A 144,179-nucleotide genomic window follows, 5' to 3' on the forward strand; every position below is an offset into this window, starting at 1 on the left:
TATGCGGCCTGCACGGCCAAATACACACATGGCCTCTGGGAACTTTTGGAAAAAGACCTGGAATCTTTACCTATACATGAGTTTAGGGCTAAGTTCCGCCAGACCTTGGAAAACACTGGGGATTTGACTCGTCGCCAGCTAAGCATCTCTAAACACCTAGCGGAAAGTGAGTCCAGGGCCATGACAGCAGCTATCACTCTACGCAGGCATGCTTGGTTGCGGTCCACTAATCTCCAGATGGACATGAAAGAAAAGATCGAAGGCCTCCCTTTCGATGGCTCCGGTCTTTTCAGCACCACCACAGACGCCACAATGGAACAGTTAAAAAAATCCAAGTTCACGGCAAAAACCTTCACTGCTGCCCAATCATCCTCCGGGCAGTCATCAAGATACCGACCCAATTATGGAAAATACAGGCCCAACTATCGAACCCAAGATCGCCGGGATTTCAGAAAGCCATATACCCCATATCAAAAGCGAGCCTACCAGCAGAGGCATAAAGCTTCTCAACCCCAGCGTTCCAAGACGCAGGACAACCAAAAGCGCCTTTGAAAATTGCAATTGCCCATTGACACCTCCTCCTCTCTCCCTTTCCCAGCCAGCGCGGGTACCGTCCTCACCACCGATTATTCTGTCCCAGCCAACCATCAGGCTGGCCAGCCATGTCCCCGCATGGCACCACATAACATCAGACAAATGGGTCCTGAAGATTGTGAGCTCAGGCTATGCACTCGAATTCAAGACCATTCCTCGTTTTATGGGGATGAAGCTCACTCCTGCATCGGATCTCCTGAGGGAAGAGGTGAAGGATCTTCTTTGCAAAGGGGCAATATCCCCGGTGTCATGGGCAGACAGGCTAGACGGGTTCTACTCCCGTTACTTCCAAATTCCCAAACGGGATGGGGGTATACGACCCATTATGGATCTCCGTCGCCTGAACAAATTCATTCACGTCCGAAAATTCCGCATGATGGCGTTACAGCACATCCTACCTCTCCTTCAGGGAGAAGAGTGGCTTGCAACGCTGGACCTCAAGGACGCCTATTTTCATATAAGTATTCGACCTTGCCACCGAAAGTACTTACGTTTCACCGTCGGACGGGAAGTGTACCAATACAATGTATTGCCCTTCGGACTGTCTACCGCACCGAGGGTCTTTACAAAATGCATGGCTGTGGTGATTGCACACCTACATACCAGAGGGATTGCTATCTATCCATACCTAGACGACTGGCTTCTGGCAGCAAAGACCAGTTACTTTCGCATATCCGTTATGTGATAGATCTTCTCCACGACCTAGGTGTTCAAATCAATTGGAAAAAGTCACATCTACAACCGGTTCCGGTTATCTCCTACATAGGAGCAGTTTTGGACACCAGAGTGCAGAAAGCGTTCTTACCAGAGGACAGGTTCAACTGTATTGGAGACCTGATTCGTCTCTTCCAGCAACAACCAACCCAACCAGCCCTTGCCGTCCAACGCCTCTTAGGGCTGATGGCTTCGTGCAATGCGATTATACACTTCGCTCGCCTAAAAATGCGCAAGCTTCAACTATGGTTTCTTTCTGTCTTTCACCCATGCAGGGACAATCAAGACAAACGCTTACTAATGCCTCCTCAAGTCCTTCGTTCTCTAACGTGGTGGACGCGCCGAAACAATCTGCTCAGTGGGGTCCCCTTTCAAAATCCCTCCCCTACTGTCTGGCTGACCACAGATGCATCTCTACAGGGTTGGGGTGCACATTGCAACGGGCACAAGATCCAAGGCAGGTGGTCTCCTCAACAAGCCCTACTAAACATAAATTTCCTAGAGCTACTAGCAGTTTTTCTGGCTCTGCGAGCTTTTCTTCCAATCATACAAGGCCAGATTGTTCAAGTCCAGCTCGACAACACAACTGCACAAGCATACATCAACCGTCAGGGCGGAACGGTGTCCCGGAGCCTGTGTGCCCTCAGCGTCCAGCTGTGGCACTGGTGCATCCAACACCAGATTGCCCCTGCAGCAGTACACATCAAAGGCCTGGAGAATGTATTAGCCGACGACCTCAGTCGGGTCTTTTTGAAAGATCACCAACACGAATGGGAACTACATTCAGAAGTCTTGACCCCGCTCTTCGACCAATGGATGTTTCCCTCCATAGATCTCTTTGCTTGCTCCACGAATACAAAATGTTCCCGTTACTGCTCGAGAGCGGGCCACGATGCTCGTTCTCTAGGGGATGCTTTTCAGCTGAACTGGTCCGAAGAGACTCCGTACATGTTTCCCCCACTCCCACTGATACCCAGGGTAGTGGCACGTCTGCTGTCTCAACCGACCGACGGGATCTTGATTACCCCTTGGTGGCCAAGACAACCTTGGTTTCCGCGGCTACGCAGACTGTCCAAGAACTGTTACCACCACTTACCTCCGCGCCTAGATCTGCTGACACAAGACGACGGCCAGATCTTGCACCCAGACGTTCTCACCCTTCATCTGACCGCCTGGCGGATACTCTCCTAAGACGAATTTTGCTCAACCAACGGAAGGCATCCACTCGTAAGAATTATCAGAGCAAATGGCACCGTTTTAAAATATATGCAAGGTCTAGAGGGTTTTTACCCAAGCAGGCTTCGATCAAGGAAGTCTTACGTTACCTAACGATACTAAAAACTCAAGGTCTTGCAAATGTCTCCCTTAAGGTCCATCTGGCTGCCCTCTCCGCACAACACCCGGGCAGTGATGGAAAGACTTTGTGTTCCCATCCGTTGAGTAAGGCCTTTCTAAAAGGTCTCTCGAATGTGTACCCGCCAGTTAAGCCTCCTGTAGAACCATGGAGCCTATCTCTGGTTCTTTCATCCCTCACTCAGCCTCCTTTCGAGCCCATGGCCACATGTTCATTGAAACTGGTCTCCTGGAAGACTGCCTTTTTGATAGCAATTACTACTGCTAGACGAGTCAGTGAACTCACAGCACTCAGAGTAGACTCCCCTTATACTATCTTTTATCCAGACAAAGTCCGAATGCGTCTGGATCCTTCTTTTTTACCTAAAGTAGTGTCTTCCTTCCACCTCAATCAGGATATCATCCTGCCTACGTTTTTCAGACTTCCTTCCACTTCCTTGGAGAGATCCTTGCACACTATGGATGTACGCCGTGCTCTGCTGTTCTATATGTCCAGAACACAAGACTTTAGAGCCTCCAAACGTCTCTTCATGTCTTACCAGGGCTCTTCCAAAGGTTCCCCAGTCTCCAGACAACGACTGTCGAGATGGTTGGTGCAGGTGATATTGTTCACATACAAACTACAAAACAAAGCACCTCCAGAAGCTATACGGGCCCACTCCATTAGAGCCCACGCTTCCTCGGCTGCACACCTAGCAGGGGTTTCTTTCACGGACATCTGCAAAGCAGCTACATGGTCCTCTGAGTCCCCATTTATCAAACACTATGCCATAGATGTACGTTCTGCTGCAGAGGCTTCATTCGGGAGAAGCATCTTGAAAAGGGTGCTGCCTTAATTCCTACTGCTCCCCTCCTCCTTTTTTGGAGCTCGCTAGACACCCATTCTTATGGGTATCGACGGATCTCGATCCAGATAAACAGGTTGCTTACCTGTAACTGATGATCTGGTAGAGATCCGTCGATATCCATAAGACCCTCCCGACCTCCCCTCTGCAGTAGGACTACCTTTATGTGCATTGCGGTGTGCAGCCCTTTGCAACGTCCTTTATTGAGCACTTACCTTGGATGAACTCACCTTCGTCTTCTGGATGGTCGTCCTCCACGGCGGTCGTCCAAGAACTGAGGGACTTCGCGCCAAAGACACGCCTTATATAGAACGCTCAGCGTGGGGGCGTGGCTTCGGCGCTTCGACAAGCTCAGGCATGGCTACCGCGTGACTCCTGCGCAGGCACAGAACCCATTCTTATGGATATCGACGGATCTCTACCAGATCATCAGTTACAGGTAAGCAACCTGTTTTTCTCTTACTTCCCTTTTGCAAGCACATTAATTAAAAAATTCTATTACATATATTTAATTTCTTGAACTTTCCTAGAAGTTTAATCTATGCAAAATGACTTTGCCTAGTCAACAACAGACCCCACCTACTAGTATTACCTAAAGCAAAAGGCCTGCATGAATGCTTACTAACACCACATGTTATCATGCATATATTGCTAATGAATATGCTTTTTAGGACACAGATGTTCTACTGTCATCTGTCATAGAATGATCTTAAAAAGACTTAATTTAGAACTTACAACTCAGACTCAATGTGATTGCAATATTTTGAAATAGAGGCAAGTGCACCTCTTTTGTTGTGTGCTGCATTTTTAAAAATCTTAAGACCAACTGCGTATGTAGAAAAGCCAAGCGAGTACTGTGGTTTCCTGTATGCATACATTTCCTCTCAGACATGTGAAAAAGAAAGTATGAAAAATGTAACCCACCAAGGACAGAGAAGAAAAATCATTCTGCTGAATAGCCAGCTTCCGAGGACATAACATTTTAACTTCGTTTGGAAATAAATCTGCATGTCTCATTATGATCATTTTTTAAAAAACCTTAGCAGCACATGGTAAAGATGGAGATAAGATGGCTATTTCAGGCACATAATTTGTTCATCCTAACATGTCTTATGAGCGGTAAGTTCCTCTTTCCGACAAATATATTTATGTTTTACTGTTGAATGTCAGAACTAAGATTTAGAATCCGAATCCGTGTGATGATGTCTTTCCTATCCTTTAAATACAAGGATATATTTAGTGGCGGGGCTGATGAGCTAATGAGTTAGAGATGGCGTGGAGGTCTCGATTGGCCCATTGTAGCCGGCAACTCTTACAGCTTTTATAGTGAAATGGCTAGCAAGTTTATTTCCATTACTGAAATTTCCAGTAATTATGAAAGTAAAGGTATTTAAAGCTTAAGAAGAAGAAAATTTCATTTTAAATGAAATTACAGATGGCAGTGGGGAGTAGCATCTGCATGATTGTTGACCAGCTCTGGTAGCTAGTTCTTTGCCCTGAAGGGCAGAAAAGGTAGACTCACACAAATATGAGTACTAATCATCAAGCCACAGTACCAAATTTTAATTCTTTTGTGCAGCCCCCCTCTGCCCCCCCCCAAGAAAACATACTGTCATTGGTAAAATATGCATGATCACATTTAAATGTTGTTTTTTAACTTTTGTAAACCGTCTTGGGGTTGTTTTTAATGAAAGGCGGCGGTATATAAATTCAACAATAAAAAATAAATGAAGCTTGAGAAGCAGAACATCCTGGTGGAATGTGCCCAACCAAAATGCTTTTGTTTATAAAAATGGTAGATAGATCCTTTCGGGGGCAGCCTTGATCCTATGAGATAATGTAAGCAGTTGAGTCTCTGTACAAGATTATAAGCCTAAATACAGAGTAAGTAGCCAAATTAGACAGGCAAGCTTTAAAGCTCTGCCCTGTTAATTGACCTCTCAGACAACTAGAAAGATACAGACATTCTGAGTCGCAACACGTATTAAGATAAAAGAGCTATTAATAAAAGTTAAGTATTAAAATATTTATTCTTAATTTTCTGTGGATGTTGCCCTTTGATCTTCATACATGTTCTTAAGAATAATTCTCAGGAAGAAATGTCTTAGGTAGAATTTTGTCAGAAGGGAAGCAGCTTCCTGAATGTAAGAATGTAAACTAAGGAAATCTTTCCTTTTGAGATCCTTAGAGCAGGGATTCCCAAATGTTGTTGTATTATGCAATGGCCCTTGGCCATTGTGGCTAGAGATGCTGGGAGCTGTAGTCCAAGGACATCTGGGGACTCAAGTTTAAGAACCTCTGCCTTAGGCTACTTATACCAGGGTGGCCAGCCCGAGGTTCTCCCATTGTTGTTGGACTACAATTCCCATCACCCCCAGCTGCAGTGGTGTAGTCCAACAACAGCTGGGGATCCTCAGATTGCCACCTGTGGTATATGCTGTTTTTTAAAAGAAGGATATGTACTCCTGCTCCTCACTTGAAATCTTTTCTCAAAGCTTTTTCATGCACAAATTTAAATCCAAATTAGTGACTGTTTTTGGTGCACCTAAGCAGTCCACATGCTACCACAAGTCCAAAGATCCATGTAAAATGTGGCCCTTCCAGACAGGGATGAGTTCAGCCCTGACCAAATATTTGCACTCAGCAGTAAATACTCAGAGCTGCAACTGAGATTGAGGGTAAACAGTTGATCCACGTTGAACTCACGAGAACCTGGCAATAGTTTTGGGGCTTTACTGACTTCTTGACCCCCTGGTACTTCAGAAAAAGGCCTGGGCTGGTTTTAAAACCGTGAGAACAGAAGAAAAAAATGTGTTAATAGAGTATTATGTTGAATTAACTATTTATGCAAATACTGCCTTTTTTTCTTTTCTACTGCATTATTCTACAATTCATTGCATTGTGTTTTGGAATGAGGACTGGGAGCCTGTCTAGGGAGGGATGCATTGCATTGCTGTAGTAGAGGACCATTGCTGGTATGCATTTAGTAAACTGTAGACTAAGGAAATCATTCCAAATTTACATCACAAGAAATGGAGCTTTAGTTTTGACCTTACACAGGGAAGGTTAAACCCTTCTTCTGGGTTGAGATCATATTTTCTAGACTGACCTCAGATAATTTGGACTATGATGGCATGTGTCTGTCTGTGGGTAGGGCTGGCTCATCCACTAGCCAAACTTAGGTGGTCGCCTCGGGCACCAATTTGTGTGTGTGGAGGAGGGGTTACCGCAGCTCCCTTGGCAGAAGTCAAGTGGGCAAGGCCCTCCTCCTAGCTGGTCTCTGGCTTGATTACCTCCCTCCCCCCCGTGTGCTTTGTCTCTCTCCCCTTCTCTGCCTTGCTTTGCTCTGTTATTGCTACGAATGCTCAGGGAGGGAGCCTCCATCCTGGTTTCTTAAGTGCCCAGACCCAAAACAGGAAGTATGTGGTGCTCATGATGACTGACATGGCTGCAATTGGGCCTGGTTGGTTGTGAAGGGAAGCTCCTGGCATCACCATTAAAAGCTGCCTCTCAGAGAAACAGATAGTTGTTTTGGTTGGCCCTGAGGATCACAGCCACTACACTGTTAAGGGTGGAGGGAGGTTGTTGTGGCAATAAGGAAAGATCAAGAGTCAAGTGGGCTCCAAGTTCCTCGACTCTTTTTCCTCTCCCACTGTATCCCCAAACCAGTGCAGGCTAATCATTCAGTGGTCATCTGCACAGACTGGTCATTTGGCCCAACCAATGAACAGCCTGCGTGGCTCAAGTTAAAGCCAAGGCTCCACAGTTCCCAGCTGGAGGGGCACTAAAGTAAAACTTTGCCAAGGGCACCAAAAGCCTTTCCGTGTGTGTATTCACACATTCAGCTATACAAGGTTATACAAGGTTTGTTGAAACTTGGTAAACCCTAGAACACTACTTATAACTAAGGGCCCAATCCAAAGAAAATTAGTTACCATTAATTCTCATTGAAATCAAGAGGATAAGTTAGTTTTAGCTAACTTTGTTTCAAATGGGTTCAGTCACAGCAACTGGCTTCCTCTAGACTGGAGCCAAAATATTTAATATATTTTCAATTTCTATATCCTTTAATCTGTTTTTAGTCTGTATATATTTTCATCTGTTTTAAATTAAAAATAAGAAATAAGAGGGGATAGAGCAAAATAAATAAATAAATAGCCATGATATGGGGAAATGAAAATATGTGAATATTTATTGGTTTTTAGTTGAATCTAAAATCATCATTCAGAATGAAAAAACAGTCTATGCCTTTACTGGAAGTGATGTGACTCTTACATGTAGCATCCTGAAAGAAGAAAGAGTCTTTCTAACACAAACTCAGTGGTCTAAGATTGTTGATGACATCCCAAAAAGAATAGTGATCTATCATCCTAAGTATGGTATCGAGTACGCTCCCAGGACATCCAGCCACAGTAATTTGACAGCAAAGTATACAGTGGATACTTACAGTGGATACAACCAGTGGATACTACATCTGACAAATGTTAGTCTGGAACAGACTGGTTTCTATGAGTGCAGCTTTGCTGCATTTCCAACTGGAATAAGCAGCTCAGAAATCCATCTTGTTATTGAGAAACCCGGTAAGTAATAGTGCATTATTATTATTATTTTAAATGAGGGGGTTATGCACAGGAAATGTGACCTCATTCACTATGCTTCGAGGTATACACTTACCTTGTCCTCATTTATCTGTCCTTAATTATCTGCACAATTATTACTACATTAGTAATATGTACTGGTGCTTTTTAATTTATTTATAAATGATCTAGACATAGGGGTAAGCAGCGAGGTGGCCAAATTTGAGATGATACCAAACTCTTTCAGGTGGTGAAATCCAAAATGGATTGTGAGGAGCTCCAAAAGGATCTCTCCAAACTGGGTGAATGGGTGACAAAGTGGCAAATGCGGTACAATGTTGGCAAGTGTAAGGTGATGCACACTGGGAAGAAAACCCCCAACTTCAAGTATACTCTGATGGGATCTGAGCTTTCGGTGACTGACCAGGACAGTGATCTTGGGATCATGGTGGACAGCTCATTGAAAGTGTCAACTCAATGTGCGGCAGCTGTTAAAAAGGCTAATTGCATGCTAGGGATCATTAGGAAGGGGATTGAAAATAAAACGGCTAATATTATAATGCCCTTATAGAAAATGATGGTGCAACCACACTTGGAGTACTGCATACAATTCTGGTCACCACATCTTAAAAATTACATTGTAGAACTGGAAAAGGTACAGAAGAGGGCAACCAAGATGATCAGGGGCCTAGAGCACCTTTCTTATGAGGCAAGGCTACAACACCTGGGGCTTTTTAGTTTAGAAAAAAGACGATTGCAGGAAGACATGATAGAGGTCTATAAAATCATGCATGGTATGGGGAAAGTAGATAGAGAGAAATTCTTCTCCCTCTCCCATAACACTAGAACCAGGGGTCATCTCATGAAATTGATTGCCAAAAAATCTAGGACCAACAGATGGAGGTACTTTTCACACAACATGTAATCAACTTGTGAAATTCTCTGCCATGAGATGTGGTGACAGCCAACAATCTGGATGGCTTTAAGAGGGGTTTGGATAACTTCATGGAGGAGAGGTCTATCATCTGCTACTAGTCGGAGGGCTACGGGCCACCTCCAGCCTCAAAGACAGGATTCCTCTGAGTACCAGTTGCGGGGGAGTAACAGCAGGAGAGAGGGCATGCCCTCAACTCCTGCCTGTGGCTTCCAGTGGCATCTGGTGGGCCACTGTGCGAAACAGGATGCTGTACTAGATAGGCCTTGGGCCTGATCCAGCAGGGCTGTTCTTATATACATTGCTGGCTGTGTTCCTATTGCAACAGGGGTTTTTTGGTTGCAAGGACTGTGCTTCCATTTACAATGCTAATGTTTCCAATTTTGGAGCAGGAATAACAGAGATAGTGATTACAAACAAGATCAAGCACTGTTTAGGAAGGGAATTATACCATGTAAAGATGAGAATAATTGTGAGAGGATTGTCCATAATTTATCTGGAGAGCAGATTGTAAGTGAATTTTTTTTTTAGATCAGCCCAGATAAATTCATCATTCTCCAGCTTCATCAGTAAGTCTTAGACCTTGCAAAAACTGAGCTCTGGTTCTCACTAAAGTAGTAAAATCTATAGCTAGATTCAGACATTATGCTGCATGAGCATACATTTTAGAAGTGAACCTGGATACAGGCCCCTGGAATGCATGGTAAAAATAGGAAGGCCGCATTCGCAGAAAAGGTGAAACCACAGTTGAATGGAACAGAGGTTTAAAATCATGAATGTTTAAATGCGCGCAACCATGGGTTCACAGCAAAAGCAACCTGAAGTTTGCCTCACCAAACTCCAGTTTGAACCTTTGGTTTGTAGTGAGTTTTGTCACCATAACCTGAGGTTTTTTGCAGCAGCTATGTCCAATCGTGGATGCTGCCATAACCATGATTTCATACATTTTCTGGAACTGTGGCACATACCTGCCTAGGATTGCATCCGCTCCATGCCTGCAGTGTTTGCCTCACCCACCACCCACCCTCGTTCCTAATACAACGAAGCAGTTGCCAAGCAACCACTTCCCATTCCAAGCTTGTCAGCCTGTCAATTAGCAAAGTCGCACAGGGGCATGTCCTCTTCCCACTCTGTTCCTGCCTCCTAGCAATCAGGAGAGAAAGGGGATGGGATGGCAAGATGGGCACTATCTGCTTTGCTCTTTAAAAATGAAGTTACAAAGATGTATGTTCACAAGCGCATGCACTCAAGGTGGCAACATAATCAAGGCAACCCCATCAGAGCACTGGGAGGGCAGCATATGGCAGGACAGTGATACACGGAGTCAGGTTAAAGGGGCAGCTGCAACCAGGAATTCTTGAATGGCTCAGGTCTATTTTTTGCATAATGATGGGGTGGAACAGGGGATGTCCCTAGGCTTACTCATGAGAAGGGCCAAGCAGCAGAATCAGCATTGCCTCCAGTGAAAGGAGTGATTCCTCATTTGTGATGATGATGAGGGATGTTCCTGAGCGAACTGCTCGCTCATGAGAGAGTAAGGCCATGGGGATACCCCTTCACAATTCATGAGAAGAACTATCTGTGGGGACAGGGGTGTCAAGCTGAATCGATAATAATATGTGGCGACATCCCTTCTACCACAGCTCTCTCTCGAGAGAGAGCATCAAACCATTGAAACATTCATGAGGGCCGGATGGCAGATGCCACCCTTGCAGTTGGTGAGGGATGACTGTACATTATTTTATAATGATCATTCTGGTAATTATTAGGTCAGGTCTTCCTTACATTGGGTCAGCCAGTAAAAGTACAGTAAGAACATAAGAACAGCCCTGCTGGATCAGGCCCAAGGGCCATCTAGTCCAGCATCCTGTTTCACACAGTGGCTCACCAGATGCTGCTGGAAGCCACAGGCAGGAGTTGAGGGCATGCCCTCTCTCCTGCCGTTACTCCCCTGCAACTGGTATTCAGAGGCATCCTGCCTCTGAGGCTTAGAACAAATTCAGGAAAATAACAATGGCTCTGGTAAAACTCTAGTTCCACTAGAGCTTCTAGTGGAACTTGTATGAGAGAGATTTTTCAAGCATCGCTTTTAACTTCATGCTGAAGTATGTATGTATGTATGTATGTATTTATTTATTTATTTAAAATGTTTCTATACCATCTAAAACCTGCGTCTCTGGGCAGTTTACAATTAAAATCATTGAAAACATCAAATCAATTATCAATTGAAATCATTTAAAGCATTAAAAACATTTAAAACCCAGAATTAATTTTTTAAAAACCCATGATTGTCATAGTTTGACTATGGATGTAGAAGTATGTAGAAGTATGACTGTCAGGGACAATAACCTATCCAAGGTGTTGTTGTTGTTGTTTTTTGTTAGTTATAAGTTTATTCAATCATTGACCAGCAAAACCAAGGTTATCACCCTATTGAACTAGGACAACAGTCAGACAAATATTGTTCACAGTCCATTTAATTTTATTCTTCCTCTCTGCCATTGCAGCACTAATTCTTGATCTCTGTGGCACTGCCTGCTAGAAAGTACCAAAATAGCAAACGTACACATTGCAGACTTTTTTTTTTTGCTCAGAAACTGTGAGCTGGATGATGAGGTATATTAGTCATTAAGAAAGCATGACTCCAAATCAAAATAAAAACCGTTTTGCAGGGAAGAAATTCACCCCAAAATCTTTGAAGAGCAATAGTTAACAACCTCAAAGGACCAAAGCAGAGAGAATGAAAATCACGTCTGCATAACTGGATCAAAGGAAAGATGACAAAATAAAGTTGTTGATTCAGCATTATGAGTATACAGAGAGCTGCAAGGTCTTCAGCTGCTTATCAACCTCTTCCTAACCTTAATTTAAACCACCTGGTCTGCATTCTTCTGCTTAGTATTTTATGTGTTTACTAAATAATTGGCCTGCTTTTTCTTTAGCAAACGTGGTGTAATGCTGCACCAGTATGCAGAGGCAGGACCTCTCTGATCCTTTGAATATACAAAACAAGGGCTTCTTCTGGCTCCTCATGTAGAATACAGGTGCACTGCCCATAAACCTGCATAGATCACTGTGCAGTTGTGGTGCCTGCTGCTAACCAAAGAATTGAATCAAGTCCTGGTGGAGTCAAGTCCTGGTACCAGCTACATGGACAACTCCTGGAACCCTTATGCTGTTCACTGCTGCCTGTCCTGTCAAACAAAGGACTGGGCCATCTGATCACATGTTAACAATCCAGTCTTTTGTTTGGCAGTGCTGAGGCAGTAGTGTACAAGACTTATAAACAGCTTTAATATGTGCAGATAATATGTTCATCATGTGAGTGGTCTACTTTATGTGCAGATAATATGTTCATCATGTGAGTGGTCTTCTTTAATAAGAAGTGTAATATCAGAGAAACAAAAAACTCTAAAAGGACCTTAGATGGGTTGCCAGTTTGACTTTTTAAAAGCCAAGTTCTGAGTTACGGCCCATTTGACCCATGAGTAGGTACTATGAAAGAAACTGTGGATAATCTTCCTCCATATAATACATAAAATAATAAAACCAATAATTATATATTGAGAACATTTGATGCAAAAATATAAATGGCTAAAAATGACAATAAAATACAATGTTCATACAACTAAATCCAAAAACCTTAATCAATGTGTATATGTAATGAGATGAATCAAATCATGTTACAACCAGTCCCAACTAATTGTATCAATCTGGCATTCCAAAAATAATCCTAATATGCTTAAAACCATATGCATTAAGACTATTGTTCCAAGGGCTCCGGGCTTTAAGCATATTAGGATTATTTTTGGATTTAGTTTTATTAAAATTGTCTTTTATTGTCATTTTTAGCCATTTATATTATTGTATTAAATTTAGTCCCTGTCTATCTATCTACCTACCTACTTAGCTAGGTTTTCTTATTTTGATAAGAACATACAAACAGCCCTGCTGGATCAGGCCCAAGACCTACTAGTCCTGCAGCATCCTGTTTCACACAGGGGCCCACCAGATGCCTCTGAGAAGCCCTTAGGCAAGAGGTGAAGGCATGCCCTCTCTCTTGCTGTTCCTCCCCTGCAACTGGTATTTAGAGGCATCATGTCTCTGAGGTGGAGGTGGCCTATAGCCATCAGACTAGTAGCCATTGATAGACCTGTCCTACATGAATTTGTCTAAGCCCCTTTTAAAGCCATCCTAGCTTGTGGCCATCACCACATCCCGTGGCAGAGAATTCCTTAGATTAATTATGCACTGTGTGGGAAAGCACTTCCTTTTATTGATCCTAAATTTACTGACCTTCAGTTTCATGGGATGACTCTTGGTTCTAGCATTGTGAGAGAGGGAGAAAATTTTTTTGCACTCCGTTCTCTCTACTCCATGCAAAATTTAATACACCTCTATCATGTCTCCCCATAGTTGCCTCTTTTTCAAACTAAACCCCCACCCCCCAGATGCTGTAGCCTTACCTCATAACATCTATATACTGAGTCAGACCATTGGTCTTTCTATCTCAGTATTGTCTAGACAGACAGGCAATGGCTTCTCCAAGGTTGCAGGCAGGAATCTCTCTCAGCCTTATCTTGGAGAAGCCAGGGAGGGAACTTGAAACCTTCTGATGCTCTTCCCAGAGTGGCTCCATCCCCTGAGGGGAAGATCTTACAATGCTCACACTTCTAGTCTCCCTTTCATATGCAACCAGAGTGGACCCTGCGTCCCTGCCTAGCTAAGGGGCAAGTCATGCTTGCTACCACAAGACCAGCTCTCCTCCCATAAGGAAGGTGCTCCAGGCCCCTGATCATCTTGGTCGCCTCTTCTGAGCCTTGATGAATTATATGGGGAAAGATTATCTACAGTTTCTTCCTTAGTACCTAAATAGACATTGGCATTTTCTAGTTGGATGGTATTTTATGTAGGTTCTTTTGGAGTTGTTTGTTAACTAGGCTGGAGAACCCCATTAGATCTTTTGCGTGATTAACATCAGAGAAACATTCAGAACACACCTCTGCAGCTACCATGAGCAAAAGATACCACATCCTCAGTAGGCCCTCTCATGTAACCGCTGCATCTTCCATAAGTGTGCTTCTCTGAAGTTATACTGCTCATTTAACCCACCAGCTGTGTAAGTAATAAGAGATCATGGACTGGTACACATATCAGAACCAATCTGTAACATCAGAACTGGCTCTGAGACTATGACAAAACTGAGGGGCTATAATGTCAGTTAATAACCTTCTTATAATTGGCTTAACCTAGAACAATTGTACTCATTTATAGAGAAACTCAAAATATTTGTTGTTGTTTTTTAAACCTGCTAAATATTGTTTTATTTGTTGGTGGGGGGGATCTTTCAAAATGAAATAATGTAACTATTCACTGTGACCACAATAAGAACAGGGAGGAAAAGTGTTTCCCCTCCTACTTAAAGTGCCCCCCCCCGCTCTTTATGGCATAATGGACTTGTAGAATCTTAGTAAGCACTTTTTTTGATGTTGTTGTTGTTGTTGTTGTTGCATTATACAAGCTGAGGAAACTTCTGTGGTAGAAACATTATTAAACCAGACCCTGGAAATTCCATGCTTAAAAGACGTGCCTTCGGTAAACCTGACAGATGCTCCTTTGAAATGGTTAATGGTAAGTAATATTTTCTCAGACACTGATAAGACAAGTGCTATATACACTGACACAAATACAAATATTTCATTTGGACTGTGTGGCTGAAGATCCAAAATATAACTTAATGAAAGGGGGTGGATCTATTTTCAGTGCCAGGATGCTGACAAAAAGTAGAGTAGAAACACTGCAATCACAATGTTCTGCTGTTGCACACACTGGCCATTTGGAGGGGACTACTGACAATCTCACAATCAAGAAGAGCAGGAGTACTTTGGTGTATAAAATGCTTATATGAATCTCAGAAAACTGGGTCCTTATCCCAGCCTGAACAATGAGTGTGTCAAGGCCAAACAGTGTAGTACATAAAGAGGTCTGGGCAGGCAGGCAGGGGGGCAAGCGGGTGGGCAGGGGGAAGGAAGGCTTTGCTTCACTCACCTTCCCCCCAGATGATTAACAGAATGTTGCTGCAAGCACCATCTGTGCTCCCACACGGTCCATCTCTGAAGAGCCGGGACAATGCATCTTGGCCTCTGGTTATCCCACAATGCACCATGAACCGAGCACGGTGCATTGGGGCATTCCCTCAAGGATGGGCACTCTAGGCCCCTGTCTCTGTGTCAGCGCAAGCTGCAAGCATGTGATACCAGCAGCCAGGTTATAGACACCCTTAACCTTGGCTAATAGCCAGGCTTCGCACCACGGTACCGCCAGGATCCATGTGAATCCCGGAAGTTAGGAACATAGGAAGCTGCCCTATACTGAATCAGACCATTGGTCTATCTAGCTCAGTATTGTCTTCACAGACTGGCAGTGGCTTCTCCAAGTTTGCAGGCAGGAATCTCTCTCAGCCCTATCTTGGAGAAGCCAGGGAAGAACTTGGAACCTAGATGCTCTTCCTAGAGCGGCTCCATCCCCTGAGGGGAATGTCTTACAGTGCTCACACTTCTAGTCTCCCATTCACATGCAACCAGGGCAGACCCTGATTAACTAAAGGGACAAGTCATGCTTGCAACCACAAGACCACTTCTCCTTGGCTGCTCATAAGTTTCTTCTGTGCCATATTATTCACTTACCCCAGGTTCATATGCTTTTCCTCCTGGGATAAATGAGGGAAATGGATTGTTTCTATTCATAAACTGACTTTGAAAAGGCAGCACAGATTAAAATTTCTCCAAAGGTTCCATCTGTTGAATACTGCCTTTTTACAAGGCCAGTCCAGAAGGCCTCAGGATGAAAAGACCATGTGAGTAAACTAGAGGATGCAGTTTCAAGGGTGGTTGTTTTTTTGTTTTTGTTTTAGCAGACACCACTGTGAGTACACAAGGCTGTCCAATGATCACTGATATTACTTCTGTTTTAAGCAGAAAGAAAATGGAAATGAAGAGATCCTTATAACGAAGCAGTCCTATTACCAGCATGCCTATATAACCAGTTCTACAGTATATAAAGAAAGAATCCAGATGGATCCAGATAATACATTAAAGATTTCACCTGTATCAGCTCTTGATGATGGCAAGAAGTTTGTCTGCTCTGTTGCCTATCACCCTGGAAGATTCATGAAGAGCACTACTGAAGTAAAAGTATTTGGTGAGGAGGGGCAAATGAGTTGTTGTGAGAGGAAGCTTTTTAGTTATATATTTATTTCATCATCATCAATTTTATTACAGCCTTAAGCCAACCAGAAAAACGAAAAACAAAAGAAAGAACATACAGAAGTGCAATCAATATCATAAAGAGCATCGAAAAAGTACAAAACAGGATTGCTAATAAAACTAAAAATACATTATAAAAAACCATGACAGGATGTCTGCCTCATAGCCCCATAAATGAATTTAGCTACAACTTTAGTAACTTCATCATTGGTGTCAGCCAGGCAATAGTTAAGATAGAAAGAGTCAGGCCTACCAGGGAACTGCTCAAAAATTGGAGACAATAATTCTCTCCTTGAATCACGGTATAGGGGATAATATAGCAAAATATGCATGACAGTTTCAAGGCTACCCTCTCCACACGGACACAGCCCCGAAGCAGAAGGATCTTTAGAAAACCTGCTAAAGAGTATAGCAGAAGGTAATACATTTAACCTGGCCCTAGCAAAGGCCGACCTGAATTTAACAAAGTGAAGGGAAGATAGATATCTGGCAGACTGGTTTCTAACTGGGAGGGAGATGCCGAGATGTAAGGGGGAACAGCGACTATTCCCAAGAGTAACCAGACGTTGATGCTCAATATCCTTTAGGCACTGAATGACAGTAGCCTTCCCCTTTGCATAGCCCAAGGAGAGAATGTGAGAAGGATAGAGCCCCATACCCAACATTTTGGTGGTAACTACAGACAGTCATGGGTTAGGAAAAGAATCCCTCCACATATGTTGAACATAAAGAGATCCCTGGGGCTTCAAACAGAGTTTGAGCCAACATATGAGTGAAGCCACCCAAGCTAGACAGGAGATCGAACAAGAACCAGTCTCGAGGCAAAGAGTAGCATAAGATACGCATTTAGGGACTCGGAAAATAGCTCTAAGGAATCTAGACTGGATTGATTCAATATCCGAACAGACCCCCTGAGTCCATATAGAGACACCAAAGAGCAACTGAGCCCCAATTTTAGCACAGAAAACTCGCAAGGCCATAGGTATAAATTGGGCGCCTTTTCTAAAGAAGAAACGCAAGAAGACAAATAATGTATTGCGTGCCTGAGAAATAGCATAAAGGCGCTGAGATTTCCAATTTAGATTGGCTTGAAAGTAAATCTCAAGATATTTAAACTTGGTAACCTGTTCTATACAGTATATATTTATTTTTATTTAAAATGTTTTAAATGTTTATGTTTAAAATAAAATGTTTTTATTTAAAATGTTTAAATTTCTATTTTAAAATGTCCCAAGGAACTTACAAAAACAAACTGTCCAATTATAACAATACATGGATAAAAACTACAATGGCAGTAGGGACAGTAAAAACAATTCCAATTAAATAGATCAAATGAAACCATATAATAGCAACAGATGTGCAAAAAGGACTCAGATCATTCAGTTAAAAGATTAGGAGAATAAACAGAATTTGACATGATACCCCAAGAACATGCTGTTGGTGTCTCAATCTGTCTGGGAAGGACTACATACTTTTTCCCAGACAGATGCCACCACTGAAAAGACCCTTTCCCTAGTCACCTAGCTCACCATACTTGTGAAAATATTCACCACATTTTGTTCTGTTTTAAGCCCTGTTAAGACATTACATTGTACATTCGTACAGAAGTTGGTACACATGCACTTGTTTTTGTGAATGACTGTACATGTGTTTCATTTTAAAAACAAACCTGCATCCTGATGCCCTCAAATGCAGAATACAGACAGGTAGTGTATACTGTATGGGTGTTGAACATAATGTGTGAATAACTCTATATGCATAAAATGTGCATACAGCCCTGTTCACACATTATGTTCAACACACATACAATGTGCAGATCTAAGAAGGTTCTCTACAGCATGGGCCCATCTTCTCAACACACTGGCATTGGCTTAGTCAGGAAGTTAGCCACTGTATGCAAAATGTATGTGTGTTGAGCATAATGTGTGGATAGGGCTTTCAGGCATTGTGAAAAAGTGATTAGGCTTGTTACTCAGTTACCTTGTGCTGTTTGAGACCTAGCTGCATGAGTTGCTGCTATTGCCTTGTCTCCTTCCTATAAGGAGACACATTCAGAACAGTGACTCATGCAAATACACAGCAACTGAGCTGCTATGAAGCCAGGTAATATTTACACCTACAAGCTTGAAGTAAACCTTTTTGAGCGTAATTGGGCGGGGGGAGAGAATATAGCTCAGCTGTCAGAAGTCTAAGAATAATATATTGGAGAGAGAGAGAGAGAGAGAGAGAGAGAGATAGATAGATAGATAGATATAAACTTGTTTTATGCTATTGTTAACCACCCAGAGATGAAAGTTTGGGGAGGTGTACAGATTTGATAAATAAATAGATCAGATTCATTTATTTATGGTCAACGACCAAATAAGCACTACAGTGATAGATAGATAGATAGATAGATAGATAGATAGATAGATAGATAGATAGATAGGATCTTTAAAGGTGCAATTTTAATGCTCTTAAAATGAATAAATATCAAGCAGTGAATCTCTGTTACACAACTTCCGACTTTCCGGAGCCAATGACTTATTTGTTACCCAGTCTGCATAACTCAGCATGTAGCAGAGGTTTTCACAGAACAAATGTGAGGGATCTGGTGTGTGTGGGGGCGGGGGGATGATGCTTGTCATTCACTGTCAGAAATAAAATAAAAATAGAAGTTGACGGGCAGAGAATAGTTCCATCTTGGTTTCTCTAACACAGAAATGGCTTTTGAGCGTATATACTGACCAAACCGCTCTGTTACCTTTGCTCTTGGTAGATTAAAACAGAGTGTATACACTGGGATCTGTTTTGTGCTTATTGTATAAATATATTTTCTCTGGTGGGGGGTGTGAAGGTTAGTGATCAAAATCAGGCTGGCAATATGAGTGACAGCATTCCCAGCCTTAAAAAGCCTCTGAAATACAGTACTCTCCCTTTGCTCAACAGTACAGAACTGGAATCCTAAACATAGCTGGTGTGATCCAAAGTCTGGCAGAGCATCTGATAAGTCCACACATATTAAGGCTTCTTCTCATTCTCCTCTGTAGCAGGAGCAGTGCTTTATGATACATGGATTATTTTAGTAGTCTTGGTATCCTCCATTGGCATCTATGTCTGAATGGGTGCCAGAAAATTGCTTCATCACTTCCACATCTGATCTGGGTTGACAGAAAAAGTCATAAAAGACAAAAATTGAGATTCCCCAACCCCACGCCATGGTCTTCACCTCTGTGAATTGGCCTATTCTGACAAATTAAGGAAAAGGCTCCCCCAACAGTATCCAGTTTTAGAGGAAGAAGAACCACAGGCATGACAGAACACTGCAGAGTATGTTTGGCATTTGCCAGTAGAGAAGTTAATAAGCAGAGAATAGTGGGCTATTAAAAGCATTTTGATATTATGAAGTACTGCTCTTACTTCATCTGTGTGCAGTCATTATAATCACAGGATTAGCTTTGAATCTGTTCTATAAAAGAGGCTACTGAGCCATATGCAAGAACTTGTAACCCTGGAGTAATTAATTAAAAATCTCTGTTTTGTTTCTGTGCTCAAGTCAAACCAGAAATCAGTTTGGCGCTCTACCCAAGTTTCACAGGAAAGGTGAGTGAGTTTACCCGTATAGAGACATGTGAACGCATGGGTTTGTGAACACTAATAACTTGCCAATCATCCAGTCAGAATGGGGGAGAGGGGAATGTTTGGTGTGTGGGAGACACCTGCAAGCGCATTTTTTTTAAAGCTAGGAATTACCCAAGCAAAAATAACTTCTCATAATCATGAGACCTTCCACTGTTAACCTGATCATTCTGGAGAGGGGATCCAGAAAATATATGATCGTATATTCATGATCAGAACATTCATGACCTTTTAAGGACTAAGAACGGAACAACCCTGCTAGATCATGTCAAGGCCTTTCGCGTCCAGCATCCTGTTTCCCATAGTGGCCCACCAGATGCCTCTGGGAAGCCCACAAGCAGGAGATAAAGGCATGCCCACCCCCAGCTGTTATTGCTGAAACTGGTGTTTAGAGGCATCTTGACTCTGAAGCTGAAGGTAGGCTATACACGTCAAGACTAGTAGCTATTGATATACCTGTCTTCCATGAATTTGTCTACACCCCTTTTAAAGCCATCCAAACTGGTGGCCGTTACCACATCCTGTGGCAGAAAATTCCATGTTAATTATGCACTGTGTGAAAATGTACTTCCTTTTGTGGGTCCTAAATGTCCTGGCAATCAGTTACATGCAATAATCTCTGGTTCTAGTGTTGTGGGAGAAGGAGAAAATTCTCTTTCCATCCATTCTCGCCACACGGCATGCATAATTTTATAAACCTCTACCATGTCTCCTCTTACTGATTTCTTGTAATGATAACCCCTTGATATCTTCAGGGGGTAGAAAAGAACAACACAGCATAATGGTGATCTTGCCATACCTGTATATCAGCTTTACATCATCCTTGTCCTTTATTCATAGGTAAACCTTTTCAGGGTTTACTTTCAAACTTCTCTGGCTACAGCTGTTTTTTTCCTCTAGGCCAGGGGTTCCCAAACTGTGGTACTCCAGATGTTGCTGAACTACAACTCCCATTATCCTCAGCCACAATTTATTATGGCTCAGGATTATGGAAGTTGTAGTTTAGCATCATCTGGAGTACCACAGGTTGAGAAGCCCTGCCCTAGGCTCACATGTTGTTTGCTGTTAAACAGAGATTTTAAAGACAGACACCAGCAATAGTCACTAAAGGTACTGTGCTGGGGGTGGATAGGGCCAGTTACTCTCCCCCTGCTAAATAAAAGAGAATCACCACGTTAAAGGTGCCTCTTTGCCAAGTTAACCATATGTTTCTCTTCCTCCCCCCACACTCCTTTCCTCCCTTTCTCTCTCTCTTTCTGTTTTCTGTCCCCTGTGAAAAGTGAGATAAATTATTTATTATATTGTTCTGAGCTGTACAAGATGATTTGAAATTATGTCCATTTCTATATTTTGTAGTCAAACCACATTGAATCTGGGTCCTCAGTGTAACAAAACAGTCTACCAGTATAAACATGTCTATTAAGCTGACAACTTCCTTAATAGCTCATCTTTGTCTAGGCAGCTTAGCATTTTGCTGCACCAAAAGTAAGGCTGTTCTGACTGTGCTTTCATATTAAGGTCTGTCAACAGGGGACCAAACCACATCCTCCCTGCTTTCAGACAAATTGCATGTCAGACAGAGCCACAGCTATGATAATAATTTCCTTTATCTTGTGAACTATTTTAGTGCTAATATTGTGCTGCCTTCATTACACATGTGATTGGGTAGAAAATGTACAGAGTGATAATGGACAGGAATGATTTGAAATATACCTCATCTAGAACTATTCCGGTATTCTTCTTTTATGTCACAGTATCACGCAAATGTATTGTTCAGTCTGGGTTTACTTTTGAATAGTATAAACCATGTGAGATTTGGGATACAAAGGCCTGAAGATATTGACAAGATGAATTCAAGTGTTGTTAGACTGCAGTTCACAAACCCACAAAACTCCACAGTCATCTTTCCCCATCAAAATCCATGGGCTATAGGAAACAGGCTATATCTCAGTGGTACAATGTGTGCTTTGTATGCAAAGGGCCCCAAGTTCCATCTCTGGCAGCTCCAGGAAGGGCTGGAAAAGAACCCTTTCTGAAACCATGGAGAGCTTCTTCCAATCAGTGTAACTAATCCTGAGCTATATGAACCAATGGTCTGACCCTGTATAACAGCCTCATATTTTTCCTCCATCTGTTTGTTGACCAGCAAAACTAGAGCAATTGTTATCTATCATTATCCATCTTTAAATTTTTATACCGCCTTTTATTAAAACAATCCCAAGGTGGTTTAAAAACATTTAATACAATATAAGACTATAAAAGTTACACAATAAAAATATTAAATTGGAATACAAAAATACCAATCTAATTAAATGTTTAAAAAACACACACAATATGACCATAAAATACAGAGCAGTAGCAACAAAAACAGCATTCATATACAATCCTGGATAAAAAGCCAAGATTTCACTTGCTTTCTAAAAACTGTGATGGAGACTGAGGAATGGATGCCCATTAGGGGAGAGCATTCCAACGTCTGGGGGCAATAACTGAGAAGGCCCCATTCCACATGCATGGCAGCCAAGCCTCCCTCATTGTCAGCACACAGATATAATCTTCATTATATGCAACAAAATGATCATTTTTGCCCATTGATTTCTATTTGTTCTCAATTGGTCACTGTCCTCGCACATTAAAGTCTATTACTGCATTGTTTATTTCCAGAATGATGAAAGTCAGCTTCAATTTCACATGTGAGATTGACCACCTGCTGTCTTGCACATTGACCAGAACATTGTCTAAACTCTGACTCCAAGGTAGTTTCTTGGTTGAAGGGCAGGGAGTGGATAGACTTCTCTGCCCACCTCCCCTCCATTTCATTTCCTCAGCCAACAAGCCATTGTTACTACTTGGTTGAAGAAATGATGAGTGAAGAGCAAAGATATTTATCTCCCTGTGCCTTGGTTCTTCAAGCTTTCATTCAAAATCTTTCATCACTGCACTCAGTGATCTATGTTTTAAAATGTTTCTCTACTCCACATGATAAACTCTAAAATGGAATGATTCAGACATGAAACCTGATATGGCATGGATGATACAACAATTATTATTGTTGTTGTTGTTCATAACAATTAATACAAGGCATACGGGGTCTTTTGGGGGTGGGCGGAATGGTTAGCACTATCAGGTTTTCTTCTAGACATATCAGGTTTTCTTCCATCTATTTTAGAACCTCTTATGCAGTGGGTGGCTGCTCTGGCTTTGTGCCTTTCTGCTCCGCAGTGGGGGTGGTGGGCAAGAACTCTTCCTTGGGCTCCACAATGCTGATGTGATCTGCATTGTTAGTTCTATAGATAACTAACCATCTCACTCCTAAACATTTTTATCTGGACGTACGTCCTACTGATCTAAATGTCAAAATGTTTAGTATGGCAGCCTTAAAGACAAATTAACAGACTTAAAAGCAAGTGACTTGATTTTCTTTTCTTGTCTAACAGGACAATCTTATCTGCATGGTAAGGAAGGCATTTCCCAAGCCAAACCTCCTGTGGTATTTGAATGGAAGGATTATGAAGGACATATCTGAAGGTAGTGCAAACATGGCCTAAAATGGCATCTTCAAAGGACACCTTCAAAATGTCTACTGTGAGGAGGCACTATAGCTACAATGAATTGAGAATTTAGGACTCCCTCATGTATATCAATGCATAAGCAATTTTTCTAATCCTGAAGAAGTCGGGGGTGGGGGCAGTTATGGCAGTTATAGCAGTAAGATTCCCTGTTCTGGTGTACAGCCACATTTCATCAAGACAAATCTAAACTTCCTCCTGTGTCATGTCATCCACCCTTTCCTTATTTGTCTTCTCTTTTAGATGATGAGCCTGATGACAGCATTGTGTCATTTTAATGCAATTACTGTACAGAGGCAGCCCGTCCAGGTAGGGCACAGGAAGTGGAAAATGAGTAGCAGGTACAGCTCATTCCCACTCTTTGTGTGCTGCCCCTGCCTCACCCCACTGCAGTGCTAACCCCAGGTGTGCAGGCTGGACATTCACTGGGTTGGGAAACCAGGCAAATGACCAGCCTGCATGCCTGGGGTTAATGACATGCTGGAACAGGGCAAAATTGAGTGAGGCAGCTAGGGCAGGGCACAAAGAATGGGAACGAGCCACACCTGTCACTCATTTCCCACCCCACACGAACAGGCCACAATGAGCCACAACTCTTACAGTATAGTGCCAGACTGTTAAAGCATTGTATACATTATAAATATTATTGGCTGACATATAGGGCACCCAACTAACTTCACTGCTGCATCTGGGAAGCTGCAATTTCTGATGCCTCCCCCTTCCCCGGGATGCTCTCTGAGCCACCTGAAAATATGTCCCTGGGGGTTGCACAGCCTTCTGGGATATATTTTTGAATGACACAGAGAGCTTCCTGGGGAAGGGAAAGACATCAAAAATTGTCACTTCCCCACTGCACTGGTGCAATTAGTTGGAAAGTTCTGTTAGGCTTGCTACAGCAGTGGATTCTTGCTCTGCATGTCAACCATAATTATTAAACTAAGGTGATAAAAAGTATTATGTAGCTGTTGTCAGACTGATCTCCTTTCTACACCTTTTCAAAGGCATCATTGTTGAAAGTGATACAAATGATCGAGATGGTTTTTATGAGATGAGATCACGATTAACAATAAAGAGAACAACTCAGCCACCCATTCATCGGACTTTCAAATGTATGTGTCTGTACCCATTGCCTGGAAATGAAACACGTAATATTTCATCTGAAGAAATAGCTCTTCCTTTTGGTAAGTCCATGTCAAGTTGTGAGCTATCAAAAATCCAAAGAGAGCATCATCTACACATGATATATCTAAGTGAATACACTTTGATAATCATCAGAAACAAGGGAAAAACACTTTGAGTGTTATATGAACCATTACACATGTTTTTTGAGGCATGAGGTCATTTGTGCTAAGGAAATAGTTAAATTTATTGTGATATATTCAATATTATTGCATATGCAGAAGGTTTCTCAACTATATATTGGCATCTGCTCGAAATCTATACATTTCAAATACCTTGTCTCTACCTGTTTTTTTGTTTTTTTTGTATGAAGCAACGTTAATGTGCATCTGATCTATTGTGCCTTAAAAACTACATAGCTTCATATAGGACTTGAATGGGTCTTGATAGGCTAAATTTGGGACTCTAGTTTTAAGTTAATCTCCTTAAAAGGAGACACAGATATTTTGATTCTTTCTAACCACTTGCATCCACTGCGTTTGTTTTCTCACTGATGCCCCTTAGCCTTGAAGGTGGTGCTGGCAAATACCATTCTAGTGCACAGTTTGCGGTAGTCATTGCAATGACTACCATCTCTGGCTGGAGAGCCTGTGACAGCTTTGACTTAGTGCCTGGAGGTGATAATGGGCTGGATAAGAGTTAACAAGCTGAAATAAAATTCAGAGATGGCAGAGGTTCTCCTGGTTAGGAGATTTGTTGATCTCAATGGCATTGCACTCCTCTGTAAAGAACAAGTTTGCTGCTTAGGTCTGCTTCTGGACTCAGGTCTGCTCCTTGCAGCTGTGGCCAGGAGTGAATTTTGACAGTCTGAAATGCCAGTGGTGCCCACACCTGGATCGTGCAGATCTAGCCATGGTGACCCATGGCCTTGCACATCTCATTTAGACTACTGTCACACACTCTACATGGGGTAGCCCTTGAAGACAGGAACTTCAGCTGGTATAGAATTCAGAAGCAAGGGTGCTGATGGCTGGCAGGTGTTCAGATCATATCACCCTGCTGTTATATCGGCTGCACTGGTTACCACTGTGTATTTCCAGGTGCAATTGAGAATGCTGGTTGTTACCTTTAAAGGCCTAAACAGCATAGGGCAGATGCCTGAAGATCAGCCTACGCCCAATCTGCCCAACCCATAAGATCTTTTGGAGAGGCCCTCTGTATACCCTGCTGCCATTGGAGGTTTGGCTGGTGGTGGCATGGGGGTGAGTCCTCTCTGTGGTGGTCCCTGCCTCAGATGCTCTCTCCTTTGGCTGTCTTCAGGTGTTGGTTAAACACACATTCCCCCCACCAGGGCTTTTTGGAGTGTTTAATTATTGTGGGTCTTGCTGGTGTTGGACCCTGGCAGCATCAGCTCTCAGCTGCAATGTTTCATAGTGACCCCGGGGCGGGGGGGATGATTAGGGTCATGGATAAAAATGCTGGACTCCTCTCCTCTTTGTTCTTCCAGGGTTAGTCTCCATTTTGTCTCTCCAGAGATGGCTGTTTGTTTTGGTCTCTCTCTTCAGCCATGAGCTACAGCTGTAATTAAGCTGCAGGCTTATTCACATTTGTTTGTAACTTTTTATTTAAATAAATCCTTGTAGTTCTTCAATCCTACACTGTCTCAAGACCTCTTGCTTTGCTGCTTTCTCACCAAACTGGTTTTGCTCTGCTATTTGGGGACTGAACTGCCATTCTTCCCCTACAGCTGTCTATCTGATTTGTTATATTTCTGCTGTTTTTAGAGAGAATGTTATGTGTTATTGTCTATTATTTTGTTTTTGTAAGTAACCTCAAAATCTTTTAAAGAGCAGGAGGGGTTATAAATTCATCAATCAATCAATCATTCTTCCCAATAGGCTCTTGCCAGGGTGAATATCTTCATCTGATCCATAAAGCAACTATTCACCACAGGATTTTTCCATTATATTAATTTTCCATGCCCTACCAGAATATTCCAGAGGAGGTAGGGAAAACTGTCATAAGAACATACGAACAGCCCTGCTGGATCAGGCCTAAGGCCCATCTAGTCCAGCATCCTGTTTCACACTGGAAGCCTATAGGCAAGAGTTGAGGGCATGCCCTTTCTCCTGCTGTTACTCCCCTGCAACTGGTACTCAGAGGCTTTCTGCCTTTAAGGCTGGAGGTGGCCCACAGCCCTCCAACTAGTAACTGTCAATTGGACAATATGCAATTAAGAGGTTTCCACAACCAGGATGGATTAACCAGGTTTCCAACAGTAGTTTAGGCTGATTTGTAAGAAATCTTAGTTACAGCTATTTATTACGGCATTTTCTAATACACCTCACTGGCTAGAGTCCAAGAAAATACATCTTTAGTCCCGGGAAGGTCATGCCATGTATTCATCCTGGAATCTGGGCACCCTTTAAATGATGCATGTTACAATAATATTATCTCAGTCACTGTGTCCATTTGGTCCATGTGAATCATTCCACTCTTCAAGTGTTGCACAAGTACAAGAAAAGGCTAGGATTCACTTTTTCCTGAGGAGGTAATGTTCTCTTTAAAGAGTTGGGTCATCTAATGAAATACTGGTAGAATAGCCATCCTAACTATATTTTTATTTCAGTTTGATTGATTTTGTCTTAATACAGGAATTCCATAGAGCAGGGTTTTCCAACCTGTGGTAGTCCAGATGTCGCTGAACTACAACTCCCATCATTCCCAGCTACAATTTACAGCAGCTGGGGAATATGGGAGTTGTAATTCTGCAATATCTGGACTATCACAGATTAGGAACCCCTGCTTTAGAGCATGATAAAGGTAAAGTATGCCATCGAGTCAGTGTCGACTCCTGGTGACCACAGAGCCCTGTGGTTGTCTTTGGTAGAATACAGGAGGGGTTTACCATGGCCATCTCCCACACATTAAGAGATGATGGGGCTATTCTTACGATGACAAAAATTGGGCTAGGAAAGAAGCTGCGCCGTGGCTCCGCGCCATAGTTATTCGTGAGTAGACCCCCGGCCAGAAGGCTTAAAAGCAGCCTCCTGGCTCGGGGGTCTCCCCAGTATGCCCTGCGTGCTCGCATAGGGCATACTGGGGCTTCCGGGGGCCGCACAGCCCCCGAGCTCCCCAGCCCCCACTGGCTCTGTCTCTGAGCCGGCCATTGTGTGGGCGGCCGATCTGGCCACCTAGGGCTCCCTCCCCTCTCGTGGAACTCTCTGCCACAGGATGTGGTGACAGCCAACAACCTGGATGGCTTTAAGAGGGGTTTGGATGACTTCATGGAGGAGAGGTCTATCAATGGCTACTAGTCAGAGGGCTGTGGGCCACCTCCAGCCTCAAAGGCAGGATGCCTCTGAGTACCAGTTGCAGGGGAGAAATGGCAGGTGAGAGGGCACACCCTCAACTCCTGTCTGTGGCTTCCAGTGGCATCTGGTGGGCCACTGTGCGAAACAGGATGCTGGACTAGATGGGCCTTGGGCCTGATCCAGCAGGGCTGTTCTTATGTTCCCTCTCACTTCCCAAAACCAGGTCTCACGGATCGTGAGACCCGGTCCGATGCCTTTCAGCATCTTCCTATATTGCTGCTGCCTGATATAGGTGTTTCCCATAGTTGGAAAACATACCAGCGGGGATTTGAACCAGCAACCTCTGGTTTGCTAGTCAAGTCATTTCCCTGCTGCATCCTGGCTGCCAACGCAATTGTGGCACAGCAATGGAAACTACTAGACAACCTAAATGTGGAGAGATGGTACAATAAAGTATGGTCGTGGGCAATTTTAGAAAAAATTTCAGATAAGTGAAAGATAATGAAAAACTGGAGAAAAGAATCACAGGTTTATCACATCTGGAAAAAATATATTGTTTATTTAGAGTGTAACCAAGGCAACTCTGACTTTATTCATGAAACATGGAAGCTATGCGCATTTTGATATGTTTAAAAAAGTGGTTTAACTTCTAGTAGTGGTCTTCTAATATCTGTATAGTTTTGTTGGCTCATATTATAAGTTTGTTATATTGATTTGTATTGAACTGTTTATTTGAATGAATGAATTGAAATGAATATAGGTTGAAGTGTTTCAATAAAATTTTTTTTTTAAATTTCCTCACTGCAGAGCATGATTCTGACTAAGTGTCATCAAGTCAGTGTTGACTCTCTATATTGTAATACCACAGAGTATTCGATTTCTATTGTATTTGCTTCATCATATCAGCTTGTAATTCCACCATAATTCACTGATATAAAGTAATGTTTTATGGCATGATTCTTGGCACACTGAGAATCAGATCAACTGTCAGTTACTCTGCTGTTTTGAAGCCATTAATGGATAGTATATCCATGATACCATTTCATATGTTTACTTTCAACAGATATTCAGACTACAGCTTCAACACCTTTAACATTTATTAGTCAAGTTACTCCAGTTTCAAATTATCGTACTGAAAGTAAGTTAAGTTTGCTTATTTATCAATATGAAATACTTTATGTGCTTTTCTTGAAAACTAGAATTAAACTAAAGTAAAATTGTGTTGTCGAGTCGGTGTCAACTCCTGGCGCCCACAGAGCCCTTGTGGTTGTCTTTGGTAGAATACAGGATGGGTTTACCATTGCCATCTCCCATGCAGTATGAGATGATGCCTTTCAACATCTTCTTATATCGCTGCTGCCCAATATAGGTGTTTCCCATAGTCTGGGACACATACCAGTGGGTATTCGAACCAGCAACCTCTTGCTCCCTAGGCAAATTACTTCCCTGCTGCGCCATTAGGTGGCTAGAATTAAACTAACAAAGATGAAATAATGAGAAAGAATTTGATGGAGGTAGATCATGCTGTCCATTCTCTGAGCCATATGTTGTTTTCTTCCCTGACTAAAGAAGCAGAATGTTGCTGGGAGCTTACTACATGCTGTAGTTACTATATTCCAAGCAAGAAAAAATGTGCCAGGCAAAGCCAATTCTATGTAATAATAATTTACTAAATTACTTCCAGTATGTTTCAGGTATTACTATTATGTTATTCTTAAGCTGTTACTACCAACTACATTTCATGCAATGGTTATTTTCCACAGGATTTCAGACTACATCTCCAGCAACCACAGAAGTCATTAGTCAAGCTCTTCCTATTTCAAATTCTCCCACAGAAAGTAAGTTAAGTTTCTGTTTATTTACTTTAATGAAATATTTTCTGTTCTTTTCTTAAAAACTAGAATGAATCTAACTGATCCAGCAAAAAGTTGCTGGAAGGTTACTAAAACTCCGTGCTATTGCGATTGCATCTTCAGCAAGAAAAAGATTGTCAGACAAAGCTAATTACATGTAATAATAATTTACTAAATTACTTCCAGTATGTTTCAGATATTACTATTATGTTGTTTTTAAGCAGTTATCACAAGCTACATTTCAGGCAATGGTTATTTCCCACAGGATTTCAGACTACATTTCCAGCATCTACAGAATTCATTCATTCAGTTATTCCGGTTTCAGATTCTTCTACAGAAAGTAAGTTAAGTTTCTGCTTATTTATTCATATGGAATATTTTATGTGGTTTTCTTTAAAAATGAAAAAAAAAATCCACCCATAAAACTTAAAAATATGAACATAGTCCATCCAATATTGCTATTACTTTTACCCCATCCCAAGCACCAGTATTAATGGAATGATGCAAAATGGAAAGGATTGAACTGCATATGTTATTTATGGGAAACATATCCCCAAGTGTGTGTGGAAAATAGGATTTGATCTTCCCTCCTGGCTCCAGCACTTATTCCAAATCCATTCACACTCTCTAGTCAGATCATAGACCAGTGGTATTCAGGGGATTTATGGAATATCCAGTCCTTGGCTTCAGAGACTGAGAAAGCAAAACATGATATTATGTTCCTGGAGACCCTATGCAGAGGATCTCTCACACACAGCATCTGTCCCCCAGGAGGGATAGTCATCTGAGAAAGGAATACTGTTCTATTCTGCTGTCACCACCACCACCACATCTTCTCTTTGCATCTCCTGTTGCCTTGTGTTTCTCTTACACAGACACTCCCCTCCATCTGGCTAGCATAAAATCATTTTCAAGAAGGGGAGCATGGAAAGCACCAATTAAACTGCCCAGAGATGCAGGTTTGGGGCGATAGAGAAATATGTTCAATACAAATAATAATAAATTATAATAATTATGCTCTTTCCAAGCCCTCCACCCCACAGACACACACATACTTCCTGGAGTCATTTAGTGTCCTGTTGCTTGTCCAAGCTAACAAGAAAGAATATCTAGTGGTGATAGCTGCAGCAGGTCCTATTGCATTTTTAAGGCTTATTGTATCCAAAATGAAGCTTAATGTGTTTTCCCTCCCTCCATCCTGATAGTTCACAGATTCAGGAAAAAGCTAGCCCTCTCCTGTTTGCAGCAAACACTGCCAGATCTTTAATATACATAAGAACAGCCCTGCTGGATCAGGCCCAGGGTGTATCTGGTCCAGCATCCTGTTTCCCACAGTTGCCCACCAGCTGCCTCTGAGAAGCCCACAGGTATGAGGTGAGGGCATGCCCTCTCTCCTGCTATTGCCCCCCTGCAACTGGTATTTAGAGGCATCTTATCTCTGAGGCTGGAGGTGGCCTATAGCCACCAAACTAGTAGCCATTGATATACCTGTCCTCCATGAATTTGCCCAAGCCCCTTTTAAAGGGGCTTGGCCAAGCTAGTGGCCATCCAAGCTAGTGGCCATCAGCACAATCTGTGGCAGAGAATTCCATAAATTAATTATGTGCTGTGTGAAAAAGTACTTCCTTTTGTCAGTCCTAAATTTCCCAGCCATCAGTTTCATGGGATGACCCCTGGTTCTATTGTTATGAGAGAGGGGGAAAATTTTTTCTCTGCCCATGCATAATTTTATAACCTCTATCATGTCTCCTTGTAGTCGCCTCTTTTCCAAACTAAAAAGCCCCAGATGCTGTAGCCTTGCTTCATGAGGAAGTTGTTCCAGACACCTAATCATCTTGGTTGCCCTCTTCTTCACTTTTTCCAGTTCTACAATATCCTTCTTGAGATATGGTGACCAGAACTGTACACAGTATGTACTGTACACACCAAAGATTTGTATAAGGGCACCATAGATTTTTATATTAGCATTTTTATTTCCAATTTCCTTCCTAACGATCCCTAGCATGGAAGTTCTCTTTTTCGCAGCTTCCGCATACTTAGTTGACACTGTCAATGAGCTGTCCACCATGACCCCAAGATCTCTCTTCTGGTCAGTCCCCAACACCTCCTATCCCATCAGTGTATATGTTAAGTTGGGTTTTTTTGCCCCAATATGCATCACTTTACACTTATTTACACTGAACCACATTTGCCATTTTGTCACCCACTCACCCAGTTTGGAGAGATCCTTTTGGAGCTCCTCACAATATGTTTTGGATTTCACTACCCTAAATCGTTTAGTGTTATCTGCAAATTTGGCCACTTCACTATTTACTCTAACTTCTAGATCATTTATGAATACATCAAAGAGCACTAGTCCCAATACAGATCCTTGGGGGACCTTTCTTCTTCCCTCCATTGTGAAAACTGTCCATTTATTTCTATCCTCTGTTTCCTGTCCTTCAATTAATTACCAATCCACAATTGAACCTGTCCTTTTATCCCATGACTGCTAAGTTCACTCAAGAGCCTTTGATGAAGAACCTCATCAAAAGCTTTTTGGAAGTCCAAGTATACTATGTCAAGAGATTGCTTTTCTGCAATCTCCTTATCCTCCTTAATAATCCCTTTCACACCCTCATCATCTAAGGGTCTAACCATCTCCTTGGCAGGTTTTCTTTTTCCAATATATTTAAAGAAGTTTTTGTTATTCCCCTTGATTCTTTTAGCTATATACTTCTCAAACTCTCTTTCTAGATCCCTTATTATCTCCTTGCCTTTATTTTGCCAGAGTTTGTGTTCTTTTCTGTTCTCTTCATTTGGCAGGACTTCCATTTTCTGAAGGAAGTCTTCTTCCCTTTTATAGTTTCCCAGGTTCTACTTGTTAGCCATGCTGGTGTCCGCCTGAACTTGGTGATACCTTTCCTCCTTCTTCATATACATTCCAACTAGGAATATGGATATGTGCCCCAAACAAATCATCCCTGATTTGTTTTGTGTCCAAATCTACTCCCCGCAAATCACTCCAGATTCAATTTGTATTTGCTTCCATTTGATTTGGATTCAGACTGATTTGGACCACTTAACAAGGTCCTAGGGGCACCAAATTTGGGTGGTGGGTAGGTCCCCATGGGTACCACATGCAACCCAAGTTTCAAGGCAGTGGGATACTTAGTTGATTTTTAATGAATTTATTTTTTTTACTGATTTTGAACATTTGTGCCATAGGAAACAATGGGTATTCAAAATTGCCATATCCTAACCCTAACAGGGATCCCCAGCTTTCATTTTTTAAAAAGCTAAGTTCTAGCCCTTGTAGAAGTAGAGTTATGGAGCCAAATGTGCAGTCATTATTTTCCAAGTGTTTGGATTCTTTGGTGTATAATAACCTTTCCTCATAATAAATTCCTGTGAGGATTCATTGTACACCTTCATTTCTTCTGTTCATATTGGCTGTCACTGGACAGTGCCAACTGTCAACTGCCATGTGCCAACTATACCCAACCCCAGGACCACCACCTGCAAGGCAGTGCAGTACTCATTTTAATTTTTAGGAATATTGAAATGTTTAGATTCTTTGGTGTCTAATAACTTTTCCTCATAATGAATCCCTATGAGAACTGCAATGTGTCAACTACACCACCACCCCCCACACACTGGGGTACTCACTTTATTTTTTAGGTATTTTTGAAGTGTTTAGATTCTTTGGTGTCTTCATTACACACCTTCATTTCTTCTGTTCATTTTAACCCCACTGCTTTGCAAGTAGGGGTGGGGAATTAGTGGCATCCCATGTTCCAACTAGCCCCCAACCCACAAGCCACTGAGTATTCAGTTTTTATTTTAGGAATTTTTGAGGTGTTTAGACTCTTTGGTGTGTAATGAATCCTCATAGGGATTCATTATGAGGAAAAGTTATTAGACACCAAGAGCCTAAATACTTGGTGGGGGGAATCCTATAACATAAACTGAGTAATACCCCACTGCTTTGCTGGTGGGAGGGGGGTGTCGTTAGCACATGGCAGTTGACAGTTGGCACTGTCAAAAAGACAGTCAAAATGAACAGAGGAAATGAAGCTGTGTAATAAATCCTCATAGGGATTCATTGAGGGAAAGTTATTATACACCAAAGAATCCAAACACTTGAAAAATAGTGACCATTTGCTCCATAGCTCCACTTCTACAAGGGCTAGACATTAGCTTTTTTTTTTTTTTTAATGAAAGCTGGCAATCTGGGGGAATTAATAGGAGGGATCTGAATCTCGAATCGATTTGAATCGAATCAGGCATGATTTGATTTGTACCTGAATCTAGCCAATGGATTTGATTTGTACCCGAATCAATATGAACATCCCTAATTCCAACTGAGCTTCTATTATTAAATAAGTTCCATGCTTTCTGGAGTGATTTGACTCTCCTGACTTACCCTTTCTGTTTCCATTTTGAGGAAATTTCCTTTTCTGATGTCCACTGAATCTGTGTTGGACTTCCTTGGAATGCTCCACTTGCATATACGATGAATTGGATCACACTGTGGTCACTGTTCCCCAATAGTTGTGCAACTCTGACATCTTGCACCAGGTCCTGGGCACCACTCAGGATTAAGTCCAAGGTCACCTTCTCTCTGGTTGATTCTAAAAACATCTGTTCTAAAGCACAGTCATTTAGCATGTCTAGAAATTTGGCCTCTGTTTCAATGCCCACATATGAATTTGCCCAGGCTATGTAAGGGTAACTGAAGTCACCCATTATTACAGCTCAGTCTCTCTTTGATGCCTCTCTGATTTGCTTCTAAAATTCCAGGTCACTCTCAGCATTTTGATCTGGAGGGCAATAGCATGTCCCTAGTAACACCTTTTAGTTCTCCTATTGTCACCCATAATGTTTCAGTGGAGGACTCCGGTCCTCCTAGGTTTTCTAGCTTGTTGGATCCTATTCCTTCTTTAACACACAGTGCTCTGCCCCCAATCTGCCCCCCCCCCAGCCTTTCTGTAGAGTTTGTATCAAGGAATAACAGTGTCTCACTGCTTCTCACCATCCCACCAGATTTCCAATATGCCCGCTATATCTGTTTTCATTAGCAACCAAGCACTTCAGTTCACCCATCTTGGCTCAGAGGCTTCTGGCATTGGTATATATTTGATTTAGATATGAATATTTATTTTCAAAATGTACCCACCTATCTCATAAATGGACCCAAGGTGGCTTACAACAATCAGTTAAAAACAATAATAAAAACCATAAAATCAAAACAGCAGTAGGAAAACAGGAAAAGAGAGCACTAAAAATAACATTCATAGAGGATCATAATCAGCTGAGATCAGAGAAGTCCTGCTGAAATAGGCAGGTATTCAGTATATGCTGCAATAGTGGCAGGAAGGTAGCCAACAGCCCCTCACATGGTGGGAAGTTCCACATAGTGGAAACCACCACAGAGAAGCCCCCTCACATATCGCTGCCAGCTAAACCTCAGAAGGCTCCCTACAAAATCTTAAGGGATTGGAAGAACCATGTGAAGGGTGGTGGTCCTTAAGGTATCTTAAGAGCATTGGTATATAAACACCTAGACACCGAATCTCTTACGTGGCATTGGTGTGTGCTGTTTCCCTTACCATCATGTGACCTTTCCGACCATCTGTCATGTGCTTCCACCTGCTCTACTCCTGATTCTACTCCGTGCCCTTCATGTTTATCTGAAATATTTGCACCCTTGCAACTTAGGGGATTTTGCTTGCCAAATAAGATACCACCTAATTCCTTTTGGCAATCCCCCAGGTGTCATTTTAAAAGCTGCTCTACTTTTCTTTTTTTTAAGCACCGGCAGTCTGGTTCCATTTTTGTTCAAGTGCAGCCCATCCCTTTTGTGCAGGCTTTGTTTGTCCCAAAATGTATCCCAGTGCCTAATATTAAGACCACAAAGGCCTTAAAGGCCAGATCTGTCTGTCTGTCTGTCTAGTTATCTATCTAACATATTTATATACCGCCTGATTTATAGATATAGAAATTTAAACCCACAAAAGAAAATGACCAGCAAGACACAGGCAGACGTTGGCAATGATGTGAGTCTGTCCTAGCAAAAAGCTACAGCCAAAAGGGAATGCAATTTGAGATGATACTTAAAATATTCCCCAAATCCATCTCTCCTGGGAGTCATTGCACACATGTGAAATTACATTAGGAGCTGCAGTGCTCCAGATGGAGTACAGAGTCAGCTGTTTGCTGAACATTTGTCTTGAGCTGGCTCGGATTTCCTTGTAGGACAGACACAGCATATCATAATGATGGGATTTAATACATCTGACAAAGCAGACCAGTCTGCTCTTTCTTTTTCTTCTCTCCCTGCTCCTCTTCTACTTCTTCTTTAAATTTAGCTTCAGCTAGTCCTGGCATTTTTCTTTGTGCAGTATCTAGCTGTATGTGTTGTTTCCAAGCTAACTTTTTGTTATCATTTTAAAACACCCTTCAGTGTTTATCAGAAAGTGATCATTGGAACCAGAAATATTCCAAAATGCTCTGTGTGTGTGTGTGTGTGTGTGTGTGTGTGTGATTTTTAAAAGATGAACATGAAAATAAACCAAACGTATTTCAAGCAAGATCGCTTAATCAGTTGATGTATAGTGCCCTAATCCCACCTCTTCATCCAAGCTTTTTCAGATTTTTAAAATTTTAGGTTTAAAATCTGTTTTTGATTTTAAATTGTCTAAATTGTGTTAAGTTTTTTAAAATGTTTTTAACTTGTTCTTATATAACTGTTAATCACCCCGAGATGAAAGTTTGGGGTGGTGTACAAATTTGATATAAATAAATAAATAAATAGTCCAATCTTTGGATTTGATGAGCACAAAGAGAAAACACTTGTGCAAGACCTTCTTTATTCACTTCAGTGATTGCTGCAGTTCAACATGGATATCCTCATCATGCTTCCCATATTGAATTGAATGCACCAGTCTACTTGCCTGGGTGTGCTCTGAGCACCCATACATCTCTGGATCATAGCCTTAGTTCATAAAGGTCATGCCGGCCACCCAGTGGTACTCTTCCAAATCTCCTGCCTGAATTAATGAAACAGAAAACTCCACTTGCCTTTTTCTTTTTACAGTAAAAGTTTCCCATTTAACTTTACTCAGTGATAATTCAGAAGACAGCTGCTCAGCACTTAGGTTTCATAGGAGCATCCTTTGTGTGCAGCACAAAGAGACACTTTGATGCTTGCTGAGTGTTAGTTGCTGTATGTCTCTTCTTCTCAAGCCCAGAGACGTCAGATGGCTGAGTTCTGATCTTCCAAAATCCAGATAGATGTCAAGAACGATTGACTTGTTCCCATAGAATGTCTGAAATAAGGCTTTTGAATCAATAAAGAAACTGAGAAGGGTATTTTTTAAATTTAATTTGCAAGATCTTGAACATCTGACAAAGAGCTTGCTGTAGTTTTGATATCTTTGACATTTTACCTCCATTCATTTTAAACAGTTAAGTAAGTGAAGAAGAATCTGAAGCAGATTTCATAAGGGAAACATGTCATCTCGCTTCTTCAAAACATCAGCATAATGGACTTGAGTTAGGAGCTAGAAAGCTCAGGCCAAAGGAAGACAAGCTGTTGAGGGGCCTAGAAAAGCAAGAGGAGGGAGCGGGTGTGTGCCAGAGGTCCTGCTGCTTCAGATGTCACTGCCTTCAGAAGAGAGTGGGTGGTCAAGAGGCATTTTCAACAGCAGTGACCCAGTTGTAGAATGCTTTCTCTGACACTCACTTGGCATTGAACTTGATGCCTTTTCAGAGCCAGGTGAAGACCAGGACTTCTCCTAGACCTGGGCATTTAATGGACAGTTTTATTTCTGTTCTTCCTTGTTTTATTTCTGCTTTTCCTTGTTTTGAGCTGTCCTTGAGATTTTTTAAAAAGTTACTTTCATCTTCAATTGTTGATTTTAAAATTGTTTTCTTTTATTACTTTGTTAGTCCCTTGGAAGCTTTGGCTGAAAGGTAGCCTAGACATATTTTCACTAAATAAATGGAGGCCAAAGGAAGACTCAAGAAAGCAAAGGGAGAGTCTGGTGAAAGTAGGTGGGTGAGGTGGAACAAAACCTAGGTGGAAACAACCACAAAATATTTTTTTACAAAATTAAAATAAAATAAAAGGATTTTAACCAGGCTGGCAGAGTGGCTCAAAGAGCTACCAATCAAAAGAAGAGTTCCCTCCTAGAAACAGAACCCTGAGGCAGGGGGTGTCCTTATCTTGAAGCAGGAAAAGCCTTCAGAGAAGTATCAGCCATGTCTGAGAGGAGCCCTGGGGTTTGTTACAATATCATTAGTCCTTAGATGTAACCCCTACTGAGCCAGTATGGACAATACATTTTTATTTTATTTTATTTCTTATTTATTTATTTAACACATTTGTATACCACCCAAAACTCAAGTCTTGGGTGGTATTTTATTTAGTGTAATTCTATACTGCCCCAAATTTGCATCTCTGGGAGGTTTACAATAAGTACAACATATATATATATATATCTCCCAACAGACATGATGAGGAAGGAGTTGTACCTTTATGACATCAGCAGAGAATGTCCTGATCCACTTCCAGCACATCCCTTTATTGCAGACCTGTCCAACTTAGGCCCCCCAGCTGTTTTTGTACTATAACTTCCATAATCCCCAGCCACAATGGCCAGTAGACAGGGATTATGGGAGTTGTAGGCCAACATCTGCAGGAGGGCTGAAGTTGAGCAGCCCTGCTTTATTGCATGGTGGGAGTGGGGACTGTTAATCTTAATTGCCCCTCTACACATTCTCCAAATTCCTATTTAAACATCAGATTAACAAGTCCACCCCCACCCCGGCAATAAAGGGAGTCTAGGAGCATGTCAGAATGCTCCTAGATGCTCCAGCAGACTTTCAGCATGACCCCTTCTGTATCACACGTGTCAGGCTCTTTATCATCCATATCAGCGCACAGAAAGACAGGGAAGTGGAGATACATCATCATCATCATCATCATCATCATTATTATTATTTTATTTTACATTTATATCCCGCTCTTCCTCCAAAGAGCCCAGAGCAGTGTACTACATACTTGAGTTTCTCTTATGAAGTAGGTTAGGCTGTGAGAGAAGTGACTGGCCCAGAGTCACTCAGCTAGTTTCATGGCTGAATGGGGATTTGAACTCGGGTCTCCCTAGTCCTAGACCAGCACTCTAACCACTACACCACGCTGGTGTTAGTAAGATTGTAGTATTTGGGTTTAGCCAGTTCTATATATGTATGTTTTCCTTCAGTTTCTGTATAACCCTTTAGTAAAAAAAAAAAAAATCACATCTTGTATTACATAATCACTATAAATAATATTAATTCAGAACCCGTGCTTTGTTGATTTGTTGAGAATTCTCCTCCAAGTAACTCTCCCACGGTGCCTTCCACCTGATCATGTCCTAATATTCACTTAACTGTGTGCTTCCTACCAAACTGAATGGGTTCTGTGGAAGCCTTCTTCCTTGAATGAAAGAAGGAGTGGTGGCTGCAAATCAGAACGGTGGCCACAAATCAGAACTGATCTCATGTATATTTCACAGAAGATGGGCCACTTCACAGTCTTATCCAACTGGATACTGTGCTTTGAGTGAAATGGCAGCCGGCCATTCTTGAATCTTTCTATTCTTAGTATTACAGTATTATGCACGCTAACCTGAGAATGAGTCCCATTGAACTTCCGAGCCGGCATGCATAGGATTGCAATTTACATTGTTAATTCATCCAGATGCTCTTCCTTGTTTGCATTACAAAGTTCCAGCATGGTAAACCCCAAAATGAAATCTATCCATTAGTTTTGTGTCTTCTGCTGGCAGTCCCTCACAATGCATTGTTGTAACACTTTTAACAATGAGAAATGGTCTGTCTTCCACAGCACCCTTGCACTCAACTAAATATCTGCAAGATAACACCAGTGCAATACTTCCCAGATCTTCCACAGTAACACAAAGTAAGTAGGTGATAAATGCTTTTAAAATGTGTATGATTTTTGTAATATCTTGAAATTCTCAAAGCTAATGAAAGATGATGGCTTAGAATGGCTTTTGTACTAAGTGCAAAAAATGATTTTTAAAAATAAAATTGCTCTGCTTGTGCTCTCAAAGGAGGAAATCAGAGAGCTTTTGCTGATCCTCTGACCTTCCATGAAATGGATTGTCCTCATCCCAACAGGGCTTTTCTGAATAACGTTTATGTGTTTCATTCAGGGAACATAAATGGTTTCAAAGTTGTTGAAAGCACTTCCATTGTGAGGGAATATTTTTCGATATTATTCAGAAATTGCTTAATCTAGCTGCTGGGGGAATGCAAGTGAATCTATTGCCATTATTGTTGTTTTTTCGATGTTGATTGCACAAGTGTCACATAAGTGGTGCCCATGATGCCACTGGAAATGGGCAACACACATACACACCCCTCGCTCTTGTCGCTCTTGTCTTGTCTTGCTTGCTCTTGTCAGTTTGACAATTTTCTAAAAGTTACTATTAATTTCTACATTAGAGACTAAGAGCTCCCTGATGTACCACCGTAATAAGAGAATATGTCTACTCTTTATTAAATGTACAGGAAAAATGGAGAAACATACTACTACTACTACTACTACTACTTCTAATCAAGCCTACCTCTCCTACCGTAACTGTCTACAATATCTTTATCCCTTGTTCCTTTAATTCTAAGCTATATACTCCACCACTCCAGCACTGAAACCCACAATTACCTTCTTTGTTTTGTTTTATTTATTTTTATGTTTACATTGATATCCCATTCTTCCTCTAAGGGACCCAGGGCAGTGTACATGGTTATTAATCCTCACAACAACCCTGTGAGGTAGGTTAAACTGAGAAAGAAGTGACTGACCCAGATTCACCCAGTGAGTTTCATAGCTGAATGGGGATTTGACCTTGGTTCTCCTTGGTCCTAATCTAGCACTCTAACCACTTGGTCCTAATCTAGCACTCTAACCACTACATCATACTGGCTCTCATATTTTTTATGTGGCAGTGGGTAATTTCCTGGCAGTGTATTCCTTCCTCTTCAACTTTTATACACACACACACCATAGCTAGATACCCCACCATTGCATACGCCCATTCCACTATCCATCCAAAGGAGATTGACTATAGGGCTTCCACTGCTGGATCTTTCTACCAGTACCACAGTATTCAGACTGAAATTTTGTTTGTATTGCTGCCTTGAATGTTCCTCAGTCATTACTCTGGGAATAATCTAACCAGTGACCTAAGGGTTAATGTCTTTTGTTCACAATTCCCATTCTCTTAACACAATCATTTCCCATGTCTAACATGTTTAGCGGCTGTCTGCTCTTTAAGACTGTGGATGCTTGCCTGACTTATAAGCTGTGAAAAACTATTCCCTGTGGCAACTCGCTCTGTTTGTAATGGCTCACACACATAACACACAAAATTAGGATCAAACAAAGTAATATTGATTGTTCATTTGCAGACTGTCTCTGACACATGTTTCTGGGCATTAGAAGTGTTGGGTGAAGCACAGGATGTCGTCCCCCACCCTGACAAGAATATGTGGGGTGTTGCTTTTCCCCTTTCTTCGCCCACATATTGGCTTCAGCAGATTAGTGGAACAGAAATGAAATATGCATGTCTCTTCCAAAAGTTCAGGCTCCAGATTCAGAGGTCTCAGAGCATGGCCTTAGGGCATACAATACAGCCACCTAGCTGAAGCTAAGCAGATCTTGGTGCTGTCAGTGCCTGGATGGGAGACCCATATAGTCCACCTTTGGGAATGGGGTAGAGCATCTGCTTTGCATGCAGGAAGTCCCAGGTTCAATCCCTGGCATCTCTAGGTAGAGCTGGGAAAGACTCCTGCCTCAAACCTTGGAGAGACGCTGCCAATCATTGTAGACAATACTGAGCCAGCTGGACCAATGGTCGGACTCGGTGTAAGGCAGCTCCCTGTATTCCAGAGAAATCTCAATCATCTCACTACAGGTGGAGATGAGCATGTTCCACTTGGTGGAAAGAGGGTGCACGTCACATAGAAAATTTCTCCTTCTCACACTTCTCCATAATGTCTGAACAGGGACATTGGGACAATGGAACAAGGTGGGATGAGTGTCTCTGGGCAGCCAGAGTGTGGTGCAGCTCATGCTCTCAATATTTGCCAAGGCATTTGCCAAATATGAGTATTTAACAATGCACCCTTTCCCCTAGGGCACTCTCTTGCCCCCTCCTGCACCCAGCCAGAGAACGAAGTGCTCACCAGCTGGAAGCACAAAGCACACTCCTCTCCTGCCCAGTCAGTGCTTTGTTCCAGTGCTGGCTGGCTGGGGGCTTCGTTCCTTGCCTCACTCCCAGTGAAGCAGAGAACAAAAGCCCCAGCCAGTCAGCACTGGAATAAAGCACTGACTGGGGACCAGTGTTCCCTTTAACAGGGATTCCCAGATGTTCTTGACTACAACTCCCCAAATCCCCAGCTGTAATGGCTTCTGCTTGGGGATTATGGGAGTTGTAGTCAACAACGTCTGGGAATCCGTGTTAGAGGGAACACTGCTGGGGACCATCAGGAGCAGGGCCAAGCAACCTCTCTTCTGGGCAGTGGCCACGCCCCCTGGGTCAATGTCAGACACAGGGGGCATGACCAGTTTCAGGAATGGGGCTGCTCAGCTTCACTCCCGATTATTGTCAGTCAGCAGTTCATTCCAGGCCGGGAGCTCCTTCCTCTGCCTCACAAGGCAAAGGACATAGGAACTTGATCAGGGTGCACATGCATACTGCACATGAATTTCCAGGGGTGAGGGGGCCGTTGGCTAGAGTTTGTCCTTCAGCCACCAGCTAGCTTCCTATGCCCCTATATCTGAAGTTGCCTTCAGAAGATTTCTGATTTTGGAGTAAGATCAAATATTATGATATTTTCAGTTCACATGCAAACTGTTGTGTCTAAGCACTACAGAAAATCTTTCTCTATTCTGGCATTTCCTGTCCATATACAAGGTGTGTGTGTGTGTGTGTGTGTGTGTGTGTGTGTGTGTGTGTAAGCAAGCAAACAAAGCAAACCATTGAAGCCATCATTTAATCCATCTTTCTGCTCAAATATCATGATGGTGAGTGCAGCATTACAAGCTTACAACTGGTTGTTTGGACTAGCCTCAGGCCATAATGAGCAAACCAGTCCTGGGGACATGTGTGCAGCAGCCTTATACTGAGCCACTCCATTGGTACAATGAGCCCAGTTCGATCTACTCTTGACTGGCAGTGGCTCTACATGTTCTTAGGCTGAGGTCTTTTGCAGCTGTGGTTCTGGACCTCCTAGATGCAAAATATGCACTCTGCCACTGAGTGACAGCCACTCCCTGATAAAGTCTTCTAAAACCAGGTGAGCTGTCATTGCATAGTGACTACAATCATTCTTGGTGGCACAACAATAGCACTGAATTGGTTAGAAAGAAGACATTGCAGGGGCTGGACTGTGGCAGATGCAGCCTGGCATCCTAAAAGCAATTTCCAGAGCCAACTAAGTTGCCTTTGTGGCCCAGCAGCGAGAAGAAATGATATCATAAGAATGAAAAGTGCTGCCTGTTGTATCTCTAATCACCCAGCTCACATTTCAAATTGGTGCTAGAGTTAGTCAAGACTGCTTATATGTATAGAGAATGTTTTCACTTGAACCAGCACTGAAGCCCAGTTCACACATGCATGTTTATCACTTAAGTACCATGCTCTGCCTCCATGCAAAAACATTGCATTTGACGTTAAGAACATAGGAACATAGGAAACTGCCATATACTGAGTCAGACCATTGGTCTATCTAGCTCAGTATTGTCTTCACAGACTGGCAGTGGCTTCTCCAAGGTTGCAGGCAGGAATCTCTCTCAGCCCTATCTTGGAGAAGCCAGGGAGGGAACTTGAAACCTTCTGCTCTTCCCAGAGCGGCTTCATCCCCTGAGGGGAATATCTTGCAGTGCTCACACATCAAGTCTCCCATTCATATGCAACCAGGGCAGACCCTGCTTAGCTATGGAGACAAGTCATGCTTGCTACCACAAGACCAGCTCTCCTCTATGAATGTATTGTTTGTGGTGTTATATTTGTGACAGTCCATTTACAAATGCAAGTAATCATGTGATCATCTGGTCCTCAGCTGATCAACAGACAGTTATGCCCCAGCTCTTTATCTTCACTGAAACCAGAAGCAAAATCCCCATGCAGCATCTTTAAAGTACTAGAAAAGTGCTGCTGAACATGTGGTTGAATAGTGTTGATCTTAAACACTTTTCAAGTTTAGATAAAACCGATGTCTGTAATTTTGCGGTGTTCCATTCAAAGCAAATGAACTGTGTCAAACTAAGCTTTCCCTAGCGCATCATGTGAAATGACTTTTCCTTTACACAGGAATGAAGACTTCTGCTACCACTACTCCAAACACATCTGGTACCCAACTCCATCAGAGCACAGCCCCAACACAAGGTAAGCTGACTTATAACCATTTCTATGATGTGGAAATAATATTTTGGGAATGTCATGGGTGGGTGCTTAAACTCTGAGGGCTACATGCTGTGCAACCCTCCATAGAAGGAAGGGCTTAATGTTACTGGTAAGTAATTTATCATTTCTCTTCCTACCTACCACCATCTCATTTTGGCTCTTATTTAGAAGTCTTTCCATGAAAGGTGGCCAATGTCATTGACAACATCAATCTGCTCTAGGACAGCTCCACGTTTGGGGGGTCCTTGGCTAACTCTCCCCCATGGAGCTTTCCCAGACAGCAGGCTTTACTGCAGGTTTTCTGCAAGGCTTTACTGTGAGCTCAAAGTTGCCCCAAAAAAACAATGCAAAATGTGAATTTTTTTTTTAACCCCGGATATAAATCAGGCTACACTTGATGAAAAACCCTGATTGTACCCCCAGGCCCCCAATGAAGACAGGACACGCTTAGTTGGAGTAAATAAGGGCTACTTTTATTATTGTACAGAGGTAACGGCACTTGCAACGGGGTCCCAATTAACCAGAATGCGGGTACTCATCTGGCATGGTGGCCCTTCCTAGTGAAGGGCACCACACACCAGGGTGAAGGGCCGGGTCCTGATTTGGTCAGGCTCCAAGTCCTGACCTCCTCTCACCGCGGGGCTCCACCCTGCCGAGGGTGGGGTGGTCCGACACCCCCCCAACCCAAGCCATCAGAGCTCTGAGCCAGTGAGTCATGCCCACCCCCCGAGTGGGGGCCATTCCCAACCTTACAGGCTGTTGAAGCCCTGAAAGGCTGTTCCTTGACCCCACCTCACCCAACTGGTCCTCCTGCCAAACATCAATCCCTGAATCTACCTTGAAGACCGCATTGCAAGTCCCGGAGGAACACCTCCTTCCCCTGGTTGGAGAGATGCACTCCATCCCCTCTATACAGGGTCGCATCCTGCACTCGTATGTCAGGGTGCTGTATTACTGTCTCCCCTAAGGCGGTGATCGCTCTCTCAACCGCCTTGTTTACTTTCTTACATGCCCTATTGAAGCACAGCCCCCACCCCCGGCCCCTCCAGCATATCCTTGGGAGCAGGTTGGACCAGACCAACCGCATCTCAGGCCATCGGGCCGCCAGGCCCCAAAAATCCTTGATTGCTTGTCGTTGCCTCCCAGGTGAACAACCAAGATGTGTGGTGCCCCCTTTGTGGCGATGTACTCATCTAGAAGTGCAAGGAAAAGGTTCCACAGCATTCCTCGGCACCCCATCACTCCACTTCCGCCGCTCCTGCCAGGGCCAACTGGGTACCTAAGCTGGTCTGCCGAGCTCGCTGACTGGCTCAAAACACATAGCTGTGCAGATGAGTATCTGCAAAGGGAAAGGAGGTACCCGACCGTCTACAAGACAAAACTGGGTGTTACTTCTGCAGGCCATCACTGTGGTAGCGGGTGTATGTAGTGGCGACATGCGGACGAATGCCACCTCCCTAAGTCCCGGATGCGGTTTTCAGGCAGCCCCGCCGCCACTGAAGATGCTGCCCCTATCTGAAAGGAGTGGGTGCCATAAACCCACAGGTCTAGACCTTCCTCAAAGCCTACTTAACCAGAGCCCAGAAACTGAAGCGCGTCAATGGCGCAGTGTCCACATGACAGAACAACTGGCCTTCTCCCTCCCCACGAACCACCATGTAATCCTTCATGGCCTGCACCTGGCAAAGGCCCTCGTCAGACCCCTCTGCCAGGGTGATGGTGGCTCCCTTGCCCTTCTGGTCAGTCTTAGCCCCCCTCAGGCGCAACACCACCTTGTCCCTCTCGACCCGGGTGTCCCCACCCTGCAGGGCCTGTGCCGACATATCAGACCTGGAGGAGGCGAGCAGCTCACTGATTCGCAGTGCACCAAAGAAGGCCACAAGGCAGGAAGCCCTAAGCAGCCGTACCTCAAAGTTGGAAAAACAAATATCATTAAAAAGTTGGCGCACCTGTTGCAGGGTTGTTGGCGCCAGAGGGACCCTTGAATCTGGGTGAGAGGGGTGTTCCCGTGCCCATCCCTCGAGCATTCTGCGCACCCGGACGTCAGTCGTGGAGTCCACAAACCCCTTTGTTTTTGCCTGGAAAACAAGTGCTGCCAACCTACCCCCAATGGACCCAATGGAGCCAAGCCCCTCCCATGTAAATGTGTGCTATAGCGCATTATGTGCTCAACTGGGATAGGCCATAGGTCCTCCAGCCCTGTAGCAACCCTGAATACATGGAACTCACAGACTGCCGACACATAGTGCACTCTTGTGCTAGGTGCTAGGGATAGGTGAATGGCCTCCTCCGCCTCTAGAATCCAAGGTTCCATAGGTGGGGTGGAAAAACTTCAGGAAGCTCCCTGGCTGCTGGGGCGAGAGGTCGAAAGCACTCCTCCTGCATCCGAGAGAGTGCATCTGCAACACTGTTATCCAGCCCAGGCACATGCCATGCAGCGAAAAGAATGTTGTGGCACAGGCACTGCAGCGTGAAGCAGCGAACCAAGCACATTACCCAGGGACTCCTGGAAGCCCCCGAGTTGATCACCTGCACTGTGGCCATGATATCACACCAGAACTGGACAACCCTGTCTTCAAAATCCCTGGCCTAGATGTGCACCGCGACCACTATCGGGAAGAACTCAAGGAACGTCATATCTTGCATCACTCCCCTTTCTTCCCAGTCTGGGAGCCACATGGATGTGCACCACCGTCTCTGGAAGAAAAGCCCAAAACCGTACACCACCACCCCTGCTGCATCGGACTGAACTTGGAGCTCTTCTTCTAGCAGGAATTTGGTGCGCCACAGGGAAATGCCATTGAAGACCCTCAGGAATTCTACCCACATCCTGGAGTCCTCTCTAAGCTCATGGGTCACACGCACCCAGTGATGCGGGGCCCTTAGTGGCATCACAGAGCCTCCGAAGGAAGGCGCGGCCGGGTGCAATCACCCTGCACGCAAAGTTCAAGTGTCCCACTATAACCTGTAAGTTCCTCAAGGTGATCTTCCTGGCGTCCAGCAGCTGCCCCAGGTGCCGCTCAAGAGCAAGGACCTTCTCCGGTGGCAAGCGGCAGCACTGAGCCACTGCATCTATTTCAATTCCTAGGAAGGCCAGCCGGGTGGTTGGACCCTCCAATTTTTTTGGCACTGATGGTACACCCAGTCCTTTACCAGCTCATGAAATGTGTCCATTAGATACTTGCAGGTCGATAAAGACCCTGGGCCAGAAAAAAGAAAGTCATCTAGAAAATGCACCACGGAGGAGAGCCCCGCGCTCTCCCTCACTGCCCATTCCAGAAAGGAACTGAAATGCTCAAAGGCAGAACAGGAGATGGAACAGCCCATGGGCAGGGCCCTATCAATGTAGTAACCGCCTCCAAAGGGAAAACCCAGGAGGTCGAAGTCGACTGGCTGGACTGGAAGGAGCCTGAAGGCTGACTTGATATCGCACTTCCCCATCAATGCGCCCCTCCCCTGCACTCGAACCATCTCCACTGCCGCCTCAAAAGTCGTGTACTTAACAGAACACAGCTGGTGAAGTATGGCATCATTTACTAATCCACTAGCAGGGAAGGAGAGGTGATGGATCAAACAGTATTCCCCTTTTGCCTTCTTAGGCACCACCCCCAGAGGGGAAACCCTAAAGCTGGGTAAGGGCGGCTCAGGGAAGGGGCCCAGCACCCCCCCTTCCTGTACTTCTTTATCAATTTTTGCCCTTACAATCCGCTCCAACCCCTTAACCGAACGCAAATTTGCTGCCCAGAAACTAACCCTGGGACCCTGATAAGGGATCCGGGATAAGGAACTTTGAAACCCTTCCCCCAGATAACCCCTATCCTGCACTACCGGGTACTGCTGCAGAAGCTGCAACAGAGGACCCAGCCTTATGGGGCTAGGTCCCTTTTGCCGGAGCGGGGCTACCCCCTTTTCTGGCAGCGGGCCCATCTCTGGGGCCGGGCCGAGGCCAATGCCCCTTCGGACAGGAGTTGAATGAGTGGGGGCCTCCGCAAATAGTGCATGCATGCCGAAAACGACACAGGCAGCGCGAACACATCCCTGCTGATGCAAATTCCCAACAAGGCTGACGAAACTGGTCCACAGCACTGGGCATCTGGCCCTTGGCGGGTGTAGCAGCAGATTTTACTGTTAAGTGTCCACTGTCAGAGAATTCTCCACACCCAGGCCGGTTGGGGCCCATGATCCTCATGGACCAGTTACGGTCAACTGTTTTGTATCTGAGTCTTTCTTTGTCCCTCAGGTCCCCCTTTTCCCCTTCTCTGGGTTCTGTTTCCTGGAACAATAATGAGAACATATCAACAAATTCATTCCTCCATATCTTTTCCTTGGTGGCGAGCAACAAGTGATCGCCCAGGGGCAGGGACACCTCCCACTGGGGGTAGTGCTCAATCTTATCATTAGTGGCCGCTGGTCCCTTGCCCTCGGCCGCCTTACCACTCTGCCACTTCTGCTCCCAGGGTGTGAGCTGCTGCTGTCATGCAGCTGGTTCTGGTTCTGCCTTCTTAGAGACTGCCCGTGAGGAGGCTGCCGGGCTAGCTCCTTCCCCTGGCCCCCTCTCCTGATTGGCCAGGCCCCTGGCCACGTGGAGGGGGCCAAGATGGCGCTGCCGTGCCTGCTTCTCAGGCCGGGTGCACAACCCCACCCCCCGCCGCACCGCTCGGGCACGGAGGCGGGAAGCGGCATTGTGTGTGAATCATTCCCTGATAGCTTGCAGGGACTTTGGGGTAAATTTGGCCAATATGTGAAAACACACCTCCATTCCAGATAAGGTGACAACTAAAAGCCGGGTGTGAAAAACCTCATGGGCCCCCTCTTACCTGGGCAAGCCCCAAGAGAGTTGCTCCACCACCACCACCACCACACAAAGGCTCTGGGCACAGAGGTGGGATCAGGGATCAATAATCGGCCCTTCTGAGAGTACTTGGCAATTGTCCATCAAGGCCAAGCCCTGATGCTGGCCCTGGATCGGTTAGGTGGGAACTGCAGGGGAAAGGAATCGGTCTCTCCAACCTTCCAAAAACCCCTCTATGTCAAATCCAACACAGTGCTGTTTGTTTGATTCATCGACTGGCATTTATATCCTCTTCCTCTGAGGAACCCAGAGCAGTGAACTTGATTGTTTTTATCCTCATAACAACCCAGAGAAGTAGGTTAGGCTGAGAGATAAGTGACTTTCCCAGAGTCATCCAGTGAGTAAACAGAAATTTGAACTTTGGTCTCTCAAGTCCTAAACTAACACTCTAACCACTATACCATGCAGTGTGGGGCAAGAGCTTTGGAGTCCAGTTATGGGGCCAGTTATGAGTGTCTGATCTTTAGCACTCCTGTGTGGGAACATCAACAGAAGAACAAACTGCACAATATCCCGTTTTCCTTCATAGACTTTCCCATTTTGAGTCAGTGAGCACATCTTTCTTCTGGCCCATTATATCACTTTTTTTAAAAAGGCTATGATGCATATCAGTACAATAAAATATAAACATTTCAGCTGACTTTTCTTCACTAATGGAAACATTATTTCATTAGTCTCACATTAAAAATTCTCAGTGACCAAATACCATGGTATGCAGTTCAGATAAGATCTCTGCCTCTTTGCCTTGTGTCCTTCTGCCACCTTCTGATCATCATTAGTTTGCTTATGTGTACATTTGTTCAACCAAACCTTTTATGAATACCTAAGCAGTCACAGGAAAGTAATTATGCCTGTCAACGTAGTAGCTATTTTGGTCTCTTCTCTTTGGTCCCAGGAGAGTACATGGTGCAATCTGAGGATGCCTGTGTGGGCAGAAATTGAGGAACAGCAAGGAAGTATTTAAATAGCTTACCTCCAGATGCTACTACTGACTTGAAAATACGTTCCATGGGGGCCTGCCATTAAAGGCTGTCTTTGTGTAGGATCTGGCTGCCTATATCCTGAATGGAGTGGGTTGCTGGGAGCTCACAGCAGTGGCACACTTCACAATGCCAGTCATGACCTACAAAGCTGCACACAGTTTGGACGTGGAGTATACATACTTACGAATGGATTGCTTGCCTCTGTCCTACCCCAGTCTCTGCAGTCCTTCAAGAGGGCCTGAGTTTTCTGCTCTCTTTTATAGAGCTAACTGGTACTTCCATATATCCTTTCAAAAGCTGCATGGATTCACTGATGAACTAATGTGCAGGGCCAGCTCCAAGTTGGAGGGGGCCCTGAACAAAGTGCCCTGTTATGATCCCCATGTTGAGTGTGGGCCATGGTGGGCTTTGGACAGTAAGTAGTGACGGGCAGCAGTGCCTCGCTTCTCAGTACCAGGGCAGCCAACGTAGTCACCATTTTAACAATTCTCCTGCAATGCTCTAGTGCAATGTCATTCCAGACACTGCAAGAGAATTAAAATGACACCTCCAGCAGGCTGGCAGGAAGGAGGGTGGAAATTAGAGAATCCAGGGGCAGTGCAGAAGTAATGATGGCGCTCCCTCCTGTGGCACTGGGCTCCAAACATTTGCTCAAGGCTTTCACGTACTGAAGTCAGCCCTGTTGATCTGCAATCTAGGACCAGGTCACACCATCATTATACATCCAAGCAGCCTAGTCTTTCTTCTACTGCATTTGAAGAAATGTGTTGTATGAACCCAGCCAGAGGCAGCCCAAGGTATTGCAGTGACTGAGGTAAGGTGCAAAATACTGCCTTGCTCCATCAACCTGGTGGGGCAGGCGGGGCTCAGCTCTCTTTCAAAACCAACTCTTGTCAGCTTTGAAATTGCAAGAGGGAGCAGGAAGGGAAGGCTGCTGGAAGCCTTCTCTGTTCTCCTCATGCTTCCTGCAAGGAGTGTGATCAGAGGCACTCTTTGCAAGATTCAAATCAGTCCCAAAGAGCTGCTCTGATGGCAATGGCAGGTGGCATCTTGCTACCCTGCTATTCCCCCAATAAATCTGCCGGAGGTGACTGTCCCACCTTGCCTCATGAAAGGACCACCCCAATCACAGTGACGCTTTAGCTGCGTTGATCACAGCAACTGCTGCCTTCCTGGTGAGCAGCTGCTTCACACAATTTGTTTCTTGTGTGTGACTGCCTGGAACACCTTGTGTGTGTGGTGGGCAAGTATTTATTAAATTCATTTATTTCGTGCATCTATCAGCTGCACTTCAACATAAGCTCCCAGAAGAGAGTACTGTTAAAAGAACAAAACAATGTAACTCAAAATCTTACAATAACGAAAACAAAATCACGTGGAAACAGCAGCATCCATTTATAAAAACCAGCTGAACCATAAAACAACAATTAAAACCAACCTTTCGAGAATTAAATCACAATTCAAACCAACCTTTCAAATGAAAAAGTATTTTCTGCCATCAGGAAGACATTGATATTAGCACCATGTGAGCTTCTCTAGGGATGGCATTCATAGTATTGCTGGAAACAGGTTCCAGTTTGTAAATGTGAGAAATGTGTTTTAAGGTTTGGTTAATTGTTTCTGAATTATGATAGCTGGGGTTTTCTGTTATTTTCTCAGGTACTACAACAAATGCAGGACAGACAAAGTTCTCCTGGCCAGCAGTTGTAGCAGCCCTGATTCTCTTCTGCACGTTTTTAATCATTTTAGGTATCCGGAAATGGTGTCAGTATCAAAAGGAAATGTAAGTACACTGAGACTCACACAGCATTTGATACTCTGAAACTAAACATATTATTGAGAAGCAGGTTACCATGAAAGCAATGGGGCTTATTTCTGAGAAATATCACTAGGATGAGGATATAGTTCATTGATTTTGAAATCACAGTCACTGAGCTGAAGTGACTTCAGTGGGGCTCAAGCAACCTAAGTATATATGCACCATATAGTATAGTACATAGGGTTGCATTGCAATGGAAAAACTGAAAGAGAAAAATAGTCATGCCAGAAAAACCCAAGGCTTATTTTCTCTGAGTCATATGTTGAATATACAATAATAGTAATAATAATCTATATATATAATTCTCCAAGGCATACCCATTTCTAATCCCATGTGTGGCAGCTCTTGCGAGATTTCGCAAGCAGAAGCACCATGTTGATTGGGCAGTGGAGATTCCATATGCAGATAGGGAGGAGGAGACTTTGATGCTTAAGGACAGTTGGATTGCATCTGTTACTGGTTGGAAAATATTCTTGATTGTAGAGGAGAGGAATCTATATATATATATAAGAATAGTGGGCAGGTGTGTGCAAAGAGCGAGGTTGTGAGGAAGGAAAGAGTCCCTTCAGGAGAAGGAGGCTGCCACTGTGTGAATTAGATGAGAAAAGAAGATGAACAAGATCTGTTAACTCAGAAAGGTGGGGGGGGGAGAGAGGCGAGGAAAGAAAGACAGAGGGGAAGAGGGAGTGGAGGAGAAAGAGAGAAAAAGAAGGGAGGGGAAGAGAGAAGGAAGGAAGGGCAAGGGATAGGCCTGAGCCTGTCAGTGGCCTGAGGGGAACGAGTGGCCATAGTGGCACCTATTGGCAGTAAGGAAGAGCCCAGTCAACCACTGCTGCTGTTTGGGGCTACCAAGGCCATTGGTGGAGGGAAGGAGGCAGGCAAGGGACAGGCCTGAGCCTGTCAGTGGCCTGAGGGGAACGAGCAGCCATGGCGGTGATGGCAGCGAAGAAAGGCCTGGTCAACCGCTGCTGCTACTCCTGTGGGGAGGAGCAGGGCTTGGGTGAGGGGCAGCTTGGCCAATAGGCTCCAGCAATGCTGCAGCCGCAACCAAGAGGGGTGAGGGGGATGGAGTAAAGGGATGGAGGAGTGACCAAGAGGTGTCAGGGGGATGGAAGCAACCAGATGGAGGAGCAGGAGTGTGGCTCAGGTGAAGAGATCTCTGAGGTAAGGGGGGTTGTGGCAGGGGGTGAGGGGAGCAATCAAGTACTAGCGCACAGATGCTCTGTGCGGATTAAGCAAGTTAAAAATAATGCTCCTGCCCGGCTGCTATCTTCATTGACATCCACAGTATTTGGACCCATTTCAAACTGGCTTTTTAGGTAGGCATCAGACTGCCTTGGTCATCATGATGGATGATCTCCAATTGGGAATCGACAGAGGAAGTGTGACTCTGTTGGTCCTCTTGGATCTCTTGGCAGCTTTCGATACCATTGATCATGGTATCCTTCTGGACAGTCTGAGTGGTTCTCTATGGGGTCAGGTCAGGCGGGTTTGCTGGCCAATCAAGCACAGTACACTGTATACTTTTCAGAGGTCCGATATTGTTCTATTCTTCAATCCTTGTCTTCTTGGTTCCATGTAATATTCTAATTTTCTGAGATTGTGGATTTGGGGTTTTCATGAGCTGTACGCCATGATCATCACAATTATAGCAAATTAAGGCTTGACTTATCTCACTTTGCATGTAATGCGTCTGTCTCATATATCAGTTTCACCTTTTAATTTGCATTACTGAAATTAATGGACTTTTGCACGATATTCTAATTTTCCGAGTTTCACCTGTACATTCAGTACTTGATTGCAAAGGGCAGCACTAACTGCTTTGTGTTATTTGGAGGCCGACTCCAGCCAGAAGATTGGTGCAGTGGACATAGCTAACCAGCATGTCACTCCCTCTGTGGAATTCAAGGGAGAAGAGTTGTGGTATAGAAGGACAAGGCAGTGGAGTCTAATCAGGAATATTAATAGTTTAGTGAAATAGATATTATGTACAGAGAGGCAAGTGCAGACTGCTTTTCAGTGCTCTTGCTGCTGGCTGTTTGTTAGCCCCGCCTCTACTCCAGGACTGGAATACAAGTAACTAAATAATAATAATAATAATAATAATCCAATTTCTATACCGCCCTTCCAAAAATGGCTCAGGGCGGTTTACAAAGAGAAATAAACAAATAAGATGGCTCCCTGTCCCCAAAGGGCTCACATTCTAAAAAGAAACATAAGACACACACCAGCAACAGTCACTGGAAGTACTGTGCTGGGGGTGGATAGGGCCAGTTACTCTCCCCCTGCTAAATAAAGAGAATCACCACGGTAAAAGGTGCCTCTTTGCCCAGTTAGCAAGGGCCATTCAAAGCCCCATTCAGAAGCTGTCCTGGATCAAGGAATGGATTAACCAAAAACATCACACACCCTTCATGCATTCAGTGAGCACAGAATGATAATAAACATATGACAATAATGCCATTTGGCTATTATCTTTTCAGAATAGCTACTTGCTTCTTAAATGTGTCTATTTTTTTAAAATGTGCACTGTTATACATTTGCTGCATGTTTTTAAGACATTATTTTCATTTTAGTCTAAACAGACCACCATCTTTCAAGCCACCGCCACTTCCAGTTAAGTACGCTTCTATTCAAGAATATGATGGAACCTCCAATGAACTGGAAAATCTGTAATCAGCCACAAATGTTCCAGAAGAATAATGAGTTATTTTATTGTATGGCTTTGAAAATAGATTGCAAGGGTTCTCTAGTGGTGACCCATATTCCAATTTAAACTACCAAATATGTCAGTAATACCAGGAGCACCATATTCCTAAGTACACAAAACCAGTGTCATGTACCCTGTGCAGTCAATTGATGTCATGGAACCAAACATATTATGTGTCCATCCTGATCAGTCACAAAACATAAAACCAGTTTTCTCTTAGAGCGTCTACAAAAGGCATGATTGATGCATATGACATTCATAGTTCCTCTCAGGAGGACACCCCTTGTTGATCAGGGATGGGGTGGCCAATTTCTGTATTGTCAGAGGCCACTTTATTTCTCAGACAACTTCTGGGAGCTAGAAGTTTATATGGAATGCATGCCCTCAAGAACAGTATAATACAAATTTACATAATGCTTACATCATGTTACGTTAAAAAAATCAAAGAGCAATATAAAAGAGAGGTACAAGGTTAAATCTGTGGAGTTTCTTACTACTTGAAGACTTTGGCCGACATCCTGACTTATGAAGTACAAATGCAGCAAAGGAAGCACATGCACATTTGCTGTGTTCCAGAATAAAGCAGATCATGGTCATGTGGGAGGGGAGTATGATTTTTTTTTCTGCTCTCCCCTTCCCTCTGAAGCGCTTGCTAACTGATCTAGCACAAGGATGGTAAATTTTCCTCCTGCACCAAAAAAGGAGCATTCACTCACCCTTCACTCCTTCCTAGCTGATGACCGGAGGAACTGCTTTGCCCCACACCCCAGCCACAAGGAAGACACAGACACATTTCCATTTGGGTAAAAGGGGCCACAAATATATCAAAGAATCAAATTAGTGAACTGTGTGTGGAATAAACTACACCCCTCCCCTAACAATGTGGGCCTACGAAAGGCCAGGTTCAGACATTTCTGCCCTTGCCCGTGTCTTGAATGGGTGACACACCCTGACTCAAGGATAGACTGAAACATTATAGTGTGTTTGTTTCTTCATCATTCTGTTAAAAGTCTGGATTTCCTGTCTGTAAAAGTACCCGAGAAAACTGCCAAAGTTTGTCAGAATTTCCCAGGCTTTTCCAATGGGAGAGTTTTCCTGCATTTTCTAGGGAAATTAAGGAATTTCCCCAGGGGGTTTGATTCTTCAAGGTATTTGAAGAAGTGTGGGTGAATTATGGAACCTACCTGCAAAACAGCATGTTTCTTTCATGCTTTGGTCTGTAAATATCATGGGTGGGTGAGTGAGGCTCAAGCAACTTTATATATAGATAGATAATTATGCTTATCACACCTGTTAACAGGTTCATTTGTCTGTTAGCTTGAGGCCTGGTTTACCTTTACTTCTTCCAATAGTAAGCTCTCTGCATCCTGTGATTGCTTCCATGCTGTTTGAGGTTATCTTCTGCTCTTGGAATAAGGGTGGGATAAGTAACTGTGTACACCTAATTAAGCGGGTGTTTCCATCTTGGTACATAATCTTCCATAATATTTTAAACCTGTGAGTAGAACCCACATTAATTCATCTTAGAAAGCCAGTATGGGGCAGTGGTTAGAGTGGGGAGGCTTGGGTTCGAATTCCAATTCAGCCACAAAACATACTGAGTGAGACTGGGTCAGTCATCCTCTCTCAGCCAAAACTACCTCACAGGGGTGTTGTGAGAATAAAATGGGGAGTGGAGAACCATGTACATCACTCTGAGACCCTTGGAAGAAAATACTGTAAGTATATAAATGAAATGAAATAAATAAAATTAGTAAATACATTTGATCCAGAGCAGCACGGGAGGAATCATAGGATGGTGATAGCCAGGTCACTGAAGGTGAAGTATAAAGTATAACACCTGTCATTTCTACCCATCCTTCTTTACCTGGACTCAGTATGTAGGTTTTTACACCCAAGTATCACTTTGCAAGTATCACTTTGCAATGTAATGACAGTGTATCTGAAATATTCTGACATCAAAGGGCAAATATGATTATTATCAAATTGTTTTCAAATCTACTACTGTGGTGAATATTTATATACTGTTTTTAAATGAAAGTGCTCAAAGCAATTTACAAAGAATGATAAACAAATAAGATGGTTCCCTGTCACCAAAGGGCTCACAGTCTAAAAATAAACTTAAGATAGACACCAGCAATAGCCACTGGACAGATGCTGTGCTGGGGCTGGACAGGGCCAGTTGTTCTCTCCCTGCTAAATATCAGAGAATCACCATTTTGAAAGGCACTCAGTTAGCAAAAGTTTAAAAAAATCATGATTTTAAAGCTTGGCATATGATTCCAAGATAATATTTTCTAAATGTTTTGAACATTTGGTAGTGATGGATTCAATCTTTGACATTTGTTCCATGATCTAGAATTTCATGGCTGGAATTAAATTCTGCCAGGCATTTGGGCATTAGATGGAGATTTTTACCGTTGATTCTGTATCTTTTGTAAATTAATTTATTTTTACTGTTTTCAATTGGATTTATATTATGCTTGTTTTTTAAAAGCCACTTTATGCACATTTTGAAAGGCAGTGAAGAAATAATGTAAATAATAAAACCCGTACCAATGATGTTGTAGCTACTTAGCGCCAGAAGGTGGCTCTATAGCTTTACCTTTCTTTTTGCAGAGATTATGTTTCATATGATATAGGGGCAGAATCCCAAGCATAAACCGCTGCTAAATTTACTCACGTCCAATATGGTTGAAAATAAGTAGGACTTGTAGATAAATAGTTATAAGTAAGTTGAATAGGTAAGCCAAGACCATTCTTTAAAAGGTCTTTTGAAAATCTCATATTTCACTCAGAGGGGAATAGTTTGGAAATATAAGAATATATGTGACAACAAATTACAAATAAAACTATTGCCAAATGATTTCCAAATTTCATGTTTGCTAAGCTTGGCCCATGTGTGTGTGTGTGTGTGTGTGTGTGTGTGTATATATATATGGATTCTCTCTCTCTCTCTCTCTCACACACACACACACACACACACACACACACACACACACACACACACGTATCCTTTTATCCAAACCACTCTCTATGTACAACTGCATGAGGGAGAAGAATGTAGAGAAATGAGCTGGGATCGTGGTGGTTCTCAAACCTTTCCTGGAGGCCAATGAACTCTTGAGCTTGGACACTGTCCTCCTGGACCAGGTCATCCTGTTTGCAAGGTATTTGAAGAAGGCACTTAAAGAATATGCTACTAGAGATGTCAGTTATATAACTGCTCCCTTTCCCCCCTTCAGCATTTCAGGAAGGAATCTCCCAGCCCTACCTGGAACCAGGGTTGAAGGTCCCTACCTGGGACCTTCTGCATGCAAACATGCAGATGCTCTTCCCTGAACTATAGCCCATTCCCTAAGTGGAATATCTTACAGTGCTCAAATGTAGTCACCCATCCAAATGCAAACCAAGGCAGACCCTGCTTAGCAAAGGGGACAATTCATGCTCACTGCCACAAGACCAGCTCTACTTCACCAGTTTTGAATTAACTGATGTACAAGCTCTTTTTTTTTTTTAAAAAAAAGTGAAATAGTGAAATGACCACTTCAAGTTGACTTTTTTTGCTCAGGCCAGACTTGTCTTTAGAGTAGGACGCCAGTCCACCCATGCTGAAAAGTTTCCATGAGTTTCTTTAATGTAGGACGATGTGAGTGGTGAGTTGTGACCCTGGCACATGTTGAGACATTCAGAACGACACCCAAAAAACTCAATTCTCCATAGCTTTACCATTCCACCACCACATGAAAATGTGTTAATCAGCATATAATGATAGAAATACGATTTAAACCAATCAAAACCAAATGAGACTGTTAGAAAGTTTTAACTGGATTGGGAATGATTTGTTACTACAACCAAACCTTTGCAATCCAGCAATAAGGGAAATTCCCTGGAGAAGGTTCATGGAATTAAAATACCAGATTGATGTTTAGCGGAGGTATATTCCCTGATGAATACCAACTGACTTGCTGTTCCCCTTGCACAGTTCCCGAGAGGCTTATTGGCAGTGAGTCAAGAGATTTGATAACAAGCTCTGCGAAGCAATGCTCTTGGCTGAACGCTGAACAAATAAACTTAGACTTTCTCAGACTTAGAAAGGCAAAACACAATATTAAACACTATTTCCTTAGGAGCCAATTCCCAAAGAAGTTGAAGTCAGCTGCAATATTAGTTACTGACTCATCATTGTGCTTTGAGCAAAATCCTTCTCTTGCATTCTACATACTTTGCATGTCTTTATTTTGTTTTGTTCTGAGATTGGAAGGGTGCAGTCATAAACCTATGTGATTTATGACTGTGTCACATGACCCTTCAGTTGTGTTACCCAGTAATGAAAGGTGTTTAACCTCTCCCACACCCTGGCCAAATTTCAGGGTTAAACTAGAAGAAACTACCCTAATCATATAGGCCTCATTCTCAAGGCACACTCTGCATTATGTGGGACCTATGATTGGTTCTCCTGATGCTACTGTTTCTTCTAAAAGCTGCCACACAGGGGATTATTGTGCTGCCGTTAGAGGCCAAGAGGATCATTTAGTCATTTACTCCTGCAGTGTGGTCCCAATTAAAACCATCCCCCCCACCGCCATGGTTGCTTTTTGGAGGGGGGGGGGATACACTTGGAGATCTGAGATCTCCCATGTAATATGCAATTTGACCCTCACTGAAGAGGTTTTAAAAAACCCATTCCAGATGTCGATATATAAAAACAGAAGTCATGAAGAAGAGTTCCAAACTCTCCTTTACTCTGATGTGCTCATTTTCTGTAGGCTGGGAATTGTTTTAATTCTAGCAAACCCATTCTGGTTGCACCCACAGAAGAAAAGTCAATCATTTTGTTCAATTTGACCTGCTCTAGTCAAGAAATAAGCTGACAATCTGACCCATGATCAAATGGGAAATGTTTTTATTTTCCATTTAATCAATGTATATGAAGATGTTTTATACCAAGTAAGTCCTCTCTGGTTTATCTAGCATTGGCAACTTGCCAGGATTTCAGAAAGGGTCTATTCAGCCCTCTTTGGAGACAGCATGGATTGAACCTGGGACCTGCTGCACACAAAGCACATGCCCAGCCAATGAACTACATCCCCTCTAATCAAGAGAGTGGACAGAGAGAAATTTTTCTCCCTCTCTCACAACACTAGAACCAGGGGCCATCCCATAAAACTGAAGGATGGGAAATTTAGGACCAACAAAAGGAAGTACTTTTCCACAAAGTACATAATTAATCTTTGGAATTATCTGCCATGGGATGTGGTGATGGCCACTAGCTTGGATGGCTTTAAAAGGGGCTTAGACAAATTCATGGAGGACAGGTCTATCAATGGCTACTAGTCTGATGGCTATAGGCCACCTCCACCTCAGAGGCATGATGCCTCTAAATACCTCAGCAGGAGAGAGGACATGTTCTCACCTCTTGCCTATGGGCTTCCCAGAGGCATCTGGTGGGCCACTGTGTGAAAAAGGATGCTGGACTAGATGGGCCTTGGGCCTGATCCAGCAGGGCACTTCTTATGTTCTTAAGGTCTGGAAGAGTCTGCATCTAGTAGCATTATGTATATGAACTATAAAAGCACTTCTCTTAAAAGTTAGGAAAAGGTGAAAAGTAATAACAAAACTCAAACTTATGACTTGCTTTTCTTGTTGACGTGTTTTGTTGAGCTCTGTTGTATCCTTTTCAACAATTATTCTAAAGCAACACTTTGGGTCCTGCGAAGCTGGCTGTACAGAAGTACTGATTTTCAGAACTGCATCATTATGGATCTGCTGTGGCTTAATGGAGCCTGGGACCTGCTCCTGCTCCAGGCATTTGAGTTGTCCTGTAATTGAACTCAGTGGGACTAAAAGCAAAGTGCAGCAACATAGCCTGTACATGGGGCTATCTCTACTACTTTGGCTCCAGAAATTCATGGTAGAAATAGCATATTGTATTTTGTGACACACAGGGCATTCAGGGTGATATTTAGTATAGCTCTCCCTTGCAGCAAGTGCTCAAGCATTATAGAGGGCTGAGTTATAAATTTATTTATTTATTTATTTATTTATTTGTATGTTTGTTTGTTTGTTTGTTTATCCATCATATTTATATACCATCTTACATGTGCATCCCTACACAGTGTAAAGTGTGCCGTCGAGTCAGTGTTGACTCCTAGTGATCACAGAGCCCTGTGATTGTCTTTGGTAGAATACAGGAGGGGTTTACCATTGCCATCTCTCGCACAGTATGAGATGATGCTTTCAGCACCTTCCTATATTGCTGCTGCCCGATATAGGTGTTTCCCATTGTCTGGGAAACATACCAGCAGGGATCTGAACTGGCAACCTCTGGCTTGCTAGTCAAGTCATTTCCCTGCTGCGCCATTAGGTGGCTCTAGGCAGTTTAAATGGTCTGTTTTCTATCATAAACTTGATTTTATCATTTTATCTTGTTTTATACTCATATTTTAACTAGGCAGTGTACATAAGTTAAAATACAAGTATAAAACAAATTAAAATGATAAAATCAAATTTATGATAGAAAACAGGCCATTTAAAATTAATTAGTTGGAGCTCATCTACCAGGCTGACCAAGGCAGTCTCAACTCCATAACCTGCCTGAAAGCCCATTTGAAATTATTATTATTATTATTACATTTCTATCATGCTCTTCCTCCAAGGAGCCCAGAGCGGTGTACTACATTCTTGAGTTTCTCTTTCAGGTTAGGCTGAGAGAGATGTGACTGGCCCAGAGTCACCCAGCTAGTTTCATGGCTGAATGGGGATTTGAACTCGGGTCTCCCCGGTCCTAGTCCGGCACTCTAGCCACTACACCACACTGGCTCCATGGGTGTAGATGTCCTCTGCTAAGAGTACTCGCAGAACTATTGCACTTAAAGGCTCAGAATCAACTAAACTAAATAAATAATGATGATGTTTTAAAGTTTTATTTATGGTAATTTAAACATGTTTATATGATTTGTAGGTTTTGGTTTGATTGGATCACAAATTGTACTGAGATTTTGTATAGGGTGGTAGATAGATAGATAGATAGACTGATTGATAGACTAAATCATGGCTAAGGCACAAACTATATATTACATGCAAATACATGTAATGGTAGCCCAAAGTATCCTTTTAGAACTTGAGGCAACCTCTCCCAGGGTAGGTGATTGGGAGTGCAGGAGTGACTGGGGAATGAAGTGTTTAACCCTTCCTCTGCCTACTGTTCCCCTGCTCCAACTTGCCCTTACCTTCTTCTTTTCAAAAATGGCCATCTGTTTCCATTACACACATTTGCATGTAACATGTAAGTCATCTGGCCCACAAAGTCCCACTGAAACCAAGAGTTGAGGCTAACAAATCCCATTGCTTTAAACAAAACTTTATCTGGACTGGAGCCAAAGGGAGGCTAGTATGGTCCTTTTCTATGTAGGTGTCAACACATGTACTGTAGGTGTGTTGACACCTATGTGGTCCACATAGAGAGCAGTGTAATTGTGCAATGTTTTTTTAAAAAAATTATTAAGAGAGATTCCCTTTTGGTTGCATCAGAACCTGTTTCAGTCACAAGATCTGGGACCCTGGAGCAAAATTGCTCCCTGTATATTTGACATTTGTTATTCTACTCAGTCCCTATGCCCTGCTCTTCTTTATGTTACTTTTTATGAGAATGAATAGATATCAGAATATATAAAAATGTGGGTGCACGTTCTCTGCAAGAAAAATCATAATACAGTCATTTCATTCAACTGATGTTCTGACAGCTGAAGAAGCAGGTTGTGTGGAAGTGGGGGACATCAACAGGCTGACTCAGTAGAACTTAAATAGCCTGCCACTAAAGTAGGGTGAGAGGCCTGGTGGGTGAGATTTCATCTGAACAACAGCTGACATCCTGCTGTGCCTGGCTGTGTTCGCACTTGCGGACACACACTTGTATGCACACTGTTCCCATTCCAGGCACTGTCTGAATGTTGACCCTAGGGACATAGGAACATGGGAAACTGCCATATACTGAGTCAGACCATTGGTCTATCTAGCTCAGTATTGTCCTCACAGACTGGCAGTGGCTTCTCCAAGGTTGCAGGCAGGAATCTCTCAGCCCTATCTTGGAGAAGCCAGGGAGGGAACTTGAAACCTTCTGCTCTTCCCAGAGCGGCTCTATCCCCTGAGGGGAATATCTTGCAGTGCTCACACATCAAGTCTCCCATTCAGATGCAACCAAGGCAGACCCTGCTTAGCTATGGGGACAAGTCACGCTTGCTACCACAAGACCAGCTCTCCACTCTTAATTTTGTCCTTTACAATTAAATGTCTATTATTTTCAAAACTCTATCTCTTTATTTCAAGAATGAAACGATCACATGACTACATTGTCTTTGTTACAATATGGGTGCTGTGCATGTGGGAAACCCAGTTCCAAGTCCCTTTTGCCTTGAAGCTCACTGGCTAGTGAATAACTTCAGCCCTAATCACAAGTTATGCTAACACACACATGTACAATCTGTGTACAGTGTATGCACACTAAACTCTGTACACACATAAACTTATTATATACAATGCCCTACTAACTGGGCAAAGAGGCACCTTTTACAGTGGTGGTTCTTTTATATATAAAAGTTTGGCAGAACTATCCCAGGTTGTGAGGATTCTAATATCTGCTCCTTCTGTTTCAAATCAGTTCCCAGGGTTGTTCTGCTGTGACGCTCTTAATGGGTTCTTTGTGGACAAAATCTCCTGTATATGGGCTGACTGGGACTCCACTATTTCGGAAACATCTATGAAGAAGGTGTCCAGCAATCCCTCTTGCAGTACTAGGTTGGATCAGTTTCAATCTGTGACTCCTGAGGATGTGGACAAGCTGCTTGGGCCAGTGTGGCCTACCACTTGTTCTCTGGATCCTTGCCCGACTTGGCTGCTTCTATCTAGCAGGGAAATTTTTGGAGAGGGCCTTAGTTAATATCATTACCTCATCACTGAGGGAGCGGAGGGTGCCTCCTTGTTTGAAAGAGGCAATGATTAGACCGCTTCTTAAGCCTTCCCTGGACCCTTTAGTGATGGATAGTTAGCCAATCTCCTATCTCCCTTGGTTGGGCAAGGTGGTTGAGAGGGTGGTGGCTGACCAGTTCCAGGCCGTTTGGGAGGAAACTGATTATCTAGACCAGGCCTGCTCAACTTCGGCCCTCCTGCAGATGTTGGCCTACAACTCCCATAATCCCTGGCTACTGGCCCCTGTGGCTGGGGTTTATGGGAGTTGTAGTCCAAACACAGCTGGGGGGCCTAAGTTGAGCAGGCCTGATCTAGACCCATTTCAAACTGGCTTTAGAGCTGGCTATGGGCAGTAGCAGAGCCAGACCAGCGGTAGCCCGTGCCCAGCCACTACCGCGGCCCCACTCGCCCCACCCCCTACATCTGATGTCAGATGTGGGGGGCATGGTCTGGCTCCCAAACTGGGCCGCGCGGCCCTGTACAGGAGTTAGATTCAGGCCAGCACTGTGTTTGCAGCACAGCCAGGAGTGACTCTTTCCTGCCTTAAAGGCAGGGAGATCATCTCCTGGCTGTGCTGCGAATGCAGCACTGGCCATTTAACTCCCAAACAGGGCTGCGCGGTCCTGTTCAGGAGCTAGATTGGGGCCAGCGCTGTGTTCTCGGTGTGGACAGAAGCAGCTGTCCCTGCCTTTAAGGCAGGGAAGAACCGCTCCTGACTGAGCTGCGAATGCAGCAATGGCCAGTTAACTCCCAAATGGGGCCCTGCAGCCCCACTCAGGAGCTAAACCAGCCCCTCCTGCATCTGACATCAGACATGGAGGGGGGTGTCTGGACCACGAGGGGCAGCCCCTGAGGGGCGGCGGCCCAGGTTCTTTGAACCCCGTCGCCCAATGGTGGCTACACCCCTGGCTATGGGGTTGAGACAGCCTTGATTGGCTTGATGGATCACCTTTCCTGGGGAATCGAGAGAGGGAGTGTGACTCTGTTGGTACTTTTGGATCTCTCGATGGTGTTTGATACCATCAACCATGGCATCCTTCTGGATTGCATGGGGGAGTTGGGGATAGGGGGCACTGCTTTGCAGTGGTTCCGCTCCTATCTCTCAGGTAGATTCCAGATGGTGGAGCTTGGTGACAGCTGCTCCTTGAAAGAGGAGCTGTTATATGGAGTCTCTCAGGGCTCCAATCTGTCACCAGTGCTTTTTAATATCTACATGAAACTGTGGGGTGAGATCATCAGGAGTTTGGTGCTGGGTGCTATCAGTAGGCTGATGACACCCAAATCTACTTCTCTTTTTCATCTTCATCATCAGGAAATGGGACTCATCCTCTAAAAGCCTGCCCACAGGCAGTAATGGGCTAGATGAGGGAGAACAAATTGAAGCTGAATCCAAGCAAGCTAGAGGTGCTCATTGTACGGCTCAGAATTTGAGGAATGAGTTAGAGCTTCCTGTGCTGGATGGGGTTACACTCCCCCAGAAGGAGCAGGTGCACAGCTTGGGAGTACTCCTGGACCCAGGCCTCACGCTGGTATCTCAGGTGGAAGCCATGGCCAGGAGTGCTTTCTGTCAGCTTCAGCTGATTCGACATCTGCGCCCATTCCTTTAAGAGGATGACCTCAAAACAGTGGTGCATCAGTTGGTAACCTCCAGGCTCAACTATTGCAATGCATTCTATGTGGGGCTGCCTTTGTACATAGTTCAGAAATTCAATTAGTTCAGCCAGATTGGTCTCTGAGGTAACCCAGAGAGACGATATTATGCCTGTTTTGAAACAATTACGCTGGCCTCCGATAGGTTTCTGGGTAAAATACAAAGTGCTGGAGTTTACCTTTAAAGCCCTGAACAGCTTATGTCCGAGTTATCTTAGAGAGCGCGTTCTTCTACATGATCCCCACTGCACGTTAAGTTAATTTGAGGAGGTCTGTCTTCAGTTACCACCAGTCACCCTGGTAGAGACTCAGAGGCGGGCCTTCTCTGTAGCTGCCCCAGGGAATGCTCTACCGGCAGAAATCTGTACTCTTGAGTTCATTGCTGGCCTTCAGGAGAGCCCTTAAAACCTATCTGTTTGGCCTGGCCTTCCAGGGTTTTTATCTGTTTAAATGTTTTAACTATTAATTAGTTTTATGCTGTTTTTATAGCTTTGATTTCAATTGTTAATTGATTTGAATTGTTTTTACTTTAAAACAATGATGTAAACCTCCCTGAGCCATTTGGAAGGGCGGTAAACAAACCAAACCAAACCAAACCAAACCAAACCAAACCAGAAAGAAAGAAAGAAAGAAAGAAAGAAAGAAAGAAAGAAAGAAAGAAAGCCGAGTGGAAGCATATTCAATCCAGCATATCATCTCTCCAGTGATTTTGCTGGTGTCTCTTTTGCAGCTTGTACTTTTTAGATTGTGAGCCCTTTTGGTATTTGGAACCATCTTCTATTTTCTTTTGCTATGTAACTGCTTTGAGGAGTAGGAGGAGGAGTTATTAAAATCATCATCATCATCATCATCATCATCATCATCATCATCAAATACAAAGACCTTCAGATTGAAATTGAACAGCACTGGAAAAAGAAAACAATAGTGGTGCCAATAGTTGTTGGTGCCCTTGGTGCAGTACCAAAAGAACTTGAACACCATCTCCACACCTTGGGCATCAATAAAATTACAATGCATCAACTACAGAAGGCCACACTACTCGAGACAGCATGAATACTACGATGATGTCTTTAATTCTTCTTTAGATATCCTAGACCCCCTTGGAAAGGGCCCAATAATTAAAGTACTAAATCCAGTCAATAACATCTGGTAGACTTTGTGTGAATAGCATAATAATAATAATAATCGATGTCTGGATAAAACAAACCAGTCAATAACACCTGTCTGACTGTGTAAACAACAATAATAATTAATAATTCACATACAGGAGTACACTTCATGCCTACACCCTGCATTTGAGGGGCCCTGCATCCAGATTAGTTTTAAAAATGAACACATTTATAGTCATTCACACAAAAAATGTATATGTGGACAGACATATGTCCACACATACAATGTACTGTACGAACAGAACTTTTCTCTCAGCTTAATCTAGCCACTGGGATGTTGAAAGGATAAAATGAGAGCTGCTTCTGAAGTTACATTTTCTGACTCATGCTTTAACATCCACATTGGGAAGGAGCCATTGAATAGTTGGATTACTGTGTGCATGAACTCTAGAAATGTCAGATGCCGACAGGTTCATGCTCACAACTGAGCTTCTTAAAGCTACAAAGACATAGAGTATGCAGCATTTCTGGCTCCTTTCCTACATGTATCTTTAAATATATGAGCAGAGAGATGTAACTTTAGAAACCATCCTATTAAAATGATTGTAAAACACTTTATACCTGCAATAATATTGAAGCATTCATGTTACAGGTGTGAGGAGCAAAAAAAAAAAAAAAAAGCCTTTAAAAATTTTAGAGCTAGAGTCCTAAAGTGTACAGCAAAGCAAAATGGCAACACCATTTTTTCCTCTTTTTTACATTTAAACAGTTAGGGACAAGCATGATTTTAAATGTATGATACAAATTCAGGAAAACTTTGCTGTGCTTTCCTTTCCTACTTTTTTTTAACCATTTGCTGCATGATTGACTTATTTTAGTATGTTGTCATTTTATGAATATATAGGATGAATATTTATATACCACTTTTCAACAAAAGTTCCCAAAGCGGTTTACAAAGAAAAGAAAGAAAGAAAGAAAGAAAGAAAGAAAGAAAGAAAGAAAGAAAGAAAGAAAGAAAGAAAGAAAATATCTAATTATTTTGTATTATTAGATATGACATGTAGAGGAGTTTAGTTTTTAGCCCTATTGGTCATTGGTTTTTTTAGAACTTTTCCTGGAGTTGAGCCAAAACTCAAAGTTTTTTATGAGCATTTTCATCACTTCTTGTCTAGTCATTTACACTGACCTCATTTACCCTCAGTGATGTCATCACATAACTAAATCTGATGGGCTATATAGAATTGTATCATAATCTTATTCACTGTGAAGTTCCTGATTTGTCGGGATCACTCATGTGACCAAGCAGTAGGAAATAGCAATAGGCAGAGCTACTACTATGACATCAACCAAGGTTGAAAAAGGTGAATATTTTCAGGATAAAGTTCTTAGTGGCAAGTTCCTACTTGGAACTAAAACTGAGAATATTCAGTGAAGTGCATTGCTATTTAAACTCAAAATAACACCTCTAAGCTGATCCACATAGAGAAAGATGAGTCTCTTCATTCCAGCAGCATGTCAGCTGCATATTTTCTATAATGCTTTCTTAAAAAAAAAAAAATACGTGCATGGAGACTGTGCCTGGATTTTTCCCAGACAAGAGGCGTTGCCTCAGGATTAAAAGGGGTGAAGTACTGCGAGTTACAGATATTTCAAATTTGCCCCCCAAAACGCAAAAAGTGGATTTTTTAACTCAAATATAAATCGGGCTAAGCTCCAATGCTCAATGAAAAAAAAATTGTGTATGGAGTGCTCCCTGATAGCTCTCAGGGACTTTGACTTAAAGCTGGATGATATGTGAACACATACTTGCCCTTCCATGGCTAAACAAAGTAGGATCGCTGCCTGGGAATGGCCCTCGCAAAGACTCCTACTTACGTGTTTCTGGCACTTTGGGGTAATGTGTGAAGCGGCCTAAAGAATCAAGCGTTTTTGTTTTTTCTACTGTTATGTGAAATTTTGCAATCGTCAAGAGGTGATACCCAGAGAACAGTGCTTTATGTGAGCAGGGTGACTGCAGAGCCCCATTGTGAATGGGCTACCCTACAATTCAGTGTCAAATTGATCCCATTGGATGGTGTGGCAATTCCATTCTTAACCTAAAAGGGCTGTAGATGTTAACCTGGAACCAGGCATGTATTGTCTGTACAGTGGACATAGCTATCATTCATGCCTTAGTGAAAATAAAATCCTCAGATGTTTTGGCAAAGTACACATCCCCTTCAGTCTGGAGAGACTGGGCTCCCTTTCAATCCAACATGACTGTCACTTCTTTAAAAATGACCCTCGATTCCTCTGTGATCAGGTTACCGTGTTAAACATACGGAGGATTTTCTGGAAGTGACTATGAAATGATGACATCTTACACTGAAAAATATCTCAGAGGTTATGAGCATAAGTTAAATCCACTGGAGAATTCTCCAGGCATCTCTGAATGCAATACAGATCTTATATAAAGGCTTTGCATTTTCTGAGTGCTTCTGTAAGGTTAAGGAAGCATTGAGACATTTAATCCAAGGTGCCGTCCCACCACAATTTATGGCTCCAAGCTTGACATTGAGGCTGTTCTCATGCGCAGCCTAACCCAGGTTAGAGAAGCCCAGACTAGGAAAGCTCAGCCTGGGTTAGGCTGCACATAAGAATCGCCAGGATTAGGCCCGATCCAGGTGGGGCAGCGCCACCTAGCCCAGTTTTTTAACCCGGCTTTTAGCCATGGTTAAGAGAATGAGCACACCCTTAACCTGGGCTGTGGGATCATGTATCTCCTTGGGCTGCACACAGCCCGAGAAGATACTGAGACAGGTGCCAAGACTGCCCCATTCCTGGAGGAATCCCCCAATGCACCGTGCTCGGCATGCAGTACATTGTGGGATTCCCTGAGGCTGAGACACATCATCCTGGCCCTCCAGAACTCAATTGTCTGGGAGCGCAATCCGTGCTCCCAGCACACTTTTACTGACCATCTGGGGGGACAGTCAGGTTTGTGCAGCCTTCCTGAGGCAAAAATAATGAATAGCTCCATTCTTTTTCAATCCAGCACTCTCAAACTATAGAGCATGGGCAATATTATGAAGTCATTCATACAATCAAAAACTGTGTTCTGCACAGCTGTGTGTGCTCCCAATTTTCGGTAGTGTGCAAGCAAAGAAAGAGAAAAACCTGGGTAGATGTGATTGTGTGGAAGCAGGGTAGGAGGGAAAGCTACCCATGTTTTCCTTCTACCTTGCTTCCCCACAGCCAAAAATTGGGAACACACACAGTTCCCAGACCTGGATAGGACAGAGTTCTACAAGGTCATTCATACAGCTGGGCAGGTGGGAGGAAGGCTTAGCATCACTCACCTTCCCTCCAGATGATTGCCAAAATGTTGGTGGGAGCACAGTCTGCACTCCCACATGATCCATTTTCAGAGAGCCGGGATGACTCATCCTGGCCTCTGGATATCCCACAATGCACCACACGCTGAGGGCAGGGCACTGGGTGATTTCCCAAGGAGACTGGTGCTCTAAGCACCTGTCTCTGTGTGAGGCTGGGCTGGAAGCAGCCCAAGCTTGCACACAAGCTGGAAGCCCAAGTTAAAGGGATGCTTGTTCCTGTTATCTCAGCTAACAGCCAGGCTAAGAAGCCAGGCTAGATGGTGCTGCCCCACCGGAATCGGGTCCGATCCTGACGGTTCTCATGCACAGCCCAAGCCAGGCTGGGCTTCCCTAGCCTAGGTTAGGCTGCGCATGAGAAGAGCTTCTAAGTGTCTCAGGATCACAGGGCTTAATTTGATATAGGGAATCACTGTCAACTATCTTTAAATTCCATGTGAAATAATTTGCTATGATTTTCAGAGCCCAGAAAGAACAGGTTAGAGAGGGAAAGATCACTTCTACGTGCATATATATTTTAATTTCCAAATTCTAGGATCTGATCCACCTTCCTGGGATCATAGGATGAAGGGAAGTGTACAAATGTAAAAGAGAAAGAGAGAGAGAGAGATTTTTACTTTATGAAGGGATGAAGGCTTATGAGATACAAACATACCAAAGCTATTCTCTTGAGCGAGCAAAACCAGGCTAAGGGAGCCCAGCCCAGTTTTGCTCGCTTGTGAGAACCACCGGGCTCAGGGGCGAGCCAGGTGGCTCCATGGCTGTAAGTCTGCCTAAGTAGCTAGCACCATTTTCCGGATTGTGTACACACTCGGGAGGGATGGGGGAGGGGGAATCCCAGAAATTCACCGCAACTCTTGCAGTGCATTACTGGGATTCCAGAGGCGGGGCTTTCCTGCGCTCGACCCCTGGAACTGCCAGGCGAGGCGAGGCAGCCCGTAGGAGAGCCGCCGCTCGTCTGGGTGGGTGATCTGCTGGCCAGAGATGACTCTGTGGTCATCTTCAGGGAGGTAAGCATTTTCAGGCATCCTCCCCGCAAAAGAGGGTAGCCCTTCTCACCGATCGTGATTCACTATGTCTTTGTGTGTGTCCAAATTTCCCCCTCCAATTCCTTTTGCATTTACAGTTCAATACAAAAAAAAAGTTCACAGCAAATAGGAGGGAACCTAGGGCACCGCAAAAGTATTTTTTGCAAGTCTGCCATCTTGTTTCAAGATAGTGGCCATTCAAAGCATAAGCAACACCTCTTTGTAACTCTTGTGCTGATGAATTCAAAGCAAATTCACAGCACAGGGAAAGGTGTCTTAGACATCAGCAGGGTGGTTTTTGTTGTTGTTTTGCCAATCTGCCATCTTGTTTCAAGATGGCAACTACCAAAGTATCAACCAACTTTACAGTGGTCTGACAGTTGGTTACAAGCCAAACTGACAGCATATGGGAGGAGGTCCTAAGAATTACAGCATGACATGACAGCATATGGGAGGAGGTCCAAAGAGGGAAGGCTACAACACCTCGGGCTTTTTAGTTTAGAAAAAAGACAACTGCGGGAAGACATGATAGAGGTCTATAAAATCTTGCATGGTGTGCAGAAAGTGGATAGAGAGAAATTCTTCTCCCTCTCACATAACACTAGAACCAGGGGTCATCCCATGAAATTGATTGCCAGGAAATCTAGGAGCAACAAACAGAAGTACTTTTTCACACAACACATAATCAACTTGTGGAATTCTCTGCCATGAGATGTGGTGACAGCCAACAACCTGGATGGCTTTAAGAGGGGTTTGGATAACTTCATGGAGGAGAGATCTATCATCGGCTACTAGTTGGAGGGCTAAAGGCCACCTCCAGCCTCAAAGACAGGATGCCTCTGAGTACCAGTTGCAGGGGAGTAACAGCTGGAGAGAGGGCATGCCCTCAACTCCTGCCTGTGGCTTCAAGCAGCATCTGGTGGGCCACTGTGCAAAACAGGATGCTGGACTAGATGGCCCTTGGGCCTGATCCAGCAGGGCTGTTCTTATGTTCTTAATCAGCCTGTTAAAAGAAGCAGAAAGTAGACTCCATTCATTCTACTTCACTTCTCATCATGAAACAAATATTTGGCAGGGAACTAAAAATATAGGCCTCAGTTCAGCTACAGTTAGTAATGATTAGATTCTATTGAAACTAAAAGAAAAAAAATTAGTTGCGACAATACTTCACTCCAGACATTCTTTACTGTGTAAAATTAGTTGCAACCAAATTACATCCTATTGCTTTTAATGGGACAGTCACAACTAACTTTACCTGAACAGGGACATGTTTTCATTTCTTCAGGCTCCTTTATACTTTATATTGAGATCCATTGGCAGCCAATGTCACATTCCATTTTATTTGAAAGAGAAATGCAATAACAGGGATTACACGAAATAAAGTATGTCAATGATGATTCTGAGGGCCAGATTCCACGTTATGCCAGGACATCTGTGATTGATTTCCAAATGTTGTTTTGAATTTTATATTTTTGCCTGCCACAGAGCAAATAACTTCATGGGGTGAGGGGGCGGGCAAGTGTGGATTTAGAAAAGGATAATAGTATATGTGTTGGGGTGAAAGAGCTAAATTTCTCAGCCCGTGCTGCTTTCTTCATTAAACTAGTAGCTCCCATACACCCAAATCTGCATTTTTAAAGGCTGGGAAAATTAGTCAAAGATATAATATGGATAATGTGTAGTTTGGCCCTTAATCAGGGCTGTATGTACTTTCTCTGAACTAAACATAAAGTAAATCAAAATCCTTGCCACGTTACTAGTAGTGGGATGGAATAAGAATAGAGCTTGGGCTAACAGTACCTTCTAGAAACCATTGGTAACACTGCTTTATTTAATACAGTGTGGGAAAGAATGTCCATCAGGATGGGGCTAGCTCAGTTATAGAGCATCTGCTCTGCATGCAGAAGGTCCTAAGTTCAGTTCCTGTCATCTCCAGGAGGTTTTTCACATCCAGCTTTTAGCTCACATCTCTTCAGAATTGAGGTGTGTGTTCACATATTGGCCAGATTTATCCCAAAGTCCCTGTGAGCTATTGGGGAGCACTTCACACACAATATGGGTTTTTCATTGCACATTAAAGTGTGATTGATTGATTGATTAAGTGCTGTCAAGTCGGTGTTGACTCTTAGCGACCACATAGATACTGTCCAGGATGATCCGTCTTCAACTTGGCCTTTAAGGTCTCTCAGTGGTGCATTCATTGCTGTTGCAATCGAATCCATCCACCTTGCCGCTGGTCATCCTCATCTTCTCTTTCCTTCAACTTTCCCTAGCATTATGGACTTCTCAAAGAAGCTGGGTCTTCGCATAATGTATCCAAAGTTTGATAGTTTGAGCCTAGTCATTTGTGCCTCGAGTGAAAATTCTGGATTGATTTCTTCCATGATCCATTTGTTTGTTTTCCTGGCTGTCCATGGTATCCTCAAAAGTCTTCTCCAGCACCAAAGTTCAAAAGCGTCAATACTTTTTCTATCTTGCTTCTTCAAATTCCATCTTTTGCATCCATAGAGTGTCATGGAAAAAACCATTGTCCAAACGATTCTAATCTTTGTAGGTAAAGGCACGTCACAACATCTAAATATCCTTTCCAAGGCCTTCATTGCAACCTACTAAGTGCTAGTCTGTGGCGTATTGCTTGACTGCTGGATCCTTTACTGTTGATGGTCAATCCTAAAAGGCAGAAGCTATACACCACTTCAATGTCTTCATTATCAGTTCTGAGGCTGGTTGCTGTACCCGTTGTCATTAGTTTAGTCTTCTTTACATTTAGTCATAGTCCCTTTTCCCCCCACTGTACTCCTTGACTTTCATTACTAGAGCTTGCAGATCATCTGCATTCTCAGCTATCAGAGTGGTGTCATCAGCATTATTTATTTATATCTGGTGTTTTTAAAAAATCCACTTTTTGCATCAGTTTTTTTAGGCAACTTCAAACTCGCAGTAAAGTTCATTTACTACAGTAAACTTGTGGTGAAACCCAGGGGCGGATCCAGCAGGAAATTACCGGGGGTGCAACAGGAATTTTCCCCCATAAAAGACCCCCCCATATAAAAATATTGGGACGGGTTTTCTCTCTTGCAAGTGCACTATGCCAGGGGGTGCCAAGCTCAAATCTGGTGGTGGGGCAGATTAGATTCTGATGCACCTCTGGGGAGCCACACATAGCCTTGCATTCACCTCACACCACCTTCTGTCTTCCTCCTCCTCTCTGCTCTTTCTCTCATTCCTCCCCCACCTCTGCCCTGCCACTTAAATTAGCCGAATTCACTACTTTTTACACTAAAATACACTCAGGAAAAGATCTAATTATTTGTATTTTTGGAAGAAATTCTGAACATCCCTGCCAACACCAGATTCTGCATGGGCACACCCTTCCTCTCTCCCTTAACAGAGGTGTTGCTACGTACTTAAAAGACCCAGAGCTTGGGCCCACAGTCTCCCCACATTTTGATAATGAACCCTTTTCATGTTCTCTTAAATATATCCAACACTCTCCTCCCCACTAGTTTGCTTCACCCTAAAAATGAATCTTTTCCTCCTGCATTGGATTTCTCCTGTAATCATTATGCACACAGTTGAGAACCAGTGTGGTGTGGTGTAGTGATTAGAGCGTTAAGACTAGGACTGTGGGACTTGCATTCCCCATTCAGTCATGAAACTCACTGTGGGACTTTAGCTGAGACACTCTCTCTTTCCCCTCCAAACCTGCCCCACAGGATTGTTGTGAGAAAAAAAGTGGGGAGGAAGAACATGTACATCACTACCCTGACCTCTTTGGAGGAAGAACAGGATGTGTGTCATATATATGACTTTTAGCCACATGCACTCCAATCCTAAGCATGTAAACTCAGAAGCAAATTCAAACAGCTTTTTTTACACCAATCACAGCAGCATGCAATCCATGACTACATTTCATTTAAGCAAAAAATCATATGCAACTATAGTGTATGTCTATATACTACAGAAAGAAAAGCCACCATTTCGATTTCAAACAGGACAGCAGAATGTTATATATGGAGTTACCCCAATTTTGCAGCATTTAAAGACAATCAATCATTTCATGGGCAAGAGAGTTTTAAAAACGAGTTTCTTGTGAACTGATTTGCAAAGCCTTATTTTGAAGCAAGTGTACAAAAAAGACTTTTGGTGGTGGAGCATGTTACAAGCACAAAGCAAAATAAAATAAAATAGTAATGTTTAAAAGGGGAAACATGTTAAGAGAACCATTTTCTCATATTTTGCTATTTAAGCCATTTTGAGAACTCTGCTGCTAAAAAAGAATCATATAAATATTTTTAATAAGGGCAGGTGGGGGGGACAGGGAACAGAAAGAAACCCACACACAGAGACCAGATTAGAGCTATAAGCCGTGTATCTTCAGGAACCATTTTGTCAGAGCATTCCTCTTCCCACCCCCCATTCTTTTCAAAACTTTTAATACTTTTGCACTGGCTAATTTCCTCACAAGAAGCTATACTGTTGGGATGGGGAAGGGTTTTCTTACAAGTTTGCACTAGAACAGTTTTGAAAATGTTGCTTTTTGCTGCTGTTGTTGTTTAAGCTTAAAACTCACTCACTCACACATGAGATGGGACTTCTCTCACATATACAACACACACAGTGGGGGGGCGGTGTGAGGAGAGAAAGCAACACGGTAGCTTGTCCAAGGGGAACAAATTACACACAAACAGCAAAGGGTTGGCTTTTACAAAATGCTTCACTTTCCTCTTGCGAGGGAGCCCAGCAGCCAGCTTCTTGTCTCTGTAGTTACATACAAATTCCAAGCCTAAGACTCCTAGAGAACCAATAGGACTGGGAGAAAAGTTCACCCTTTTTTTACTCTCTGCTACTGCCAGTCTACAAGAGACTCAACATTAATTCACAGGGAGTGCAACTGCACCCTTGCACCCCACCCCACCCCAGATCCGGCCCTGGCAAAGCCTGCTGTCTAGGAAAGCTCCAGGTAGGGTTGGGAGACTCATGTCTGAAGCCTGGAGAGCCACTGCCAGTCTGAGTGGACAATACTGAACTGGATGGACTAATGGTCTGAACTGGGAGCAGGCAGCTTCCTATGTTTCTACATCCAGTAGCACTACCTCCACATTCAGAGCCGAAGGAAGATGCAATAGTGTATAGCTGTTCAGAACAGTTTTGTGATTCTATTTTGTTACAAGCACCAGCGTAGCTGTTCAGTATTCCTTTCAAAGGAGACTTGCAGTCACAGCTGCTAAACACATTTCAAAGGACTTAGATTTAGAATATGACTTAGTTTATCCTGCTCCAATCTGAGCTACTTTGTGGGAAAGAGATAGATGCATGTTATTAAAGCTTTGAAAATAACTGGGGCAGCTGAAATGAGATGATTAAAGGAGGCTAAAAAAAGAAACGGATTCACTGTTGTGCAGGCTGTTTCTTTTTATAACTACATACCATAGTAAAGATGGTAAAACACAAAATATTTCAAAACATATTTTTGCCTATTTCCTACCCCCTTTTTTCTACATTACAAACAAAGGCAAACCTTGGGGGGGCATGTTGGTCATGGACATTTTATCACAAAGTAGGGGAAATTATCTCCTTGTTTTCTGTAAAATATAATAAAGGAGACATTTTATTACTACACTCCTACACTACCTAAAGAGTTAATTCCACTAACTGGACTTTATTCACAAATACGTAACGGCAGAATTACAACAGTAGTTGTATCTGCACTTTCTGTGGAATAATTTTCCTCTACCAACGCAGAATTGCTGAGATTATTTTCTGAAAACTGGAAAAACTAACAAACAAAACAAATAAAACACTATTGTACCACGCAATACCTTTTGTGGACGAGCGCCCATGGAAAATGTGGAAGCGGGTGTGGAGGGGGGAGCAGATGATCGTTCCCTAGATATTAAGGTTTTATTATTCTTTTAGAGGATTGAACTACTATGAAAATTACTTCAGACACTCCGTTATGCTTAGCTTAAAACAACAACAGAAAACCTACAGTTACTGCAGACAACGCTCCTTAAAGGAGCCGCCTTTATAGTGCCCCCCCCCCTTTTATAAAACGCGCCACATCTTGAAATCCAGTTTCTATTGGAACCGACGTTCCTGCAACCCTTTCCTCCTTTTCCCTGTCTAATTCAATCTGCCATCACAAAAATCAAAGCTTCAAAATGCTTCCCTTGTTACCGCCGGGAAGTTGGAATTTCAGGAAGAAAAGAAACCAATTAGAGCTCAGCCGGCCCTCAACCAATGGGCAGCGGAGAACGGTTCGGCCATGCAACCCGGCGGTCCAGTATCTCGGATATGAGAGGCATGAGGATGATGTGGCCTGCCGTCCTGCCTGCCTGCTTCTCCGCCAGCCAATCACCGCGCCGAGGCTGACCCTGACTGAGCGGTGTTTTTCTCCAGGCCGCACGTGCTGCCCGCCTCCCCCCCCCCCCCGCAGAGGTGTCCCCGGGCTTACTCGGCGCTCAGGTGGGACTCTGGATTTGCCTGCCAGCCAGGTACGCACGGGACGAAGCTCGTGTTGCATAAGCAGAGAGGGAGGAGCGGCCAGCGCCTGGCGTTATAGGAAGACTGGCGAGCCGGCAGGCACTGTGTGTGAGGTCAGGTGTCCTCAGACGGCTCCATTGGCTTCTGCCAGGAGGCTTCTCCTCCTGCCTAAGGAGTTTAACCCAGAAAGAGGGCAGGCAGGCAGGGATTAGCCTCTGAGAGAACGGCAGCCACTCGGCAGGCTAGCGAATCTGCTGGAGCATGGCAGAAAGTGAGCCTCGGGCAGCAACAGCGAGCTGCAAGTGGACTCGTCCCCCGCGGAGCCGCCGCTGAGAGGAGGAGGCGGCGGCGGCGGCGGCTGCTTGGCGGCCAGAGCAGCCGGAGCTTTCCAGGCGGCAGAGCGGAGGGAGAGGATGGCCGCAGAAGGCAGCAACGCAGACTGGATGGCCTCCCTGTCGCCTGCTCTCTGCGCCCTGCCACTCTCCAATTTGGCGATCCCAGGTAACCGACCGACCACCTGCATTCGCCGCCTTGTGTAGGATGATATACACTCAGACAAGGCATCTTTTCTCATAAGGGTGTGGTGAGGGTGGCACAAAGCAGGCAAGCTACTTCGGAGCCCCACAAGGCTGGAGGCCCCAAGGAATGGGTTTATGTCAGGGCTGGGCAAACTCGGACCTCCAGATGTTGTTGAACTACATCTTCCATCACCCCGGCCCCAATTTATTGTGACTGGGGGTGGTGGCAGTTGTCGTTCAACATCATCTGGAGGGCCAAGTTTGCCCAGCCCTGGTTTTTATTGACGGCATTGGAGGGAGGAAAAAGGAGGGCCCAAGAGCATAGCCCTATTTACATATATTGCATTGTATGCGTGTACAGGTTTTAGTACACATGTGTCTTTGTGTGTTATGTTAGGCGTTGGGGGGGTCTAAACTGCCTTATATGCAGGATACAGTTAGGAAGTGTGCTACTGAGAGTAATGTGTGAATAATTGTATGCATGTACAAATATGGATGTGGCTAGTGGCCCTAGTCACATGTTATGTTCAACATTCATACAATCTGTGTGCAGTGCACACAGGTACAGATATGTATGCAGGTGCAGTCACTCATGTTATGCTGATGTCAAGTACACTTCCTATCTGTATCCTGCATTTCAGGGGGCCTCTATGCTGGTTCACTTTTAAAATGAATTCAGGTACAATCATTCACACAAAAACATGTACATGTACCTGCATTCAGATGTCTGTATACAACAGACTGTTTGAATTGGGTGAATATCTCCATTGTTGGTTCTGTTGTTTAGTTTAAAAAATATATATTATCACTGTGAGTGACTTCAGATGTTGTGCGGAACTTTGGTGAAAGCCAAGATCCATGCAACCTCCTTCTGCCCCAAGAGCATGTGCTTCCCACTCCCATCCCCACACAAGTGCCTACTTCCTTTAGGTTAGGAAATGCCAAGATTGGTTGCAATGTCCAAATCCACCAATCTTTCTCGACATAGCCTAACCATAACCTGGTGAGGTTCAGACATTGGGTGCTCCAGATCTCTAAAGGAGGGAAATGTTAGGACTACAAGATATAAAGAAGAAAAAAGAAATCTTCAGATGTGTTGGTTTAGGGTTAGGGTACCTTTGTGATTCTGCTTTTTTTTAAAACATCATTTATACTGGCAAGGGTTGCAGAGATTGATTGAGGTTACGGTAATGTATTTTAGTAGGTATGGCATCTCAAGAAACAAATTGGTCCAATTTGGATTATACTCTCCTCCAATGGCTCCCTTGTATGGGCTGGAGGAGTGAGATCTTGCCTTCCTTTGTAACCCATTGTGCACCTGTCCTGCCTCCATAGCCACCAGATGTTCACTGGTAGGCATAACCTTTGAACAGGGCATACCCAGGTAAGCTGGAACAGCATAGCTGATAACCAAATAAAATCCAGTAGGCATCTGACTGTGAGGTGTGGATCTACACCAGGGCTGCTCAACTTCAGACCTCATGTAGATGTTGGCCTACAATTCCCATAATCCCTGGCTATTGGCCACTGTGGCTGGTAATGGACTGGTAGTCTAAAAACAGCTTTTGGGGGTGGCGCTATGGCTCATTGACCAGGAGTGTAGCTATAATTGAGTGAAAGGGTTCAAAGAATCACCCCCAGCTCCACCCCTCCCTATTTTCTTCATTATCTCCCTCACTCCAAGGGGCTGCTGGGGAGTGGGGCAAACACAGGCCCCCTCTCCCCTAGTTACGCCCCTGCATTTGTCTTTTAATAGTGCCCCCAAATCTGCTACATAGGGTGGGTCCCCTGAAGGATGGCTCATTGCCTTTTGCTACCTGAAGGCAATGTGCCACCTCAGCCCCTTGCTAGCCACATCCCTGCTTCCCTCACCCAGAGCTACCACTGATGCTGCCCTGCCCTGCCTCCCTCACCAGCCTTGAAGCTGCCCCACGTGCCTCCTGTGCTGACCTCAGTTTCCCAGCATGTTCTGCCTTCCATTCCATGCCACTGTTTGCAGATCCAGCTGCAGCATGTGTCTCTCTTCGTTGTTGCTGCTGCTGCTGCTCCAGCGCTCCCTTGCTCTCCCACTCTCTCTCTCTAGCACCAAACTCTTTGCTGAAGAGTTTGGTGCTGGAGAGAGAGAGAGAGAGAGAGAGAGAGAGAGAGAGAAAGTGTGCTGGAGCACGAGGAAAGGCCAGTGGAACGCTGCAGCCTCCATCTGGATCTCCAAACTCTGGTGCAGGCCAGGGAACAGTGTGCCTGGAATGCAAGGCCATTGCAGGGGAACAAAGGGAAGCATTGGGTCCATTGAGGCGGGGATAGAGCCAGTGAGGAGGCAAAGGGTGGGGCCCAGGCCCAGTGAGGAGGGAAATGCACAGGGAGGGCCGAGGCAGCAGAGAGGAGGTGGGGTGGTGGCAACAGGCAAGTGGGGCCATGCTCACAGTGGGGGTGGGAGGGGCACTTGCAGCCCTGTGACACATTTGCTGCCTGAGGCCATCGCCTCTTCTTGCTTCATGGAGGAGCCACCCCTGGGTCATCTCACCATGCCTATTGGTAGGACTTGGCCTGGTTACAGGGAAGCTCCCTAACCTGTGGCTCCTTGAGCAATCTTTGTTAATTGGAGACCTGTTTAAAAACTTGTGATTGTACTTTATCTCAATGGGAGCTGGTGAAGAAGTTTGTTGGTAGGAACCACTACCTGCCTCTGTGGACCAGTCAGACGGGAAGGGAATTTCTGCTCTACCTTGTAGCCCTGTAGAGGCAGTGTTGGAGACAGAGGGCATCAGAGTGGTGGTGGAGCTACTCTCAAGGGGAACCATAGAAGGCAGTTTGTGAGGACCCTCTGTAACCTGAACCTAGCTCAGCCTCAGTCTGCACTGTACAAGTGCAGGTTGCTGACTGGTTAGTTGCTCGGGGGCAGGCTGCTGACGTTAGCTAAAACAACTCTCGGCAATTGTGTTTTGCTCAAGGGTCTGTCTTAGGCACCTCTTGCCTCTACCACCGCCTCATGACAGTTATGTTGGCTGGTTTATTAAAAGAAAAATAAGTTTCAGTTGAACAGAAGGACAAGGGAATTATTGGTGTTCTTTACTCTGGTATCAGTTAACATTAGGGCAGGTTTTGTAAAACCTATATGGTTGATTATACTACAAAAAGGGTGGAAGACTTTTAGAAGTGTAGATATATATTTACATATCTATATAGATGGGAAGGAATACAGCTCAGGGGTAGAGCACATGGACTGCATGCATAAGGCCACAGATTCAGTCCCTTGCATCTTCAGCTGAAAGATGACAAGTAGAAGCACAGGCTGGAAGAGGCCTCTGGCTTGAGGCTTTGGACAGCCACTATCAGTCAGAAGAGATAAGGCTAGACAAGATATCCCCATGAGCCAACTCCCTATAAGCCAGCATCATATTTTCATTGTGCAATGCTGTTTTTAGGGAGTCTAAGGCAATATATTTCATGCTTTTTATTTCTGTATTTTGGAACCGGAACTTTGGTATGGTGTTGTACAAAGCTTGGTGTAAGGGGGGAAATGAAGGACGTTGAAGGATTTTTGAAGCACTGAAATATAAAAATCGATGGCAGGTAACGTAAATTGATATTTCCTGTGAGGGCAGTAGTGTACAATCTGAAGTTTCTATTTTCCCTCTCATGTTAGGACATATAATAGTGAAAGTGATGCCTACCATAAAAGATTTGGGAATCGTCCAGCTCTGGTGGCAACTCAGGATCAGGCCTTCTCTGTGGCCACCCCAGGGCTTTGGAATGTACTCCCTGTCAAAATATGAGCCACTCCGTCTCTGATTGCTTTTTAAAAGACCCTTAAGACAGTTTGTTTTATTCTGTGGAAGTGCTTTAATTGGTTTTTTAAATTCTGTTATTTGTTGTATTTTGGATTATGTACACCACCTAGACAGACATATATCAGGTGGTTTATATAAATATGATTTTAAAAAGTCTATGATATAATACTTGATTTGGAGTTTCCCAGTGGATTGATAACTAACTCTGAACTTCGGTTTTTCCCATTTGGCTAAATGGGGAAAATTAATACAATAATTGAAAAACCAAACAGAATCTGACATACTTGGAAAATTTTGAGACATCCCTGCCCATCCCAAACTATCATCTTTAATTATCTATTATCTTTTATTGTCGAGAGAGCAGAAAATAATGTTGAGGGATACATATGGAAAATGCTTACAGAGAAGCTTCATCCATTGTCCATAATTTCTCCTGAGTTTCTGCTCTTTAATAACTCTTGTGCCAAAGCCCCAATTAAAGTTTAAAATTTAGTTTGTTGCTCCTGTAGGAGATTTGAATATATATACTCAGAAAATTCGATTTCTAGAGTCATGTTAGTCCATTGCAGGGGGGTGGGAAGAGTCTAAGCAGATAGACATACAGATTTTAAAAAATGAAAACAGCGGGGTCAACCAGTTAGCAGTGAATTGCAAGAATGTAGTCTCATTTTAGGTGTGTACACAAAAGATGTTCATCCTTGGTGCCATTATCCAAACCTTACCAGAAAATGGATAGGTTCAAGTTACTCCTTAAAATGAAAATTTGGTTTCATGTGATCTAACATTTGTTACTGAACTGACTCCAAATACCATGCGATAAGAGACAGTACTTGCTTATGTTTGGGTGTTGGTTTTATGTACCTTTTGGCTGCATATGGATGATATTAATAAATTTCACTGTGATGGTGTCATTTATGTTTCTTACCAATTGGCAAAGGTGTGTTAGAACTGAACTTTTCAGTTTACTAAAATAAATAGAAGAGTTGTTGAGCATTGCCATATATGAGGCTGGTTAACCAGGATAAAATGTTCAGTACTGTCTCTGGCTTTAGGGTGTAAGCCGATCATTAGCTGAGGTCAAACAACATTCCTTAACACAGCCCATGCTGATAGTGTGTTATTGCAAATATAGGTTCTCAGAAAAATCTGCAGCTCGTTTGTTCAACAGCCAGGATACCAGACTAGATGAATCATTGTTCTGCTCTGGGAATGTCTGGTCATCCTCCAGAACTGGCAAATCCACAGTCGGCACGAGCTGGCATTTGGCTTGACATGCTTTTCATTTGTAGTACACTTAACTTACTGCAACTGTGGCTGTTTAGCAGAACCACTACAGTAGTAGCAAAGCTAAAGATATTTTTAAACCAATGAAGTGTCCTAATGGATTATATAATGGTGGTTGGCCCAATTGCTTCAACAAATATCTGGTCTTAATTCCCCTGCACATACACGTGTCTTTAAATTTTGGTCTGTGACCGCAGATAAACATGTCTAAATAAGGGATGGAGGTATAGCTCTATTAAAACTAATCTTTACTGTTTACTGCAAGTGAGGAGAGATGGGATGTTTGCTTTGGATTTACAGATCAATCAGTTCATTGAGACAACTTGCTCCAGATGTCAATTCTGCTAGCACATTTTCCAAGAAGGTTCTACATCTGCAATTGACTGCAAAATTAATAATTTACAATTCTGAAAAAGTTCAGCTCTCTATCAAAATATTTTTTTTAAAGAAATTGCACTCTCTACTATAAAGACAAACAAAACAGTTCTCTTTGGTGAGCCTATACATTTTGTTGATGAGATAAAAGGAGAAGACATGAGGAGGATTGATTGATTGAAAATTACTGTTGTAATTTTTAATAACATTTCAAGAGATTGATAAATAATACATTAGAATACCATGAATATCAGTTGCATAAATTTTTATCCTTAAACCAATTTTTCTCAGTAAAAACATGAACAGAAAATTCTTTAGCTGGCAATGAACGCATTTTAAGGCAGGTAGGATTTGGTGATTTCCCCCCCACATTTCTCAGACTGCTCAGCACAGCTGAAAACAGGTGTGGCTTGCTTTCAATTAGTAATGCATACATTGTGCCTAGCCAGGTGTATTAGCATTGATAAGTAATGCTCAAAAGCATTATACATAGTAGTTGGAGTAATAATACAAGATAACATAGGACTTAGTTTGTCTGTGCCACAGGAACATGACAGGAAATTAACAGGCTTCTACTTTATTCTAAAGTGACATCATGATGCAGGCCTCAAGATTTAGCTCTTAAATGATGTGTGAATAAAAAGGAACATCAGAAAAAGTCCTTAAAGGATAATATCAGGCCATGAACAAAAGACAGTCCAATTCTTAGTGGACATTATAATGGATAGTGGACTTGGTGGACTAAAATAATGTCAGTTTTGTCTGCTTATCACTACCACTGTGTTGTTCACAAAACAAAGGTAGTCTAAAATATTGCTGCAGGATCCTGGCTAATGGCTCAGATAATGTTTCCTATCAGCCAGGGGCATAGCAAAGATGGAGTGGGCCCAGAGACAAGATTTTAAAATGCCCCCCCCCCACTGAAGTGCAGCTCATGAGGTAAAGAAATCTTAAATGAGGCTGAATAATGGCAACAAAAAGCAAGCGTTTGTGTGTGTGTGTGTGTGTGTGTGTATATATACACACACACACACCTATGTGCCACAATAGAACATCATCCTAAGTTGTTTTTTAAAAGGTTTTGTAAATTGTGGACGATGCAAGTCATTTAATGGTACTAGAGAAAGACATGCTGTTCTGGTAGCTCCAGGTCTTAACACTCACATCAATTTCGGAGGATGAATACAACTGAAGGATGCCCAGGCGGGTGCGCAGCTGGGGGAGTCAATCATGTGACTTGTCTCTGGGGGCCCTCCCAAGGCAGTGGGCCCCCAGACAACTGTCTCCCCTTGCCCTATTATAGTTACGTCCCTGCTATCAGCAAAATGGAAGCAAGGAAGATCACAGGTCATAGTCTTGTCAAGAACTGCACTCTGGACCCAAGCCTATCATAATTTACATAGATAAGTAAAGTGATCAAGACAGGATGAAAGCTGAACAAGCACCACAGACAGCATAATAAAGTAAGATAAGAAACAGGAAAATTGAAACAAGAATTCATTTGCACATCTCCAGTATTAACTGAACCACAGCAACTCAACCACAGCAACTCTGCTTAACAGCACAATCCTGTGTATGTTTACTCGGATGTAAGTCTCATTCTCTTCAATAGGGCTTATTCCCAGGTAAATAGGATTGCAACTTAAATTGCCTGTACACATGTTGCAACATATCTGGCCCATGATGTAGCATGAAGATAGTTTTGTTCCTGATGTGCCTTACATAACTAATTGTTTCTAAATTGCACATTACCTTCCACTGTATATTGGGAGTGAGTCAAGGTATGCAAGGAAGGGATGCTTTAAACTATTTCTCACCCCTAAATAATAGCTGTATATCCTTTCCTTCCTTAGAAAACAAGACACACATTTTGGAAGGCTGAGAAATTGTAGCAAAAGATTTCCTTATAAACATGAAATATTGATGCATGATAAAGACAAGGAAAAGTGAAATCTGACATCTCACATTTATCTCCAACTTACTAGCTGTCATGTGAAATAGTCTTGTCATAGTTGAATGATTAACAAAACACCCTTTATGAGATCATGTGCTCTGACACTGGCATTAAAACATGTGTCACAGCAATCATGAATTTCAAGTCTCACAGTGACTATCCAGTTCACTAAGTATTCTTTCAGGTATCGTGCGTGTGTGAGTGAGAGAGAGGGAGATGTGTTGATAACTGTGTGTATGTGGAGCACCTAGATGCTTGTTAACCACCTATTTATCTGAACACTCATTCTTTTAATTTTCCAAGCTTTACCATGTTCCTAGATAGTTTAGGCTGCTCTATAGTGAGCTGTAGTCCTCAGCAAGGCATGTGCACAAAAGCTTGTCTAGGAAGAAGCTGGGAAATAGTTTTGGGTTTTTTTGTGGGGTTTTTTGGTACAAATAGGACTAGAACAAGATTTTTGATTCTGGGAAGGCAGCATGGCCTCCCTGCTGGAGGCCCCCCTCCCTCTGCAAGTTAAGCATCCACCTCCTAGACACACACACACACACGCACACATATACACACAAACACAGTAATTTTAACACATGGGATATATTTAAGCAAATATACAGTAGTGAGTCTAAAGAGTATTTGGGGGCCCCCGGGTGTGGAGGCCTTGGACTTGGGCCCCAAAATCCAGGGTTAAGAGCACTACTGATTCCAGTGACAGACAACTGGTGTTATCTAAGCCATCTCTGAATGCAAACCTTAGTAAGTTTCATTTAGTAAATTTAAAATAGTTTAAACTTTATAAATGAACTACTGCTGTTCTGATTCAATACATTAAATGGTTTTTAAACCTATGTGAAGTGGGGTTACTTATTTGTTTACTTACTAAGCTAGAAATAGGGCATGGATTGTGTGACTTTGGGTTCAAGTTTCTTCAGTATTTAACTCCTGAAAACCAGCATTCTGCTATCTGTAGTCTTTAATCTCTGCGGCATCTGTTGATCCTCTCTTACTGCAGAATAACAATATCACTGGGCTTTGACATACTACTTCTTATGGGGATAGACTCAGCTGTTTCCCCTCACAACACACTAAACCCTTCCACTGTAGTCCCTAAGAGCTCTGTAAAATCATGATTAAACCTGCTCTTGCATTTTGCGCTCCAAAGAAAGAAAGTGACAAGCAAATTGTCACTTGGAGATTGGTGCAGCATAGTATTATAGGGCATTTTTCTGGTCTTGTCTAGTGTTCTGAACAGTTTGGTGCAGAGAGGTGTTGCCGGATTTGTATGTGGCTTTTCCCCTCCAATGTTTTGCTTGGTATGTGCATGCTAATGAAAATACCATAAAACATTATTTTCTCAACATTTATTGTACACTTCCTAAGATGTGCTTTTTGCAAGTTTATAGTTGGCTTTAGACTCATGTCCATCTCATGTTATCTTCCATATAGATCATGTAGTAGAAGTACATCTCAAGAGCAGATAATGACATTTGTTTAGCCTGTCCTATTACTTAATTGAAATTAGATTTCTATGCATTCACTCCTACTTTTGATAGAATTGTGTTTGCTATAAATGCCAGCAGAAATGTACAGAAGTTTACTGGAGACAACAAGAAGGAAGCTAGTGCAATACTTTAATTACATTAGAGTTCATTAGCTATCCCTGGCTGCCACTGGCTTCAGATGTGCCAGCTTCGCACAGCCTGTAGCCATCAAGATGGCACCGTGCCTGGGGAAGAGCATATTGTAATGCCTGCACATCCTTATCTCTAGAAACACATCTTTGCCCCTGCTCTGGATAAATTGCTGCATTAGAAAATTAAGGGTTGGGAAAGCTTTTTTCACATTCTCTCAACATTTTCTTTTAAATGCACTTAACATTTAATATAGACTTGTCTGTTCTCTGTTGCTCTTATTGGTTTGTGCTTGCACACATGAATAGTGCTGTGCTCCGTGAACTATAGTAATGTGAATAAGTATTCATCTGGATTAGCAAATTTTTCATGGTCTGGCCTTAGGGAATTAAGCTGTATGGGGTGTTCTTAACTAATGACTGGATATTTCTCTTAGGACTGATTTCTGTGTTTAGCATGCACTCACAATTTAGACACAAAATGTACCAGTGTAGGGTTGTTGAGGCCTTTTAATAACTCACCTATGACCATAGTTGGACTATGACAATTTTTGCAAGTCTAAACAATAGTCAGTACCTCATGTATGAAGTAACTTATCTCTGTAGATAATGGCAAAGAATTTGTCCCCTGTGAGCCCCATCATCTGTTTAGCTATTTTTAGCATAAATGTTAGCTACCCTCCTAAGGTTCACATATGGGTTATAGAATGAGTTGCAGGCATAAGCCAAATACATAAATTCTCTCATGCCAAAAAAATTATCAGTTTTCAAAATATATTGGCCTTCTAACTCTCTCATATACCTTCCAGCATAGTAAATAGCTGCCTTACTATAGCTGCTTTTTCTGAAGGAATTGCTACCCACCCTGAACAAGTGATTAACTGCAAAGTAGATTAAGACACAACTGAATCGCTTCTTTTGAGGTTTAGCAATGTCTTCCTGACCCCTGCTTTTGCCCTTCCCCCCAGTTGGCCAAGTGTGCTGTGTGCTAAGGAACTGGCATGCTGCCTTATTTAGCATAAATTGTTTTCTTCTCTTATAGTTGCCTGTTCTCATGTTTCCATAGTTTTACATATTTTTATTTTGTAACTGAATGTTCTTGTGTGAATACTTTAACTTTAGCACTTCAGAAATTGTTTTATTAATACTTGTTTCAGCTCTTTGAATTAAAAAATAACTCAAGTAGCCTAATACTTTTAAGAGTTTCTATATTGTTGGAAATTAACCCATCCCACAGCATAAAGCCCATAAGGTCTGGTAGGAAAAGCCTTGATTGATCAGGTTACCGCACCATGGACAGATCAATGGGTCACATAGATCCAACAAGAGCCAGAGGTAAACTGAGCTGTTAGATACCTCTTTATCTCCTTTCCCCACTGGATCCTGACTCCCTGACTTGAGCATAGTGGCTTTAAAGGAGTCTGGAACTCCTCCTCCTCCAGCTGATCCTGCCTCACTTATTGCCAGTCCTGAGAGCACATATCAGTATGTGGCAGGGGGAGGCGCTGACTGTTCAGGGGGTTTGGGTTCTGAGAGCATAGTTGTGGGAGGGGGGTTACAGTCTCAAGGAGTTCCATTGATGGGGTTCTCTCAGGCTCTGGCCTGGTGTCTTAGACGCAGCCAGACATGGAGTCACTAATAGAGACCGGGGTTATGACAGACCACATGTAATTTTCTTTTTTAAAAATAATATTTTTATTATTTTATCCATAGTATAAACAAAAAAACATAAGAAAAATAGAAATGACAAAAGAAAGAAAAAAGGAAAAACTGATATCTAACATAAAAATCTCTGGGGTGGGGGGGAAGGAAAATCTATATACAAGATTTGCTGCATCTTCAAATGTATTGTTTTCCAAACATTTTGAGTTTTTTTACATGTCCATCACATATGATAAAAAGTACCTTTCTGTTCTTTACATTTCCAACAATCCCCGGAGTATTTATTGTTCATCTTTGAAATCTCTACTGGGGTAGTATACCAGCGTAGGTACATTTTATACAAGTTTTCCCTCAAGTTACTATTCACTGTAAATTTTATGTTCACCCTCCATTGAAATTCCCACTGTTGCATCTCTATTGTTCTGTTAAAATTCTGCATCCATGTTATTATATAATCTTTCACATGTTCTGATTCCGAATCATATTTCAGTAGTAATTTGTATATAAGACCCAGCAGATGCTCTGAGTTCTTTGTAATTAGAGTTTCACATTCTTTCAAGTTTCAGATTGTCAAGTCTCTCAACTTTCCTCCTTGTTTCCGTACTTTTTCTTGGATTATGCAGTTAACCTGTGAGTACAATAGCCAAGAAGGATGTTCATCCCACTCTTGACTTAAACATTCAATGGATTTCATTTTTTATCTTCCTACCATTAGACATGCAATTTTCATTGGTTAAATGTCCCCAAATTAGGAGTTTCTGTTCTGTATAAGGGGTTTTCCTCTCCTTCCATAAGAGTCTGTGGAAGGAATAACATGGTAGTGAAGGAATTCATGGTTTGTTTTTGAACCTAGATTCTTGTTTTGTTGGGTTTTCTGCATTTTCTTGATGGGCACAGGGTTTATGGGGTTTGTGAAAAGTTAATAATGTAATTTTGCATGAGATGTCTAAATACCATGTACCCATCATGCCCTTTGAACTCATTGAATGTAAACATGGGAATCCATATTTCCTTCTCTTACCACATGTAAGAGATGCTTTCTGTTCAATAATGAAGAGTTAATCAGGTAGTGACATTAAAAAGTTCTTGCCCATTAGAAGTTAACCTCTATGTGGATCTCCTTTAATCAGATTATGTAAGTGACTTCTGGGATAGGTAATAGGATATCTTAACACCCATCAATTGCAGTTATGGACATCTTCCAAAAGCTGGAACAAACTAATCTTCCTTCACCTTATGTGATGCAGATTGTTTCAAAGCTTCAAAGGTGTGGTTAAAACAACAAAATTCCATAGGGCAAAAAAGGCTACCTCATGAATACGATTCTATAGATGTTATCAATAATAAAGTAATTTTACTCTATTATACTGAAGGTAAATGTGTCATAATAAATTGCAAATCAGACAGCCTTGGGAACTACGTTTTCAGAAAGACAGTAGAGAACATGAATAAAAACAGACAGTACAAAAAGTAAATCATGTTCTGGGAGAGCCTGTTGGGGGTCTCTTCTGATTGTCTTTAAAAGGGGCCTTTCACACAACTGGGTTGGGTTGGGTTGAGTGGGGTGAGTTAAAGAGCTCTTACCCTGGCAGCAATGGAAAATCACAACCTCAGATTGGTTCAACAAACCCAGGAAACAAATGAGTAATCCAGTTCCAGTATCCATTGCTGAAAACAGGAGCAGAAAGCATATAGAGTCCTCCAAATACCTTGTAGGCCTTCTCAGCATCCTTTGCACTGTCAGTACACTGGAAAGCCTCATTACTCATGACTGCTTTTGCATGTCTCTTAAGTTGAGATTTAGCTGAAGTCATCTTTGCACCCTCATGATTGTCAAGAAGAAAATAGCAGAATGAGGGTTCAAAGTTAAACTTCAGCAGCAATTACTTTTTTTTACCCTGTATGGCAGGCCTGCTCAACTTTGCCCTCCTGCAGATGTTGGCCTATAACTCCCATAATCCCTGGCTATTGGCCATTATGTCTGGGGATTATGAGAGGTGTAGTCCAAAAACAGCTGGCCTGCAATGGGAATCAAGAGAAAAAGGGCAGAAAGAGACTGCATAATAGTGATGAAACTGAAGCCTTATTTAATGCTATGTTAGGGAAGTGGGAAGTTGACTTTTGTCTTTATACTTGTGGTCAGCAGTTTGTATTCCAAATAGTTGTTCCTCTGATTCACCAAGGCAAGGATTCTGCATCCCTGAGCCCAGTGAAGATGTTTTGGGAATTTCAAGCCTCCTTTTTGACGTTTGCACAGGAGCTTGATATTGGAAGGATCTATTCATCCACTTGAGCAAGAGGGTTCAATTGTAATTTATAATTCTTTGTAAAGCGTTAGTCACACACTGTATTTGCATTACATAGAGATGAACATGCAAAGGATTAGATAAGAATTGATGGTAACTCATTTGGTTTAGTTATATTTACAATCTGAGATCATATTTTGAAGCTGTCCAGATTTGGAGATACTGATTGTACAATATCTCCAATAAATTATTGCAGTGACACTTAGCTGGTAAACACTTGAATTCTATTCCCTTTTTCTACTGCAAAATCACTTCTATACTGCAAAGTCTATCTTCACTCTCACCCCACCCTAGGATCGAAAACAACTAGGAAGGAGATTATTGCCTCCATTCAAAAGCTTGAGTGGAGTGAGGGATGGTGGGACACCAGTTTTCCAGTATTATGGAAGTGCCATGGGAGCCAATCTGGAACAGGCTGATGAAGGGATTCGCTGAATTAGAGAGAAGGCAACTAAGCTGACCATCTGTTTTCTTAAGAGGTTATGACTGAGAAAATACAGAGATACAAAACTAAAGAAAAGGCTTCAAAAGACTGATGTCTTTAATCCCTGTTGCAATATGGTTATGAATCTATATAACCTTGTGTCTGCCCTTATGGTTTAGGGGGGAAAATGTTACATTAAAAATCTGGATGCCAGTTAATTGAGCTTGCTAAGGGTATCCTGTAATAGGCAGATCATTTGATTATTGCATACTACAGGGGTTGTTTGACATCTCCAAAGGAGGTGATACTGGCTGTGTTTTCAGTTAATCCTTCATACTTAATGTGCGAAATCTCTATTTTGGTATGAAAGCAATTTCTGAGAACCTCTAAATGTCTGCAGAACATTTTTTTTAAAATCGTAAACAGTAGGGAAGAAATAAGCAGACAAAAAAAAAAATCCTCAAAACAAATCTACCTGCACACAGTGGCTGACTTTCTTCTGACACAGTGAACTTAACTCAGTTTTTGAGATACTTCTGCAAATTCAGTTAATGGTAGGCTGAAAACAGAATTTGGGATGTAAAAACCCTGGACCTTCATGTCCTATGAAGGCTCTCACAGATGTACAGATTGTCTTTCACAAATGGAAAAGCAGTTTGGGGAGGTTGCAGCTCTGATTGCATAAATGGCTGGAAGGGAGAGGGTTAATCAGTTCTTTTCATACTTTTCCACAGCAGACCAAGGCTGCTCTTCAATAAAAAAGCAAATGATTGTGTGGAGAGCGGGGGCATACACAACTGCATGTAAGGTATAGTTTGGCCTTAAGAAGCTGTTACTTGTCTTGCTGGTCTCTTTACAAAGGTGTATAATACAGAACCCATTCAGTTGGCATGCTTGTTGAGATAGTTCAGTTGTAGTCATTTAATGTGTCAACATGAAAATGACTGCCTCCAACCTCTTACAATCTAACAAGCAAACTAAACAAGCAATTCAATTAGCCCTTATTTCAAAATGAGTGTTTAGATGCTTTTCTTTGGTCAGGTAAGCTGCTGTGTTAATGATCTGAATCTCCAGGCCCTGTGAGATTCTGTTAGGTTTAGTTTAACTCAGTCAGCTTTGCATGGTACACATCAGATACTGAGGAAATAGGAAAAAGTGCAAACCTTACCTTAAGTGATCTTTTATCACACTGGAACATATATTGTTTAAGTATCAGTGGAGATATTTCCCTCCACCCACCCCCCCAACACATAACAAGTTGTCTCATGTTATTTGGAAATTGTGCTATATATTCCAGGTATAGAATAAATCTGGGAGCCTTTTTTCACGATCACGTGCAGGGCTAGTTGGCAGGTGGTGGGGAAGGATGCGAAAACCCGCCTTCCCTGCAGACAGTCTCCAATAAATGTCTGGGCACACGCCTGGATTGCGCACCCAGAGGGTCCACTGCTGCCCCAGGGTGTCCCTCCCCCCAGTCATCCCAGACCTCAGAGATTCTACAGTGCCCCATGCAAGTGCACGGTTCGTTGTGGGGATTCCCCCCCCAGTGTTGGGTGGGTGCCCATCCATGTTGCAGTGCTGGTTAAAAGCAGTTGTCGCTACCACATAGTCAGCTAAACAGGGTTAAGGAAGGGCTCTCTCCCTTAACCTCGTTTAAGAGTGGGTTCCCTAGGCAGGTTTGCCGCCAAAGCACCACTAGGAACTGGTCAGCTCCTGCCAGTTCTCATGAGCAGCCAAGTCTGGGCTTAGCTGCCCTAGCCCAGTCTTGGCTGCTCGTGAGAACAGCCTCTGTATCTGAGAAGGTCACCTTCTCTGTAACTGTGGTACATTGTGTGATTGTGTGGCACATCCTCCCCCTGAAAGCCTGATAGGCCTCCCCGTTGGCTGCTTTTATCAGCATGTTAAAGCATTCCTCTTCAGACAACTTACAGTGCTTGATTGGGCCATTTTTTTACCAATATTGGTGTGTTGCTATACGTGAATGATCTTCTGTGCTCTTATTATGTAGTTTAACTGTGTGCTTATTATTTGGAAATTGTGTGGAATTATTTTTACTGTATTCTATTGTACTTGAGTATTTACCATTTTATGCTGCTTCAAGCACATATTGGAGGAATATGATATATATATATATTGAATGTATAAAAACATAATTGTGAAAACACAGTTGCTGACATCCTGATAAGGCAGCATCAGCGTGATGGGAATATGTGCCAATACTGTGGAAAGTTTCCAGAGCTCCAGAACAAGAAGCACAAAGGGTATTGTGGGGGGGGGGGGTGTATTTTAGGTGAGAAAAAGAAAATTGGTTTATTTACTGCTCTTCAACCAAAATTCCCAAAGCAGTTTACATATGAATGAATGAATAAAAAATGGCTCCCTGTCCCCAAAGGGCTCACAATCTAAAAGCAACATAAGGCAGACAACTTGACATGGTCAATGCAATTGAAGGCTTTTCTGTAGTCAATAAAGCACATATTGACTTCTTTTTGGTATTCTTTGGCTTTCTCAATTGTCCAGCATACATCAGCAATGATATTTCTTGTTCCTCGGCCTTTTCTGAAACCAGCTTGAACATCCGGCATTTCCCTTTCCACATAGGGCTCTAATCTGCGTTGGATGATCCTGAGCATTATTCTGCTAGCATATGAAATTAAGGATATTGCGCTATGGTTTGCGCAATCTGTTAAGTCTCCTTTCTTTGGTATGGTTATATAGACTGACCTCTTCCAATCCGTTGGCCATTGTGTCGTTCTCCAAATTTGCTGGCATAGTTTGGTTAGAGCTTGGTTTATTCTTCTTCTGTTGCATGCCATATTTCTGTAGCTGTTCCATCAACTCCTGTAGCTTTCTGACTTGGTAATGACTGGTGTACTGATCTAACTTCATCTTCCCATACTAAAGGTTCTTGCAAGTAGGGAATATTATCTTGGATGCTTTGCCTCTACTCTATGGCCCCTCCCTTGACTCCTCAGGTACTTCCTATAGAGAGTCAGTCCTCTTCCTTTCCTCTTAGAGAGTAGATGGAAACATCTCTCTCTCCCTGCCTATCCATTATGTAGCTAATAGATAGGACTAGGTGTTTTCTATCCAAACTGTACTTCACCAATAAACCTATTTTGTTTAGATTGTACAACAGTCTCCATACGTATTCTTCAAATAACTGCAACAACTAAACTCTGCATTCTACTCTGTAACTGGAGTGGGTAGCTTCTTTTTGGCGCTTTGCTAAATAATTACAAACCCCAACAGTTCTAAGGCCTCAAAGACTTGTTGCCCTTATGGCAATTGTAATTTATGAGGATTTCAAGGGGGTTATAGGATAATGCAACTTTGGGATTATTAGGTAGGGTTAATCATAGATGGAATCTCTTAAGAACCTGGCTCACTTTCTCTTCTGCGGAGCAACTATGCAAAACAGACTCCCTAGTTGATTTTAAATGGCTTGACAAATATTGTCCTCCACCCGACACTTCAGTGCAGTGAACAAACTTACATTTGTATCAGGGTGGATTTGATTTAAATCAAACTGATTTAAATCACGATTTAAATCACTAGCAGGGTGGATAAAAATAAAAAAAAATTATTTAAATCGGATTTTTTTTTATTTTTATCCACCCTGCTAGTGATTTAAATCAAATCCACCCTGATTTGTATACAGTATTTCAGTGTTAGCACATACAGATTAGTAATGTCATCTTTGAGCTGCCTGCCTCGAGGAGCATTTGTTGCTGAGTTATTAAGCCCATACTGAAGGTCTTGGATTCAGTCCCTGACATCCCAAGTAGCATTGGAAACCTGCTGTAAGTCAGGGTTGACAGCATTAACCTAGTGGACCAATAGACTGACTCAGCAGGGGAAATCATCACTTTCTATCCTAAGCCTAATCTATGCCTCTTTAAAGGGACTGATTTCAGACTGGGATGTTTTAAAGGATAAGGCAGTGGTTTCCAACTTGGGGCTTCCAGATGTTGCAGAACTATAACTCCCATCAGCCCCAGCCACAATGAATTGTAACGAGGGCTGATGGGAGTTGTAATTCAGCAACATCTGGAGGCTCCCAGGTTGGGAACCACTGAGATAAGGAATATATTACAGTGGTTGACAGGACTGTACAGCCCTTGGGGACATATTTAGGGGTATTAAAAATGTTTATGTGGGAAGGAGGGATCAGCAAAAATGGCTTTCCCCCACATACATAGTGGGACTCTGGATTGCTATATGCTGCAGAGGTACTTTGCATGCAGCACCTTCATGAGAACATTGAGGCTGGAGGTGGCCCTCTGACTAGTAGCCGTTGATAGACCTATCCTCCATGAAGTTATCCAAGCCCCTCTTAAGGCCATCCAGGTTTTTGGCTGTCACCACATCTTGTGGCAGAGAATTCCACAAGTTGATTATGCGTTGTGTGAAAAAATCCTTCTGTTTGCTGATCCTACATTTCCCAGCAATCAATTTCATGGGATGACCCCTGGTTCTAGTGCTATGTGAGAGGGAGATGAATTTCTCTCTATCCACTTTCTCCACACCATACATGATTTTATAGACCTCTATCATGTCTCCCCGCAGTTGCCTTTTTTCTAAACTAAATAGCCACAGGTGTTGTAGCCTGGCCTCATAAGAAAGGTGCTCTAGGCCCCTGATCATCTTGGTTGCACTCTTCTGCACCTTTTTCCAATTCTACAATGTCCTTTTTTAGATGTGGTGACCAAAATTGTACACAGTACTCCAGGTATGGCTGCACCATAGTTTTGTATAAGGGCATTATAATATTAGAAGTTTTATTTTCAGTCCCCTTCCTAATGATCCCTACCATGGAATTGGCCTTTTTCACAGCTGCCACACATTGAGTCGACAGTTTCATCGAGCTGTCCACTACAACCCCAAGATCCCTCTCTTGATCAGTCACCAACAGCTCAGATCCCATCAAGGTATACTTGAAGTTGGGGTCTTTGTCCCAATGTCATCACTTTACACTTGCCAACATTGAAGCACATTTGCCATTTTGTCGCCCACTCTCCCAGTTTGGAGAGATCCTTTTGTTGCTCCTCACAATCTGTTTTGGTTCACTACCCAAAAGAGTTTGGTATCGTCTGCAAATCTGGCCACCTCGCCGCTTACCCCTACTTCTAGATCATTTATGAATAAATTAAAATCACCGGTCCCAGTACAGATCCCTTCACACTTAGTAAGGATGACGTCCAGTCTTGCTTACATTGTGGCTGAATATTACTTTTTGTCCTTTCTAATGTCTAGTTTTTCAAACGACAGGATTTCCTCTACGAATGTAAAAAAAATGACATAGTGCATTGTAAAAAGAAATTTCACAAAGCTCCATGGTTTTTACAAATCTGTCTTAACAGATGTGTGTTACTGTTGGCTGACAGTCCACTTGATTCACTGGAATCAGCTGGCTCTAAAATGCTTCTGTGGATTTAGGTTTTTTCAGTGCAAGAATTAGGCAGATTACAGATGGAAAAACCAATGCACATACAAGGATTAACCTCACTTCACACAGGAGGTATTTAGAATCATGACAAGGGCCTAGAAATCTTGGCACTTGAATCCCGTGCTCTGACTGGTAGCTAATAAGGTCTTATTCTATTTTCACTCTAATTTTTTTACAAAGGAGTAATTGAAGCACCACGTATTCCATTTATAACATGGGTAACATTGATCTAAGTCCACTAGCTTCAATATTTAAGTTAAGATTAATCTAAGCTTCTATAATAATTATAGGCTTGCAAAGCAAGTGTTGGTAGTTAACTTGAATTGACATGAGCCCTTTCACAAGACTCTTCACCACCATACTGTGTGCATTTTTGTAACCCCATCCTGAGAACAGATTTCTTTTTAAAGTGAATTTTGTCGTGTGTGTGTGTGTTATAATGCTTCCACATGTTTGAATCACAGGTCAGTTTTTTAAAAATCACTTTGTAGCCGCAGGAAAAGAACCCTGTGAATATACTATGCAAAGATAACTTGCAAATTAAAAACAACTGCTGATGGCTGAAATACAATTTCTTAACTAGGGCATATTGAATAAATGTTTTAATTGTAAAATGTATTAAATCCATTCAGTATGAACTTAAGTCATGTCAGTAAAGGGCAAATGTTAAAAAATAATAATGTATGCATCCAATTACTTTCTGTGATAAAACTGAGTGTCTGAAAGAGAGAATTTTAATTATGGATATAATATAGCCTATCGATTACTGACATTTGGCCTTTTCCCAGAGCATTTAGATTTTTTTCATAGAGATGACACAGAATACGAGAGTAGACTAACAATTAATTGCCTCTTCTCTCTGTGGCAATGCATGTACTCTACTATGTAATTATACTCATTGAGGCTGTTCTCACATGCAGGCAAAATTGGGCTAACAAAGCCAAGCCTGGTCTTGTCTGTATGTGAGAACCTCTGAGATTGTGCCCAATCTTACTAGCAAACCTGCCAAGCCAACCACCCTCTTAAATAGGGTTAAGAGAGCTAGCTGTTTCTTAGCCCTGTATTTTAAAATCGCCTGCATGCAGCCAGGGCTAGGAGACTACGGGGCTCCCACCCAGTGTCGAGGGAATCCTCATAACACACTGCACACTCACAAGGTGCATTATCAGAGTTCCGGGGGCTGGGACAAAGTGTCCCAGCCCCTGACCCTCCACACTGCCGGCAATCATGTGGATGGGCAATCCGCCTGCCCAGGGAGAGAAGAGGGATCATCTGAAGGGAGCTAAGTGCAAGCAGCCTTCCTCCCCACTCTCCCTTGAGCCATTTTCTTACTGATCATGAGAGAGGGCTCATCTTGTAAAGTAAACTTTATTTAACACCAAAGTTGCAATGTCATAGTTTCTTGGCCTAAAGACTTGTCCAACTGGCAGAGTGATTGTCTTCAAAAGATGATTAAAGGAACACCCAGGAAATTGTACTCTATTAGCTTGACTCCTATATACGGCAAGTTGTTAAGGCAAATTATACCTGTATATGATCCTTTAACAAGGCATCTGGTGAAGTACTGTAGGGCCACCTAATGAGTAATTTGGAAAGTGGGGATTAGAAAATGCAGTGTTACTGTATGTGTTGTAAAGATATCAAAAGAGTGCTAATAGAAGGAAGTAACAATTTGTTTTCTGTTTGGTATCTGCTGAAATCTGATGGAAAAACTACATGGGCATCTACCACGGATACTTTAGGTACAGGGAAGCCTACCTTAGAACAGGATGTGCACTAGACTTCTAGAACACCAGTGCAATGCAGTTGCTAAGAAACTGAGCAATGAATTAGGAAAGCCACAGTTCAAATTTCACCTCTGCTATGAATTCACTAGGTGGCCTTAGGCAAGTCATTCCCTCTTACTCTGAGCTCTCCATCTGCAATATGGGGATAACAGTACTTAATTAATTAATGTATAGGATTGTTGGAAGGATTACAAGATAATGTATGTGAAATGTTTTTGAATGCTCAAAAGCATGGTACAGAATGCTAAGTATTATGAAATAACCTTTTGAGTTTTCAGTGATATGGTAGTGATATCTGAACTATGTTGGTTATACAAACTGAAATATGCACAAATGAGTCTGATGTAGTGCTAACTCCTAATATTGCCTTCACACACATGTGGACGCATGGCTTTCTGGACCTTTGTTCACTTCCTTTAAGTGCTTGTGAGCTGCGGGTGGCTTGCCATGGGTGATCAGATTGAAAGTAACTCTCATTTGACTCTCCCTTTTCAAATGATCTCATGCCAATTCACTCTCAATTATTCAGCCTTTTTAGGGGAGAAATTTTTCTTTGTTCCCCTCCATTGGCTTCAGGCTAAACAAGCTTTTACTTCTACAATATTTATTTTCCTTCACATTGCTTAGTCCGTATGGCACGTATATGTGAAGCTCTTTGAAGTGGACTGAAAACAAGAATTCCATTTGTAAAGCCAAGAAATACATTTTTACAAGTTCACCGTAAAAAACAAAATGCCCTAAACAAAGATGCTATATGACTATAATCCCCCACACTTGTTATTTCCGGCATTCTCAGGATGTGGCACACTGATATTTGATTTGTACAGGTGGATTCAAAACTCCTAACAAGGTAATCCATTTAAGTGCTTAATCTCATTTGCAGCTTGAACTTTGCATGGCAGGAAACGTGTTGTTTTTGGAGACAACACACATGATTGAGCATACATGAGGCAGACCCCTGACAATGTCATATGTCTGATGACTCTCTGACAATTAGGATCCTTTGTAGTATCAGTACTACAAAGGGAATGTGGAGTATGGAAGAACAGAGAGATAAATACATGTGAGGTTAGACTAGGAGCATAACCATATGTGTACTATAGTAGTTGGTTGTTATACCTCTTAAACAATAAGATGTTGTTTAAGATAGTGTTCTTCACTGCAAGGCCCGGGAGCTAGTAGCAGCTCCCATCAACCCTAAGTGTAGCTCCCCGACTAATTGCTTGTTTGGCCTGTATGAAGCTTTAGCTGAATACTCTGCACAGTCCTCCTGGCACTGCATCATTCCCATCATGCAGTGCTGCACTTTGCCCAGGGGCTCCTTTCTTTAAGAGGCCAGGGGCTCCTTTCTTTAAGAGGCTCCTTTAAGAGAAACAGAGCCATCTCAGCCAGAGCACCATCTTGACAGGTGAGCACAAATTGCTAGTAAATGTAGTCCTCCCTAGATCTTTATGTGGAAAGTGCTGGGGAGGACTACACTTGCTAGTGCTCTAGGCGCACCTTCACAGATGTTGCTGGAGCTCGACAGAGTTCCATTTCTCTTAAATGGCTCCCGGGCGCTGGGAAGAGTGGAGGTCAGATGTGACGGGAAATGGTTCTCACATTAAAGGGTTTTTGTCAAAGTGGCCCCCACCTGTAAAATAGTGAAGATCACTGGTTTAAGATGCACCTCTTAAATAAGAAGATTAGAAAGCAGTCAATTAAACATTACCACTTTTCCATAATCCTTTGTAGTCTGGATTGCTTAGCCAAACTAAACTGTTGAGTGAAATAATGCATTTATACTTTATTAGGGAGACAATAATCCAAAAAGCATGCTTAAAGTATAAATTATCAATGCACTCTTTCATTGAACAGTTTAGTGTGGCTAAGTAATCCAGAGTATGAAGGTATATAGGAAAGTGCGAGGTGATGTTTAAATTGATTGCCTTATCATCCACATCTTTGCCTCATTGACAGAGAAGTGGATTATAAAGACCTCTCCACTCTTATGCCAGCAGAAAATGTCTCCTAGATCAATGAAGGTCCAAGCTTGCCACTGCCCCACACAACATTGTGGCTGGAGGTGATGGAGCTGTAGCCCCACAACCTCTGGGGACCCAAGCATGGAAACTTCTGCCATAGAGCATGGGATGCTCTCACATCCTCATGGGATGCTCTCACATTTTTTTAGATTAGCTTTCTGTCTCCTTTTTTAAATGGAGCCACTGCTGTCAAAATTTTCATTATTGATTGCTTTTGTTACTGTTTGTGTGGTTTTTTAGTATCCCGTTTTGGATACTTCAGTATTCCTATTTTGGGAATAATTTTAAATAAATAAATTTGTGGGAATAAAATAGTACTGCTTTTCTTTCTCTATAGGATCCCATGACTCTTTCAGCTACTGGGTTGATGAGAAATCTCCTGTTGGACCAGACCAAGTCGCAGCTGTCAAGCGGCTGTCTAAAATTTCTTTGGTGAGGAAACTCATGAAGAAATGGTCAGTGACACAAAACCTAACCTTCAAGGAGCAGCTGGAAGGTGGAATCCGTTACTTTGATCTCCGTGTATCTTCCAAACCAGGTGAAGCAGGGCAAGAAATCTACTTCATACATGGTTTATTTGGCATTCGAGTGTGGGATGGGCTGATGGAGATAAACACTTTCCTAACGCAACACCCCAAAGAAGTAGTCTTCCTGGATTTCAACCATTTCTATGCTATGGATAACAACCATCATGTGTACCTGATCAGCAGGATCCAAGAAGTATTTGGGTCAAGACTCTGCATGAAGGAGTGTGTAGAACACGTGACACTGCAAAGCATCTGGGAAAAGCAGCAGCAGGTATGGGAACCTTTCCATTTTCTTGGGTCTGGGACAAACTTGTAATTCAGCTATTAGAATTGTACATTCAGTTCCTGGAACATGTGATTGGTCTTCTGTCAAATACTGCCCTTCATGTTTTGAATATGAGCTAAAACTGAGTGTTTAGGCCACCAAAAAAAGTTATCTTTGTTGGTTTTACTGTTGAATAACAACTTCACAGTAGCAAAACAAATCAAGAATTCGTATTTCCAAAATACTCCTCTTTTGCTATTGCTTCCCAGCATATAGTATTCAGAGGCATACTGTCCTTTAACCTGAAGATAGCATATGCCATCATGACTAGTAACCATTGACTTGCCTTCCATGTATTTATCCAGCCCCCTTTAAAAACCATTTAAGCTAATAACCAGCAGCACCTCTTCTTGTAGCAGTGAGTTCCATAAATTAAATTAATTAAATTATGTGCTGTGTGTACTGTTTGTATATACTCATCCATATATCTGAGTATGAACCCACCTTCTATGTGAGTAAGTGAATTCTTTATTTATTTATTTATTTTTCCCCACCCCAAAAAGTGCTTATAATTTAGATTCATGAGATTTGTAACATTCTGATGGAAAGGACAAGAATTCTATATCCAACTTTCCTTTGCTGCTCAATCTTAACAGTTTTTTAAAATGACTCTAAAGGCTACACTAGAGATGTGCATGAAATGGATTTTCATTCAAAACACAGAGGGCTGAAATGTTTTGTCGAGACAACAGTCATCCAAGTTGTTTCGACAGAACAAAACACGAAATGTTTTGAGTGTTTCGGCCATAGGGAACAATGGGGGAACTCGCAACGCCACATTGTTCCCCATGGGTAGCTCCTAGGGACACCAAAGTGGGCTGGGTGGTAGGGCATGATGGGTGCTATCTACCACCTAGCCCACAAATGAAATAGGTAAGTAGGGGTTTTTTTAACAGATTAAAAATTTGTTAGAACCACTCCTTAACTTTTTAAAACAGGAATTTGTGGAACCACCTGTGTTACGTCAAAATGGCTTACTAAAGTAACCAGTTTACTGTGACATTCTAGTAAAGTTGAGAGCTGTTTGCCATTCTGCTTAAGAGACAGAATGTGAAATGAAACATCTTTCAAGTTAAGTAAATTGAATACATACGGATTGCTAAAGCATCTTTTATCTCACATTTACCAAATGTCCTCACATTATGATCAACATGTCCATCTGTCCCAGTGACAATAGCCCTTGTCCCACCCCAATCCTATCAGCTTTACTGTTCCAGGGGAAGTGGTGGGTACATTTTCTATGTCTCACAAAACTAGTTTCACCTTCCCCCAGCACTCCATGTTCCCCTAGCACCTTCTCTTTCTGACCCTCTTGACGGGCTGATTCGAGGGGCAGATTTAGGGACAGGCAGTCCTGGCAACCACCAGGGGTGCCAGGCTTGCAGGGCACAAAACATTTCAATTATTTTTCAAGTTAAAATGTTTTAATAAGATTAAAGGAAATACATTTGTTTTTGTTTGCTTATATATGGGAGGCATACATACCACCTGACAGATCCATGTGTGTACATGTATTGCCTTTTGTGACAGGGATAAGTCATGCATGCATGCAAAGTCATGAAAGGAACTTCAAAGTCATGGGGGAAAGGTTATTCAGAAGCTGGACTTGTGGAAGGTGCATCAATGACGTCCCTGGCCCGGGTTTGGTCTAGGGCCAGCCCTGTCTCCTCCTCCTGCCTTTCCCATCACATCCTGTTCTGTGCACCCTGGAGACTTGTCACCTGTACCTGCCACTTGCTGAAGCTCCAGGCAGCTATTTGTTCCCGGCAGCTTCAAACACGTGGGTTCCACTTCTCCATTCGTTCTTCAGCCTCCTTTCTCACACTGACACAGTGTGAGTGTCTGCAGAACATGATGTGATGGGAAAGGCAGTGGAAGCAGTCAGGGCTGGCCCTAGACCAAACCCAGGCAAGGAATGTCATTGATGCACCCTCCAGTTGTTCCACTTTGAATACCGTAACTAGCTTTCTTACTTAATAAATCACACTGACACAGCAGCATGTGCTAAAGAAACTCCCCCTAGTGATACTATTTGACTATATTTGCGTGGAATTCTAAACATGCTTACTAGAAAGCAAGTCTTATAGAAGTTAAAGGGACTTCTTTTAAAAAAGAATTTTAAAAATTTAGAACAACTCCACCTGAAATCCTGCTTAATAACTCTTTAACTATACTGTATTTATATAGCACTTTCCCCAGAAATTTCAAAGCCCTTCAAATTATTTCTACAAGCTTTGCAACAATCATGTAAGGCAGACAGCGAGAGTGGCACTCTTAAGGCCTGTGAACACCTAGTGAAGTGAAATTTGAACCAGAAACTTCCCAGCTCATGCTCTGTGCTAGTCCTTTTTTATGTATACACTGATGCTGAATAACAGTTCACGCCCCGCTGTCGTACCCCCACCCCACCCCCTTGTCCAAATGTATCGAAAACAATTTCACTAGGGGTAGTATGAGTAGGGCAGAAAGCAGAATGCAGTTTGGGAACAGTTTTCATTCCTGTGTTTCAGGTTCTCATTTTCTACCACCACCCACTCTATGAAGGATACCCCTTTCTGTGGCCCGGGAAAACAATGCCAGCACCATGGGCAAACACAACCAACGTGCATAAACTGTTGCAGTTTTTAGAAACCACTCTTGGTGAGCGGGCAAAAGATGGAACTTTTCATGTGTCTCAAGCTATTCTCACGCCAAGAGTCAAAACTATTGCGCGACATCTCATCCGTGGCCTGAAAAACACACTTGTTCACAGGTAAGTTCCCATGGAATTTTCAGTGGGATTGGCTAACACTATTTACTTCTGTAATTTTATAATGCATGCAAACAAACCACCAAGTCATATTTCTTATACTTTGTGCCCAACTGAAACAAAGCTCAGGTAATTGTATTTTACTTGCATTTGTGCTCGGGTATCCTTTCCCCTGCCCCACCCATTGTCTTGCCCTCTGTCAGAATTCCTATGGTTAGGAATCTGTCTTTGTAGGTGTACAGTTTTGTAAAGCACCATACACAATGCTGTCTCTAAATAAATAAAATGGTGTGTGGGGGCAGGGGCATGTAGCTCCAAGTTCATGTTTGGAGTTTGAACCTTGCCAAACTGTTTCACTGTCGGTGCAATAATTTGTCAGAGTACACTAGTCCTGACACTTCTGTCCCAATGACTCTCACTTAATTTTATTGAAATAGGTGGGTTTAAGCTAACTGGCTCAGTTGTGTTGATGTGATTAGACAGACGCCGTTACTACTGCAGCAAGTTTCTGCCACCTACAGACCAAACTAAGGAAAGCAACTTCTTCCCCTAAAGCCATTACACGTTTATGGGTAAAGTCAACAGTGAGCTTGATGGCATCTTTATTGTATCATTAAAATTTTGAGGACTGAAGTCCATTTAATCAGATGCATGAAGTGCTTTCCTCAGTTAACAGGCGTGTGGGGGGGGGGATAAGACAGTGGGTGAGACAAAGTGGCAGGGCTTTAATAGTGAGGTCAAATTGTCCTGAAGTTCAAGAGTCTCTTAAAACCTTAAGTGGATATTGTAGTATCTTCCCCGAGGTAAGATTGTTAGGCATTCTCACAACCAGTCACTCTGTTAGTCTGACCTTGAGCCTGAAGGAGCAGGAGACAAAGTAAGTTTAGAATCTTTCTTTATTTAGCCTATACAAATAACTTCATTCCCAGGATAGACAAGACTGCAACAAACTCTGGGCAGCTTGCACTTAGAAACAAAAAGCTAAGCCACACCCCACCAAACGTACACCTAACGTTAAAGAGACAGAACATATATACTACATCCCTGCCCCCTTTCGATTAATACAACTCTTCATCGATTACACTGTAAAACAGAAGCTCTTGGCTATTGTCTTTGCTATGAGAAAGTTTCATCAGTATGTGTTTGGTGCACCAGTTTTTGTTCAGTCAGACCATAAGCCCTTGGAAGCCATATTTGCTAAACCCATTGGACAAGCTCCAGCTAGGCTACAACGGATGCAGTTGCAGCTTCAAAAATATGACATACGTATTGTTTATACTGAGGGCAAGTCTAGGTTTATAGCAGACACATTGTCGAGGGCAACTCCATCCAACCCATCGAATGATGATGATGTAGATCTAGATTAGATCAGAAGGTTGTTTGTGGGCTTAAAGAGACCAGGCATTCTGCAGATATAAGGTAAGCACAGTGGCTGACATCCTAACAAAGTGTGTACATTAGGAAGCTCTGGGGGACCCAGTGGGAATGCAAGCGCTCCAGTCCACCTTTGCATGTGCTGTTGCACCAGAGTGCAAAGACTTCTTGGCTCGTCCCACACTCCAAAAGCACTTTGCAAGAGAGGAAATATGTCACTGACCCTCAACTAGCAGATGTGGGAACTTTCAGCTACTCACACAACAGCATGTGTGAAAGAGGACTGAGGGAGTTGTATCTGGGCCCCTGCTGCATCCCCACAGAGTCTCCTAATGCACACACTTTGTTGGCATATCAGCCAGTGATCCTTCACAACAGCAGTGGATAACGCAGTGACATCAACCTTACTCCTACAACTCACTGTACTACTATGAGTATTATGAGTCTATTGTAATGGCCTTTGAACCTGGAGGTAGCACATAGCCATCAAGACTAGCAGCCATTGATAGGCTTGTCTTGCATAATTTTGTCTGACATAGTTTCAAAGCCATTGAAGCTAGCAAATTCCATGTTAATTATGCACTATATAAAGAAACACTTCCGTTTGTCTCTCCTAAATCTCTTGCCAGTCAATTTCATGGGATGACCCCTGGTTCTCAGGTCGTGAGAGAGGGAGAAACACATTTTTCTATCCACTTTCTCCACCTCAGTCATATAATCCTTTTTTCTATCCACTTTTATAAACTTCAGTCATATAATCCTTTTTTCTAAACTAAAGCCTTAGAAACTGTAACCTTTCCTTGAAGGGAAGGTGCTCCAGCCCCCTGATCATTTTGGTTGACCTCTTCTGTACATTTTCTAGCTCTCTAGTAACCTTTTTGAGATGCAAGTCAACAATTGCACAATATTCAATATGTGGCCGCGGCACAGATTTGCATAAGGGCATGGACTTTGCCTTTTTCAAAGCTCTTGCACCCTGGGTTGATGTCACTGTGATATCCACCATGACCCCAAGATCTTTTTCCTGGTTAGCCACCAGCAGCTCAGCCTCAATGCATATTTGAAGTTGGGTGGTGTTTTTTAGTTTGTTTGTTTTTGCCCCAGTGTATATCACTTTACACTTACATTGACCCACATTTGCCATTTTACTGCCCATTCACCTAATTTAGAGAGGAAGTACCAGTCCCAGTACTAATTTTTGGAGGACCACACTTCTTACTTCTCTCTATTGTGGAAAGTGTCCATTTATTCCTACTTCTTGTTTTCTGTTCTTTAGCTAGTGACCAGTTTATCAAAGAACCTGTCCTCTTATCCCATGATTGCTAATTTTACTCAAGAGCCTTTGATGTGGGACTTTATCAAAGCTTTTTGAAAGCCCAATATACAATGAGCCCTTTCTCATGATCTCTGAGAAGGGTTGGGTGAGCGGGCAGGGAGGAAGGTTTCCTTACCTCGCCTTCCCCGCAGATGATCTACAGAGGGCACTAGGTGTGCGTATTGTGCACCCAGATGACCCTCTGCTATCTCTGGCAGCCCGAAGGGTTGGGGGCTGGAACGCATTGTTCTGCCCCCCTGGAACTCCCATAATGCACCACGCAAGTGCACGTTGTGGGTATCCGCCAGCACCAGCCAGGAGCCCAGCAATCTGCCAGCCCTGGAAACAAGCAACCAGGGCTGGCAGATGATAGAAAAAATGGGGCTAAGGGAGTACTTGTTCCCTGAACCACGTTTTAAGCTGCAGGCTCTGCAGGCAGGTTTGCTGTGGCGGCTTCTTATGAGCAGCCAAGAGCAGGCTTGGCTGCCATAGTCCTTTCTTGGCTGCTCATGAGAACAGCCTCAATATCTACTTCATCACCTCTATCCACATACATTTAGGCACTCTCAATTTAAAATGAGGCCTTGCCTTGCAAAGGCCAATTGGCTCTCCTTAAGCAAGGCTTGTTGTTCTACTATATGCTTAATAATTTTATCTTTAATTATGCTCTCCAGCAATTCACCTGGAGCAGATGTTAAGCTTAACAGTTTGCAATTCCCTGGATTCCTTTTTTAAAATTGTTACACGGGCTACTTTTCTGTCCTCTGGTACAGAGCTTGAAACATGTTACATATTTTTTGCAAAATCAGCAATTTCATGTTTGAGTTAAGAACTCACAGGTAGATGCTGTCCAGACCTGGTGATTTCTTTTTTCTTCAATACACCCTAGAACATCATCTCTGTGTCACCTCTCTTTGGTTCATTTCTTCAGACTCTTATCCTGAGAGGGTCAGTTCAGGTACAGGTATCTGATCTTCCACAGTGAAAGATGCAGTCTCTATTTCCTCCTTGTGTCCTTTCATTTCCTTATCATCTAATGATCTAACTGCCTCCCTGGCAGGTTTCCTGCTTCTTATGTATTTAAATATTTTTTATTGTTTACCATGATGTGTTTAGCTGTATGTTCCTCAGTACCCCTCCCCTGCTCCCCCGGCTGCATTTCACATTGGCACCTTACATTTCTCTTGCCAGAATGTTTGGACAGGACTTCCCTCCTCTGAATACTTTCCTTGACTCACTTGTTAGCCATGCTGGCATCCCCTTCATGCTGCCTTTCCTTTTTTGTGATATGTGCTCCAGCTAAGATTCTATTATTGCAGTGTTCTGGAGATTTGATCCTCTTGACTTTCCCTTTCAGTTTCCTCAACAAAATTATAGAGGGTTTTCAAAGTAGGCATGCTTCATCTCTACCTCTTTGAAATATAACTTACAATATATAACAGCACTGCTGCTGTCCAAAGTTTTGCTCTACACTTATGAGACACTAGATAGCGCTAGAGTACTTTTTTTTTCTCATGAAGAAGTGAGTTTCAGGAAGTCATCCTTCAGTCTAATTGAAGTCTACCTAGTGTCCAAACCAGAAGGCTACTGTCAAAAATTTTAAAAGCATGAAGTGCATTTTCACACCCCAAATCACATGTGGTGTGAAAATATGTAAAACATCACATGTGATTTTAAAAACCTGTAAAAATGCATATTGTTTGTCCCAACCAAGTATAATTTTGTTTGCTTAGCAATTTGGTATGTAATTCCTCCTTCCCATTCTCCTAATGTGCTGCATAAATTTGCCGGTTGAAAATGTTGCTGTAAGTGCAAGCCAAATGTGTGCATGATATTCAGTTGATGCTCTGTTTGCCTAGGAGAAGGTTTCTAGGGGAAAGAGTGGGTTTGGGAGTGTTTATTGACCTTTGGAAGCCCCTGATGAAAAGCTTGGTATAGATAAAATGTTCTTGTATTACGACATGGCCCAGTTCAAAGATCCATGTTATCCCCAGAGCTGTTCACAACCTCCATGAACTGTAAGTGTCTCAAGCCCTATTCACACATTATGTTCAACACTTGTACAACCAGTGTACACAGGTACAGCACTGTGCACAGGGACAGTTATTCACACATTATGCTGTACACAGACAGATACAGCATTTTTCCCCTATTTGTACCATGAATTTGAGGGGTCTGTACCCTGGTTCACTTTTAAAATGAGTCCAGGTCCAGTCATTCATACAAACACATGTTGTACAAGTGTGCAGACATCTGTATACTCATACAACATAATGGACCGGGTCTCATGATCAGTGAGACCCAGTTCCTAGCGGTGAGTGGGCAGGGAGCCCTGGGCGGCCGGATCGGCCACCCACACGATTGCCGGCCCCGAGACAGAGCCGGTGGGGGCTGGGGAGCTCGGGGGCCGCTCGGCCCCTTGAAGCCCCAGTATGCCCTGCGTGAGTGCGCAGAGCATACTGGGGAGAGCCCGGAGACTGCTTTTAAGCCTCTCGGTCGGGGGTCTACTCGCAAGTAGCCATGGAGCCGCACCACGGCTACTCACGAGCAGATAGCCCGGGTTTGCGGAGTGCTCGCTCCGCAAACCCGGGCTAAGGGGCGGGCTACTGGAGCAAGCAAGATTTCAGAACTATTTATTTTAGTTTGAAAAGTCGGAACTATTTAACATAAAGACACCCATGATAAAACAATGACTAACATGTCAATGTACCGCGGGTGGTTTTGTACCAGCTGCACTGTTGAGGGTGTCTAAAACATTGCTGGCACTGTTACACAAGAGCATTCTTGTACTAATACAGAAAACTCTGCAATTGCGCTTGCAGGACACAGGCAGTGCAGAATTGTCCATGGTATGCAGCGCATCATGTCAGAGCTTACAACATCTTTTATAGACAACACCAGTACAGTGTTTTTCATAGTCAGTATTAGGAAATCTGATCAAAAGGCATACATAATATTTTAGAAGCAAATTGATCGACACATTTATTTTCCTTTTACATTTAGTGACTTCCTGCTTTTTATGGAGCTATAGAACTTCATCTTAAAATGTATTGCTTTGCTCACACCTGGCAGCTGAAATTCACTTAAAAGGCCATATGATACTGTCAAGTGTTAAGACACAATTTCTCATTTCATTCAGAGGGAGTTCAGAAGGTACAACTTGAAGTAAGATGGATTTTTTAAAGCAGGGAGGCTTTTGCAGTGAACTGGTGAGTGCACAAACTGCATTTGCACGGGCATGGGCATTAGTGCCTTACGGGCATTCCAAGAGCTTACAATGAATGTGCATGGTGGGGAGTGGCATCCTGGTGACAGAGTCTGCCTCAGACCTACCACGTGCATTTAAACAACTGTGGGGAAAGGCAGGAAGCTGGCCTTGCCAGGTGCCTGGTATCATCGAGGGTCCCTCCATGCAAACAAATGTGGGCTCTCCTCAGACCTTTAAATGTGCACATATAGGTCAGGGCCTGGTGTCAGGATTGCACTCCCCTGCACTCTGCGTATACTTTGATTGTACCCTGTTTGAATATCTGTAAGGGGCTGGTATAATTTGCAAGTGAGATCTTCCTTTAGACTTTGCATGGAGTTCTGCACTTGGACCTGGAACAGTTAATCTACATATTTTAGCAAGAATGTAAAACTGTTTCACAAAAATAGCTGAGAAACAATCTTATTCCTCCCTAATTTTCTGTCCTTTTCAGCTTAACCGGTAAACAACTCAGAATTAGAAATATTTAAGTTCCTCTCGCTTGCAACAGCAGGCTTGTCAGAGCCCTCTTTGTGAAAATATGTAAAGTAAGTTGCAAAATCCCAGGCACAAAGTACTTGCTGAGCTCTTCTTGAAGCATCTCAAAGTCTGTTTTTAATGGGAAAGGACAAAAAACAAACAAACATGTTTTGCTTCGTTGATGTTTGTTCTTGGAGTATATTTTATTTAGCGACTGTCACTCTCATCCCCAGAGTGACAGCTCAACATCAGCATAATTTTATCCTATATATCAACACCAGCATGATTGGTCAGAATACTTACACATGTCAAGTCACATGTGCAAGGGCAATGTGTTGCTTATGCATAGGATGTAGCGTGCTTCTCATACATATGCTGAAGGACTGTGTTACATTTTTCTTTCTTTTCCCTCTAGGAATCTCCCTTTGATTCTGAACTGGGTGAAGTTGCAGAAACCGGGCGTCATGGGCGTTAACATAATTACGTCGGACTTTGTGGAGCTGGTTGACTTTGCAGCTACTGTGATTGCATTAAACGACTTCCTTTTAGAAGAGAATAAATCTTGACTCCTCAGCAGCTTTCTTTTTCTTACCCAGAGTTTACTTTGCCTCACTTTAACATGGAAATGTTGCCCAGGCATATCGATAGCTTTTGTTTCAAGCTCTCTTCCCCCAGCTCCCATTTTACTGTTTTGCACATTATCAAGAAAAATGGCACATGCTGGTGACTGCACCATTCTGGACCATGTCCAGAGCTAGTGCTTCAGCCCAACTTTCTTTGTCAATCTGCTGCACATATGGCTGTTCTGCCTGCAGCTGCTGAAATACAGGAAGTGACACTGATTGGCCAACTTGGAAGCTGGACACTTAAACACATGGAAATAATTAACAGAGGCCCCTCTCTGGACTTGTTGAGTGTGTGCATCCTGCATGTTATGAAACCCAGGACTCCAGCTCTAAAGACCATTATTGATCTCTAAGCACAATTTTGCCAGACAAGCCAAAATATTTGCTCTCCTGGCGACATCAGTCAGACATGTTCTGCTCTCTTCCCTTCTGCTGTACTGTATTAAGCTACCTCGGTCACCTTTTAAACACCCTTCCTATTCTTTAGTGTGATTTGTGGGGGGAGGGTATATTGTGTGTTACTTTTTAGAGTTCATTATGAAGCATAAATTGTGTTTTTAAACCCATCCATCCCCACATTTTTACTTGAACACTTGTATTTAAATTTGTCATGAGAGTTGGTGTGTTAAATCTAATGGAGCAGATTATACAAAAATATTTATTTAATATGTTTTTACATAATGGAGAAACACTTCTGAGAAGTGTGGGCTATCTCAGAATAACTCTGGGCCAATTCCAATATAATGTTGGGGTTTGAGTTGTTGAAGCTTTTTAGATATTGGGAAATACACGGAAAGATGTGTTTGGAAAATATTGCATCTGCAAAATGCATATGGATTATATAGAAAAGATTCATGGAGTCATTCCCAAACCTCATGCCAGGGCACTTTAGTGAAATAGAGGGAATTGTATGTGCCATGAAAAATCAACTAAGAGCCTAATCCTATGCATATTTACACAGACGTTAACCCCACCAGGTTGGTTGGTTTTCTTTCTTTTCTTTGTTTCACCTCAGAAAAAATGAATTTATTGTTGCTATGCCAACTTCCTATTTGGAAGTTCCTCACTCAGCATTCATAGTGGTCTGATTTATTGTTTTGTTTTAAAACATTTATATTCTGCCTTTCTTACTTAGGCAACCCAAGGCAGCTTACAATTTTTTTTAAAGAACACAAAACACATGAATCTACTTGTGCTGTATGATTTTAGTGAAACTTCAGGGAAAAACTGATTTGCTGAGAGGAATTCCAGCATCAGATCTCAGGTTTGCAGTAGGTTCAAACTGATGCCAAAGAAACCTGGTTCCAAACCTGATTGTTTCAGTTTTGTATCTTTTGCCCATTCCTCATGCTAAGAACCATTTCAGCCAGAATGAATGTGTTTGAGCAGAAAAAGATGGCAATATTTGCATGACCTTCTACAGGGCTGGCTTAAACAGGTCTATACAGAGCCTGGAATGTGTTACTGTATGAACCTACCTCAAGACAGAATCATTGGGCTTAAACAGTTTAATGTTTGAAGTGGTTTAAAGCTCTTCAGTTGAAGATTGAAGTGGTTATCTTTTATTACTCCCCTTCCTTTGTTTCAGTTGTATATTTATTTGAACAGAATAGCGTGTGGTAGCATGAGATGTTTTCTGGTTTCTTTTACTAACATTACAACATTTTATAATTTCTTTTGTTTCTTGAGCATTAAATTGGTGCAGGTATGAGAACACTGTTTGGAATCTGAAATGTTAGCACAGAAATAACTATTAAATATTGGGTTTTGTCCTTGAAAAAAAGAGGGGGAAGTGCATAGACTTTCAAGCCAACTGTATTTCTAGTGGACTCCTATTATCACAGCAAGATGACTGTTGCTGTAAATTTGAGGGACACTTTGCACAACTGCACAAGTTACCTGGGGATAAACAACTCATAGAGGCTTCTTCAGCCTCTGACTTATTTATGTATTCAATGAATGAAATGAAGTAAAAAAAGGGACTGTCAGTCCTCTGAGTCACCTGTCTGCTGTCTTTGGATATGTGGTCATGACTGATGATTGATTGAACTTGCCATTCCATGGAAAGCACAACAGGGTCCTGAGAATGAATCAAGGAGATGTGATTAGAACACACCTTGAATTCCCTATTTGGGAATGAAGAGGAAGTTACTAATAGCCTTTGGTTTTTGTTATGTAAACAGGGATGTTTCAGTGTGGGGTTAAGTTAAAATAGGAGGCTAGTCTGCAAGTAGGGAAAATAGCAGTCTGTTATTAAGTCTGGATATTTATATATTATATGTTGATCTAAAATTTGTATTGGATGGCCATCTGTAGCAGTTTCCTGCACTGGAGTAGACCTTCAATGTATTTTAACTCTAAAATTCTATGAGGCTAGCCCAGCCCAGTTTTTTCCCATTGTGAGAACCAGCAGGCTTGCAGGCAAGCCCGGTGGTTGTCTGCCGGCTAGCCCCCCAAAGTAGCCCTCCCCTTAGCCCAGGTTAGCGGAGCGAGTGTGCCGCTCACCCAGGTTTTCTGATCGTGTGCCATCACGGCGCGGCTCTACACCATGGCGACACACAAGGGGACCCCTGCTGGTAGGCTGCAAGCAGCCTCCGAGGTTCGGAGGTCTCTCCAGGATGCCCTGCACGCTGGCACAAATCCTCCTGGAACTTCCAGGGCCCGCATAGCCCCCAATCCCTGCCGCCCCTGTCAGTTCCATGACAGCTATGAGCAGCTGCTTGACTGCAGAGAGAGTGGGCTAAGCCCTCTCTCCCCACAGAACCCCCTCCAGCACTTCACACCAATTGTGTGAAATGCCTCTATGTATCCTACCTCTTATGTTCAGAGCAAAAATGTATTTTAAAATGGTTAAAATGCTTGAAATGTGTGAAACATAGTAAACTAAAATGAGTCCACTATCCCCTTGACCTGGCTACTAAAATTCAACTAATTCTGCTGCCAATGTGGTCCCTCGGGTTACCTTTCCCATGATAAAATGATTTTTACCAGGCCTATTTTGCCTGACATTTCATTTGACCACCCCTCACATTTGAGATGTAACATGAAAATCTTCACTTAGGGTGTTTCAGGTCTCTAGACAGGGGGTTTACTAACTGTAGAACAGCTGTATCCTTGTCATGTGAACAAGGTGTGTAGATGGAAATTATAAAACTGGTGCTTTTGCTTGATCCTTAGCATTGCAACTAGTCATAAAAATTGAGGCTGCCTTTGAGTTGTGAAAGACCCAAGCTGCTTGATTATTATGGCTGAATGAGTCTCCTTTTGGAGAATGGTCTGTCATTTAACAGCTTTACAGTCTGAGGCCTGGCTCATACAGTCAGTATCCTCATGCGTAGCTGCTGGCAACACAACCTCGTGAGGGCAAGTCTACATGACAGGCTGTTCCATGAAGCAGTTCTTCTGTAGGCGGGTTTCATTGGCACAATTAAAATCCATCTGAATGAAAAGAGAACTCAAAAATGCACAGAAGATACTATACAACACTTTTTAGTCTAATGACTCTTCCTTAGGGATGATTGTTGGTTCAGTTTTGTAAGACAAACCAAAACTCTCTTCTACACCATCTCAGAATACTTGTGTTTCCCATTGAAAGAACTGTATCAGAGTTGTCCCTGAGGAAGAAATGAAAAGATTTAAAATGCATTAGACAATCTATTATCTTCTGTGTACCTCTAAGGCTTCATCTCCTTTCCTATAATTGCTTTCCCATCTTTCCTTTATAAAATCCACCTGAATCTCATGGAAAGGAGCATCATTCATACAAACAGCTTATTGTATGAAGACATACATTTGTTGAATGAAGGCCACTCACATCAGTTGTGAAATGTGTGAATGGACTTTACTACATGATCAGTGTCCAGGATAGGGAAGTCATTTCAGATATAAAGATATTAAGGTCATTTTAAAGCCAAGCTACATGTGCACACAAATGCATGCTATAGAGGTGTGCTTCCAACCAGATGTGCCTCTTTTCCTGTCAAAAAGAGCTGCACAAAGGGGTGGATCCAGTTAAGCCCAGGGGCCACAGGAGGGAGAGATTCATTTTCTCTCTCCACAGCCTGCTTTCCTGCCGGGGATTGGCCCCTTGAAGCAGCAATTTGCCCCTCAAGCAGTGATTTCTGATTTGGGAGTAAATCACCACTTCAGGGGCATGATTTTCAGTGGCAAAACTGGGCCAGAGCGGGGGAGGGAGTGAATCTCCTTGCCAACCCTGGTCCCAACCAGGTTCTCCATTGTCCTCTGCATGGCTGTTTTAGTTTGAAATGCAATTTACTAGTTGTGAGGATGAGACTTCTCCGCAGCTGGATATCTTTTTAACAGTTAACTCTTTTCTTTTACTTTTTAAAGAAACCTTTTTGTAGACTGCTATAAATCATTATATTTGAAATTATGGACTATATTACATTTTGTCATTAATGAACTGTTCTGTGTTCGATGCCTAGCACAATATGCTAATTCTTGATTCAACTTTAGGCCCTGGAGCAGCCTGCATTATGCATTGAGTTTGTCTGTCTCAATTATGATGCAATAGAGCCATTGCTTTGGATATGTCTAAAAAGCTCAATGAGCAAGCAAGAACTTGACAAACAAGATTTTATGTTATTTAATGGCATGGAATCTCTCTTCAGCCTTGGGAATGTGATACCCATCAGAGTTTGTGGGACAGAGAGAGAAAGAGTTAGAAGTCATTTCTGTTTAGAGTTTGGAGGCAGAAGCAGAGAGAGAGAGAGAGTTTTGAAATGGCAGAAGGAAAGCACCCTGTTATTGAGTTACTCACTTTGAAAACCAAATCCAGTACCAGTGGCCATACTGCCTGTTTTAGAACCTATTGATTTCTGCTATGCTCTGAAGATATTACAAAAACACCATAAGTCTCCAGTGTGCCCTTATTTTAAAAAAAAACCTAGTGCTGCCCCTGGACTTCTCATCCTGAATGTGTGACAGTTGTAACATGCCTTCCCAAAAGCTAGTCAATAAAGCATGGCACTATCCCCTTTCTTCAAGAGATAGATAGGCAATATTTAAATAGATAGGCAATGTATAGCAGGCATTAATTTATTTCGTCTCTCTGGGACCTGCACAATAAAGAAACAGGACTTTTCTTGTGGTTTGGCACGAGGCAAAGCACTCTAGAATTCCTTATGTTTCTGATGCAAAATTGCTGCTGTTTCACCTGCAGGGTCTGTTTTGTAGCAGAACTGCTATGAAGCAGAACCCTACAGAGATGTTCATTTCCTCAAAGTCCGCTGCTTCAAATCTTCCCAGTGTTGTAGAGCCAATTTTACCCAACAGTGGGGTTTCTTTTATAATGGCTCTTACCTTTATTCTGTGTGTATATCTGTACATCCTACATATTTTTTTCTAAGAAACCAGTTCACAATTACTACAAGCATTTGAATTTTTTCATATGAATAGCAAATAGAAAATAAGAGATTTTATTTTCTTTTGCTTTTCGTGATCTGTTGCATGTGTTGTCTTCTTATGGTCCATGAGCAACCTTCTGTCAATGCTGCTGGTTTTATTTACAATTAATAAGTAAAAGTCATAGCAAAATATGTAATTGTAATTATATGTATAATTTGTAATTTATTTATTTATTAAGTAAGCATTGTTATTTCCTGTAAGCATCTGATATCTGGTTTTGCGTTATGTAAAATACGCTTTCAGTCAGTTGCCTCGTTTTTAATAGTCCTTGTTTTTCCTGAAAAGGTATACATTTCACCTTTTTCTTCCAAATGTCTATTCTTCCTAGTTTTTTGGTCCACTGCACCCTATGTGATCGATCACAGCCCTACTGAGTATTGTAAAACCAGGATACCTCACTTAATTTATGCACATAAAATGTGTGACTAACATCTGTTCTTCACATTTACTCAGTGTTTCTGACCCTGGAATTTCTAACTTTAGACGTGAGTGTGCAATGTGGATGGATGCAATAGAATTGTTCTGTTAACTTGTCAATGTAATAAAATTATTTTGATATTCTAGAAAACTACATTGTGGTTTGTTTCAAGTTACTTGCCTTTCTTTTTGCAGAGCAGTCATGGATCAATGTATAACCTTTCACTGATGATTAAATTGAAATATTAGAAAATATATTAAAAGCAGGAGACTTCAGATAGGCAAGTGGCTCATAATTTGCAATGCCGTTTTCCATTTAATAGTCTGGAAACAACTGTTTCCATTCATCCTCTCGCTGAATCTGGAAAATTTAAGATGCAATCCTATACTATATTAAAAAAAATGTTTCAGCCAGGATCTAGTGTAAGCCCCTTTATGCTGGCAAAACTTCAGGTATGACTCTGCCACGCCAGCACAATTGCACCACTTTGTCAAGGGAATGCTATGCTAGCACCACCAGCAGAACTTTGGCTGCAGGAGGCCTCAAAGTGAGGTGGAGATGTGGACATGTCGTGGGTGGGATGGGGAGGAGCTTATATCACATTCTGTACCCATTCCAAATTCCAGACATGCCTCCAGTGATATCCTAACATTACTCTAACTTCAGACATGAGCCAGCTGAGTCGGTCAGTACCATCTGGGGGGGATGAATGCTCATTATAATTTTTGATAAGGTCTGCACTCCTAGAGATGGAAAATAGGTGACAGCATTGCAAGGCTTTCAGTGTGTTGCCATGCTTATATTGTCCTGACCATCAGATCTGCAGCAGGCAAATTTGCAACGGTGTTTTAAAAACTTCTGAAAGTTTTATAAACACAAAAACTACTTTAGAATTTTATTGAAGTTGTCAGATGGAAATGAAAACTAGCAAGAATGTCCTCCACAGATCACTCCATGGACAGAGTACAACAATTTGTTCATTGTTTACCTAACCCTGATCCTATCCTAATACTTTTAATCTGTATAGAAGGGGTGATGAAGAGTTGTACGTGCAACAATGCCATCACCTATTTTCCATTTGAGGGTGGGGAGCAGTGTGAGGATGTTAAAAATCACTATGAGCATTCATCTTTCAAGACACTACTGAAGGCCAAGCTGTGTGGGCCCAGCTCATGGACTACATGGTATAAATAGAAAAGGACTTATTGAAATCAAAGCAGAGCAAAAAGCCACCGGACTCTACTACTACCTCCACCTCCTTCATCTACCCTGTCCAATACAACAGATAAAAACACACAGAAGCAGCAGTAAAAATGATTATGTAAAAGCCTGGGTAAAAAGCCAAGTCTTTAAAAGCTTTCTAAAAGCTGTGATGGAGTTTGAGGAACGAATGGCTACTGGGAGAGCATTCCAGAGTCTAGGAGCAGCAACAGAGAAGGCCCTGTCCCGAATGCACGACAGCCGGGCCTCCCTCATTGTCGGCACCCGGAGCAGGGCCCCCTCAGATGTCCTCGTCAAGCGGGCAGCAACCCTTGGGAGCAGGCAGTCCCTCAAATACCCTGGGCCCAAACAGTTTAGGGCTTTAAAGGTCAAAACCAGCACCTTGAATTGGACCCGGAAACGAACCGGCAGCCAGTGCAGCTCTTTCAGAATGGGGGTGATATGGTCCCAACGGGCAGCTCCGGATAAAACCCTCGCTGCCGCGTTTTGTACTAGCTGCAGTTTCTGGATATTCTTCAAGGGCAGCCCCACATAGAGCGTGTTGCAGTAATCCAGCCGCGACGTGACTAAGGCGTGGGTAACCGTGGCCAGATCTGCCTTCTCAAGAAAGGGACGCAGCTGGCGCACCAGCCGAAGCCATGCAAAGGCACCCCTGGCCACCGCCTCCACCTGAGCTTCCAAAAGCAGAGCCGGGTCCAGTAGTACCCCCAAGCTGCGTACTTGCTCCTTCAAGGGGAGTGCAACCCCATCCAGAAGCGGTAAAATCTCCTCATCCCGATTGGCTCTCCTACTGACCAACAGTACCTCCGTCTTATCCGGATTCAATTTCAGTTTGTTAGCCCACATCCAACCCATCACGGCCTCCAGCCCCCGATTCAGGACATCCACCGCCTCCCTAGGATCAGATGACAAGGAGAGAGAGAGCTGGGTGTCATCCGCATATTGCGGACAACTCAGTCCAAGTCCCCGGATGACCTCTCCCAGCGGCTTCATGTAAATGTTAAACAGCATGGGGGACAAGACCGATCCCTGCGGGACCCCACAGGCCAACGGCCACGGGGCTGAGCAGTAGTCCCCCAGCACCACCTTCTGGACTCTCCCCCCAAGAAAGGTCCGGAACCACTGCAAAGCAGTGCCTCCGATTCCCATACTCGAGAGGCAGCCCAGAAGGATACCATGGTCGATGGTATCAAACGCCGCCGAGACGTCCAGCAGAACCAACAGGGACGCGCTCCCCCTGTCTAGTTCCCGGCGTAGGTCATCCACTAGAGCGACCAAGGCAGTCCCATACCCGGGGCGGAAGCCAGATTGAAAAGGGTCCAGATAATCCATATCATCCAAGACCCTCTGCAGCTGGGACGCCACCACACGCTCCATCACCTTGCCCAAAAAGGGAAGGTTAGACACAGGTCTATAGTTATCCAGGTTGGAGGGATCAAGGGAGGGCTTTTTTAATAGTGGTCTTATCACCACCTCCTTGAGGCACGATGGCATCCTGCCCTCCCTTAATGAAGCATTAACGATCATCTCCAGCCATCTGCCTGTCCCCTCCCTGGCAGCTTTTATTAGCCATGAAGGGCAAGGGTCAAGAGCGCACGAAGTCACCCGCACACTGCCCAGGATCTTGTCCACATCCTCAGGCCGCACCAATCGAAAAGAATCCAACACAATGGGACCAGATGGGACCAGAGGCACGTCTGCCAGAACTGCCAAAACTCTGGAGTCCAGGTCAGCACGGATGCAAGCGACTTTATCTGCAAAGCGACAGGCAAACCGATCACAAAGAGCTGTAGATGACTCCTCCCCCATTGTCTGGGGGGATGTGTGGAGCAAGGTTTTTACCACACGAAAGAGCTCTGTTTGTCTGCACTGAGCAGACGCAATGGAGGCGGAGAAAAAGCATTTCTTCGCTGCCCCCACCACCACGGCTTAGTCCCTAAAATGGGCTCTAGCCCATGTTCGTTCAGATTCGTGACGACTATTCCTCCAGCGTCATTCTAGCCGTCGTCCGAGTTGCTTCATCGCCCTAAGCTCCGAGGAAAACCAAGGAACAGATCGGGCTCCACCAAGCCGGAGAGGGCGTTTAGGAGCAACCGTGTCAACAGCCCGGGCCATCTCTCCATTCCAGAGGTCAACCAGGGCCTCAAGAGGGTCACCAGCTCTGGACACTGGAAACTCCCCGAGGGCCGTCTGGAATCCAATCGGATCCATAAGCCTCCGGGGGCGGACCATCCCAATCCGCCCACCACCCCTGCAGAGGGCAGACGGAGCAGTCAAACTAAACCCCACCAGATGATGATCTGTCCATGACAAAGGAGTGATCTTAAATTCTCCCACCTCCAGATCATTTATTTCCCGGTCTGCAAAAACCAGATCTAGAGTGTGTCCCGCCACGTGGGTAGGGCCCGATACCAATTGACAGGCCCATGGTTGCCATGGAGGCCATGAAATCCTGAGCCGCACCCACTAGGGGGGCCTCAGCGTGGACATTGAAATCCCCCAAAACAATAAGCCTGGGGGAACCCAAAGCCACCTCCGAGACCACCCCCGCCAGCTCAGGTAGGGAGACTGAAGTGCAGCGGGGTGGTCGGTACACCAGCAGAATCCCCAGCCTATCTCGGAGGCCCACCCTCAAGGACAAACACTCAAAATTCTGAGATTGCCTGACTGGGCACCTGGAAACGGGAAGAGTCTCTCAAAAGATGACTGCAACGCCTCCTCCCCGACCCTCAAGGCGGGGCTGTTGCACGATCTGGAAACCTGGAGGGCAGAGCTGAGAGAGACCAACCCCGCCCAGCGCATCCAACCAGGTCTCCGTCACACATACCAGGTCAGCACGCTCATCCACAATCAAATCGTGGATGAGAGATGTTTTTGCGTTAACCGACCTGGCATTCAGCAGCAGCACCCTAATCCTCGAGGGAGTGTTCTCAGAGCTCCCTGGGTTCAGAGGGTTGGGAGAAGGGCCGGAAAAAGGAACAGGCCTCAATTGCCTGGACCGTATTCCCTTGTAACGGCCTGCCCAACTCCCACCGCCATACCTCCCTCTGCCCACTACCTGTGATATTGCCGCCCCCACTCCAGACCCACTTTTTGGCTCTCCCAGACACATCTCCCCAGACTAACCCACCACAGTTTCTTGGCTTAATAAAACCAAAACCAGACTTGTATATCTCCTGCTAGCTTCTTAATTGCAGAGAGAAGGATCCTCAGCGCAGAAGGGGAGAGATCTTCAAGGCCCTGGGCAGCTCGCCCCATGGCTGAGAGCCACAAGGACGAGAGCCCTTGGGCCAGCCTGCCCTATATAGCAGCAGAGCCCCAGCACAGCAACAGCACAGGCAATGTTATACACCTGGAGGAGAGGTGGGGCAGAAGCAAAAGACAGCAAAGCAGTCAGTACCCCACCCAAGCTGTTCCCTTCTCCCTTCTTCCTCATCAATGTGTTATTGATGAGGGGTTTTTAAAAGATTAATCTACTGTTTGTCTACAACTGGGTTGTACAATGCCAGTTAATATAGCTCCCAAGCCAATCAGTTCTAGGTTGTTGTAGCCATGTATGAGTCTGGCCAGTGGCTTCAGATCAGCCTTCAACTGGTTGCAGCCTACCTCAAAGAAGCGGTGTGCTCCTGGACTGGGATACAAGCAATCTTTCTAATGAGGGTAGATCCCGGCAAAGCATAACTAACATCCACCCACCCCAGTCTGTCAAAGAGCTCAAGAAATGTAATAAAAGCGAGGTCTCCTTTGCTTTGACATCAGATACCAGTTAGATGGAGAGGACAGTGAGAAGGGAGGACCCAATTTTTAGTTCCAATACAGATGATCACAATAGCTCCCCCAGTCATGAAGTTCAATGAAGAACACTTTTTTAGAACAATCTCTAGGCAGCACATACGGCAAAAAACATCGCATAAGAGACCACAGAGGCCAACAAAAAAAGAAATCAAAATATCGAGAACCCAACAGTAGTGACCTTATCATCTATGAACTTCTCCAAATTAGAATCTGCTCTGTTTGTTATAATCCCTCATTAAAGTATGAGGGATACTCATATCTAGTATCAAAGCTCATATCATAGTATGAAGGACACACATGACTCTGTAATGGAGCCGGTGGGGGCTGCGGGGATCGGGGGCTGCTTGGTCCCCGGAAGTCCCAGGATGCCCCACGTGAGTGCATGGGGCATTCTGGGGGGACCCCATCCCTCAGAACCAGGAGGCTGCTTGTAGCCTCACAGCCAGGGGTCTACTTACAGGTGAAACTCGGAAAATTAGAATATCATGCAAAAGTCCATTAATTTCAGTAATGCAAATTAAAAGGTGAAACTGATATACGAGACAGACGCATTACATGCAAAGCGAGATAAGTCAAGCCTTAATTTGTTATAATTGTGGTGATCATGGCGTACAGCTCATGAAAACCCCAAATCCACAATCTCAGAAAATTAGAATATTACATGGAACCAAGAAGACAAGGATTGAAGAATAGAACAATATCGGACCTCTGAAAAGTATACAGTGTACTGTGCTTGATTGGCCAGCAAACCCGCCTGACCTGACCCCATAGAGAATCTATGGGGCATTGCCAAGAGAAGGATGAGAGACATGAGACCAAACAATGCAGAATTGCTGAAGGCCGCTAATGAAGCATCCTGGTCTTCCATAATACCTCATCAGTGCCATAGGCTGATAGCATCCATGCCACGCCGCATTGAGGCAGTAATTGCTGCAAAAGGGGCCCAAACCAAGTACTGAATACATATGCATGCTTATACTTTTCAGAGGTCTGATATTGTTCTATTCTTCAATCCTTGTCTTCTTGGTTCCATGTAATAGTCTAATTTTCTGAGATTGTGGATTTGGGGTTTTCATGAGCTGTACGCCATGATCATCACAATTATAACAAATTAAGGCTTGACTTATCTCGCTTTGCATGTAATGCGTCTGTCTCGTATATCAGTTTCACCTTTTAATTTGCATTACTGAAATTAATGGACTTTTGCACGATATTCTAATTTTCCGAGTTTCACCTGTATGTATCGCCGTGCCCACAAGCAAATAAACAAGGTTAACGCAGCGCTCGCTCTGTTAACCTCGTTTAAGGGAAGGGGGATTTAGGCAGGCTAGCTGCCTTGGAACCACTGGGCTTGCCCATGAGCCCAGTGGTTCTGACGAGCACTAGGCTCCCTTAGCCCGCTTTCTGGTGCTCGTCAGAATAGCCTCTTAGTCTGCTTGAGAATACATTGTTGGATGGAAATATAGTCACCATGGCTCATCTTCAGAGGCATATACAGGAATCCGTATGGCAAATAATGTGGACAGCCATCCCAGCTGCAAAAAAAAAAAAAAAAGCAACTTATACAGCAGGATATATCATGTGTAGAAGTCAATAAACCAAAATGAGTGAATGAATCAGAACAGGTTTCTATCAGAATGGTGAGAGATGATACAGTTCCAACCAGTGCAGAGGACTGGACCATCCACATACCCAGGGTTGTGCAGATCACAAGGGGAGCCCGCAGTATGACCAGTAACAATGCCCAGTGTGATCTCAGCTGTTTATCTGTGGGGTGGCCAACCTACTTGTTCCACAGTCTCCAGTAATTCTACAAGCTCTATAACTGATAGTTATGTAAAATATGAAGCCAGAACTCAATTACGTCTGGTATCTCTGATGCACAGGAGCCCTGCTGGGGCAGGATGGTTGGCAGCTACACCCACCCACATGCCTTCCTTCCAGATATCTCTTCATCCCTGATGCTGCTCAGCAAAAGCTTTTACTTTGTCATAGTAATTACTTTCAAAGTAATACTTTGGGACCAGGAGTTACCAAAACGGAATCCTTTCCCCGCACCCTGGTTGTCTCCAGTTGGTTTAAGATATGATTCTACATGGGGATTCTCTGCTGCCAGGACTCCGAGTTTACAAGTGCACTGTTCTCTAACGCTATGGGCCCGTAGCCTCTGCTGTGGTGGGGGGGCAGCCTCTTCAAGATGAGAAGCAAGTGAGTAACTGTTGGGGGTATGATAAGGTCTGTTGGATAGGCAGGTAATCAAGCAAATGAGGATGGAGTGTGTGTAGCTAGATGGGATGGCTGGAGCAAGGGCAGACCATATGGTGTGAGAACTAGATGACTGGTTGCTGCAAGTGCTCCCTTCTTCTGCTTAGCTGAGACATGACAGTCTTTCAGATGTGCCTGTTGGGAGGTCCTCTCCTAACCTTTTCCAGAAGGAGCTCACATCTTTGGCCTTTTGTGATCTCATGAGATTTGTGCTGTCTTATGGCTACCTGCAGCCTTTGTGCTTCTGGTGTATATGGCTGGGTTGTGAGGGCTGCAAGGCAGTAACACACACCCTGAGAGATTACAGAGCTTCTCTGTGCAGTGTGAGGGTCAAAGCCTGCTTTGTTCCTCCCATGGGTGTTTCTGGCCAGTCATGCAAAAGGTGAGTTTGGCCTTGGTTTGAGTTTTATCATTCTGCTGACTGGGTTCAAACCAGGCTTTCCTGGGTCTCTCTTTGTTGAGCATTCCCCCCTGCATGAGTTAACTTGTGGTTCCCCTTGTGTCCTCCTCCTGGCAAAAATGTGCTTTCCCAGAGCTGTGTGTCCCCCAGGAGACCTTAAATCCTTGCCCTGGGGATCCCTGTGTGTTTGTCGCACATGCCTACCCTGTTCTCAAGAGTGCTGTATTCCATCTCTTTGCACTGCGTAGTCAAAAAGGGAATTTCAAACTTCCCTGTGCTGGGATTTAGCAAGCGTTCCACTTCCAGCCTCTTCGTGCCTGTGCTACAGCAGACCGTGCAACAGAAGGCACTGTGCCATCTCTATGTGTCAGGCAGGTAGGTTTCTGTATGTGTGGTGTTATGGGATTGTATCCCCCATAGATTGGCTCCTTCTACACTTGGCCCATGTGGGGCATTATTGGCATGCCACCCTAAGGTTGGTGTCTTCTGGCAGTGTTGCCATGAGTGCTGGGGGAATGGGTGGTTGGAGGGGTTATGCTTTTCTTGATGTTTACAGAATTCCCCACCCCTAGCCCAGCTCTTTTCTCCTTCCATCTTGTGCTGGGTTGGTATAGCATCCCAATACACAGGGCTGGTATGTCTGGGACACTGGCCTATCTAAAGCATAGGATCTCCCATCCTGACAAATGTTGCATCTCGTAAATCTTGCATTTCAGCATTGTATGGAAATCCTTTGGGACAACAATGGCATTTGACTAGCAGGCAACCAGATTAGAAAACATATCAGTCAGACCTTTTGGATAGGAGGCTTCTTTCCTTTTCAGAAAGCTCCTTTGTGCCTATTAAGTAATATAGTAAAGTGGAGTCAAACAGTTTATAGACTTAATTCCCCCCATAAGCTTTATAAGCCCTTAGTTGTCTGCTAGAAAACAAAGCACCATGCTGTTCGCTGATGGCTTTATTACCACTTCTGGTACTGATATATTTGCAGTTGAGCTGCTGGGAAATGCTGAGGTTAGCCTTTTTCTGGTCAGTCAGGGCTCACTCCGGGAGACGTGCATAACTACAAAGGGACACAGTGCACAAACCGAAGGTGTCCCAGGAGGGCAGCTGTTCCAGAACACATCTTGTCTGTATCTATCTATCTATCTATCTATCTATCACATTTATATCCTGCTTTTCCTCCAAGGAGCCCAGAGTGGTGTACATGGTTATGTTTGTCCTCACAACAACCCTGTGAGGTAGGTTAGGCTGAGAGATATGCGACTGGCCAAGAGTCACCCAGTGAGTTTTGTAGCTGAATAGGGATTTGAACTCAAATCTCTCCGGTCCTAGTCCAACACTCTAACCACTGCACCACACTGGCTCTAGGAGACTATGGTCTCTCTCACTCTGTGGGATACCCCAGGGAATTTGCAAGCAGTGTAAAAGGGGCTCATGGTGCTGTTGAATTTATTCAGTGCTCTGTGTGCAAAATTAGAATGGGTATACTTCTGGATTAGTGAACCCTGCACCAGTCCCCAGCCTTTTTCTGACTAAAGCTGGCCATGTGGTTAAAGGGGCCTTTTCCTGGATGTTGCCCCACAAAGAGCTTCTAAGTTCAAGTATCTGTGAGGTCTGGACTGAATGTGTGAGTCTGTGCACCACTGGTCATTAGGTAAATGACTAGGATGCGTCTCTGAGGAGAGCTGGTCTTGTGGTAGTAGGTGTGCATTGTCCCCTTTGCTAAGCAGGGCCCACCCTTGTTTGCATTTGAATGGGAAAGTACATGTGTGAGCACTATGAGGTATTCCCCTTAGGGGATGGGGCCGCTCTGCAAAGAGTACCTGCCTGCTTGCATGCAGAAGGTTCCAAGTTCCCTCCCTGGCAGCAATCTCCAGGACAGGGCTGAGAGCAACTCCTGCCTGCAACCTTGGAGAAGCCGCTGCCAGTCTGTGAAAACGATACTGAGCTAGATGGACCAATGGTCTGACTTGATATAAGGCAGCTTCCTATGTTTGTCACGAGCTGCTTCTGCAAAAGAAATGACAGTTGCAGTTGTCTCTAAATGCTCAGACCATCACTTGCACCATATGTCCAAGGTCCAGTTTAGATGGAATATTGGCGGGGGGGGGGCAGTCTGATGGAATTAGCAGCATTTGCAGGAGGTTCTGGCAGATTCAAGCCGATCCCTCAGCATCTACAGGCCCTTTTCAGACTGGTTGGAGACCTTTGGGTACCAACGGCCAACTTAGGTTTGCTTCTCTGCAGTTCATTTGCTTTCAGATACTGTTTCGAAGCAAGAGACTTCTCTTCTTCTCCCCTTAACAGCAGTTCATCCACTTTGTTCAGACAAAAGTGTTTCAAGGAAGTGTTAAGCTTCACTACTGAGCAGCCAAAGGTAAATTGGCTTGTGCTATAGCTTGCTAATTTGCCTTAGAGAAAGGCCTTTTGGCAGGATACGCCTCAATACAGCCACATTCCTGAATGACATACAGCAAGATGCTTGCCTCTTAAGATATACTGCATCACAGAGCCCGTAGCGGGGGTTGGAAAATCTTGCTCTCTTGCCTCTTTTGAAGGGAAGCCAGCTGGAACCTTGGTGTGTTTGCCAGCTGTTCCTTCTTACCCTGAAGGCAAGGAATATATGTGAAAGCTATGCAAAGGAGCAGTGTTCCCTCTTACTGGAAATCACAGATGTTGTTGACTACAATTCCCAGAATCCCCAGCTATAATGGCTTTTGCTTGGGGATTCTGGGAGTTGTAGTCAACATCTGGGAATCCCTGTTAGAAGGACCACTGCAGAGGAGTACATGTTACAGTTAGCTTAGCATTCCCATTGGGGTCCATGGAAAGCAACGTTGATTTTTCATGTGAATGTCCCTATTAAATGGAACTAACCTGACCACGATCTCATGAGCTGTTGCTTGTAGAGCTCTACAAAAGTATGTTACATTATGTATAGGTGGAGTCAGACTAATCCACCAAGGTCCAATGCAAGGGTGAAGAGAGATTTAAATTGTGTATTTTGGCCCATTTGGGAGCTTACCATGAAATATGTCCTCCTCACAGGATCACCACATTACGTTCATTACAAAAGCCACATGATAGCTACAGATGACTGGGTGAAAGTAAATTGCACTGAAATGTATAATCCCCAGGCTCTGTGTTGAGGGATACTGTGCATGTTATATGGAATATGTATAACATATATAGAGAGACCCAGCATGATGTAGTGGTTAGAGTGCTGGACTAGGACTGGGGAGACCCAAGTTCAAATCCCCATTCAGCCATGAGACTTGCTGGGTGACTTCTCTCTCAGCCAGCCATTTCTTGCATTGAAGGAGCTACACTGGCTGCCGATATGTTTCTGGGCAAAATACAAGGTGTTAGTTATAACCTATAAAGCCCTAAACAGCTTGGGCCCTGGGTATATAAGAGAACGTCTTCTTCGTTATGAGCCCCACCGCCCATTGAGATCATCAGGAGAAGTCCGTCTGCATTTGCCACCGGCTCGTCTGGTGGCTACTCAGGGACAGGCCTTCTCCGTTGCTGCCCTGAGGCTTTGGAATGCGCTCCCTAGTGAAATAAGAGCCTCCCCACCTCTGACAGCTTTTAAAAAGTCTTTAAAGACGCATCTGTTCACTCAGGCTTTTAACTGATACTGTTTTGATTGTTTTTAATGTTTTAGAATATTGTTTTAAAATTTTTTTATTGTTTTAAATTTCTTTTTTGTTTTTGTTTTTAACTAATGCTTTAATGTTTTTATCTTGTTGTAAACTGCCCAGAAACGTAAGTATATAAAATATGTTAAATAATAAGAAATTTATTTATTTATTTATTTGCCACAACCCATCACATTCAAAGTTCAAAATGAGAATTTGGCCAAAAAATGTTGCCTTTTCTAACATGCCGGTTTTAACAGAACAGAACATAACTTTTTTTTTTTTAAACAAAGAAAGAAAGAAAATATTATAATCCTTTTGGATACAGTATCCTTGCTGACCTGCTTCCAAACATGTTAAGGCCTAGCCCTCTGGAAACGTCTCCTGTGCAAGCCGGTTAATGTGTGTTGAAGCTGTGCAGATAATCTTAGCTGTCATTCCTCCCAGCGAACCTTGCCCAGAAGATGTTCCTGGTGGCTTATGCCTCATAGGTATGTTATTTGCTTTTGATGTATACTTGTCTTGTAGCAACATAATTTGGTTTTTAAACAAAACTATTGTGAAATAGTGTTAGGTAAGTCTACGTAAAATAGAAATATAGCCATTCAAAAGGTAGGAAGCTGACAAACATGGCTTAAAGGTTCATTATTGTCATAACCCTTAGTCAGAGGAAGCTGTATGACAGAGGATCATGTCAGACATTAATCCTGCCCACACACCTATGCTACCTCATACAGGGTGTGCCATTACTTCAATGAGACAGGAAGTATGTGGTAATGGAATACAAAGAAACAGTCTTTTGCCGGGTCAAATCTGAGTCATTCCAACCAAGTACTCTCAACTGTATCTGTAGATTTCTTTTTTCTACTTGTAGATATTTAGATTAGCTGCAGGAGACATTTAAATCCCTGCTGCCAAAATACCCCGAGGCTGTGTTTCAAAGTAGATTTGCTGGAAGTAAACTTCACTGAAACCAACAGAGCTAAATTCCAAGTAGATGTGTTTAAGACTGGAATGCTAGCTGTATCTTACATGAAAGCTCTAATCCAGTTTATCATGCATCCAATGCTTTTGTGGTCCAATACTTGGAGGCCCAGTGATTTTTCAATCCATATGCCCTCACTGACTTTCAACTAGTTTCTACAGTGGAACTCATGGGCAAACCTATATTGAATGGGGTGTGGGGATGTGTCTGTGCCCCAGAGGGAGAGCTTGATCTTCATTCTCTCCCTCCTGCCTCTTCAAGGAAGATGGTGAGGAGGTGGAGGGGCAGGAGCTCATCTTCACTTTTTGTCCCAGGGCCCCCCACTTCAACCTTGCTATGCCCCTGGTTGAACTATGGCTTCTCTTATGTTTCTAAGTCCTTGCTCTCAGGAGGATTACCTCAAAGAGGAATCCATTCAGCAGGTACCAAAGACAGGGCCTTCAGTGGTGGCTCCAGAGCGTTGGAATTTCCTCCTTGTCCACTTTTAAATGGATACTGGATGTTTTTTTCCCTTTTTTGCAGTGCCTTTTAAATGGCTTTTTATTTGCTAATTTATCCTTTGGTTTATTTGTTTGTCTGTTGCTTCAAACTGTTGCTTTTACTGAAGTGTTATGACTGTATTTGTACTTGAATGTGTGTTTGTGTGGTTTTTATTTTAACTGCCTTGGGCTTTAATTTACAGGTGGAATATCGTGAATGAATAAACATAAATTTCACAGTTTGTTCATTCATTCATTCAATTTCTATACCGCCCTTAGAAAAATGGCTCAGGGTGGTTTACACAGAGAAATAATAAATAAATAAGATGGCTCCCTGTCCCCAAAGGGCTCACAATCGAAAAAGAACCATAATATAAACACACCAGCAACAGTCATTGGAGTTACTGTGCTGGAGGTGGATAGGGCCAGTTACTCTTGTAACTGTTGTTTTAAGAGTTGTTGTTTTAAGAGTTTCAAAAATAGTTGTTTTAAGATTTTCAAAAATAGGTAATAATAAACACTTAATAAACTGTCCAAACTTTGGTTGTTCCTGAAGAGGAGAATTGGATGCAGTCATTTATACATTCACATTTTCCCGTGAGATCTAGGTTTTTGAATTAAACAATGGCTATATTTTGATTTAGTAATCTAATACGTTAAGGAATTATCATTACAAAACCCAACATCATCAGATTTCTTATTGAGGAAAAAGGGAACACGTTTTTAAGATTTAGATGGTCACACTTTAAGAGCTACTGTGTAGTCCTTGTCTTCTACATTCTTTTCCTTATTAGCTTGGCTACTCTTAGAAAACTAGATTCTCAGTCACAATTTTCCTTTTTTGTTGTTTAAAAATGCAGAACATGCTCTCTTGAAACAACTGTCTCTTTGTGTGAAGCATTACAACATGGCAACATTTTAACTCAAACCCTGATTAAGATGCATGTGATACAGGAGACTCGGTAAGCCAAAACAGCTGGGAATATGTGGGGGATTTTTAAAAAGACAATGGAATATGAATGTCAGCATTCCATCGGTGCAAAGAGTCCATGGATCTGATACAAGGAAGAGAGAGAAGTTTCTTGTTTTCACCAGAAAGAAAAGGAAAAAGCTTCTAAGCACAGCTTTACTGTTTCACACAGCTTGCTTGCTTGCTTGCTTGCTTGATTTGATTTCTATACCGCCCTTCCAAAAATGGCTCAGGGTGGTTTACACAGAGAAATAACAAATAAATAAGATGGCTCCCTGTCCCCAAAGGGCTCACAATCTAAAAAGAAACACAAGATAGACACCAGCAACAGTCACTGGAGGTACTGTGCTGGGGGTGGATAGGGCCAGTTACTCTCCCCCGCTAAATAAAGAGAATCATCACATTAAAAGGTGCCTCTTTGCCAAGTTAGCAGGGGTCTCATCTCTAGCTCTGGCCTATCATTGACACTACCGAGGTGCGGGTAGTGTCTCATCGCACTACAGAGGTGGGGGTAGTGTCTCATCGCCTGCTAACTGAGCAAAGGGCCACCTTTTTCAAATGGTGATTTTCTTATGTTTAGCAGGAGGAGAGCAATTGGCCCTATCCAGCCCCAGCACAGCATCCCTCCAGTGACTGTTGCTAGTGTTTCCCTTATAGTTTTTTTTTAGGTTGTGAGCCTTTCTAAGACAACGAACCATCTTGTTTGTTCTGTGTAAACCACTTTGAGAACTTCTGTTGAAAAACAGTGTATAAATATTTGTAGTAATAGTAGTTCAGAGTATACATTGCAGTAATACAGCAGTTTTCGAATAGGATACTCCAGTCTTTTTCAACCATTTCCAGTTTCTATGTGTAGATAGATAGATAGATAGATAGATAGACAGATAGAGTCAGTCTGCATATATAGTCAGGGTTTGTGACCACATTTGGCCATTCCCTCCCCTCGACTAGTCACATGCCTTTTTGTGATTAGTTCACCCTGGATTCAGATCTCATAAGTCCCCTCCCCCCTGCTGCATTTGGAAGCCAAACCTGCATTTGCCTATGAACTGAATATTAGAAAACATCACGACACATCATTTTACACAATTAAATAAAATCCCAAGTTCCTTTATTACTTTTATTCTCTTTCATAATTATAACTTAAGAAACCATAGATTAAAAAAAATATTAAATGGCTTGTGATGGCACATAACAAAGCATTCTCAATATACCCAAGGGTTGTGCACGAACTGGTTTGGCGCTCCTTTTCTGGAGGTTTTCTGAACACAGAGGTCTGGTGTTCGAGCTGGTTCGGAGACGGGGGGGTCTTCAAGGGGCATGGAGGGTGTCCTTACCTGGCCTGTTGCTTTCCCCCTGCCGGCACTCTCCCCAAAATCATTGCTGTAGGGCTGCAGTATACCTCCCTTTAGCCCTGGTCAGTGTCATACCAGAAATGGCTGACAGGCATGCATCGGCTGTTTCTGGTACAACACTGACCGGAGCTGTAGGGTATAGCCCCATGGCAATGATTTTGAGGAGTGCGCCGGTGGCAGGGGGGAGAAGCAGGGCAGATAGGGCCACCCTCCCTGCCCCTTAAAGCCATCCGCCACCTCCCAGGAGTGCACGAACCAGTTCGTGCACATCCCTAACATACAAACTCCTGTCTTTAAAATCTGCATTACATAATAGCTGTCGAGGCAAAGAGAGGCTCTATATGAGTTGGGCATTTCCAGATTATGCGTACAGTGTGCTCCCTCCCCTTGTTTCCACTGGAAAACAAAGGTAGGTTTCTTTCCAGGTTTCTGGAATGGTTGGATGGGTTAGATTGACATAAGCCCCTAGTTCAGGGCTGTACAACTTCAGCCCTCCAGTTGTTTTTGGGCTACAACTTCCATCATTCCCAGCCACAGTGGCCAGTAGTCAAATATGATGGAAGTTGTAGTCAAACATCTGCAGGAGGGCTGAAATTATGTAGCCCTGCCTCCCACTATAATCCAGTACTCTGTCATGTTCCCAGTCAGTGCCTTTTTTCTCTCTTTCAGCAAGCCAGCCCTTCATTTCCTTGCTCCCTGTCTGCCTCATGAGCCAACATTTGGACCAACCATGAGCTCCCTTCTCACTACTTGCCCCTCTACCTTTACTCAGTCAATTGCTTCCTGCATTCTGCTGTAGTTCCTTGCCTTGTCTCAATATCCTACACAGATCTCAACCTGCAACTACTTCACAACTGATAGTTATTTATTTATTTTTATTTAACACATTTTTATACTACCCAAAATGCAAGTTCTCTGGGCGATTTACAACAAAACAATAAAAACAACCAATAAAAAGATTAAAACATTTCAACAATTAAAATTTAAAAAGTTAATACTATTAAAACACAATTAAGACAATATCTAATTAAAAGCCTGGGTGAACAAATTCATCTTGACTGCCTTTTAAAAAGTTGTAAGAGATGAGGAAGCTTTTATTTCAGCAGGAAATGTGTTCCAAAGCATCGAGGCAGCAATGGAGAAGGCCCGCCCTGAGTAGCCACCAGATGAGCTGGTGGCAACTGCAGATGAACCTCTCCAGATGATCTCAATGGGCAGTGTGGTTCATAGCAAAGAAGACATTGTCTTAAATACCCAGGGCCCAAGCTGTTTAGGGCTTTATAGGTTATAACCAAAACCTTGTACTTTTCCCAGAAACTTATCAGCGGTCAGTGTAGATCTTTTAAGATAGGAGTGATATGGTCTCTCCGAGATGACCCAGAGACCATAACTGCAGTTTCCAGATTATGTACAAAGGCAGCCCCTCACATAGAGTGCATTGCAGTAGTTAATTTTTTAGGTGACCAGCAGATGTACTACTGTTCTGAGGTCATTTTTCTCAAGAAACAGACGCAGCTGGCGTATCAGCCAAAGCTGATAAAAGGCACCTCTGGCCACTGCCTCAAACTGGGACACCAGGGAGAGTTCTTTGTCCAGAAGCACCCCCAGACTGTGTACCTGTTCCTTCTGGGTATGTACTGGCAGATCAAAATCATCTCCCGAGTTCTGATCCCGCACAATAAGTACCTACATCTTATCTGGATTCACCCTCAGCCTGTTACCTCTCATCCAGCCCATCACTGCCTCCAGGCAGGCATTTAGGGAGGTTATGCCTTCTCCTGATGATGTTGACATGCAGAAAAAGATTTGGGTGTCATCAGCATACTCGTAACACCCTGCACCAAATCTCCTGATGATCTCTCCTAGAGGTTTCATGTAGATATTAAACAACATTGAAGATAATATGGAGCCCTGAGGGACATCATATTTTTTGAAGAACAACAGTCCCCGAGGGACAACATCTGGAATCTGCCTGAGAGGTAAGAGTGGAACCACTGCAAAGCAGTGCCTCCTATCCCCAAGCCATGCAGATACTCCAGAAGGATACCATGGTCGATCGTATCGAAATCCGCCATGAGGTCCAAAAGGACCAGCAGAGTCATACTTCCTCTGCCAATTCCAAATTGCAGACCACCCATTAGGCCGACCAAGGCAATCTCCACCCCATAGCCCATCCAAAAGCCAGTCTGAAAAGGGTCTAGATAATCAGCTTCATCCGAGACTGCCTGGAGTTGGGAGGCCACCACTCTCTCAATTACCTTGCCCAGCCACGAAGGTTGGAGACAGGCCTATAGTTGCTCAACTTTGAGGAATCTAAGGCAGGCTTCTTCAGAGGTGGTCTAATAATTAATAATAATGCCTCCATAATAATAATGCCTCCATAATAATTAAGGAGGCATCCTGCCCTCCCTCAGAGAAGCATTTATGATCTCTACTAGGCCTTCTACAACAACCTCCCTGCTAGATAATATTAGCCACGTTGGGCAAGGATCAAGAGAACACGTTATCCTTCCCCACCAGCTCCAAGCAGGACAGATACTGTGAATAAACAAAACAGATAGTGCCCGCCCACTTGGGGCTGCAGAGGATAACCCCGCCCCAGTTCTCTGTTCGAGTGAGGCAGTAGCAACAAATAAACTGGACATATAACCCGTTAACACAAACAACATTAGGTAGAACTGTAACGGACAGGTACCTTTTATTAGGAAAAACATGGATACGAAAGGTTTCACCTGTCTAACAGGTAGAGACATGCCTTCCGTCCAACGGGACCAGGCGGAGCGTACCACTGGGTGGGTCGAGATGTCCCTGGCATCAAGAACAAGAAGGAGCCTTCACGGTAAGTGGACACCAATGCTCCGTTCTCAGTTCTTGATGCCAGGGACATCTCTGGGTTATCCTTCCCCACCAGCTCCAAGCTGCATCACTCCAAGCAGCTTGTCCACATCCTCATGAGTCACAAACTGAAACTGATCCAGCCTAACCACATAAGAGGAGTCGCTGGACACCTCTGATTCAGACACTGCAGTAATTGTGGGGTCTAAATCCAAGTCGGCCCAAATAAGAGAGATTTTATCCACACACAAAAATCATTAAACACGTTACAGCGGGTAATAGATGGTTCCAAATTCTGATTCAAGGAAGGAGGGGCACTCACTAGCCCTCTCACAACCCTGAACAACTCTGCTGGACGTGAACTTGCAGATGCAATACGGGCAGAAAAGAATCAAATCTTTGCCACCCATGTTGCCAGAGCATAGATCTTCAAATGTGCTCTATGTTGTAATCTGTTGGATTTGAGTTGAGTCTTCCTTAACTTGTGCTCCAGTCATCTACCTCGCCTCTGCAGTCCCCGTAGTTCTTCCGTATACCAAGGGGCCAATTTTGAAGTGGGTCGGAGAGGACGCTTAGGTGCAATCATGTCTACTGACTTTGAGCTTGCTGTTCTAGTTCTCCACCAGGGCATCAACAGAATCACCAGCAGAGCCAACACTAAATCCCTCCAAGGCTTCTTGGAACACTCTTGGATCCAATAACCTTCTTGGGTGGACCATTCTAATGGGCTCCTCGCCCCTGCGAACGTGGGGTGTGACTGTGAGTTCAATCTTAACCAGATGGTGGTCTGTCCATGACAATGGGGAAATCACAGGAGTCCCCACCCATGGAACACCACCCTGATCAGAGTGAAAGACCAGATCAAGCGTGTGATCTGTAATGTGCATTGGTCCCGAGACCCTTTGAAATAGGCCCATGGAGTTGTCATGGGCACTATGAACTCCTGAGCCACCCCAGACAAATTGGTCCCAAATTGGACATTGAAGACCTGCAGCACCACAAGCCTGGAAGACTCCAATGCCAAACTGGAGACCAAGTCCATCAGCTCAGTTAGGGACTCCATCGGGCAGCAGAGCAATTGGTACACCAACAAAAGTCCCAGTCTATCCCTGGTCCCCAAACTTAGGTACACGCATTCAGTATGGTCAGACACTTCCATGGGTATCCTGGTCAAGGAGAGGTTATTCTTATAAACCACAGCCACTTCACCTCCCCACCCATGTCCCCGCACCTGCTCATCAACAGAGTACCCTGGAGGGAGAAGCTGTGACGAGACTGGGCCACCAGCCGCCCCCAACCAAGTCTCGGTAATACATACCAGATCTGACCCTTCATCCAGAATCAAATCATGGATGGTTTCCGACTTATTCTGGACAGACCTGGCATTACAGAGGAGCAAGGTGAGGGTCTGTGAGAGGTTGGCACTGCTCCCCAAGGTCAAAGAGCTGGCAAGACAGCCAGAAGGGGAAACAGCTCATAGATTTCTGACTTCCCTTCTCCTGTAACGATGCACTGACCTGCCAACTTTACTTCTTCTATTCCTCACCACCATGCACTGTATTCCTCACAGTAATGATGCACTGACCTGCCAACTTTACTTCTTCTATTCCATCAGCCACCCCACAGTCAGTGGACACACCCCCTGTCTCCCCATCCCCAGACAAACTAAGACACACCTGAGCAACACCTATGTTGCTCACCCAGCCAATGCTTAAAGCAATGCCACCTGCACTCTACAACAGGTTATCCGAGGCAGCTCTAGAGAGTGCTTCATTGTACATATGACCTGTTTCTCAGCAATTTAGAGGATAACATTTCAGAAGGAACTTCACCTCTGAAAGACTATTATTTGCCATGGGAGGGGGGAGGCCTAATTTCCTCCTTCTAGAGCAAGAAAAGTTTATGCTTTCTCAAAGTGCATATAGATGTACATAATTTTAACTGCGACTCTCTGTTAATGCAACCTCACTGATTGTGGGCCACATGTCATGTAACATCTTCAGGCTAGGAGGACACCTTTTCTTTGGGGTTGTGCACCAAACAGCTCTGATTGGCTAGCCCACCTCCTTCCTTCATTGGAGAGATTTTCAAGTGTACAAATAGAGGGTTGAGCTTAAAATAACAGTAATAAGGCCCTAAACAAGTGTTTAAGCAAATAAACAGAGATTGGAAGGGAGAAGCCCAAGCAGACAACCTCTCTGAAGCATGAGGGAAAGGGCAAGCAAAGAAATGGTTTGATAACGACTCTGTGGCTGCAAAAGGAAAAAGGAAAAAAGAGCCCTCATTACTACCTTTATCTGCCACAGAACAAAGCTCTCGCCCAGTACCAGCTGGGAAATGTTAGAGACAAAAATAAACTATAAATACTTTTTGAGGAAGGAATAAAGAGCTTGCTTGTTGGAAACCTGGCAGCAACTGATTGCGTCTAAGTCCAAGGATACATCCACCTTCTGATGGATTACTGCTGGATATCCCAACATTGGCATGTCCCAGTTGGCCTGTTGCATCCTAGAGGAAGCTTGGGAGACCTATTTTCAGTCGTTAGATTTCAGTCTCTGGCTCTAGGTACCTTCCTTAAATCATTTTGGACTTCCATGTCCAACATCCGTTGTTTAAAGTTTCCTTGGCCCTCTCAAAACCCAAGGTTATCAAAAGATCTGATGAAAAGCCACATAGAGATAATTGTCTGACAGTCTTCACCCATTTTGAGTGAAAATTATCATTAAGTATTAAAAGAGCCAGTCCTGTTGTAAAGAAGTTCAGCTTTAGCCAATAAATGAGCATAGCCATCTAGATTTTGGCTTCGATCCTAATCATTCCAGCTTCCAATCTCAGTGCTGCGTTAGAGACACATCTTAGAGTAAGGAAAAGTGCTCTTCAAAAGTCAGAATAGACTCTTTTGAGGAGCTCAGAATTAGAATAAGGGCCTAATTGGGCTCCATAAAGTAACTGTGCCAGCAGCTTAGCTGTAAATACCTTAATGGCTGTCGGGAGAAAACTTCCTCCCTTTACACGATGAAATCTTAGAATGGCTGCAACACTTCTTTGGGCCGAAGAGATGACATGATTGGTCTGAGCCTTCTTCTCCCCAAAGCCTGGAAAACCGCAACTAGGTATTTAAAACAATTAACTTGCTCAATAGTGTGGCCATTTAATAGCGTCCACTTAAACATCTTTGGTCTGCAAAGACCATGACTTTTGCTCTTTGTTAATTAATTACCAGATGTTCTTCAGTGCAGTGTTGGGCCAGGATTTTAAGCTCTCTCTTAAGACTGATCTGCATTTGCCATAAATTAGCAGCAGCATCTGCAAGGAGGAGTGCTGGTCTTGTGGTAGCAAGCATGAATGGTCTCCTTTGCTAAGCAGAGTCCATGCTGGTTTGCATTTATATGGGAGACACGTGAGCACTGTAAGGATGGGGCTGCTCTAGGAAGAGCACCTGCATACTTGCATGCAGGCGGTTCCAAGTTCCCTTCCAGGCATCTCCAAGATTTGGATAACTTCATGGAGGAGAGGTCTATCATCGGCTATGAGTTGGAGGGCTATAGGCCACCTCCAGCCTCAAAGGCAGGATGCCTCTGAATACCAGTTGCAGGGAAGTAACAGCAGGAGAGAGGGCATGCCCTCAACTCCCTACCTGTGGCTTCCAGCGGCATCTGGTGGCCCACTGTTTGAAACAGGATGCTGGACGAGATAGGCCTTGGGCCTGATCCAGCAGGACTGTTCTTATGTTCTTATGTTCTTAAGACAGGACTGAGAGAGACTCCTGCTTGCAACCTTGGAGAAGCCGCTGCTGGTTAATAGTGAGCTAGATGGTCTGACTGTATAAGGCAGCTTCCTATGTCCTTATGGAATGGACAAGCACTTATTTGCCAGCTTGGGAGCATGCAGCCATTTAATTGGGGAATTAATATAGATGTTAAACAAATGGGGGGCTAGTATACATCCATTAAACACCCTTATAAGTGGAGATGGGATTGAAGAGTTGGCCCATACGATGGCACCTAACTCTTGAACTGGTGTTTTCATAGGGTTTGTATATAAGTAATAGTAGGCACATGTTGGTCGAAGAGTTCTTAAGCTTATCCCATAGAGTGGCTCTGGAAATTGAATCAAATGCTGCCCTAAAGTCAAAGGCCACAAAAAGTGATCTATTAGGCCTGCCAGAGACTGAAGATTTGATGAAGGGCAAGCAGGATGAGGCAGTCTGGATTCAATCCATCGGCTGTATGCAGATGAGTCAGCTGAGGAGCAAAGGTGGGGGAGAACAGAGTTTACTTCACAACTCAAAAGCCCACATCTGCTTCTGTTTCTAGGCACGTTTGTTTGTGCCCTCAGGTAGTATCTGACAAGCTCTCAAAGCAATTGAAGACCATATGGGACACAGACTAATGGCACTGTTGCTCTAAGCTTCCTTTATCTTTGTATCTAAATGCAGTTTTGTATCACCACTAAAAAGGGTCTCTGAATTCTGTATAATATTATCAAAAAGGGGGTCGCTTATTAAATTGTGCTGTTTTGTGGGCATGGTTTACTGCCACAATCAATTGAGCTGATTGAGTTTAAGCGTAGAAAATGGTGCCTATTAAAAATAAAATGTGTACCAGGGGTATTAAGCTAAAAATACATTTGGCATGAGTTTTGAATAAACATAGGGTTACATGAACTGCAAATCACACAAAAATTGCTCTAAACCTTAGCTTCAATGCAAAAACTTCAGTTTTCACAGGATCTCACTAACAGCTTGAAAACTTTTTAGACATATTTGTGACTCTTAAGGACTGTTCCTACACAGATGTTATATCAGTGCAGAAAAACTGTCTTGTGTGATGTTTTCCCCCTGTGCTGATATAATATCTATGTAGGTATACCACGTTAAAAATATGGGTGACATGGTGTATGAATATCTATTTTGTCACTATTACATACATACTTTCCAACTTCATTCGCCCGAGACCCAAACTATACATGACAGTGGCAGATCTTGTCTTGAAACACAGGTCTGCCCATTCACATGTAAAGTGGTAAGTTGGGTGTATAAAGTGGCAAGGGCCAAAGGAGTGCAAGATATTTACACTCTTCCTCACCACAGCTTATCCAACAGCCCTTACAGTAGCGACTTCTTTTCCAGCTGGACGCACTTATTTGTTTTTATATGCCACACTTGTAGACTGCCTTTCTGCCAATGCAGTCAGAGCAGTTTTCTGTTGTTTTTTTAAAAAATAACTTTTCAATTATAAGAAACTTGATACAAAAGGGAAATTATTGGGGAGAGAAGAAGATAATAAGCAAATGCAGGTACAAAAACGATCATACTGTTGCTAAAAGAAGTTACTTAAGGACCTAGTGGAATGATTACTGCAGGAGACAGTTCTGGGAAGGCAGCTAGCAACTCAATGTAAACGGACATTTGAGGTGAGACATGCACAGTGCCAGCCTACCCCTCACTGTCCCTACCCCTAGGGTGGAGCCTTTCTGCCCCATTCCCCTCCTTTATCATCTCCCCTCACCCTCCCAGACAATGCTCTGCCTGCTTCTTGCTCACATCCACCCATCATCTGCCTAAGCCAGGTAATGGATAGGTGTGGGCAGAAGGAGGTAGAAGAAATGTGCCACTGTCTTGCTTGCTACTTCCTTCTGTGGCCTGTCCATCATCTGTCTGAGCCAAGCGATGGGCAAGTGAGAGAAGGAGGAGGAAGAAGAGGCAAGCAAGGTGGGAAGTTCTCCCCTTTGGAGCAAAGGGCATTGCGGGGGCAGGAGTGAGCCATAAGTCTTCCTTTCCCACATGAAGGGAACTAAGGGCACCAGCAGAGCTCTGGAGTAGAGATGTCATGCCCCCCGAAATTCTGGGTTTCACCCAGATGTTGTTGTTGTCGTTGCTTGAAATTGTAAGCATCTCACCAAGATTGCTTAGCCCACCCAGATTCACCTGGATTTCAGATTTCATTAAGGAAGGAAGGAAGGAAGGAAGGAAGGAAGGAAGGAAGGAAGGAAGGAAGGAAGGCAGGCAGGCAGGCAGGCAGGCTAAGCTCTAGGCAGAGTCATGGAACAAAATGTGCAGTCACTATTCTGCTCAAAAATTATTTTAAAGCCAATTTATATAATATGCATAAGATTTACATAATAGGCATCCAAATCTCTAATATAAAATTTGGGTGCCTATTTCAAGCCAGAAAATGGCAACCCTACTCTGGAGGCAATAATGGTGTGGCTACGTCTGCCATGACAGGATGGAGGCGGGAGGCAGTAGAGTATTCTGCTGCCCCCATCAAAATGCCTCCAAATCTGCCACTTGAAGAAACTGCCTCATTTTGCCTCATGGGGGAGCCATCCCTTGCAGCTGGTACTGCCTGAGCCATCGGAGGGGCTGACTGTCTCACTTCTCCCTTTGAAGCAGCTGGGCGAAACGATTGTGAGGGAGATAGTTCTGGGAGAGGAGGAGTCAATTACTTATTTCTGATATTGGAGCTTAGATAAAATGAAACCATCAGTATGGGGATAAGAGCAGCAGGTGGGATGAGGATTTCGCCCATAGGAACCTTTTGGTCCACTTAACTTCTTTACACTCAAATGAGTTGACCCTAATTTAAAGGGACAGATCAACCACTGTCCAAACCCAGGTCAAGCAAGGCAGCTGGAGGCATGAGCTCTCGAAGGGAGCTACTGAACCAGCAAAACGCTGGCTCTAGCTATAGTCAGCAAGAGCCCTGCCCCCTCTTATATCCTCAGGCCAGCCCTGCTCTAGAGAAGATCCCTGAGGTAGCCTCCCCCTTCTCTCAAGTGGGGAGACCCTGAGTAGCCAGGCAAAGGAGTGACACCTCCACTTCTGGGAACTCAGGAGCCATGAAGGAGGCTCTAACAACAGGTCAAGAGACCCGCAGGGGGCACTAAGCCACCAGTACATAGGAGCATAGGAAGCTGTCATAGACTGAGTCAGATCATTGGTCCATCTAGCTCAGTATTGTCCACAGAGACTGGCAGTGGCTTCTCCAAGGTTACAAGCAGAAATATATCTCAGCCCTATCTTGGAGAGGCCAGGGAGGGAACTTGGAACCTAGATGGTCTTCCCAGAGTGGGCGGCTCCATCCCCTAAGGGGAATATCTTACAATGCTCACACGTGTAGTCTCCCATTCATATGCAACCAGGGTGAACCCTGCCTAGCTAAGGGAACAAGTAAAGCTTGTTACCATAAGACCAGCCCTCCCCCACTGCTCACACCCCACGAAGAGCCCAGTACTCTAGGGGTCTCTGTGGTGTGTGATAGTGTGTGTGTATGAGAAAGAGAGAGACAGAGACAGAGACATACTTTGGCTACTCTGGTTCTAAAGGATCTGGAGGGCTGTTATCAGGATCAAATATTCAGGTTGTGGTGGGTTCTTCCTCTCGCTCCAATAGGGTACCCCCTAGGTTGGAGTTCAGGTGAACCTCAATTACGCTCTATCACACACACGCAGACACACACACATCAGAACAATGGTTTGGCCCATCTTCTGTTTGTACCTTTTGCAGAATGCCAGTGGAGTAGGGCAGGGGCGTAACCATAATAGGGCAAGGGTAGACAGTTGTCTGGGGGCCCACTGCCTTGCCCCCCCCCCCGAGATAAGTCACATGATTGACTCCCCCCAGCTGCACAACCGCCCGGGCTTCCTTCAGTTGTATTCATCCTCCAAAATTGATGTGAGTGTTAAGACCTGGAGCTACCAGAACAGCATGTCTTTCTCTAGTACCATTAAATGACTTGCATTGTCCACAATTTACAAAACCTTTTAAAATATAATTTAGAATGATGTTCTATTGTGGCACATAGGTGTGTATATGTATGTATGTGTGTGTGTGTGTGTGTGTGTATACACACACACACACACACACACACACACACACACACTTTTTGTTACCACTATTCAGCCTCATTTAAGATTTCTTTACTTCATGAGCTGAGCTTCAGTGACGGGGGGCATTTTAAAATCTTGTCTCTGGGCCCACTCCAACCTTGCTACGCCCCTGGAGTAGGGATGTGTGAGCCAGCTATCAGACTGGATCAGTTTGAATCTGGACCGTATTTGAGCCAACCCAGTTTGGGCTTGGGTGAAACGGCTTGCGGGCTGGTTTGGGGGTGGAGTGGTACACTTGTAAAGGGAAATACAACAAGGATTCCCCTTTACAAGTGCAGGGCATTCACTAGAGTAATGCGGGGTGGGGTGAGATAAAAGGTACTTTTAACCCTTAAAATTCAAACATCAGGAGAGGTGGGAATGGTGGAAGAGGCGGAGACATTGACAGTGGCAGGGGCTCCTCCAACCCCCCACCCTGGCTTCCAAATGACACCCTGGGCCATGTGCAGAGGCCATTTGTATCACCACGTCGATGTCTCCACCACCTCCACTGCCCCCACTGCCTGAATTTTAAAGGGCAGATTCCCCTTTACAAGTATACCCCCTGAGCCAGCAAACAAGCCAGTTCTTAGAACTGGGGGTCAGTCCAGCACCCCACTCTGGGGGGCCAGGCCGGTTTGAACTCAGTCCACCCAAACCGGGCTGGCTCAGTGTCAAACCCAGCTTGAAGCGAGCTTGTTCGCACATCCCTACAGTGAAGCTGCTGTTAATACAGATTCACGTTTGTATTAAGAATGTTTCTCTGCAGCTTTGGTTAATATGAAACCATTCAGCTGGGACTTCCCAGACCTAAGTTAGAGAATGGTTGCAGCGCTGAAGGGTGGGAGCTGGATACATATTTGGTAAATTCCTTTTGGTGCTACACAGCAAAGGCTAGACATCTGTTTTGAAACTGCATGATCTTCATCCGATCATGATGCAATGAGGAAAGGATTAGCATTTTTTATCACTATTTTTATACCTCCTAAACCTTACGTATGTTTAAAACTCACTTGCTGTTTTACATTTTTTTTGGTGGCTGTGGAGACAGACAGAAGGAAGCAATCAGGGGCAGGCAGTATCCTCAGACATATAACAAAAGCCTTCTTTAAAAGTTAAAAATAACTCCACAAAGACTCTGGGGGATTTTAGACCAGGTCTGCATTTTTTAAATTTTTGTTTTACCTTATTTGGGCAAGCAAAAAGTAGAATCCAGAGGTCTTTGGAGATTCAGCTATATGGGGGCTGAGCCTTGTTGAGATGAAAGTAGATGCCTTTTATGTTGTAGATACATTGCTAAATATGGTTTGGATTAATAGCAAGTGAATTAGTTTGCTGGCAGAGCTAAGCAAAATTTCTCCAACGTCTTCTAAACTAAAGACATGCAGTAGTAGTGTCTGTAACTGTGTGCATCTGGATAAGCAAGAGAGCTGCTTTATACCAGTCCAGTGAGGTGCATTCTGCTTCTGTTGAAGTTGCTATT

At 43.3% G+C, this 144,179-nt stretch overlaps 2 protein-coding genes across 2 annotated transcripts; both read left to right on the top strand.

Annotated features, from left to right (window-relative positions):
* The first annotated feature begins 4,452 nt into the window (after window positions 1-4,452).
* On the top strand, window positions 4,453-57,410 carry CD96 (CD96 molecule). Its single transcript, XM_053310096.1, has 14 exons — window positions 4,453-4,625; window positions 7,712-8,086; window positions 14,539-14,648; window positions 15,995-16,217; window positions 19,818-19,864; window positions 23,338-23,428; window positions 24,471-24,650; window positions 28,966-29,040; window positions 29,666-29,740; window positions 30,021-30,095; window positions 39,630-39,704; window positions 44,122-44,196; window positions 51,709-51,832; window positions 54,445-57,410. Exons 1-14 carry the CDS (start codon window positions 4,556-4,558, stop codon window positions 54,542-54,544), a joined length of 1,695 nt encoding a protein of 564 aa, XP_053166071.1. The 5' UTR covers window positions 4,453-4,555; the 3' UTR covers window positions 54,545-57,410.
* Window positions 57,411-76,809: 19,399 nt separating this feature from the next.
* Window positions 76,810-117,028, top strand: PLCXD2 (phosphatidylinositol specific phospholipase C X domain containing 2). Its single transcript, XM_053312726.1, has 4 exons — window positions 76,810-77,690; window positions 100,725-101,185; window positions 103,750-103,991; window positions 110,820-117,028. Exons 1-4 carry the CDS (start codon window positions 77,603-77,605, stop codon window positions 110,968-110,970), a joined length of 942 nt encoding a protein of 313 aa, XP_053168701.1. The 5' UTR covers window positions 76,810-77,602; the 3' UTR covers window positions 110,971-117,028.
* Window positions 117,029-144,179: the final 27,151 nt, after the last annotated feature.

Source organism: Hemicordylus capensis, chromosome 3, assembly GCF_027244095.1.
Source record: "Hemicordylus capensis ecotype Gifberg chromosome 3, rHemCap1.1.pri, whole genome shotgun sequence".
Taxonomy (NCBI): Eukaryota; Metazoa; Chordata; class Lepidosauria; order Squamata; family Cordylidae; genus Hemicordylus; species Hemicordylus capensis.

What these genes read in the sequence shown, in the direction of transcription:
- PLCXD2 (XM_053312726.1), top strand. Translation starts at nt 77,603, where the DNA reads ATGGCCGCAGAAGGCAGCAACGCAGACTGGATGGCCTCCCTGTCGCCT. An exon ending in TCTGGGAAAAGCAGCAGCAG is followed by an intron (nt 101,186 to 103,749) that starts GTATGGGAACCT and finishes CCTGTGTTTCAG; the next exon opens with GTTCTCATTTTCTACCACCA. An exon ending in AAAAACACACTTGTTCACAG is followed by an intron (nt 103,992 to 110,819) that starts GTAAGTTCCCAT and finishes TTTTCCCTCTAG; the next exon opens with GAATCTCCCTTTGATTCTGA.
- CD96 (XM_053310096.1), top strand. Translation starts at nt 4,556, where the DNA reads ATGGTAAAGATGGAGATAAGATGGCTATTTCAGGCACATAATTTGTTC. An exon ending in TTCAAATTCTCCCACAGAAA is followed by an intron (nt 29,741 to 30,020) that starts GTAAGTTAAGTT and finishes TATTTCCCACAG; the next exon opens with GATTTCAGACTACATTTCCA. An exon ending in GAGCACAGCCCCAACACAAG is followed by an intron (nt 44,197 to 51,708) that starts GTAAGCTGACTT and finishes TTATTTTCTCAG; the next exon opens with GTACTACAACAAATGCAGGA.